Below are 144,179 nucleotides of genomic sequence, written 5' to 3' on the forward strand. Positions count from 1 at the left end.
CCAAGCTCTGCAATAAGAGAAGCCACTACAATGAGAAGCCCATACACCACTAGAGAGAGTAGCCCCCACTCATCGTAACTAAAGAAAGTCCACACGCAGCAACGAAGACCCAGCCCAGCCAGAAATTAATTAATTAAAATAAGTAAATTGACTATTTTTACAAAAGGAAACTGAAGGCTGAGAGAGGCCAGAACTCTGGATTTCTGTGCCTTGGGAGGCTCAGAGCATTGAAAAACCCATAGGGCAAGGAGCAGCAATATGGTGCCAGGGATCGGCAGAGAGATTAGGGGACTGGATTAGGTGATGGATCAGCAAACAAGGCAGTCATCAAGAGTCTAACAATATTTTTCACTGCTAATAAGAGCTGGAAACCTCACTGGGGACTCAAAGCCATGGACTGGCCACATAAAAAGAATAGCATTAAGGTCATACTAAGCGAGAAGGACACTTACGTGTCTCCCCCTTTGTTCAACAAATATTTAGTGAGAAAATTCCAGGAGCCAGGCACCAAGGCAAGTGACCAGAACACAGACTGGCCCTAAGACAGGAAACAGAGTAGCAAGAATGCTTGGAAGCATGTTGGAGGAAGAGCCATTCTGGATAAGACAAGGAAGTGACACAGAAGAAAGCTATGACAGATAAGTGTGGGATGAAAAGAGGAGAGCAGGATTCATGCAGAGGGGACAGGATCACATGGCCCTGATGTCAAAGGACTATCACTACAGCCTGGGTTAGTCTGCAGAGGCTGAAAATGTTACTCCTGGTCCCTCTAATCTGGGAATCGGGGTATATGGCTAGTGTTTGTGTGTTGCTCTGCAACAAGAGAAGCCACTGCAATGAGAAGCCTGTGCCCTGCAACTAGAGAGGAGCCCCCGTTCATTGTAACTAAAGAAAGCTCACAGGCAGCAGCGAAGGCCCAGCCCAGCCAGAAATTAATTAATGAATTAAAATAATAAAATGTTGTTTAAAAATGAAACCATAGGCTGAGAGAGGCCAGAACTCTGGTTTACTGTCCCCTGGAAGGGTCAGAGCTTTGAAAAATCCATAAGGCCCTTCTGGGTGGTTTGACCCTCACAGGTCTACCTGATGGGCACCCTACCTCTGCTGGCACTCTCTGTCAAAAGGGCCTCCTGTATGGATGAGGCATCATCCCTAGGGAGCTAAGAAGTCACGTGGACCCCAGGGAGCGAGGAATCAACTGGATTCCTAGCAGAGAAGAAAGTGACATCTTTCAGTTTGATTAAGGCTCACATGCCCAAAGAGCCCTTCAGCTGGATGGGGGCTCTTCCTCTGACTTTTCATTTCCTGGGGATGTTACATACTTGGCCCACGACAGAGGCCACCTTCTTCCGAGTGAGAAAGTGGTCAAGAGCCTCTCAGTCTTTGGAAAGCAGAAGTCAGGATGCCGAGTAGAACAATAAATCCTTCATACTTTCAACAACTTATCGAGCATATACGATGTGCCAAGCCCTTGTGCCAGCCCCAATGACCCAATAGTGAGTAAAGTATGCTCTCTGTCCCCAAGGAACCTACAGTCCCATATGTCAGTCAAAGCGAAGAAAGGTTCTTCAGTTCTAACAGAACCTCAAATTAGTAGGGTTCAAACAAGCTGGAACTTCCCCTCTCTCTCACATTTCCATGTATGTATAAAGAGTCCAGAGCTCGGATGTAGAGACCCAGGTACCTTCCATCTAGGATGCTGTCCTCATCCATTTAGTCCAAGATGGTTCATCACTAGGTCTACCTTCCAACAAGGGGGAAGGAAGTGAGGGGAGCAGAAGAATGAGAGACACAAATCTCTCCCCTCAAAGGCCCAGACATGGCACCTACCACTTTAGCACAAGCTCCATCTACAGGAATGAATCCTCTGACCCTCTTATGATGCAAGAGATCCTAGGAAATGGGGTCTTTAACTAGACAGCCATGTGCCCAGCCCACTTTCAGTTCCGGCGGAAGAAGGTGATTGGGGCTGGGGGTAAGCAGTCATATCTAATTAAGCAGGGAGGTGAGTAGCAAGACCACATACCTCTCCTGGAACAAGAGCTAATGAATGAGTGATCCAAAGCTGGGCAGAGGAGAAGGAAAAATCTACAAATGCACAGGACCTAAAGGGCAGGGAGAAAGGGCAATAGGGAAAAACAAAGGGAACCACTGATGCTCATGCAGGGTTTCAGACTACCTAGGAATGTCACTGAATTTCCTTCAGAGGCAGGCATCACCCCCGACAGTAGTACAAATGGGAAAGGGAAAAAGAAGGTGCAGCCTGAGACAGATCTGAAGAAGCAAGCTCCTCAAGGGTTCATTTTTTGGTTCCAGAACTGTCCATCATGAAAAGGGGACTAACGGTGAGGCCGGTTAGTGACACCAACTTGTTGCCTTGCCAACCATCCTAGCGGCCACAGCAATGCTGGTGGTGATGGCAATGTGATGCTGGATGAACACTTTGTCTCTCTAGTGGAGCAGTGAATTCCCTTAGCATCCTTGGATGAGAAGACTGGTGAGTTAGAATCTTTAATTGGAGCTATGCTGGTAGGCAAGGGAGAAATCCACATTTGTGAGCACCATCTACAGAAATTCTAAGCCCATCCTCTGTAGAACAGGACCTGGACCAATAGCCAGTCTCCCAGTGGTGGATAAGCCCAGACTCACAGGATGCGCTCACCACCCCTCACCCCTTCCCAGCATGTTTCAGATTTTTCTTGCTTTTCATATTTTCATGCAAAATGCACAAGAAGAGTTGAGAACCATTTCCAATGATTTGCCCCCTATGCTGTGCCCGGCCTGGTGCTCAGCACTCAGTGGCATTTACACATGCGTTTTCCACTTTAAAAAGGCCTTCACAACATCTTAACCAGATTCTTTCTCTGTGAGGTACATGTAATGGGAATCATAGTTATTCCCACTTAACAGATGAGCAAAATGCAATCCATGATTTACCTAAGATCATGTGGCCAAGTCCAGAACCAAGGCTGACCTAGATTCCCTCCTTTCTGAGGATCACTTCCATTGGTCACTCCTGCTGAACCCACCTCTTGTTCCGGCTGCCTTGAGAATTTCTCCTCCAGTACCACGTGCTGGGCTGCTCAGTGATGTTCTAATATAGGTCAAACCCCAGGGCAGGTAAACTTCACTCATTATCTGCTCACCTTGTATTATAAAACAGAGAAATTAGAGAGCGACAGTTCTCTTTAAAAAGCAGGGGGAGGTTTGCAAAAGGCTTCCTTGAAGGTCCTCTGGGGCAATTATGATATAATAATCTCTGGAATAATTGCTTTTCATTCTGTTTTCAGGAAGGCACCTGCTGTGGGGTGGGAAGCACGTCAGGTCGTGAGAACTTGAAGGGAGCCCAGCTGTGTCTGAGGAGCACTGCGGTGGTTTAGTGAAACCTAATGTTAAGTAACTAGACTATGGATTGGGGTTTGTGATTTTTGTTTGTTTATTTCAGTCTTCAGCTTCTGTCATTGGTCAACTTCTGAGGGACTAAACAACACACAGTATGTTGGTGCTGCATGGAGCTGGGCTGCGTCTCAGTCCTCATCTTAGGTGACCCGGCATCATTTGAGCCAGCTGATTACTTCCTCCTCCTGAAACAGCTCCTTCTACCCCCACCTCCTCTGAAGTTAGTAACACCTACCCTACGATGTCTTCACAAGGATTAGAAAGAGCCTGTTTTGGGTAGCCTATCCCATCTCCAGTGGATCTTCCCGACCCAGGAATCAAACTGGAGTCTCCTGCATTGCAGGCAGATTCTTTACCAACTGAGCTAACAGGGAAGTCCTTGAAATAAATAAAGAAGTTAAAATTTAAACAGGAAAGTGCATGTGCAAAAATAAATAAATAAAAGTTCAAATTAAGAAAAGAAAGACATGTTCAAAAAATTAATTAAAATTAAAAAATTTTTTTCATGTGCAAAAATAAATAAAAATGAAAAAAGAAAGAGCATGTGCAGAAAATAATTAAAATTTTAAAAAGGAAGTGCATATGCGAAAATAAATAAAAATTTAAAAGAAAAGCATGTGCAAAAATAAGTTAATTCATTGAAATTTTAAAAAGAAAGCATATGTGCAAAAATAAATAAATTGAAATTTAAAAAGAAATATAGAGCTTGTTCAAAATAGAAACGAATTCATTAAAATTTTTAAACGGAAAACAAATATGAAAAGTCAATGTAGGACCTGAAGTGAAGTGAAGTGAAGTTGCTCAGTCGTGTCTTTGCGACCCCATGGACTGTAGCCTACTGGGTTCCTCCATCCGCAGGATTTTTGAGGCAAGAATGCTGGAGTGGGTTGCCATTTCCTTCTCCAGTGTAGGACCTGGCATGGGGTAATTCACTGATATTGTTGTTATTCCAGAGGTAAACAGAGCCACGTGAAATACACAACTCTGACCCAGTAGATGTCCACACCCTTTTGACCTGGTTGACCTCCAGCTTGGTTATCATCACTGCTAAACTCTCCCTCCTATGCAAAAGATACAAGCTACTGTGGTGCCCCCAACAACATTCTGTTCAGCAATTTCATTGTAAACCATCCATCGTGCAGTCAGCAATATTTATGGATATGTGGGGATATTGCAGAAGCTGGAGGCCCAAAGAAAAATAAGACTTTGGCCTCTCTCCTCATGGAGCTCATGGTCCTTCACAGGGGATGAGCAGGTAGACAAGCAATGTCAGATGGGGTGGTAAGTTCTAGGACATTCTGGGGCTAATCTGTGGCCTGCCTAGCACCTCCTGCTTCATCCCATTCCACATCCTCAGTCACACACATTACACCCAAGGTTCCAGACCATCGGCAACAAACCCCCAAATGAGCACTCATTGGCATATCCAGTTATGCTGACCCTGCAGCAGCAGCAGCCATGGTGACACAAACTTCTAAGGATACCTCATAGGGCCAAGTAGTGAGCATCTGGCCCTCAGCTTTGTTGTACTGGCCATGGTTTGGCCTTAAGGTAAGCTGGTTCACAATGGAATGAAGGGCAGTGAAGTGAGGCCAAAGGGAGCTTGAACAAAGGCCAGGGAAGATCCTGTCTGGGTCTTGCCTCCCTAGTCAAGTGGGGAGACACTGGTTCCTTCTGGTCTTTCCGGAACACAACTCCCTTCCCCTCTGCCTCCTGGGGGTGGGGGGCACTTCCTACCCAGTGGCAGAGAAAGGTTGTTCAGGATGATGAAGTGCAGGCTGGGGGTGGTGCCCCACCCACATTTCTTGGCCCAGCTCCAAAACAGATCCCCACCTCTTCACTTCTCAGCTGCCATTTCACCTTGGGGCCAAGTTCTTCCCTCAAATGGGTGCCTGGAGGGAACGATTCACCAGCAGGCCGTGGGAGGGCCTTGAGGAGGAGGGTGTTTGGCTCCTCTGTAAAAGCTTGAGCAAGAAGTGCTGTCAGAAGGCCATAGCCAGGGGCTAATTCTTCTCTCTGCGCCAAAGCTCCAAGAGCCTTTGTTTGATTAAGGTGTTTCCCCCATGGTTGCCAGAGTGCCAGCCATTCCTACAAGACCCCACTTGATAAGGCAGGACTAGGAGGGTAGGTGAAGGGGAGCTCGGGGTTGCTGGTTGGCAGGCGGCAAGTGGCTGCCTGTGGAACTTCCTGGCACCCCAGGCCCTTGTGCTGCTGTGCTCAAGTGGCTTTGCACCCAGAGGAGGGTTTCAGGTTCACATCCGGAGGGGGCATGCAGTGTTCCCATCTGGAGGGCTGGCCCTGCAATAGAGGGAGGGCGCAAGCCCTCTGCAGTCAACAGGGGCTGGCTTAACCTCAGAAGCTTTCCTGGGAGTCACCTAAAATGGACAGTGTAGGTCCTGTGACCCCAGGGCCAGTTCTGAACTTGCCAGGACTCGGCTCCCTTCTGAGCCAGGAAACACTCCTCTAAGAAACATTAGGTGTGGATAAGCGGGGTGGGGGCGGGAAGAGGAACCCTGATCACTATCTTTCCCACAAATCCACCCTCCACATGGTGGTGAGAGCCCGGGTGTGAATGTATATAGATGGTACTCAGATCTTAGCAGCTACTGGGGCTGGATGAGCAGTGACTGCACCTCTGAGACACACCTGAAAAGACAGAGGTGATAACAAGGATGGGGCGGTGCTGTTTCGGGGATGGAGGAAATGCTGTGTGTCCACCTTCTCTCTCTCTTTTTTTTTTTGCTGCTGCGCTGCATAGCATGCAGGGCTTTCTGGCGGCTCAGACGGTAAAGAATCTGCCTGCAATGTGGGATACATGGGTTCAATCCCTGAGTCGGGAAGATCCCCTGGAGGAGGACATGGGAACTCTCTCCAGTGTTCTTGCCTGGAGAATCCCATGGACAGAGGAGCCCGGGGGGCTACAGTCCATGGGGTCACAGTCAGACATGACTAAGCGACAAAGCACAGCACAGCGTAGCATGCAGGATCTTAGTTCCTCTACCAGGTATTGAACCCATGTTCCCTTCAGTGGAAGCTTGGAATCCGAACTATTGGACTGCCAGGGAAGTCCCCATATGCCTAGCTTCTAACCAGGGCTGGCCACATAGAAAACTCTCAAGAAACGGTGGTTGCTCAGTGCTCTCTGACAACCCAGAGGGATGGGGTGATGAAGAGGGAGGGAGAGAGGGGTTCAGTTCAGTTCAGTCGCTCAGTCGTGTCCGACTCTTTGCGACCCCATGAACCGCAGCACGTCAGGCCTCCCTGTCCATCACCAACTCCCGGAGTCCACCCAACCCATGTCCATTGAGTCTGTGATGCCATCTAACCATCTCATCCTCTGTTGTCCCCTTCTCCTCCTGCCCTCAATCTTTCCCAGCATCAGGGTCTTTTCAAATGAGTCAGCTCTTCACATGAGGTGGCCAAAGTATTGGAGTTTCAGCTTCAACATCAGTCCTTCCAATGAACACCCAGGACTGATCTCCTTTAGAATGGACTGGTTGGATCTCCTTGCAGTCCAAGGGACTCTCAAGAGTCTTCTCCAACACATCAGGATGATGAAGTGCAGGCTGGGGTGGTACCCCTCCTCTGCCCCCGCTACATTCCTTGGCCCAGCTCCAAAACAGATCCCCACCTCTTTACTTCTCAGCTGCCATTTCACCTTGGGACCAAATTCAAAAGCATCAATTCTTCGGCACTCAGTTTTCTTTATAGTCCAACTCTCACATCCATACATGTACACCCATGGCTAATTAATGTCAATATATGGCAAAAAATCCACCACAATATTGTAAAATAAGTAGCCTCCAACTAAAATAAATTAATTTAAAATAAAAAAAAAGAAATGGTGACTGCTACCCTCCTTCCAGAGCTCCTTTCTGTCCCCCTAAGTTCCTTGGGCAGACTTTGTCAAGTCTCACTTTATGTTTCTGTGATAACTCTCCAGGATTCGTATTCTGAGTATTTGCATTCACCTCTCCAGCACATCACCAATGCTTGGGTGTAGGAATTCTGCCTTGCTTGGTATCACCTCCCCAGCTGTGTCCCCCTCCCTCATACAGAGGTGCTGATGAGGGTTCATCTACCCCTGGGCTCTAGTTCCACTTCAGAAAGTGTCAGCAGCCCAAATAAGGCATGCCCAAGACTCAGGAAGGCGGTGGAGAGGAGGCAGTGGTTCTTCTTCCCATTCTGTCATCCTTACTTGGTTCCCATCCCTGCAGAGTACCAATGAGACCGTCCTTTATCAGCCAGAGAGCAAATGGCATGTGGGGAGGCCTGGAGTTGAATTGAAGGGTGATCACTGCATTAACCGCAAAATGAAGATAAAAATGCACGACCCCCTGAAGCTCAGAGCCAGGCTTAGCCTACCCCACAGTCCTTCTGTGAATAAATAGTAACCTCACACCATTAATCGCAGTTGGCACTAGTGGTAAAGAACCCGCTTGCCAAAGCAGGAAACATAAGAGACACGGGTTCAATCCCTGGGTCAAGAAGATCCCGTGAAGGAGGGCATGGCAATCTACTCCAGTATTCTTGGCTGGAGAACCCCATGGACAGAGGAACCTGGTGGGTTACAGTCCATGGGGATGCAAAGAGTTGGATATGACTGAAGCGACTTAACATACATGCATCACACCATTAAAGAAAAATAATGGACACCATGAGTGCTTCAATAAAATCATTTCCTGATGGAGAGAAAGTTTCTATCTTTGAAACTGGAATCGAGAGAAGGTATGTCTGGTCCTCCTTTCAACTGTGCACGCGGGAGACTTTGCCTGATCCCTGGGATCTGAGTTAGGGCCTGTTGCTCTCTCTGTCATCATCTCCTGGAGCTCTCTGTCATAGCTCTTGGCACATAATCTACGTATGCTTTATTTGTACAGGTATTTGTTTAATATCCACTTCATCTCTATACTCACAGGTTTAAAGACAGTGATGTATCCAGGGTCTAGCATCCTATTTTATATATAAAATAAGCTCTCAATGTATTCATCCAATAGATAGTTCCTAAGTATCTTCCAAGTGCAACATAATCTTCTAGATGTTAGTCAACACAAACAACAGACAGAGGGATAGTTTGTCAAATTAGTAAAGACACTGAACTGGGCTATGGGACTGTATCAGTTTTCTGTGGCTGCTGTAACAAATGACCACAAATCCAGTGGCTTACAATAAGATAAATGCATTTGTCAGAAGTGAAAAGTGAGGGATTTCCCCAGTGGTCTGGTGGTTAAGACTTTGCCTTCCAATACAGGGGGTGTGGGTTCGATCCCTGGTCAGGGAGTTAAGATTCCACATGCTCGGAGGCCAAAAAAAAAAAAACAAAACATAAGACAGAAGCAATATTGTAACCAATTCAATAGGGACTTTAAAAACGTTCCACATCAGAACAAAATCTTTTTTTTTTTAAGTGAAAGATCAGTGTCTCAGGGCTAAGCTCAAGCAGCAGGGCTGTTTCCTTCCTATGAGGGGAGAACCTATTTCCTTGCCTTTTCTGGCTTCGAAAGGCAGCTTATATTCCCTGGCTCCTGGCCCCTTCCGCCAACTCCCAAGCCAGCAGTGTAACATCTTCAAACCCTCCATTTCTAATCTCTGCTCCTCTGGTCACATCTCTGACTCTGACCTCCTGCCTCTCCCTTATAAGGACCCTTGTGATGACATTGAACCCATTCAGATAACCCAAGGTAATCTCCTCACTTCAAAATCTTTAATTTAATTGCACCTGCAAATTCCCTTTTACCATGTAAAGGAACATTCAGAGGTTCCAGTAATTAGGTTGTGGACATCACTAAAGGTCCATTATTCAACCTGCCACAATGACCTAAGTAACACATATTTGGAAATCTTTGAATGAATTAGGTTTCCTAAATACTAGCAATCTCTTACTCCAAACCTCAAGGTATTTTTACAAAGTATATGTCTTTGAAATCACATCTTACTTACTCAAACTGGAGAGGATGTTTTCTCATCAGCTCTGAATGTTTGTGACATGTCCATGCTCTATGATCACCTGCAGAGGAGCAAGGGGACCCCCTCTCTGGTAGATTAAATTGTGTCTCCCGCCAAAAGATATGTCAGCGTCCTAACCCCATACCTGTGAATGGGGTCATATTTGGAAATAGGGTCTCTGCAGAGGTGTTCAGACAATGTCTTCCTAGATTTGTTGTTATTTAGTCACTAAGTTGTGTCTGACTCTTTTATGACTCCATGGACTATAGCCTGCCTTGCTCCTCTGTCCATGGAATTCTCCAGGCAAGAATACTGGAGCGGGCTATGATTTCCTTTTCCAGAGATCTTCCCAACCCAGGGATCGAACTTGCGTCTCCTGCACTGGCAGGCGGGTTCTTTACCCCTGGATTAGACTAGCCCTAAACTTAGTGAATTGTGTCCTCATAAGGAGAGTGAGATTTGGACACAGAGATAGAGGAAAGAAGGTCATGTGACAGGGAAGGCAGAGACTGGAGTGATGCAAGTAAGACAAGGACGGGCAGGATCCACAGGAAGCTGAAAAAAGAAACGAAGTCTTCTGCCCTAGAGCTTAGGAAAGAAGCAGGGTCCTGTGACACATCAATTTCAGACTTCTGGCCTCTAGAAATGTGAGAGAATACATTTCTGCTGTTTTAAGCCACCCAGTTTCTGGTATTTTGTTACAGCAGCCCTAGGAAATGAATATAACCCCTTCACCACCCTATACCCCAGGGGGTGCCAGAAGGACTGCTCAAGGATGCTGCAGGAGCAGTCTCAAATTATCTCCCTCATCCCATGCCTCTTTCCCACTCCACAGCCCATTTCTTCCACATTGCACACACTAGGCCAGGAGGAAAGGCTTTGCCATTGAGAATGAGCCACTGATTTCCCCTCCACCTGGACTGCCTTCTCCAGACTCAAAGTCACCACTGTGAATTCATTTTTTTCCCCCTTGTTTCTTGGAAAGCACCTCTCAGGACCATTTCAAGAAAAACAAATTGTGAGGTTTGCTTAGGATCTATTTAAAGGGAATCATCAGGGCAACTTCCAATAACAAACCAGAGGCCAGTCAGAGCTTTAGGACAAGACTAGAGCCACTGTGAATGTGTGTGCCCTGCCAGCTGGGCTGGACCGAGGCTGCCACACACCCATCCCCTGGCACGGCCACCCTCGTTCACCAGCAGCTTGGTTGCTGGTTTCCCAGCCCTCTGCCCAGATGAACACAAAACTGCATGGTCACCAAAAAAGAACTGCCAAGCAGTATTGCTGAAAGGTTTCCCACCTTGGCAAGTTCACCAGGAACATTTTGAACCCACAGAGCTCCTTTCACCCAGAAATCCCAAACCACTCGGTTTTAACTGGTTCTGTGTGTATGAAGCCTGTTGCCAGCCCTTCAGAGTGAGGTGAATAGAAACTGTTCCTCCTGAGAAGGGTCCACTCAAGCTGAGACTTCAAAGAAGTGAAGGAGCCATGAGAAGATGCAGAAAGCAGTATCCTGCCAGCGGGAAGGGTGTGTGCAAAGGTCCTGAGGCAGTAAAGTTGCTGGCCAGTGTTCAAGGAACTGAACAGAGAATGGCAGGAGTGGCGTGAGCGTAGGGAAGCAGGAGCAAGACGAGGCCAGAGAGGAGGGGCTCGGGCTGGATCACAAGAGCTTTATTCCAGGTTTGGATTTTACTCTAAGTGCAAAGGGGAGCTACTGGAGGGTTTTAATGATGAGGCTGGAAAGGGACAGAAGATAGAGAGAATTCAGGGGAGAGTGATGAGATTCAGTGGACTGGATGGGTATGGGAAACACCGATAATGAGGACTCCAAAAGATAGAGACAATTCAGGGGAGAGTGATGAGATTCAGTGGACTGGATAGGTATGGGAAACACCGATAATGAGGACTCCAAAATGCCACCCAAGGCTGAGCCCACACAAGAGGTTCCCATGCCACTGGCTTACTATGTGCAGCCTCTTTGGGACTCTCTAGATGTAAAATTATGTTCTGTGACTTCAGAGTCTCCACCTTACAAATCTGATGAAGAACTTCTAGAATGTCCCCTGGTGTCCCTTCTGTGAGATGGTACCAACACAGTTCCGTGAGCTGTTGGGAGCCATGAAAGGGTGCATTCAGGCTCCAGTCACCAAGATTGCTGGAGCAGCCCTCACAGACAAACTCTCCACCCCCCATTCATTCCAAGTCCTCCCCAGGCACATCCTGAATTGCCTCATTCCATAATCAGCACACCTAATACCATCCTCTTCCCAACCTGAGTTCTCTCCCTTCAAAGCCGCAGTAGTGAAAGTCATTAAGAGAGGTCAAAAGATGGAACCAGGAGGTGTTTAAACACCCAGGGAGCAAGGGCTGAGCCTTTTCCTTCCTTTCTTGTTCTCAAACTTTTTTGCTCATACTGGGAACATTGGCTGTTGACGCATGAAATATTGAGGCAACCTTGTTATATTCTTGGCACCTTATTTGGCTGAATGTGCCTTTTCAAAATCAAGACATTCTGGTGTTTTTTTTTTTTTTTCAATAAAAAATATGAAAATATCCCAAAACAGAAAGGAGTACTGAGGGTAACCATATAAAAACATTTTAAGCTGAGAAAAATAACCCAGTCCCACCAAGTCCCGAAGACAACCTTGGTTTCCATGGGATGTTAACCAAGTACAGCGCTCCTAGCAGTGGGTGGGACAGGACACTTGCTCTCAGTCCAAATAAGCAAACATCCTCCCCAAATCCGGTATCCTTGCCCCACATGCTGTGGTTCGAATTTGCTTCCTGTTTTTGGCCCTCCCAAAAATACTTCTCACAGACTTTTTTTTATTCTCATCTCCTCACCTTGAAAAGCACAGATTTGCAAGCACAAGTATCTTAGCTTAGTGGAGACAAATCCAGCAGGCATTCAAGACACTCGGGCGAGAAGAAATGCATCTCATCAGAAAATTTCCATTGCCAGCACTTTAGAAAACAAATTCCCAAGATAAATGGGTCTTTACTTATAGGACCAAGGGCTCCATTATTTTTCAAACACTTTCCTGCCTCCAAGAAGCCAAGAAAATTGGTCATGCACCTGGCCAGCTGATCCAATCTCAAAAAATTTTCTGACCTTAATGAAAAAGCCCTAATTTTTCCTCCCCTATAATAAATGCATCTTCTCTCCTTCCAAAGCAGTATTCAGTCTGTGGGTTAGGCAGGCAAGGTGCCCAGTTAATGCAAATGGGCAGAAACACCTGATTTATTGGGATTTTTCCCACTGCCTTTAATCCAGGAGTCCCTGCTCCCCAGGGCCTGGGAAGGGGACCAGATGACTCACGGACCATGACTCCAGGGGACTCAAAGAGCAAGTACATTCGAATGTGGACTTATTTACATATATATGTGTGAAGGTAGGGTGTAAAGGGAGGGTATTAAAAGACCAAAATCTTAGAGACTGCCTGAAGGTGTCAGAAAAGCTAACTCAGGTGGAAAACTCTCCCTGGAAAAAAAATTTCCCTGCTCTGTAGATGCTTCTAATCTGTCTTTCAGAAGCTGGAAGAGAATGGCAAGGATTTGGACCATGGCCTGGAGACAGAATTATTTGCAGCTCTCTTTCCCAAGGAATGAATCGCAGCCCCTCGGGCTGGTACAGCAGGTGCTGTGAAATCTGGCTGACAGGTCAACTTCAAGGTGATCTGCTTGCGGAGGCTTCTCTCTGTTCCACTAATCGCCCATCGCACCTCAGGTGCCTGGTAAAGGTAAATAATTATGACTAAGTGCATAAAGCAGGAGGGTCTTTGCACACCTGTAATTATCCCCTGGCAAGACTCTACAGAACCGGGGAGTTTCCCAGAGGGGCGGTGGGGGCTGTTTCGGCAGAGGGTAAGTCAGGGTGGGTCTTTTCAGGCAATATCTGGCTGGAGGAACCAAGATTCAAACACAACACCGGATGCCTGTTTTGGGGAATGACTAGAAGACTCAAAGTTCCCAGGCTTCTAAGCCGTGATAAACCTGGCTAGGATGCTCACACATGCCGATAAATGTCTCAAAGTAAACAAAACCTCATCCCCTTCCAGCTGCACTGTCCCAGAGAAATAAAATGGGAGCCACGGGTGTCATTTTAAATTTCCAATCGCCACGTTTAAAAAGAGAAACGGGTAAGATTCACTTTGACAACTTAATGGACCAAGAATATTATTTCACCATTAAATATAAAAGATATCATCTCTAAAATATAAAAATTATTAATGAGATTTTTTTCCCCACACTAAGGCTTCAAAACCCAGAGATCTGTAGTATTTATGGCACATATGAATATAGACCACCTGGAGGAGGAAATGACCACCCACTCTTGCCTGGAAATATTTCTTGCCTGGAAAATTCCATGGACAGAGAAGTGTGGTGGGCTACAGTCCATGGGGTCACAAAGAATTGGACACAACTGAGCGTGCACACTGGAGAAGGCAATGGCACCCCACTCCAGTACTCTTGCCTGGAAAATCCCATGGACGGAGGAGCCTGGTAGGCTGCAGTCCATGAGGTCGCTAAGAGTCAGACACGACCGAGCGACTTCACTTTGACTTTTCACTGTCATACACTGAAGAAGGAAATGGCAACCCACTCCAGTGTTCTTGCCTGGAGAATCCCAGGGACGGGGGAGCCTGGTGGGCTGCCGTCTATGGGGTCACACAGAGTCGGACACGACTGAAACAACTTGGCAGCAGCAGCAGAGCGTGCACACACACACAACACGTGAATTTAGACCAGCCACATTTCAAGTTCCCAAGCACCATATTAGACACATAGTCTCTGAAGATGATGTTCCCCCCTCAAAACACTTTGACTTCCCTGAAACATTTTCCATAGAATAAATGAAACTACGATGCTTGACTCTTACTTGATTTAAAATGCTCGCATTCTTAATAAGATAAGAATTTCTAAAAATGTCTTTTGAAGAGTACCAAGCAGCCTTGGTTGGCCCTTTCCTTCTAATGCTGAGAACTGGAATCAAAGCATCATATGTTAGGCTAATCAGTTTTTGCCCCTCACAATGGAAAAATAAATATAGCCAGATTCTTTATGAGAAAAAGTTTTATTTATCAGGAAGCTGTAGTATTTATAAACTAATATGAAGTAAATGTCCTCAAGATATCTAAAGCACTCAAACAGATCTCAACAGGAAAAAATGCAAATTCATAATCAAAATTGTAGATATTAACTGCCCCATTGCTTAGGGCTACTCACCAACCTATGGTTGGACACCCACATGTGTTCGCGTGTTGTCTGCCAGGGACCCTGGGCACACAAGCTGCCCTGGAGGCCAGCAGGGCCTCGTGACAGCCAGGCAGACTCAGAATGCAGGGGCAAGAATGGCCTCGAAGCCAATGTCTGCCGGAGAGGCTGCCCGGGTAGAAGACTCTAGGCCTGGATCCAGGGCTATGGCTAGGAATTCTGCAGGGAGGAAGGCAGGAAGGAGGGACACGGGGAGGGAGTAGTAGGTACAGAAGCTGCATCACCCTGGCTGTCAGGGAAATGCAGGCTGTTAGTGAAGCACAGAAGGAACCTCCAGAGTGGGATGGTCAAGACCAGTGCTGCCCAAGACCAATACAACATGAGTCTTACATGCAGCATTTATTTTTAGTAGCCACATTAAAAGAAACATAAAATTAATTTTAATAACATTTTATTTAACCCACTTTTTCCAAAACATGATCATTTCAACACGTTCAATACTTCACGTTCTCTTGTCACATAAGTCTGCGAAATCCCGTGTGAAACTTGCCATCATAGCACATCTCAGTTTGGAGCAGCCCCATTTCCAAGGCTCCAGAGCCACAGACCCCGGCGGATACCATATATGGCTGCGCAAATCTAGCTATGGGTGTGCGTAGAAGGATCCATAACTTCTGCTCCGATTCTTAAGTCCAAGAGAGAAGTCAGATCAGCTTAGAGGGAGCGGGCTGGGGACACAGAGGGAGATCAGGTCATCCAAGCCTTTGGAGGGGCCAGCATGCCTGGCTCTTCTATAACCAGAGATTGAATGAGAGGCACCAGCTCCTCTCATGCGTCCCCAAGGGTGTCTGTGCAAACAGTGTCAAGATGATGCAGAGCACCGAGGAACATTCGCTAAATTTTGCCAAGTGCTTGGACACCCGATCACAAGGGTGACCCAGAAAACTGCCAGTGCACCTGTGATGAGGGGCTTGGCGCGGAGCCCGGCGTGGAGGTCACCCGAGGTCACTGCCGGAGGCGGGGAGCCCAGCGCCGAGGCTGCCTAATGTGGAAATGTTTGGATCCGAGAGGGGCAGGCACTGGGGGCAGCCTGCAGGCCGATGGGGAGGAGACCCGGCCGGCGGGGGCCGGAGCTCAGCGCTGACAGTAACCAGGCGCGCAGAGGACCACGTGGTCCGCAGCGCCGCGCCTGCCAAGACCCCGACAGCGTCTTTCCTAATAAGTCTGGCGATGCCTGTGTCCTTTCTCTCTCGGCAGAACAACCTCTCGCCTGCTCCCAGGTCTTATTTAAGAAGAGCGGGCCGCAGGGGAGAAAAGCAAGCCAAACCCAGCAGAGGTGGAGGCCAGCCTTCTTTCCCCTGGCTTCCCCTCTCCGCAGAAGATCGGCTTTGTGAATGAATAAAGGGACAACTTTCTCCAAGATGGCATACTCCACGCTCCCGTTGTTGAGTATGGGGTGGGGGTCGCCCCCCACCCCCCCCCACCCCCGCCCATTTCCCTGAGTATTACCTTCTCCTGCTCTTGCCTACCCCTCCCTGCAAAGGCACCGCCCCTCTAACTTCAGAAAGAGGTCACCCTCCCAGCATCTGGGTCTGGCTTGGGAATCCACGCTTCCTGGTTGCCTCCCAGCCCCACACAAGGGAGGGCAGGATTACAACACGTGTGTGTTTGGGTCAAAAGGAGCACTTTTGAACTATGGCTGCAAGAAAGAACAGCCTGTACAGCCACCCCGAGTCTCCCAGCAACAAAGAATGTACAACAAAGAATGATTAGCCCTCACTTGCAAAACAATTTTTTTTTAAAGAGATGCAGCGTGGTCTCTTTACAGGGTCGTGGAAGGAGGGTTAGCTGGGTGGAAAGGCGCCCTCCCTGGACACCAGAGCCCCAGCGTCATTCCCGCTGGAGGGAGCCGGGGGTGGGGGGGTGGGGCGGGGGGGCGGTGGTTTATGACCTTGGCTTTTACTCAGAAGCCCTTGTAACACGATTACCGATTACCGTCGGGGTTTTGCAAGCTTCCAGACCCAGGTGTGGTTGAAGGTCAGCTGCTGGCGGACAAGGGGCTCTTCTGCCGTTGGGAGAAGGTTACAAAGAATAATTTTCCTGTCCAAGGGCTCGTAGATGATTAACATGTTTCTTTCTGTTAACCAGAGAGTTAATAGTCATTCCAAGCCCTCTTTGATAATGGGGGCGGAGGGGAGAAAAGGAATACTGTTAACCATTAATCCAGGAAGATGCCATAAAAGTTAGTATGGAAAATACGCAGTTTGGGAGAGGAAATCACAGGCAAGGCGAGCCTGGTGGGGACAGAGGAGGAGAGGGAGCAGAGTGAGGCCATAAAGTTCATGCATGCTTAGAGTGGGGGACTTTTTTTAATCCTTTTCCTTGTTACATTGCACTGAGGAAACAGCGTAGGGATAACAAAATAACAAACGCGGGAACATTATAAATAAAGCCAATTTTATTGGCTCTTTTTCTCCAGCCTCCCACAGCTGAGTGTGTCCTCTGCATGACTTCTTCTTTGGGCCTCTTTGCAGAGGAGAGGAGCCCAGACACCCCGCCTTCCCTTGGAGAAAGCCAGGGTGACCAGAAGGCTCGTCCCAGGAAGCTTTTCCTGGGGGCCCCCCTAGTCAGTGCCTTCATCCCCGACTCCAATCATCCTGCTGGGCCCCTGGGCAGCCTCACCTAGAGGAGAAGGTGCCCATCTGCTGCCCTGGAGGAAAGCAGTGTCAGCCTGTTTGCTGCAGCCAGGTTATGACACAAGGCCCTGGTTCCCATGAGAGGTTTCACAGCAGGCCTGGCCCGGGACACAGGAGGACACAGGAGCAAAACTCTTGCTTTGCGCAGGCAGCTCCCAGGTACCCCACCAAAGTTTCTGGGTGCAGCACACAAGCCTGTATATTAAAAAAAATTTTGTGTCATTGATGAGGTTTCTACCTGATGCCCTGCACTTACTTTTATTGATTGATTGATTTGATTTTGGCTGGGTCTTTGATGCACCTTGACTTTCTCTAATTGTGGCACAGAGGGCTCCTTGGCAGGGGGATCTTCCTGCCCCGACCAGGAACTGAACCCATATCCCCTGTAATTCTTTCCCACTGGACCACCAGGGAAGGCCCCAGCATGTGTATTTTTTTAAAGCCTAATTCTCCTGTGTAGCTACAGTCGAATGGTCATCACCTGGAGGAGACAGGGTGGAGAAGAGAGCTGGGTTGCAGGACTCAGAGTAAGGTGAGGCATGAGTTGATGGCCCAAGAAGATGACAGCCAAGATGAAGAGTGTGTGATAAGTGTGGATGGTCAAAAGGCTCTGGGCAGCACTGGAGCAATGCCGTGGGGACCACACTGGGGAGACTACCCACTTCCCTCCCAGAAACTTGGAAAGGCATGGTGGATAGTATAGATACCTTTGGAACCACTCCTTTCATCCAGTTCCTGGAGGGACACAGGCCAGGGAAAGTTGACTTCAGGGAGGCATGTCCCAAGAGCACGTGACACTCATATGGTAACTCACTACTTGTGCAGGCAGAGAGAGATGGCTTCTCTCCTGAGCTCTGTTCTCCACTTGCTCCGTGAATGAAGGTTTCATATTTTCCATCTGTTAAATGGAATAATAATTCTTGACATCTGCCTGCCTCACTTGGACACTATGAATAGAACATTTTCCCCAAGTGCTTTGGGCTGACGTTAAAAGGAACTTCCTAAACATTAGCGCACTCACTGCTAGATTTTCTTGGACACCAGTCAACTTAAATGGATAATAATAAATTCCTCTGCCTATCTTTGTTGAGAGATTAAAAGAGAGAAAAATCCCACAAGACTTTGGTTCTTGAATCCTCTGCTCTATAAAATCTCTTTTGGGAGAAGGGTCTGAGGATATATCCAGGGTTGTAAGATGGCAAGAGTTGTTTCTAGAATATTGTGGTTTTAAAATCCCCTTTCCTGAATGATGTAGACAAAAGCAGTCTGCAACAGGAGGATAAGAATGGAGTCGAGTTGCTACTGGACTTTGGGACCATGTATAGACATGGGATAGATTCCTAGATACGAGTACTCATTGGCATTTATTTATTTAACCCATAGCAACTTACAGAGTGTTTATAATGGGCTCCCAACCACTAGCCCCAGGTTTTTTGCCACGGTCTGACCCCAGAACCAGCTCTTCCTGGCTGGACCACCCCCCACCCCCGCAGAGTCAGGCTGCCTGTCTTGCACCCCAAAACCCACTCACATGTTCCCTCACTCTCTATGTCTATGGCGAGGGGTGAGGGAACTTCCAGGCAAAAGGAAGTTGTTTTCTGGTCTGTGTGTGGTGTGTATGTGCCTCGGACACACAGAGACTAAAGGGAGGAGGAAGGATAGAGATGCCAATAACCACCCCAGTAGCCTAAGATGGGAGTTCCTGGGGGTGAGGCTGTAAAGTCCAGGTAAAATTTCCATCTCGCTAAAGACTTTGTAAGTATCTCAAGCATCAGGATCTGAATTCCCTTATATTCTGTAGGGCTGTTTACACAACAGGGTTTTGTTGAATGGCAACTGAAGAGGTGACTTACTCAGTGGATTTGAGAACTAAATCATTCACTTTTAACTCCTGCTGGTGTAGACAGATATTGAAGGGGTTTTCTTGTTCTTGCCTCACCTGGGGGCCTGCCGTTCCCTGTCTGGACTAAAAGTGGAAGGCACAGAACAGCAACAAAGACGCAGCCTCTGAAAATTCAGTCCCTGTAAATTAACGCTAGGCCCTGACTCATGTCAGTGGGCTCCCACTTGCCAAGGACTGTAAACAGACAAGAGGAGGAACCTGACTGGAAATGCTCCCTGGATCTTGTGCTTCTTTTCTTCCTACCCAGGGGCTTAAAAGCTTTCTCAGCATTTCCTGCATCTTCCGTGGCCAGATGGGAACCCAGCGCATCCTGGGACTCACCCGAACACAGCCAACCTGTCGTCAGGACATTTTACAAACAAATCCATCCAAGGATAGAATGGGATGTCTCCCAACACAGAGAAGGTGAGTCTCATGTTTGCCAGCAAAGACTGTGCCACCGCTTACTTGGCATGCCATGAAATGGACTCCCACCCTGGGTGATCAGTTACACCTGCCAACCAACTTCAAGGGTCTCTTCCAACTTGAGATCCTTTATTTCCTGTGGTTTCAGGTCGGGGGATTATAGAAAGAATGGTGATAAGGCATAGATTCTGACCCCACAAGAAAGGACAAAGCTTTGATAAACACAATTGATTTGGTGTCTGGGCCATCCTAACAGATCCAACATGTGCCAGCTAATCCACTCCCTGGGGCTGAAGCTGGTCATGCAGACACCTGGAAAAGCTTGACCACCAATGGCAGTGACAGCGGGCAGTAATGGCTTCCGTTTGGCCAGTGTCCCTGTCCCTCACGGCTCCACCCCCATCCTTCCGAGCACCTTCCGCATTATCTGAAAGGTGCACTTGGTACAAAATGTGTGTGAAAGGCGCTCGCATAAAAGTGATTTTATGGCTCTGGCTTGGGTTTGGAAGCTAAGCAAACAGAAAGATCTCAGGAATAAAAGGGGCAATAAAATCATTACATGATGCTTTGAACTCATGCTAAATACCATCTGTATTTCAAGGTTCTCAACATGTCTTACCAACAAGTTCAGAACTGTCTTTGTTGCCCCCTTTAGTGGGTGGGGAAACTGAGTCACAGCTGGGCGAGGGCTGGAGAGCCTGCAGGGTTTGCTTCAAAGACCAGCTCTTTGGTGGCCGGTGGGAGAGCAGTCCCGACCACAGCTTGGTTCTGAGGGAAATGTACAGATTCTGAGCCCTCGGTGTAAATCCTACCCACACAGCACACCTGAGATCCAGTGGCTGGCTGGTTGCCTCTGGAGTTAACCACAATAATATCAGCACAGACCAGCCTTCGTGCTTCCTGTACATCGGGCACCACCTCTGCTATTTCTCACTGCAGTCCTGAGACGTCGGTATTCTTGTCCTCCTGTGTAAATTGGGACAGTGAGGTATAAGAAGGTGAATGCATTTGAAAGGACCCCCACTGGAGGGCGTGGTGCTGGGTTCTGATCCCAGAGCCTGTACATTAACAACCAGGATGCTTACTTCTGAGAACAAGGACCAGGCCACCATTTTTGCTCAGAAGCCAGAAACTTTCATTTACCTCTCCAGTCTTTTTTTTTTTTTTCTTGGCCGCACTGGATCTTAGTTGCAGCATATGGGATCTTAGTTCCCTTGACCAGGGATCGAACCTGAGCCCCCTGTGTTGGGAGCTCGGAGTCTTAACCACTGGACTACCAGGGAAGTCCATCCCTCTAGTCTTCATCTCAGAATATGGAGAAGGCCAGGGACAGATTCTGACAGGTTTCCCTTAGAGGTCAAGGAAACAGTTTGAAAGACAATGAACAAAGCCATGAGATGAGCCAGACAAGCATTTCTAAAGTCACAAATACAAAGAATCCCCCTCTCAAATGACAAGAGATTGTTGAGATGTTGGAGAAAATTCTAAAGTAGCCATTGCTGGGACTTCCCTGGTGGTCTAGTGGTTAAAAGTCCTCACTTCCACTGAAGGGACACAGATTCAATCCCTGGTGGCAAACTAAGATTCCACATGCCACACGTGGCCAAAAAAAAAAAAAGAGTATTCATTGTTCTTGTTATTTTACTATTTAAAATTTGAAAATTGTCCCATTGAATGTATTTTGATTGTCCAATGGAGAGATAGCTCAAGAGTTACAAAATGAAATACCATGGCCCACGCAGCACCCACCCTAGATGCCGTGGTGCTCAGTCACCCCCTCCTGGTGCACCCAAAGCCCCTCCTGGCCCACAGGGGACTCTGGCTAGCTGCACAACAAACCTGGCTCCCTTTCCTCCTGGGCAAGCTGGGCTCCATTTCCCAGCCTCCCTTGCAGTTAAGTAAAAGCCACGTGACCAGGTTCTGGCCAATGAGATGTATTCTGGCCAATGTGACTTCCGACCAGCGGGCATTTCTCCACTGTCTTTTATCTTTGTCGGTCTCCTGGATGTGAATACTTGGGCGATTGATCTTGGAAGCCACATTTTGAGAATGTCTGAGGCTCCATCAGCCTGGATTCTGAAGGCCTCATTGGAATGAAACTCTTTCCCCTGGTTCCGCTGCTGGTCGAACACAACTGATTTGCTGTTGAGAGTCATCCTTAATGAATAAATCCAACACATGGAAGCTATTCCAGTTCATGGGGCAGAAGCTGGTCAGGTGGATGGCTTAAAAAAAAAAAAAAAAAAGAAGAACTCAGAATGGCTTCAGTGACAGTTACAATACATTATAAAATGTCATAAAATGTTAAAATAACTTGCTTTACCTTAACTAATAGAGCAATTTAGAGATAAGAATCCACCCTCTCCAGACTAAAAATGAAAAATTCTCTAACTATCAACCCCTGACACAGTAGAAAGGAACCCGAGGCACAGAAACATCCCATTATTTTCCTTCTTTGTTTGGTTAGTTGTCTGTGATAAAACTCAACTTCTTCAGTTCCCTTCCTGGATACTCTGGGCTGAGGATGACAAATGAGTTTAGTCTGGAAGCCACCTCCAAATGATTGATGGTCCCTACCTGCACTGAGGATTCTGGGACCACATCAGGAAAGAGCACAGTGATTAGATGTTCTCCGCCAAGTGCATAGAAAGGGGAGAGGCTGCCTGTGCATTTGCATCAGCAGCCGGCTCCCAACTACCTGTCCATGGGTAGATTCCCTCAGAATCACTTGGGATGCTCGCTCACAATTCAGTCTCCAAGGCCCCACCCTCTCTCTTACACGATTAATGAAACTCTCTGGGTGTGGACCCTGGAAAGCTACATTTTTATAATCTTTCCATATCTTTGTGATAAAGAGGTAGCTTTGAAAGCCATGCAGGTGCACACAGGCACCTAGCCAAGATATTATAAACAGCGTCAAAGACCACCAGACCATCTTCACTGCCTGGAGCTGGGTGACCCTGGGAGAGTCACTAAACCTCTCTGTGTGCAGTTGCCTCCTCTTTATATTAGGGATAATGATATCACCTTCCTCGTAGGGATATTAGGAAGGTTAAATGAGGTTTTGCATAATAAGCATTCACCAAATATTAGTTTTTGTTATATTATCTTCTTTTAAGTGTCTATAATTGTATTCTGCCCACAGGCACTGCCATAGGTAAAAACGCTGTTTTCTAAGATTTCCAGATGCCCTGGACAGCACCACCATCCTGAAAGAGTGTGACAGACAAAGCACATGGGGTTCTAGGGCAGTGGTGATCATCACTGTCCACTCACTGCTGCCTCATGACTGCACCCAGACTGGGTGAGGACCATGAATGGGGAACAACCTGTTGAGAAGAGCCTAGAGGGAGGCAAGAGGTGAATACATGTGGATGCTATCTTGGTCATGACCGTGATGGTTACAGTGCCTGGGACAGTAATGCCAGTGATGACGCTGGTCACAGTAATGACCGGAAGAGTGGTCACAATGGGACATGACGGCAGTGTGCCAACCAACTGTGCTGATGTGGGATCAGGACTGTCAGAGAACAAGGCATTCCATCTTTCCAACATGAACTCCTCACATTTAAGCTCATCCATATCACGGGACTTCCCTGGTGGCTCAAACACTAAAGAATCTGCCTGCAATGCAGTGGACCAGCCCCAGCTAAGCCTGACTCTTTTCAGCTGATCAGTAAATACGTGGAAGAACAGAAAGCTAGCGTCTTACTGTTCTATCTGCCTCTCCATCTGTGGGCAGTATTTGAGCATAGGTGAGGCCAGGCTCCTGGGGAGGAAAGGATTGCGTGGGTGGTGTGTAGGGATGTTTTGATTGCCTTTTCAAAGTGGAGCCTTGGCCCAGGGTGGTGGTGTCTTGGGAACCCAGGGGACCTTGGCCAGTCCCAGGCAATGGGCTTCAGTGAAGTGTTGCCCACGAGGGACCCTGGGTGGTCAGAAGCCTGGGCATGCCTCCTCCCAGCACAGCCCCCGGAACCACTCAGCAGAAGAGGAGCCAGGAAGTCTGAGCTCAGGCCCCGCCCTGCCATTGCTCCTGGCACAGCTTTGAGCAGATCTTTCAACTTTTGTGACTCAGTTTACTCAACTGCCAAATGGAGATCATCACGTGGCGCTCCAAAGACTTTTGTAATACTGTAATGAGTGTTTATAAAGCACTTTGTAGGAGTTTATGGTTATTTGAGCTAGGAAAGGAATTACAAATTATTCCCGAGTAAACAGTATTTAGAACCTGGATTTTCACCAGTCAACAGGTTTGCCTGGATGTTTACAAGATCATTGTAACCAGACACCCTGAGGTCCCATCAGTGCAGACTGGTTTCACTTGACAAAGTACCTCTCCTTCCTGAGAAGCATGCTATATGCTTTGGGCAGGGGGTCATCTGTGTATATGTCGTGCTTTTTTTGTGATTCATGAGCTAACAGGACAACTGGCTTCAGAAATGGAAGCCAGACACTCATCTTTCTTTTTGATTTTAAAATTAATTTTTTAGGATTAAGAGACAATGGAGAACTGTTTGAAAAGCCAACTAAACCTGATTTCTCCCCAACTACATCTTCCAAAGTGCTACGTACTTCTGCTGGAATTTGCACTGCATAGGGTATTAATAGATAATCACTGATAAAGAGATACACGTGTATTTCCTTCAGAAGTTTGGAATACATAAAGTGCTTGTGTGTAGTGGAAAAAAGGATAAAACATGGTGAGTTGCTGTGCCAAGCTATGTGCTTCCCCTTGCCCTGTTTTTCCCTCATTTGCACAACTCTGTTATAGTATAAACCAAGTTAGCATCCAGATAGCAATGTCACCCAGAGCCAGTGTGTGACCAGTGAAGCTCACGTTCACATCCAGCTATGTCCATCTCTGCTTCTGTATTATCATTATCGCTGCTGCTACAACACCATTATTTATGCTGTGCTGTGCTTAGTTGCTCAGTCATGTCTGACTCTTTGCGACCCCATGGATGGTAGCCCACCAGGCTCCTCTGTCCCTGGGATTCTCCAGGCAAGAATACTGGAGTGGGTTGTCATTTCCACCTCTAGGGCATCTTCCTAACCCAGGGATTGAACCCAGGTCTCCCGCATTGCAGATGGATTCTTTACCAGCTGAGCTACCAGGGAACCCACCATCATCTATACCTCGCTACAAAGTACACAAGCACCCTACAAGTTTCCCAAACTCTGTCCTATTCCCTTACCATACAATCAATGCTCTCAGCCTCCAAGCAGAAGAAAGCAGGCAGGATGTGGAGGACAAGCGAGAAAGGGAGAGTCTGGGGCAGAAGTTGGGGCTCCTTGGCCTGACTTGGGTTGGTCAGAGAAGCGGTGGGACAGCAGAAAAAGAGCGACTTTCTGAATTTCTAATATTGGGATAGGAGCCAAACTCAGCTCTTGTTTTGCTCTCCACTTCAAAGACCAACCTGATTTTGCAGAACCGTTGCTAACTGCTTCCCTGGTTAACATGAGCCAGGAAGCCAGAAGCTTCTGAGATTTTTCTCCCCCAAAATCATTTCTATGAGGAGGGTCTGGGCTTCCTAACCCTGACCCATCATTAAGAGAATGAAGATGGGAAAGGGGGACGTGTCATGTCAGAAGATCGTGTCCTTGTCCACAAATCATTTTTATATCTATGATTGCGATTAAGCCTAAAAGAGAGAGGAGAGGAGATGAACAGAAGGAATCAGGTCCAGAGAATTTCCTACAAACCACTCAGCCTGGTCCTGGAAACCCACCACCGTCTGACAGCGAATTTCCATTCCCATCACAGGGTGTCCATCCAAATCCATTCAACAAACTTTCACTGGAATCCCTTCCCTATGCTACATGTGGTGTTTATACAAGGATGTGAAGGAACCATCCCTGGCCTCGAGGAATTTATAATCTAGAGGGGAGACAGAAAAATGATATTATTTCAGAAAACTGCTTTAAAGGGGAGATGAGTAAAATGCCCTGTGAGAACATTCCATTCTGCTCAGCTCAACCAGACTCTTCACTGCTCAGAAAAATCCGAAAATTCTCAGCTTAAGGTATTGGCTCTTGCCTTCCTGTTTGCCCTATATGTATGTCAGGCTCCCAGCTCCCTTTGGTTTAAGTCTTCACCCCCTGGCATATCAGGGACACCGCTTTCTCGAGGAAGTCTTTCTAATGCCCCACATTCTGTCTCCTTGGAACTCTTAAAGCTCTTACTTAGTATCTCCTTTATGACACCTCTAATTTTTCTGCCCAGTTATTTCCACATTTTACTTAAGCCCCCCTCTCCCCAAGGGCATGCACGTCTGCATGCTAAGTCATGTGAGTCATGTCTGACTCTTTGTGACGCTATGGACTGTAGCCCACCAAGCTCCTCTGTCCATGGGATTCTCCAGACAAGAATACTGGAGTGGATTGCCATCTTGCACAGGGAGGTGCTCAGTAAATCTTTGTGGGCTTCAATTAAACCCTATTGAAAATATTATCAAACATTATTAAAATATTATCAAAATCATGAGGAAATGTAATCACATCTAATAGCATTAAAAGATTCCTCTAAGAGAGTATTAAGTTTAAAAAACCAGATGAATAAGATAGAATAGATATTAAGGCATCGTTTATGTGTGTTGTTTCAGTCTGGGTCCTGGTAGGAAGCAGAATTCATTCCATGTTTAGTGAAAAGACCTCATTAAGAGCTGTGAGCGGGGATTTCCCTGGTGGTCTGGTGGTTAAGAACCCATCTTCCAGTGCAGGGGATGTGGGTTCAATCCCTGGTCAGGGAACTAGGATCCCCCATGCCACAGAGCAAGTAAGCCCATGTACCGCAACTGAAGAAGCCTGCATACAGCAGTGAAAAGCCAGTACAGCATCACCTCCTCCCCCCACCACTAATAAAAAGAACTGTGGGCAGAGTTAAGTGAACAGGTGGGAGAGTGACACCCTGACCAGTCCTGGTGGGAAGCCATTATGGCTCCAAGGGCATGAAGAGCAATGAGGGGGATGGCTGGGCCTAGGCCTAGTTAGGACTGAAACCTCACGGGAGGGTCCAGAGGTGGAAATTGAAATCAGCAAGGACAGAATATCCCTGGGAACTGTAGGCAAGGAACGGTGTTCCAACTTCTCTGCCTGCCACTGGCTGAACATAACAGGATGCCAGCATGGGGTATGCAAAGGAGCCGGGATTCTGCCCTGATGAGCCAGCCTCTGGGATGAAGCAGGGCAGAGAAGGGCAGAGAAGGTCTGGGGACTCCGTGGAGACCACAGAGGACACACCCAGGACAGGGTAGAAATGCATACCCTAGGAGTTGTGATTATGAAGGACGGTCAGCTTTTCCCTTCTCCCTTTTATGCAATTAAGTCTTTTACAATGAACATGTGTTGTCTCTATTACCAAGGGAAAAAATAGGATTTTTCATTTAACACTCTGACCTTCTAGAAATCCATGTGGGCAAAAACAAAAGAAAGGAAAAAATGAAAGGCATATTTCATGAGTAGTGATCTGGACTTTTGAAATCTCCTTCTAATGTTTTCAATCTCTAACTTGTAAAGTCAAAGTCACGCCTAGCCATTCATGTATTCATGCACTCACTGATGTATTCATTCAGCAAATATGTCCCATGCTGGACCCAGGCAGACACAGCCCCAGATGCACAAAGCCTAACCTCTGGCAGAGAAAATGGAACATGAATCTACGTGCCAGAGGGCAATGGTCCCCAGGTGACAGATGAGAGGGAACTGTGGGAAACATGTAGGGGTGCCCAACACCCAATGGGTCCTCTTCCCTGGCCCAGAGCGGGGACACGGAGGGCTTTACCCCACCATCGCATTAGGTAGTATCCCTGCTTTCCCCCAAGAAGGCCAAGGGCGCAAAACAAGTCAGTGCCTCCCCTTCTATTGGGCTAACTGTCCATACTCAGACTGGATATATGCAACCTGACAATGAACTTAGGTGACACTCACTTTAAATATTAACAAATAACCTAAGTGGATAGCAGGGGAGGGAAGAGGAGATAAATTGGGAGATTGGGATTAACAGATACACACTGTGCTGTGCTGTGCTGTGCTTAGTCGCTCAGTCGTGTCCGAATCTTTGGGACCCCACAGACTGTAGCCTGCCAGGCTCCTCTGTCCATGGGGATTCTCCAGGCCAGAATACTGGAGTGGGTGGTTGCCAGGCCCCCCTCCAGGGAATCTTCCCAACCCAGGGACCAAATCCATGTCTCCCGCATTGCAGGCGGATTCTTTACTGTCTGAGCCACCAGAGAAGCCCAACAGATGCACACTGCTATATATTAAATAGGTAAGCCACAAGGACCTACTGTATTGCCCAGAGAACTGTGTGCAATATCTTGCAATCACCTATTAATACAGTGGAAAATAATCTGAAAAAAATATGTGTAAATATATATGTACAACAGAATCACTTTGCTCTACACTTGAAACTAACACAGCATTGTAAATGAAGTATATTTCAATTTAAATAATGTTTTAATAAAAAATCAACAAATTAAGTGGGAATTTTACAAACATGATGCCAAGCTGCTGGCCCCCATGAGTGGGCTGTTTCCAGGTCTCATTAGATATAAGCTCACCCTGTTTCTGTCCTTCGGTTCTGCAACCCCACCCAGGATACAGTTCTCTGCTCCACTGGGCCTGATGTTTAAAGGCTCATCATGGAGAAGGCATGTACTGGAGTGGCAACCCACTCCAGTACTCTTGCCTGGAAAATCCCATGGACGGAGGAGCCTGGTAGGCTGCAGTCCATGGGGTCACGAAAAGTCGGACACGACTGAACGACTTCACTTTCACTTTTCACTTTCACACATTGGAGAAGGACTTGGCAACCCACTCCAGTGTTCTTGCCTGGAGAATCCTAGGGACGGGGGAGCCTGGTGGGCTGCCGTCTACAGGGCTGCACAGAGTTGGACACGACTGAAGCGACTTAGCAGCAGCAGCAGCAGCGTGGTATTGGCCTTGGTTTGTCTCTTTATTAGCAGCTCTATATTCTCAAATCTGGGAACTCTTTTTAAACTCCCCCCAAGTTGGCAGACTCATAGAGAATAGTGGTTGTATGTTAAGTATTTATTTCTTGATTGAGAAAATATATAATGACAAAAGTCTATAATGAATTTAGGTATGTTTTCAAGTAAATAAATGTACATTTTATTCATTATAACCATGTACATATATTTGAAAAATAAGAGCTCACATGAGTGGAAGGTGTGAATTTTTCAGACACGCCAACGCTGGCCTTCATCTGCCAAGCCCCTTGCCAAGCCCTTTCATCTGCCAAGTCCATAAACCTGGAGGTTTGGGGCACTTTCATCCACCATTCTTCAGCTTCTTTATCCCCAGCACCGCAAAAGAGAGTCTGCTGAGACAGTGAGGTTCATCTGGGGCTGGGGACCTTTGATCAGCCTGAGACATTCTTTAATTAAAATTTGATGTCATGGGAGGGGTGCCATTAAATTGCATTTTTAGTTAAGAAAGTCAGTGCCAATGGCAAATGGAAGGAAGGATCGGGGTGGAAAAAAGAGTGATGTTCTTCCCACTTCAAAGAAACAGAAGCCAATTCTGAGCTTAAAAAGCTCTTTTAAGGAGACTTCCCTAGTGGTCCAGTGGTTAAGAATCTGTCTTCTAATGCAGGGGACACGAGTTTGACTCCAGCTCAGAGAACTAAGATCCTACATGTTGTGGACCAACTAAGCCCAGCGAGCCCAGCAAGCAGCTACTGAGCCTGTGCACCCCAACTACAGTCCGTGTGCCACAACAAAAGATCCCACGTGCTGCAACTAAGATCCCACGCAGCCAAATAAATAAAAATTTTTTTTAAAATTTAAAGATAATTGATAAGAATCAAGCCTATCATTCAGCATTTATGTCAGTGATGAAGCTCTATCCCCGCTCTGATGTCACCTCTTTCCTCCTAACTAGTGTCTATCCAGGCCAACTATAATCCCAAGCTAGTAAATACTCACAATCATGTGCTAGAAAAGTAATGAACTCCTTTATCACTGGAGATTGGAAATCCCCTAACTAGACTAAGCCACAAAACATTAATCCATTAAGTGTCTTCGTTTAGAGATGATGAGAACTTGAGTGACTTCCTAGAGTCTTATTGTAGGACTTCAGAGGTTTTGGTACCTGGAGTGAAGTAAGATGAGCAAACAAGGTTTCTGATGGCCATTCTGTCCAAAAGTAACTTGATACTTAAGTGTTGGGCACCCTAGTAATTTAATTCAGGATGAATGCAAATTGCTGTTTGTTTTTTGGTACAGGCCTTGCATTTCCTTAAGTAAAAGGCTCAATAACAGTCAAGACCATCATAAGTGGGCTTGGAGGCCACAAGGAAGAAGCGGGGAGAGTGGCTGGCTCTTCCAAGCATGGCATCTGCACCATCCTGGAGAGGGTTGAATGGTCCCCAGAGAGGATGACCTGTTTCCCTGCCTGAACAACATCAGACACCATTTCCCATTTATCTTTTCATCTCAAAGCCAGCAAGACTCGGGACTAATTTTCTTTGTCCATTCTGTTGGTTTGGAGATGTTGTAAGAGATCAAATGAATTGTAAGGCAGCTGAGGTCAGGTCCTTCCTGAAAGATATCCCAGAACATATTTGTAACATGAGTTCTTAACTCCAAAAGTTAAAGTTACTTGAGTTTGATATTGTTATTGAACGTCATAAATGGAAATCATAAAGGTAACTCTTAGGTGAAGGGAATTAAAAGATACAAACTTCCAGTTGTGAAATAAATTAGTCTTGGGGATGTAATGTACAACATGGCAACTATAGTTGATAATACTAATACTGAATATTTGGACATTGTTAAGAGTGTAAATCTTGAAATCTCATTGAAAGAAAAAAACATTCTGTAACTATATGTGATGACAGATGTTAACTAGACTTACTGTGATCATTTCACAATTATGTAAATATCAAATCATTATACATTTGAATGAAATACATAACAAATACCAAATCAGTTATACATTATATCTGAAATGAATATAATTTTGCATGTCAATTATACTTCAATTTTTTTTAAAAAAGGTAACTTTCTGTAACCTCATTAATGAATAAAAGCTCTAATAACTCAAAGGGCATATAATAATAGTAACATTGGTCTGATCTGAAAACGAAGTCATAACTTTTAAAGCAGAAGCTTCAGCTTTCAAATTACACATTGATCTAGATAAACATATCTGTTAAACTGTGTCCTGGTACAAAGCATCTGATGGTTTTCCTGGTGGCTCAGACAATAAAGAATCAGCCTTCAATATTAGAGACCCGGGTTCGATCCCTGAGCCAGGAAGATCCCCTGGAGAAGGGAATAGCAACCCACTCCAGTATTCTTTCCTGGAGAACTCCATGGACAGAGGAGCCTGGTGGGCTACAGTCCATGGGATCTGACACCATCTACAGTCCAAGAGTCAGACAGGACTGAGCAACTAACACTTTCACTTTTACAAAGTATCTGATGTGGAAAGGATGTGGCCACACGCACCCTAGATTGATAGAGAAACTTGCTCCAGAGGAAAAACTGGCTCCCTGGATAATGCACCAAGTTGAAGAGAACATGGATAAATCTCAGTTATCTGATGAGCAAGATTTAGTTAACTCACTAGGAAATGAACACGTTTGGAGTATGAACATAGCTAAAGTTTCATTTTCTCTTTTCATCTCTCCATTTGGTCTTTTGCATCAGGTGAGTAACTGCCTTGTTGACTTGGTCACGTCTTCTGCCATGTAATTCTTCATGAGGATATCAGCAACATCAGTGGCTCCCTGAAGTCTGGATGGACAGTGACTCACATTGTTATGTATGCAAACTCATGTTCCACTCCCGACTCCCACTAGTGCTTGTCACACTGGGGAAATGGGTCCCAGATTTCACACGGGGGCTCAAGGAGGAATGAGAGCCTCTTAAGGGAAAGTCTGTGGAACATAAAATTAAAATGCTTTTGGAGTCCTGGCTATACTTCAAGGTGTGGCCAAGAGGGGGAAAGAGTTGGACAGATTCCTGGATAATGGAACTTGTAAGTATGTTAATACATTGGGGAATTGTTTCTAAATGTCATCCAGTAATGCAGCCGTTGCCTCCAACCGCCAAGATAGTAAGTACCAGCATCTCCATGTAACTGAAGGCAGAGCCAACAACATACTCGAATTCTCAACAAAACTGCCAAGGACGCTGAATGTGCATGCAAGTGCTCAGTAAATCCTTCTAGAATAGTCTATCCTCTGATGTCCAAGCCAAAGACAAAACCTGTTCCCAGACCTAGCAGAGGTTTTAGAAACTACATGACTATTCACCAAGGAGACGTTGAGTACATTTGCCGGCATGTGAAATAATTGTGATGGAAAGGAATCAATTACAGACCCATCTGCAGGCCATTAATATGATCTGTTGAAAAGGAGGCCAGATTCACCAAGTCAACCCAAAAGTCTAAAAATAGGACTAACGTGAGCCTGGCCCAGTGCGCATGAAGCAATAAAAAGATGCCTACATCTGCTAGATCAGGGTCCCTTGTGCTTCCTCATGCTTTACTACTTATCCTCAGGGGTCATTGAGAATGGAGGCATTTACTTTCTTTCCAGAAAAAGAGAAAGCATTCCATGACGATCGCTATGGCCAAAAATATCATCCTGTGCTGGTGCAGGAGAATAAACAGAATTTGTTTTCTTATAACATAAATCCTACATGTTCCAAAGATCTCTAAAGAGTTGTATCTTTTTTTTCAACTTTTTTATTGGACTACAGTTGCTTTACAATATTGTGTTAGTTTCTCCTGTACAGCAAAGTGAATCAGCTATACTTAAACATTTTGTTGCTGTTGTTGTTTTCTAATTTATTTTTCTAATTGGGGGAAAATTGCTTTACAATGTTCTGTTGGTTTCTGCTGTACAACAATGCAAATCAGCCATAATTATGCATATATCATGTCCCTCTTGAGCCTCCCTCTCTCCCCTATCCCATCCCTCTAGGTCATCACCGAGCTTCAGACTGGGCTCCCTGGATCGTATACCAGCTTCTCACCAGCCATCTATTTTACACATGGTAGTTTATTACATGGGCTTCCCCAGTGGCTCAGCAGTCAAGAATCTGCCTGCAAGGCAGGAGACGCAGGTTTGATCCCCAGGTCGGGAAGATCCTCTGGAAGAGGGCATGGCAACCCACTCTAGTATTCTTGCCTGGAGAATCCCATGGAGAGAGAAGCCTGGAAGACTACAGTCCATTGGGTTGCAAAGAGTCGGACACTGCCTAGCACGCACGCATGCCCGCAGTGTAGATATGCTGACCCTACTTTTTGCATTTGTCCCACTCTCTCCTTTTCCCACTGTGTCCACAAGTCCATTCTCTCTATCTGAGTCTCCATTCCTTCCCTGCAAATAGGTTCATCAACACCATCTTTCTAGATTCCATATGTGTGTTAATATATGAGATTTGTTTTTCTCTTTTTGACTTACGTAGGGTCACTCTTAAGTGGTTCAAAGTGATTCATCTCCCTTGAAGAGATGTGGAAGTTACTAGAACAGCAACTGCCAAAGTGCAGCATAGGCAATGATATTGGGCAGTACATAGATGAATGATTTTTTAAATTAAATTTAATTAATTAATTTTGGCTGTGCCCTGCAGCATGTGGGATCTTGGTTCCCTGACCAATGATCAGACTCTTACCCCCTGTATTGGAAGCTTGGAGTCTTAACCACTGGACTACCAAGGAAGTCCCAATAATCTTGAAGAAGAGTTGTATATATTGTGATGTGTGTTAGAAAAAATATAACTTAACAAACCTGTAACTCCAAGATGTTCCATAGGATTAAGGTAGATCTAAAAATCAGTTGTAAAATAGTAAGCACAATTCTTCAAATATATAAATACTAAATAAATTGGTAAAGGAGGTATGCAATGACACACACACACACACACACACACACACACAAAGGAAATCAGAAGGTAGCACAAAGATGGCTAAAATTGGAAAATATTATTCTAGGACTGAAGCCAGTTGGGTTCCCATGGCTTGGGTCAGTCACATAACACACAAGATCATTTTCACAGCTTTACAGAACACAGAACCACCAAGATCTCTGAGCTCTCCATGACCTTACTGCCTGACTGGTACCTCAGCAAAGTTGCAAGAACCACTTGGTTTTCTTAGGAAAACTTAGGAAGACTTAGAAACTTAGGAAAACTTAAGGCTAACTTAGGAAGTCTTAATTCAACCAGATTGAACAATAGGCAAAAATTCTTTTCTGCTCTAACATCTCTGGACCCAAATTCCTGAACTGGGAGCACGTGTTCCCAGTGCCCTAGAGATAAAACAAAGATTGTTTAACTCTTTTTTTCCAATTATTCCAATGAGAATTTTATTTTTATCACTGAAGTATAGTTAATTTAAAATATTGTGTTAGTTTCAAGTGTGCAACAAAGAGATTCAGTTATATATACATTCTTTTTCAGATCCTTTTCCATTATAGGTTATTACAAGATATTGAGTAAAGCTCCCTATGCTATACAGTAGGTCCTTATTTATCTATTTCATATATAGTAGTGTGTATATGTTAACCCCAAACTCCTAATTTTTCTACCCCACTGCCAACCCACACTATCCCCCTTAGTAACTTTAAGCTTGTTTTCTACGTCTATGAGTCTATTTCTGTTTTGTATAATAAATAAGCTCATTTGTAACATTTGTATAGATTCCACATATAAGTGATATCATAGGATATCTGTCTTTCTCTGACTTACTTCACTTATTATGATCATCTCTAGGTCCATCCATATTGCTATAAATGGCATTATTTCATTCTTTTATGGCTGAATAATATTCCATTGTATATATGTACCACATCTTTATCCATTCATCTGTTGATGGATATTTTGGTTGCTTCCAAGTCTTAGCCATCGTAAATAGCACTGCTGTGAACATTAGAATGCATGCATCACTTCAAATTAGAGTTTTCTCTGGATATATGCCCAGGAGTGGGATTACTGAATCATACGGCAAATCTATTTTTAGTTTTTGAGGACACTCCATACTGTTTTCCGTAATGGCTGCACCAATTTGCATTCCCACCCACAGTGTATGGGACTAGGGTTCTGCTTTGCAATTTTGAACCAGCCTGAGGCTACAGGTTCAGGGAAGGGGTTCCTCCAGGCTTTTGACACATTATTCCCCCACGGCCTCCTCCCTAACAAAATAAGCAGGAAGTTTTGAAGCAGCTGGTCCATTTCCTGGGATGGTGACGGTTGCCCTGTAGGAGGCATGAGGATGCACCCATAAGCATTTGCAGAAGGAAGGGGCAGGGGAAGGGGTGGGGGGACTGCAATTTGATGGGGAGGAAACTTGGGGAGTTAACCAGTTCATACAGAGAAAAGAGTTTGATGCCTTTTTACTTACCAGTAAAACTCTCATCTCTGGTTAAATAAACTGGCCATGATGGGAAACCATGTGGCTGTTAAAAGGAATGAGTGTGGACAAAGCTGCAGCATGATTTGGCTTTTATGTAAAAAGAAAGCATTTATACATGCTTGTAAGTAAACATGGAGTATTTCTGAAAGGATTTACCCAAACTGTTAACCATGATTGCTGATCCAAGTCTCCCAAGTCAGGCTGGCAGGGGAGGGGGCACCCAGCATGCGGCAGAAGCCCCACATTGGAGCTGTCTGTGCATTGGCAGTTTTTGCAATGACCTGTATTTCTTTGATGACAGTAGCTTTTCAGATGGTAGCAGACAATGGGAAAATATTTTAAAGCCCATGTCAGTGCCCCAGGAATATTAGTCCATGAGACATATGCTTAGAGTGAGAGGTTCATTTGTATTTACATAATAATCACAATACATAATCCATATTACATAATAATCATGATGACATACTTGTCTTTACATAATAATTATACAGAATGCAGGTTGCATAATAATCATTATGAAACCTTCAGCAGAAGTACAGGCACGGACAAAGTATTTGTAATCAGGAAGGGATGAGACTGAATTGCCCGTGCTCTCCCCAAAGTGAGCGAGCCCCTCACTCACTGGCTGTAATCACCACCGCGGCTTGTGTCAAGCGCTCAGCTAGTCTTATCCCAGACATTAGCTCTGATCCTCACAAGAACTCTCGAAGATGGATTCTGTCTCTGTTTTACAGAGGAGGAAATTGAGGCTTCGGAAGGTCAGCCCATCACTGTGATAGAGAAACTTAAGTGTCCAGTAGCACCCACGTTCTCCTGTCCGCATTATAGAAGCCTCGGTGGGATTATATCTCCCAGCTCAAGGAAATGGAGTAGAAGCGATTTCAGGCTCACAGGGTGAAATGTACCCTCTCCCTCACCCTCTAGCTTGTGCAAAGGTCTCCAAGGCCCCGGCGTATGGGAGAGCTGTAGCTAGAAGGAGTCTAGCTCCTCAAATCAGCACCCGAGGGGAGTTGTCCACCACCCTGAACAGGATATAAACATCAGTGTTGAGGACCTGAAATCTGAGGGTTTATTTGCTACCTCTGCGAGAATTCCCCAAACAATAGAACTGCTGAAATGTAGCATCAGATACCATCCAGTCACAGAGGATAGAAGGTCGGGCCAGGATACCAGAGCCATTGGCCTTCTAATGTGGACACGGGTTCCATCCCTGGTCTGGGAACTAAGCTCCTACATGCCTCGTAAACTTAAATTGTTGTTGCTATTTAGTCACCAAGTCGTGTCTGATTCTTTGTAACTCCAGGATCAGCAGCTCACCAGGCATCACTGTCCTTCACTATCTCCTGGAGTTTGCTCAAACTCATGTCCTCTGAGTCGGTGATGCCATCCAACCATCTTATCCTCGGTTTCCCCCTTCTCATATTGCCCTCAATCTTTCCCAGCATCAGGGTCTTTTCCAACAAGTTGACTCTTCACATCAGGTGCCCAAAGTATTGGAGCTTCAGTTTCAGCATCAGTCCTTCCAATGAATGTTCAAGGTTGATTTCCTTTAAGATTGACTGGTTTGATTTTCCTGCAGTCCAAGGGACACTCAAAGAGTCTTCTCCAACACAACTTGAAGCATCAATTCTTCTGCACTCAGCCTTCTTTATGGTCCAACTCTCACATCCGTACAAACCTGAATAACTCTATGCAAAAAAAAAAAAAAAACCAGCAACAACAACTGATCATATCTGGCACCGCATACAAAGATTAACTAAAATGGACATAGACCCAAAATGTTAAACATAAAAAGAATTTTTTTAAAAAGGAATATGTACTGATAACCCTTCAAATCAGAAGAAAGAAGCCAGTGGAGGAGAGAGGATTCAAGTGGTCACAGGTGACTTTGGGAACACATTGAGAGCTGTTCACTAACGCCTGCTCTGCTGGATGGCACAGTGTTGGGGGAGAGAGTGTGCTGGTGATGGACTTCACATCTGTGTGAAGACCAAGCCACCTCCCACTTCTACAAAGACGGCAGGGCTGGCTGGTGGTCAGAAAACAGAAGTGAGGCTCAAACCCGAGACAAATGAGGAACTGTCAAGTCAAAAGCAGAGTCCACTGGGGAATGAAAGCCGTGTGCTTATGTGGCAAGCCTGCAGAGAGGTGCTTGTCTAATATTTTCCAAGACCTAAGCTTTTTTTTTTTTTTTTTCAAAATCCTATACAAGGAAATGTTACACAGAGGCCCCGTTACAGCAATTGCTTCACAAATGTTGCATCAGTTTTCTGGGGTAATATTAGCATTTAACTCTACTAGAGAACCAATACAAACATTCTGAAAACTCAAGCAATTAATTTCCTTTTTCAATTCTACATAATTCATTGATGTATCAATAAGATCCTATGAAATTTAAGAAGAAAGGTAATCAGTAATATTATGTTAAGATGAAATGATTAAAATTTTTTTAAATGAAAAGATTTTTTTTCCTATTCTACTTTTTGAAAGAGCTAGAATAGGTTGGACTATTTTTTGATTAAGTAGCATGAGGGCATTTATCAATGGTATCATTTTTCTGATTTCTAACAACATTATTCTCTGTACATTGATAGCCTGACAAGAGAATGTTTCCTTTCCATTTGTAGGAGATATTCACACTTTATCCCAGGCTGTCTTCTGGAATGAGAATATAGCAGAGATCAGACCAGCCCTTGAGGAATGTATATTCTGGTGGAATAAGTAGTGGACCCCATCAATAGAAGGTTGGGCTTGAGAGTTCGGGATTAGCAGATGCAAACTATTATATATAGGATGGATAAACAAGCCCCTACTGTACAGCACAGGGAACTGTATTCAATATCCCGTAATAAACCATAATAGAAAAGAATAGAAAAAAAAAAAAAGAAGTGAACCCAAGAAAATGAGTTCTTTTGCTCACGGCAGTAAGCCGCCCAGAGCTGACTCCTGCTCAGCAGACCACGCCCACTGTAAATTACACATTTCACTGCATAAACAAGTGCCCCAGAAATACAGCTGGGAAACTTGACCCGGGTCAAGTTTCAACTGACTTTAGGTCTTTCCCTAAGCCCAGTGAGGGCTCCCAGCACACGACAGATCTCAAATAGAACAAGTGACTCAAAAGCAGTTGGTGAGATGGCCCTCTGGCAAGTGTCTGATTGGCCCCAGTGGAAAGCTGTTAGACAGCTCAGCTCAGAGCCCAAGTCTGGAGGGAATCCATAGGGCCTGGTTTCTGGCAGGCAGCTGGGCTGAAGGAATAGCAGGTCTCTCTACATGATCACACGTGAAGCCCTGGGAAACGCACAGCCTAGGGACCCAGCAGGCTTCCTGCAGAGCCAAGGCTCAGGCCCACCTGCGAGCCTCTGACCTCACCACACCACCACCCACGGAGGGAGGCTGTTCGGTGTTTCCAGGGAGTAGCAGTCTCTTAAGCACTACAACAATGTCAGCAGACTTGAATTGATTAATATCACACACTGTGATGGACTCTTCCAAAAAAAAAAAAAAACGGTTCTAAAACAGTTGAGCAATTGCAGAGCCGAGGGCATTAGGAAAAGTTGACTATCTTACACCAGGCCAGCCAAGTAGTGAATCAGTCAGGGACAAGGCTGAGATGTTCATTTTTGTACAACAGGTTTCCTTCGATTAAAAAAGTAATGGGTGAAGCAGACAAAAAAGGACAAATACAACATGATTCCACTTGTAGGAAGTACCGAAAGGAGTCCAGTTCATAGAGACAAAAAATAGAAGGGTGGTTACCAGGGTGGAAATGGGGAGTTGTTATTTAATGTGTACAGGGTTTCAGTTTGGGGAGATGACAAAGTTGTAGAGATGGATGGTGTGATGGTTGCACAACAATGAGAACGTACTTGATAACACCAATAAATGGCTAAAATGGTAAATTTATGTTATGTCTACTTTATCATGCACACAAAAAGTTGTGGAACTAATTGTGATTTTTTTTTTTTGGGGGGGCTGTTCCAAATGTGGGATCTTAGTTACCCAACTCAGAATCAAACTTGTGTCCCCTGCACTGGAAGCTTGTAGTCTTAACCACTGGACGACCAGGGAGGTCCCTCATTGTAATTCTTTAATTAGATCATTTGACGATTAGTTGGGTCTCATTTAGTACTTTCTTTCTGTATATGTACTGGCCTCCCCACAAGGCATTGTACCTTGGGATTCCTAAGGGCAGGGACTATTTATAATTTACCTTTTTAGACCCACAGAACCTAGTACAAAACCTGAAGGAGCATAATACTAGATAGATGTTATTTGAACCAAAAAAAAAAAAATGAACAACCAGAATTCCCTCATTGACAAAGCTCATAATACTGCATGGTGTTTTTTTCTAAAAAGATGTTCTGCTGCTGCTGCTGCTAAGTTGCTTCAGTCGTGTCCGACTCTGTGCGACCCCATAGACGGAAGCCCACCAGGCTCCCCCGTCCCTGGGATTCTCCAGGCAAGAACACTGGAGTGGGTTGCCATTTCCTTCTCCAATGCATGAAAGTGAAAAGTGAAAGTGAAGTCGCCCAGTTGTGCCCGACTGTTAGCGACCCCATGGACTGCAGCCCACCAGGCTCCTCTGTTCATGGGCTTTTCCAGGCATGAGTACTGGAGTGGGGTGCCATTGCCTTCTCCGAAAAAGATGTTCATAGAATAGTAAAAACAACAAAACCAATAAATATTATTGAATGTTTTGCATTCAGAGTAAATAAGGCTTTTAATCCAAAACAACCAAAAAATCAGTTGTACGTCAAGAAAATGATTTTTTAGCGAATAGCAGGAAAAAAACACAAGAAAAAAGTTAAGTATATATATCTAGTCATATTGAAAGTTTCCTACCTAAATTACCCATGTAGCCCTGGCTTTAATGAGAAGTAAAAGTGTTGAATGCATGGATAAATGAATGACTTTCCTTCTTGGTCCACAGGGCTGTATTTTCCCTGTCTGGCTATCAGAGCATTCCACGCCATGAGCCTTACAGGTCCTTGGAGAGGTACAGGAACCAACTAATATCCTTCCACTTTATATATCCCTTTCCTGGGTAGCTCCCTTCTGCAGGGTGAGACAGGAAATGATCACCAGCTGCCCTCCCAGCTGACTCAGCCATGAAAGCTTTTATAGGAATCTGTCTTCACTTCTCTGGTGCTTCTTTGGGTGAAGACTTTCTCATTTTCTGATAAACCAGATCTTGAAGGGGCTGAAATTTTTCAACAGCTAAAGGAAGAAACAGCAGAGAGAAATCCTGGTGTTATTCGAAGCTAGAGAGCATGCATGGCACAGGGAACCGAAATGCCTCTCTCCTCCTGTTTTCCCTTCAGTGCTGAGCAACCCTCTCGGTGTCCTCAAATTCCTAAGATTTTTTTAAGCATCTCACATTTTGATACTAAATAAATCCAGCCATTTGTGCACTTCAGTCATTTTTAGCAAAGAGTAAGTACATTAGCTGTTTTCTTTTCAGAACAAAACCAAAGTTTCATCTAAATCAAAGCCACCTTTAAAAATAAGGAGCACTTTCTTATAAGTACAAAAGAACCACCTTGAATTTGGTCAGGGTTCCTGGCCTGCTTCATAAGATGTTTCTAACATCTAGAGAGATGTCAAAATATGTTATCATAGTGAGAATGCTTTTTCTGAGCTCAGAAATTCAGAATGACAGGAGCTATCATTTGTGGCAATATCATGAAGGAGAATCTAACAAAACCTCCAGCCACAAAATACCTAGATATGCCTACAGAAATAACAAACATGGTTTTAAGAGTGAGGCTGAGATCAGTGCAGGAAATCCCTGAGACCAGAGCAGGCTGAACACCAGAGCAGGTGCTGACAGTTCGGCTGCCCCGGCAGTGGGAGCTCTGGCAGGGAAGAAAAGTTGTCTTGAGTTTCATAACCACAGGCCACACTTCACACAGGTTTGCATTTAAATTCACTCACCTGTACAGTCTAGGAATCCCAAACCAACTAAATAACATAAGAAGAGTCCCAATCTCATTCTATCACAGGGGCATTTGGTAAAGCAAATGAAAAACTTCTCTATCGAAACAGATCCTCAATCTCTGCCACACAAAATCCCCAGAGTGAGAATTCTGTGAGATAGAACCACACAATCAAAAACTACACAGTGCTTTAGGAAATATGACCACGATTCCACCAAGAACCAGAGTTAAGACATACAACAGCAGACAGTAGAAGATAGCGAATCCCAGGAACCTCAAGAACATCCCGATAATGAAACTATCAGAAAGAGGCTGGGTATTATGGCCCAAATGTAAAAGAAGTAAAAATTATCAGAAAATAATCAGACTCCTAAAAAAGAGACCAGACATTTTTGGAAAATGACCAAATATAACTTCTAAAATGAAATGTATATAATAAAAAACAAAAACTCGATGAATGGTTTTAAAGATCAGGTAAGATAGCTGAAGAGAGAATTAGAGAACCAGAAAATGGTTTGGAAGGAGATTACCTAGAGGACAATGCAGAAAGAAAAGCAGTTTTAAAAAGAAGTTAAAGACATGAAAAGTTCTAGCATGGATCATATTGGACTTTCAGAAAGAAAAAAAAATAGGTCAAGAGTCAATATTTTAAAAGCTAGTGGCTGAGAATTTTTTAAAACAGGATGAAAATCAGGTTCAGGAAGCAAAATTAGGTCACACAAAGCAAAATTAGATACACAAAACTAGACACATTGTAAGGAAAAACTGCAAGGGGCAAAATCAATCAGGGGGGAAAATACTTTCAAAGAAACAAGTTAGTTTGGCAGAAGACTTTTTGATAGCAACAATATAAAGGAGAGGTCAGTGGAAGATTCTCAAAGCACTGAGATATAGACCAATCATATTTAGCTTGGAAGTTAAAATAGCAAAGAAACAAACCAAGGCTAAATCACAGATCATGCCTAGGTTTAGTCATAAGTTATTTATGTAGGAATAATGGATTTCATGGCGGATGAGCTCTTGATCCAATGATCTACTGTCACCAACTTGAAAGTTTTAATAATTTTTGAGCAAGATCTGTGTGGGTCTATTTTTCTCAGGGCCCTACAAATTATGTGGTTGGTTGTGTATGCAGGTCCTGAGGACCTAGTACTATTTAGAAGTAAGCAAGCAGCATTCCATATGACATGTGGTCAAGTTCATTAAAACAAAACAAACATGCAGAAAAATCTAGGTTTTGTATCTTGAAAGACAGAAAGAAGAACTTACGCAAACATATTTGATGGGATTTATCAACTACAAGTGCTCAAGTCCCTTGCACATGAGGAGGAGAGGGGGAACCAGGCTCTATCAGGGACCAAACCAAAACAGAGTAAGCACATCACCAAAAAGCAAACATTTGTTAAGCCAGGTAACTTGCACAATGCACCAAGGAGCTGAACAACAACAATAAAAGAGGAGTGGATAGACTTAGAGCTGGTGTCTCTAGAAAGGAAATCATCTTTCTCAAACACATGGATGGAAACACTCATCAGTATCATTGGAAGTCCCTCCTCTAATCCTTCAAGTTACAAGGGCCTTGTGACAGGTGGTGATGAGGAAAAGCTGCTGTAAAAATGTATCTCGAGGGACTTCCTTGGTGGCCTAGTCGTAAAGAGTCCACCTAACAGTGCAGGGTATGTGGATTCGATCCCTGGTCAGGAAACTAAGATCTCACAAGCCTTGGAGATCATGCTTGCTGCAAGTAAGACCCAACACAGCCAAATTAATTTCATTATTTTTCTAAAAGGTATCATGATGGATTCCATTGTTTAATTATTTTATTTTGGTAGTGTTAGATTAATTAAGAATCTTAATTCTAAAAATGCAATTCTGTGCTGCTTTGATATATGATGGGGCTTCCCAGGTGATGAGGGCAGGAGAAGGGGACATGAAGATGAGATGGTTGGATGGCATCACTGACTCAATGGACATGAGATAGAGCAAACTCTGGGAGACAGTGAAGGTCAGGGAACCCTGGCGTGCTGCAGTCCATGGGGTTGCAAAGAGTCGGACATGACTCAGGGACTAAAAAACAACCACAGTCCAGGTGGCTCAGTGGTAAAGGATCCAATGCAGGAGCTGCAGGAGACACGGGCTCAATCCCTGGGTCAGGAAGAACCCCTGGAGGAGGAAATGGCAACCCACTCCAGCATCCTTCCTGGGATAATCCCATGGACAGAGGAACCTGGACATCTACAGTCTAAAGGGTAGCAAAGAATCAGACCCAACTGAGCATGCACGCAGAAGAGTCTGATAATATTAGAAGATGCCTAAAGCAGGAAAAAGGAGCCATACTAGTATGAAAGTACCTGATTTATTATTTTTTCAAAGATATAGGTTTATGGCCTTACATGATAATGGGTTCTATCCATTAAAATAGTTTTTCAATATTACCCTGACTTTGGAAGAAATAGCAGTGTTAATTGGTCTATTTGTACTATATTTGCAGCCATCTTGATCCATTAGACCAAAAAAAAAAAAGTATCAAACATCTAGGAGAAAGTGCCATATTTAGGACTAAAAATTCAGAGTTGCAAAATAGTCTTGTAGTATCAGAATTAAAATGGAAACATTTCATCTGCAGTTTTTGAGGTTATGTGGGGTAGGATGGAATTAGATGGCAAGCCAAAGCGAAGTAGAAGAAGACAGAAAAAGATGGAGACCGAGAGAGGGAAAAGAAACAGAGGCAGAGAGAATGATGGCTTCAGTTCCATACTGGGTCATGGGGACAAATTTGTAGTGGATTCCTAAAAAGGAATTACCTATGACTGTTCCAGTTGAGATAGAAAGTGAAGATTGCCTAGGAAATTAAATTAATGAGCATTTGTAAAGAAACTAATTGGATATAAGTAATGATTTCCTTTAGTGAGTCACTCTCATACTGGGAGAGTACAGAGTCTCCTTTGGAAGTCTTTCAGAATAATTTAACTCTTCAGTAGTCCAAGACACTATTCACAAGCTGAGATGTATATTCAGTGTGGCACAGTGTGGAGTGGAAAACGAGGGCAGAAGCGAAGGATTCAGAGAGGGCTCTCCAATCTCACCGCACACACACATCCCCTGAGTCGATCATCCATCTACTCCCTCTTTCCCTTCATTCCCCAGAGAACTCCCTGAAGATGGCTTAGTTTCTTTCTCTCCAAGGACAAATTATGATGGAAGATGGAGAAGACATTAGTGCCTGGCAGGATTCAACAGGAGATGTTAAGGATTAGAACAAGCCTAAAAACATCAAGAGTCTTCTCACAGTGGCCTCTGCCCCAATTCTTAGATTCTTCTTCCTCCTTCAAAGATTCCTCCAGATTGGCTTTGATAGTCAAACATCCTCTCCTTCCTCTTTCAGCCTTTGTGGGGCATCTTTAGTAAACAGTGGCACTTCTCTGAGCATGCGCTTCTCTGTGTGCTTTGGGAATGTATATTTTGAGGAAATTGAAAAAGAGAGAGAGAATGTGCTTTTGCTGGTTTCCCATGTAAGGAAGGCTCAGGTTTAGTGGTGCCATGCTTGTTGGTTTTTAGCCAGATGCCCCTAGATCAACCACATGAGTGGGTGTGCTTTTGTCAAAATGAGTATCTCACCATGGCCAGTCCAACAAATTGGACTTAATTAAAATCCAAGGTAAGCACACTGAAAAATGCTAAGAGGAAAAGGAAGAGGGCAAGATGAGGTTAGATGGGTCATGATGACAGTGAAGACAGAGGGAAGAAGGATAGCAATTTCCTGACTCTTCCTAGAAGAGTCACTGGCTAATAGTGACTGGTGAGAACAGTGACCCAGGGACAAACATGTGGCTTAGGACATAGGAACCAAACTTTCAACGTCAAAATCTTTAAAAGCTAAAAGAGGCATTTTTCAGACATGGTACAATAGAGGAAATTCTTAAACACTTCTAGAATGTGGCAGGTTGCAGGTAGCACAACTGAGCTCTCGCGTTTATTGTCTATTTAGTGTATTTAGTGGATATGCGTGTTACATAAGAGCCCATGGGCATGTTTGTAGGTGGCAGGACAATGTTAAAAAGTGGGGAAGTTCCTGCTCTTAGGACATGAATCCATCACCTGGAAATGCACGCCAGTGCAAGCTATTTCAGGGGATTCATTTCATATGCCTGCATGCTTTTTCTCTCCTAGAAGTTTCTGGTGATGTCTGCATGACTGTGTCCTTTAAAAGACAAATGCTCAGGTCAAGAATTTGTTAGCCTCTTCCACAAGCTAACGCTGGATGGTAAAATCTGGGTAGACCAGTAAAGCTAGTCACATTTGGGCCAGTCTCTAATCTGCAGAGGAGCTGTATCTAGACAGTCAGAGACACAGCCAGCCAAGGGTCAAATGTGTTGTAAATCTTATTTTTAAGCTAAGAAGAAAAACTTTTAAAAATATATAGTTCGAGGAACTTGGTACAAAGATTCAAAGCCATAAGAGTTATATTTTCTTTAAAAACGCTTAGCAGGACTTCCCTATGGGTCCAGTGGTTAAGAATCCACCTGCCAATGCAGGGGACACGGGTTTGGTCCTTAGTCCGGGAAGATTCCACTTGCTGCAGAGCAACTAAGCCCGTGAGCCACAACTCCTGAGGCCTGTGCACCTACAGCCCGTGCTCCACAAGAGAAGCCACCGCAGTGAGAAGCCGCGCACTGCAACTGGAGAGGAGCCCCCTCTCGACACAACTAGAGAAAACCTGCACACAGCAACGAAGACCCAGAGCAACCATAAATAAATAAATTAAAAAAAATTTTTTAAAGGAGGGGACACTCTTTTAAAAATGCAGCTGAGTTGCCCAGTCATGTCTGACTCTTTGCGATCCCATGGACTGCAGCACGCCAGGCCTCCCTATCCCTCACCATCACCCAGAGTTTGCCCCAGTTCATGTCCACTGCATTGGTAATGCCATCCAATCCTCTCATCCTCTGATGCCCTCTTCCCCTTTTGCCCTCAATCTTTCCCAGCATCAGGAACTTCTCCAATAAAGAGCAGATGTGAAGCCTGCTCTTCACATCACGTGGCCAAAACACTGGAGCATAGGAGATGGCAAAGTAGAAAAATGCACATATTGAGTGTTTTGTTGGGAAGATATTTGAGGATTGAACACAACAAAGGCTAGTAGAGGTTCGCCAAGAGAACGCACTGGTCATAGCAAACACCCTCTTCCAACAACACAAGAGAAGACTCGACACATGGACATCCCCAGATGGTCAATACCAAAATCAGATTGATTATATTCTTTACAGCCAAAGATGGAGAAGCTCTATACAGTCAGCAAAAACAAGACCAAGAGCTGACTGTGGTTCAGATCATGAACTTCTTATTGCCAAAGTCAGACTTAAATTGAAGAAAGTAGAGAAAACCGCTAGACCATTCATTTCAGTTCAGTTCAGTCGCTCAGTCGTGTCCGACTCTTTGCGACCCCATGAACTGCAGCACGCCAGGCCTCCTTGTCCATCACCAACTCCCGGAGTTCACTCAGACTCACATCCATCGAGTCAGTGATGCCATCCAGCCATCTCATCCTCTGTCGTCCCCTTCTCCTCCTGCCCCCAATCCTTCCCAGCATCAGAGTCTTTTCCAATGAGTGAACTCTTCACATGAGGTGGCCAAAGTACTGGAGTTTCAGCTTGAGCATCATTCCTTCCAAAGAAATCCCAGGGCTGATCTCCTTTAGAATGGACTGGTTGGATCTCCTTGTAGTCCAAGGGACTCTCAAGAGTCTTCTCCAACACCACAGTTTAAAAGCATCAATTCTTCAGCGCTCAGCTTTCTTCACAGTCCAACTCTCACATCCATACATGACCACTGGAAAAACCATAGCCTTGACTAGATGGACCTTTGTTGGCAAAGTAATGTCTCTGCCTTTCAATATGTTATCTAGGTTGGTCATAACTTTCCTTCCAAGGAGTAAGCATCTTTTAATTTCATGGCTGCAGTCACCATCTGCAGTGATTTTTGAGCACCCAAAAATAAAGTCTGACACTGTTTCCCCATCTATTTCCCATGAAGTGATGGGACCGGATGCCATGATCTTCGTTTTCTGAATGTTGAGCTTTAAGCCAACTTTTTCACTCTTCTCTTTCACTTTCATCAAGAGGCTTTTTAGTTCCTCTTTGCTTTCTGCCATAAGGGTGGTGTCATCTGCATATCTGAGGTTATTGATATTTCTCCCGGCAATCTTGATTCCAGCTTGTGCTTCTTCCAGTCCAGCGTTTCTCATGATGTACTCTGCATAGAAGTTAAATAAGCAGGGTGACAATATACAGCCTTGACATACTCCTTTTCCTATTTGGAACCAGTCTGTTGTTCCATGTCCAGTTCTAACTGTTGCCTCCTGACCTGCATATAGGTTTCTCAAGAGGCAGGCCAGGCAGTCTGGTATTCCCATCTCTTTCAGAATTTTCCACAGTTTATTGTGATCCACACAGTCAAAGGCTTTGGCATAGTCAATAAAGCAGAAATGGATGTTTTTCTGGTATGACTTAAATCAAATCCCTTACAATTATATAGCGGAGTGACAAATAGATTCAAGGGATTAGATCTGATAGACAGAGAGCCTGAAGAACTATAGATGGAGGTTCGTGACACTGTACAGGAGGCAGTGATCAAGACCATCCCCAAGAAAAAGAAATGAAAAAGGTAAAATGGTTGTCTGAGGAGCCCGTACAAATAGCTGGGAAAAGAAGAAAAGCCAAAGGCAAAGGAGAAGGAAAGATATACCCATTTGAATGCAGATTTCCAAAGAATAGCAAGGAGAGATAAGAAAGCCTTCCTCAGTAATCAGTGCAAAGAAATAGAGGAAAACAACAGAATGGGAAAGACTAGAGATCTCTTCAAGAAAATTAGAGATACCAAGGGAACATTTCATGTAAAGATGAGCACAATAAAGGACAGAAATGGTATGGGCCTAACAGAAGCAGAAGATATTAAGAGGTGGCAAAAATACGCAGAAGAACCATACAAAAAAGATCTTAATGACCCAGATAACCACAATGGTCTTATTACTCACCCAGAGCCAGATATCCTGGAATGCGAGGTCAAATGGGCCTTAGGAAGCATTACTATGAACAAAGCTAGTGGAGATGAAGAAATTCCAGTTGAGCTATTTCAAATCCTGAAAGATGATGCTATGAAAGTGCTCTCAATATGCCAGCAAATTTGGAAAACTCAGCAGTGGCCACAGGACTGGAAAAGGTCAGTTTTCATTACAATCCCAAAGAAAGGCAATGCCAAAGAATGCTCAAGCTACCGCACAATTGCACTCATCTCACACGCTAGTAAAGTAATGCTCAAAATGCTCCAAGCGAGGCTTCAGCAATATGTGAACTGTGAACTTCCGGATGTTCAAGCTGGATTTAGAAAAGGCAGAGGAACCAGAGATCAAATTGCCAACATCCGCTGGATCATGGAAAAAGCAAGAGAGTTCTAGAAAAACATCTATTTCTGATTTATTGTCTATGCCAAAGCCTTTGACTGTGTGGATCACAACAAACTGTGGAAAATTCTGAAAGAGATGGGAATACCAGACCACCTAACCTGCCCCCTGAGAAATCTGTATGCAGGACAAGAAGGAACAGTTAGAACTGAACATGAAACAACAGACTAGCTCCAAATAGGGAAAGGATTATGTCAAGGCTGTATATTTATTTAACTTATATGCAGAGTACATCATGCAAAATGCCAGGCTGGATGAAGCACAAGCTGGAATCAAGATTGACAGGAGAAATATCAATAACTTCAGATATGCAGATGACACCACCCTTATGACAGAAAGTAAAGAGGAACAAAATAGCCTCTTGATGAAAAGTGAAAGAGGAGAGAGAAAAAGCAGGCTTTAAACTCCGCATTCAAAAAGATCATGGCATCCAGTCCCATCACATCATGGCAAATATATGGGGAAACAATGGAAACACTGACAGACTTTATTTTGGGGGGCTCTAAAATCACTGCAGATGGTGACTGCAGCCATGAAATTAAAAAACGCTTGCTCCTTGGAAGAAAAGCTATGACCAACCTAGACAGCATATTAAAAAGCAGAGACATTACTTTGCCAATAAAGGTCCATCTAGTCAAAGCAATGGTTTTTCCAGTAGTCATGTATAGATGTGAGAGTTGGACCATAACGAAAGCTGAGCACTGAAGAATTGATGCTTTTGAACTATGATGTTGGCGAAGACTCTTGAGAGTCCCTCAGACTGCAAGGAAATCAAACCAGTCAGTCCTAAAGGAAATCAGTCCTGCATATTCACTGAAGGACTGATGCTGAAGCTGAAACTCCAATACTTTGGCCACCTGATGCGAAGAACTGACTCATTGAAAAAGACCCTGTGCTGGGAAAGATTGGGGGCAGGAGGAGAAGGGGATGACAGAGGATGAGATGGTTGGATGGCATCACTGACTCAATGGACATGAGTTTGAGCAAGCTCCAGGAGTTGGTGATGGACAGGGAAGCCTGGCATGCTGCAGTTTATGGGGTCACAAAGAGTCAGACACAACTGAGCAACTGAACTGAACTGAACACAACAAGGCAAAGCTGACGGGTGCAATGACGCAGTTCCAACCTGAGCACAGTGGATTTGTGAGGAATCGTCCCCCTGGGAAGGAGAATCACAGCATTCCTAGCAGTTGGCATCATTTATCATTTATTTAACCTTGTTTATCATTCTTTTACTTTCCCTGTTTATCCATAATCAGAAGCGGTAGATGAAGAGAAGGACCGAGGACTCCTAGTAGAACTGAAGCCACTACGTGACCTGAACTTGGCCTCAAGAGGTGTGAAGAATTTGGCCCTGAATTTGAAAGCTGCCACCCCTTCAAGATGCTGGCATTTCCAACAGCCACCCCCTGGCTGCTCTTTTTCAGAGGACTGCCCTAAAGCCCCTAGAGTAGTTCTGCCTTCTTATAAAAGGAACCAGAAAAACTTGGGAATATTTAAGGGGTGCTGATAGCTAATGACAGAACTATAAAGCTCAGGTCCCCTGGCCCCCAGGGGGGCAGCCCTGAGGTGCCCACACTCAGGAGTTCCCCTGTGGCCAGGACCATATACAGAATTTGCAAGGCTTCCCTGGTGACTCAGATGGTAAAGAATCTGCCTGCAAGGCGGGAGACTCAGGTTCGATCCTTGGGTTGGGAAGATCTGCTGGAGAAGGGAATGGCAACCCAGTCCAGTATTCTTGCCTGGGAAATCCCATGGACCGAGAGGCCTGGCAGACCACAGTCCACGGGGTCAGAAAGAGTCAGACCCAACTGAGGGACTAACACACACAGTGCAAAATGGAAATGCACATCCCTTGTTCCAAAGTGATTAAGAATTTCAAGAGCATTAGTCCCAGGCCAGGGCCTCCCTGAGCATAGGCCCCGGGTCACTGAAAAGCTTGCTCCCAGGAAGGATTGAGTAGGAGCCATCCTCTGCTGGGTTCCCTTCCTGATCCAACTCCCCCATCTCTCCTACCACATTTCTCCAGGAAGCACTTCTCAGGGTCTGCTGCTAGGAGCCTAACTTAAGACAGGGTCATGGACATACCACCACTATCCAATGTTTGTTAAATAGGAAGAGTAAAAATTGTCCCCAGCTACGGACCCCGCGTGACACCTCATTGCTCATTTTTGCACTGCTATCCCCAAAAGTTTAAGCCTGTTCCCATCAAGCCTGATGGAAAGTTCCTGCACTGCCTCGTCCATGACAAGAGGAGAAGGATGCAAAAAGTGGACTCTGGGTTCTGAACACACCTGCCTGCCCCCACACAGCCCAGGGGCTGATCATGAAACACAGCTATCCTGTCCCAGGGTTCTGTGCAGGACGCAAGATCCTCACAAGCTGAAACTGCTCCGGAATGCCAGAGGGAGCAGAGGACGGTGCTTTCCTAGAATGAGCCTTCATATCTGCAAGGAATGTGAAATAAATGGCCTCCTCTCTACAGAGGGCCATTTTCCCTCTTTTTAAATTTTATTCAAGTATTCTTGATTTACAGTGTGTATATATATAGATATAGGTATAAATATACATCTTTCCCCCCATATGCTATGAAAATTATTGAGTATCGTTCCCTGTGCTACACAGTAGGTCCTTGTTGGTTATCTATTTTATATATAGAAGTGTGTTTATGTTCATTCCAAGCTCCTAATCTATCCTTCCCCACCCTTTCCCCTTTGGTTACCCTAAATTTGTTTTCTATGTCTGTGAGTCTATTTCCACGAATTTGAGTAAACTCTGGGAGACAGTGAACAGAGGAGCCTGGAGCGCTGCAGTCCACGGGGTCACAAAGAGTCAGACACAACTTCGTGACTGAACAACAACGAGTCTATTTCTGTTTTGTATATAAGTTCTTTTGCATCTCTCTTAGGTTCCACATATAAGTGATATCAGATGGTATTTGTCTTTCTCTATCTCACTTCACTTATTATCATAATCTCTAGGTCCAGACATGTATATACAGATTGCTGAAAATGGCATCATTTCATTCTTTTTTAATGGTTGAGTAGTATGCCATTGTATATACGTACCACATCTTTATCCATTCATCTGTCAGCGGACTTTTAGAATGTTTCCAAGTGGTTTCCATGGCTACTGTAAATAGTGCTGCCATGAGCATTGCGGTTCACGTATCTTTTCAAATTAAAATTTTCTCCCAATACACACCCAGGAGTGGGATTGCAGGATTGTGTGGGGGCTCTGTTTCTAGTGTTTTGAGGGGCCTCCATAGTGTTCTCCATAGTGGCTGCACCAGTTTGCATTCCCACCATCTGCACAGGAGAGTTCCTTCTCCTCCACACCCTCTCCAGCATTTATTATTTGTAGGCTTTTTGATGGTGACCATTCTAACCAGCGTGAGGTGATATCTCACTGTAGTTTTGATTTGCATTCTTTCTCTAAAACTAAGTTTTTTGAAGCTTGGTATCAAGCCTCTGGCACTGAGCTCCTTCCATGAAGCCTGATTGTTTAACCCCATATTATTCTATTCGTAATGGTGATCGGAATGATGATGCTGACTTAACCATTCATGATAGAGTCCACCTAACTTAGATGCTGAAGAATAATGATAATGATGATGTTGTTAGAAATGTTTTTGTTTCTAGTATTCTTAAACACCACTGAATGAAATGATGATAGAAGCATCAAAGCCTATTAGTCATTAAATGCAGAAGGAAATTCACTCTGTAAAAAGTTATAATAAGCTCAAATATCAATACCTGTAAACGTCCCTCAGCTTGATTTTGAGTAATACCTTAGTTTCTACTTCTTACCAAAGGTATCACTGAGTAACTGTTGGTATTGGTTGGAGATACCCCACAACATTTTGTTGTGGTGTGAGGAGGGAGGGAAAGCGGAGAGGGTGGCTGGTGGCAGTTTTCCCCCATATTTCAGCCCTTGAGAAAAACATCAGCTCTACTGTACTGGGAGTCTTCCAGCATGAAGCCAGTGGTGGCAGTGGGTTGGAGGAGGCCCAGAGCTGGGCTGAGTCAGTTGAGGAATCATCTTTGCAGCTGCCATTGCTAGCTCCCAGCCCTGAGACCCCACTGAGCTTTCAACTCCTAGTAATGCCCTCAGTGGATTGGGACCCTTCAGATCTACTAGGCAGAGAGGGTAACAGTCATGGGCATGGAAGCAGGGACAGAAGTGATGTGGGGTGGTGCTGGTCAAGCCAAAACCCATTGCTGAGGATGAGAAGCACTAAAAAATGTTCTCCTGTCTGGAGAACACAAACTCTTGCAGTGATCCATTCTTGAAGCCAAAGCTTAAATTGAAACCCATAAGCAAACCAGGTAAAGGCAGAGCTTCTATCATTAAAGAAGGGGAATGGGCTGCCCAGAGACTGTTCTGGACCTTAATGTTTGTACCTGTGGGAGCTGATGCTGTGGAATGATCTTAGAACATGGAGAAAAGCATGGAGACCCATCACTCATCTGTTCCCTTGGAGACGGAAGGCATAATGAAATTAGCAGGTGTCCTGTGACCTGTACTTTGCCTCATCTACTTACTAGCCAAATGAATGGCTTTAGGCAAGTCAACTGCCTGCCTGAGCCTCCATCTCTTTACCTGTAAAATCAGAGAGAATCCTGTGGAGAACGGTTCAGAGGACAGGATAAGATGACATACAGATGAAAGCAAGTGTAATGTATAGTGATTGATAACAGATTCTCCCTCTTATTTGCAGTCAGTAAAAGTGAAAAAGAAACAAAACTTTGTTCCGTGAAAGGTCCCTGAGTCTCAGACAAACCCCCAAGTCCTTGGCTGAATAAACTATGAGAGACCCCAAGGGCACTGGGGTGCTGGCGTAGGGCCTGCCCAATCCTCCCTAGACCACAACCAAGACAGAGCCCATTGTGGTAAGTGTCTCTCACTGGGTCATCACAGCTGTGTGCCTAAGTGCTCAGTCATATCCAACTCTTTGTGACCCCATGAACTGTAGCTTGCCAGGCTCCTCTATCCATGGAATTTTCCAGGCAAGAATACTGCAGTGGATTTCCATTTCCTACTCCAGGAGAGCTTCCCGACCCAGGGACTGAACCCACGTCTCTTGCATCTCCTGCACTGTCAGGAGATTCTCTACCACTCTACCACCCGGGAGTCCCTGGGTCATTACAGGACGCCTGCTAATTCCATTTTGCCTTCTGTCTCCAAGGGAACAGACGAGTGATGAATGTGCCTTTCTCCATGTTATAAGATCATTCCATAGCATCAACTCCCAAAGGTATAAACATTAAAAAAAATGAAACCATTAAAGTACTAGAAAAAAAAACATACTCTAGAACCTTGAAGTATGGGAGTTCAGTTCAGTTCAGCTCAGTTGTGTCCAACTTTTCCATTGAGTCAGTTATTCGCATCAGGTGGCCACAATATTGGAGTTTCAGCTTCAGCATCAGTCCTTCCAATGAATATTCAGGACTGATTTCCTTTAGGACTGACTGGTTTGATTTCCTTGCAGTCCGAGGGACTCTCAAGAGTCTTCTCCAACACCACAGTTCAAAAACATCAATTCTTTGGTGCTCAGCTTTCTTTATTAAGTATGGAAATCCTTTCTTTTATCCAGAGTCCATAACCCTGAAAAAGATTACTATATTCTATCACCTAAAAATTGATTTCACTTAGATACACACACACCATAAGCAAAATCAAAAGACAACATTGTGGGGTTAATATTTACAACTCCTATCGCAGAGAACTAATCTTCCCTTAACATATCAAGAGTTCCCAGAGTTATTAAGGAAAAGGGGCCAAGCCAATAAGACAATTTTTGTTTCAATGGGCAAAGGATATGCAGTGGCAACTCATAGAAGAGGAAAGGCAAATGGCTCTTAAAAGAATTGAATGGTGCTCAATTTCACTTTAGAATAAGAGAAATGCAAATTAAAACTGCAATGAAATGCCACTGTGACAAAGCTGTGGGGAAGGAGGGTCTTCATTTATCACTAGAGGAGAAGGGGACAACAGAGGATGAGATGGCTGGATGGCATCACTGACTCGATGGACATGAGTCTGAGTGAACTCCAGGAGTTGGTGATGGACAGGGAGGCCTGGCATGCTGCAGTTCATGGGGTCACAAAGAGTCGGACATGACTGAGCGACTGAACTGAACTGAACTGAAAGGTTGTACATACTACACAATCCCATTGAAGGTATCTGGAAAACCTTAAAAATACTATAAACACACTTATCCCTTGATCCAACAGTCCTCCTTGCCAAAATTTATCCTACAGATGTACCAGCACATACAGGAAGTGTCCTGGTTGGCACTGTTTATAGTAACAAAAGATTGGAAGCAACCCAAGGGTCCATCAATAGGAAACTAGTTAAACAAATTTACGGTGTATCCATAAATAGGATACTATAAAGCTGTAAAAATTAGTGAAGATACTCTTTATGCACCGATTTGAAAGATCTCCAAGATATACAATTAGGTGAAAAGAGCAAAGTGCAAACCAGTTTGCACAGAATGTTAACTTTCGTCAGCCTTGCCACGCTAGTATTTCATTGTCATTTTAATTTGCATTTCTCTTAAGTGAGACTGAGGAGCCTTCCATTCTTTTATGAGCCATTTGCATTTTATTTTCTGGGAAAGTGGAAAGGAAGCGGATATATGTTTTCAAATACATAAATACACACATATTTGCTTGTATTTGTTAAAGACACCCAAGAAACTAATATAAGTATTCGCTTGGGTTGGGGTTGATGGGAACGAGAATAGAAGCCAGGATTTTTATAGCTTTGATTTATGAACCAAGAAAATGAATGACCTGTCCTAAAACAAAAGTAAACTAAATTAAGCTTTCCCAATGATGCCTCAGGCTCCTGTTAAACCTATCGTTTTTGCATTTGTCAAGCATTTTCCGAAGTCTAAACCTGACTTTGGAGGAAGGCAAGGTCAAACATGAACAGACAAGTATGGCTGCCCGAGAGACCAGGAAACCCAGAAGGAGGCCCCACGTGGATGCAGTCTCTGGCCTATTTGTAAAAGCTGAAATCAACAGAGGATGCTATGAAATCAGCAAGAGGAGCAGCCAATGCCTGCTTTGAAGCCAACATGGCCACTGAGTTAGGACATCAATCAACTTCAACAAAGGGTTCGCAAGCAGCTGAAGAAAGAGAAGGCTCCCAAGCCGAGAATATTCCCTCTCTAGCTTTCAGGGCTACAGCTGGACCCAGATCCGACCTGACTTACATCTTGTCAGGATGACACATGTGCAACTGCTCTCATGTTTGGTTTAGTTATCTGCGTTTCTCTCCCAGCGCCAGGGATTGCTGCCTGTCACCCCAACTTTAAACATTTTTCCAGCCAGAAGGGCGCCCCAGCCACAGCTTTGCGGAAGAGTGAGAGCTGGCCGGGCGCTGCAAGATGAGACGGCACATCTGACGCACATGGAAAGAAAAAAGCAAACTGGAGTCTCCAAAGCCGCCTGTCCCTGCGGGCTGAGCACTCGCAGCTTCTCTCCTTTGATGCCTCTGATTTTCTGAGCTCTGGAAGCACAACATGTTGGAAGTAAGCAGAGCAGCTGCCCCAGGAAAGAATACGCTCGTTCCGCTATTTCGGACTTCAAGGAAAAGCGCTGAGGGGTGTGGGGCTCTGGGAGGGAACAGACGCCAGTGTCTCCACAAAATGTCCTGTTCCCACCAGCCTGAGCTCCGTTCACGTCAGCTGATTTGGTTTGGGGAGGCTCCAGTTCCCAGACTGCTCCAGTTCCCGGGCTAGGGAGAATGCATTTGTTCTGTTACTGATGGGTGGCATGGATTTATCACCCGCCTGGTGCTGCCCGGGTCAAGTGATGACCTGGCCTGAAATGGGGGATACAGAGGGATTCTAGAGACAAGATGGGGGAGCTGGACTTCCGCTGCCCTAGGCATTAAGCAGGATCACGCCCCCTGGCCCCCTCCCCAACCGCGCTGCCAAAGTCCAAGATCCCTCCAGATCCAAACTCACAGTGCCAGTTTCTGCAAGAACACTTTTTTTCCCCCCTAATTAAAACCTGCAAAAGAAAGGATAACTCAGGCCTGGTTCACAAGCTCAGTGACTGAGAAAACCATCTTGGGTCCCCTGGAAACAAAGACTCACCCACTCTTCAGAGGGGACAGGGCACTGCAGAGTGTTTTTTCTGCTTCCCACAAAAGTGCTAAAGGAATAGGGCAACCCATCAGTCAAGGCGAACATGCCACTGCCATCTGGAGAAACCAGACCACACACGGAGAGGTCCTGGGCCAACCAGCAGAGGACAGGACCTTCCTCCATCCAGTCCAGTGATATTACCTGGCAGAGAAGTAGCTGAGTCAGTGTTCTTTGACTTGCAGGAGGGGATTACCCCCTCCTTTTCATCAGGAAGCATTGGACCAGAGAGAAGGTGGTCAACACCAGGAAGATAGACCTCCGTGTGGCAGCAGCTAATCTCAAGGTCACATCAAAGCCAACCCACAACAGCAGGACAGGAACCCAGTGGATCAGCAGAGCTCCAGCCAGAATAGGAAAGGACTCCAGAGTGACAGCTAGCGTGCAAAGCTATGTCCCACTAAGGAGAATCTTTGAGGTCACTCCAGACGCTTAACTTCCAGAGAAAGGGAGGGCTTGGGCTCTGGAAGTTGTGCAGGTGGAACTCCAAACCAGAGATGCTACTGTTGGGAATCTACCATCACCCACTGGTCCTAGACAGCTGTAAGCTGAACACCCATGAGTCACTACGGTCACCATCCAAGTCAGCAGATCCAGAAGCAGCAACATAAGGCTGATCTGGAGTGGCTGTGCTTTCCTTATCTGCAAACAGGAAAAAAAGGTTAAAACCAACTGTTTCCATACTGGAGACGTCAAATAGCCCCACAACTAGCTCAAATTTGGCCATATCAGTTTTGCTAAACATTTCAAGGAGTCATACAAAATTCTTCACACTACTCAAACAATTTATTCTAATCCACATAAATTTTAAAATAGTGTGTCATGATGGAAACTTAGAGTGTAAGTGTCTGAGTTCAAATTCCAGCTCTGCCGTTGCCTAGCTGTGTGAGTATGGTCAAGCTACTGAACCTTGAATTTTTGACCATGTAAACAAGACAATAAAATGGAACAACAGACTGGTTCCAAAAAGGAAAAGGAGTACGCCAAGGCTGTATATTGTCACCCTGCTTATTTAATTATATGCAGAGTACATCATGAGAAACGCTGGACTGGAAGAAGCACAAGCTGGAATTAAGATTGTCGGGAGAAATATCAATAACCTCAGATATGCAGATGACACCACCCTTAAGGCAGAAAGTGAAGAGGAACTAAAAAGCCTCTTGATGAAAGTGAAAGTGGAGAGTGAAAATTTTGGCTTAAAGCTCAACATTCAGAAAACAAAGATCATGACATCTGGTCCCATCGCTTCATGGGAAATAGATGGGGAAACTGGGGAAACAGTGGAAACAGTGTCAGACTTTATTTTTCTGGGCTCCAAAATCACTGCAGATGGTGACTACAGCCATGAAATTAAAAGACGCTTACTCCTTGGAAGGAAAGTTATGACCAACCTAGATAGCATATTCAAAAGCAGAGACGTTACTTTGCCAACAAAGGTTCGTCTAGTCAAGGCTATGGTTTTTCCAGTTGTCATGTATGGATGTGAGAGTTGGACTGTGAAGAAAGCTGAGCGCCGAAGAATTGATGCTTTTGAACTGTGGTGTTGGAGAAGACTCTTGAGAGTCCCTTGGACTACAAGGAGATCCAACCAGTCCATTCTGAAGGAGATCAGCCCTGGGATTCCTTTGGAAGGACTGATGCTAAAGCTGAAACTCCAGTACTTTGGCCACCTCATGCGAAGAGTTGACTCATTGGAAAAGACTCTGATGCTGGGAGGGATTGGGGGCAGGAGGAGAAGGGGACGACAGAGGATGAGATGGCTGGATGGCATCACCAACTTGATGGATGTGAGTCTGAGTGAACTCCAGGAGTTGGTGATGGACAGGGAGGCCTGGCATGCTGGGATTCATGGTATCACAAAGAGTCGGACATGACTGAGCAACTGAACTGAACTGAACTGAACTGATGCTCGAATTTTACTCATCTTTGAATAATGTGACTTTGTCTTATGAAATAACTTTTTAACATTGGCAGAATTTTCTATCTTAAAAAATTCTTTGTGCCATTCACTATGGAATGGACATATGCCATACCCTGTTAAATTTAATCTGCATTGTTAACATATTCTCCAGCATATTATTTTTTAAACCAAAGTATAGTTGACTTTGGAGAAGGCAATGGCATCCCACTCCAGTACTCTTGCCTGGAGAATCCCATGGATGGAGGAGCCTGGTGGGCTGTAGTCCATGGGGTCGCTAAAGAGTCAGACATGACTAAGAGACTTCACTTTCACTTTTCACTTTCATGCATTGGAGAAGGAAATAGCAACCCACTCCAGTGTTCTTGCCTGGAGAATGGGTTGCTGTCTATGGGGTCGCAGAGTCGGACACAACTGAAGCGACTTAGCAGCAGCAGCAGCATAGTTGACTTACACTGTTGTGTTAATTTCTGTTAAACAGCAAAGTGATTCAGTTGCACACTTCTATTCGCTCCCTGGTGGCTCAGATGGTAAAGAATCTGCTTGCAATGCAGGAGACTGGGGTTCGATCCCTGAGTGGGGAAGATACCCTGGTTGAGGAAATGGCAACCCACTCCAGTATCCTTGACTGAAGAATTCCATGGACAGAGGAGCCTGGGGGGCTACATTTCATGGGGTCACAAAGAGTCAGACACAACTGAGCCACTAACACACATATATACTCTTTTCCAGTATGGTTCATCATAGGACACTGAATATAGTTCTTTGTGCTGTACAATAGGATCTTGTTGTTTATTCACTCTATACGTGAAGGCTTACTGCTAACCCCAACTTCCCACTCCATCCGCCCCTCAACCCCCGCCCCCCACACCCTGACGACCATCAGTCTGTTCTCTGTATCTGAGATTCTGTTTCTGTTTCATAGATAAGTTCCTTTATGTGATACTGTAGCTTCATATAAGTGGTATCATATGGTGTTTGTCTTTCTCTTTCTGACTTACTTGGTATGATCATCTCTGGTTGCATTCCATCACATTCTTAAGTTCAGTCACTGAGAAATACGGTAAAGCTTTGCTTTGTAGTGGTTAAAAGAAAAGATGATGACACTCAGCTCACATGTGAACACACTCATGAGTAGTTTGCAATCCGTAAATGTTTGTGTAGTCATGAGTTATTCCTATCACAGTGAGAGTCACATGACCCACACGTATTAGGGGGCTGTGGTGCCAATGAAAGTGGTCTCTAGGGATTAGAACCTGACCCTCAGAGGTCAGCCTAGCACAGGAACTACTTAGCTATGGGGCTTATGGGCAGAGAGGGCAGAAGGGGACCTCAGGCACCATTCAGTCCAAATACCACCCGCCCCAGGACATTGGGGCCCAGAGTGCTCAAAATTACATGACGAAGAGGCCCAACCTCTCCATCTGTTCACCATTTCCTGGTCTGGCCTTCAGAAGGCAGGCCAGTGAATAGACAAATGGGACTTGCTCACTGCCTGGCCTGCCGCCATTTCTCCCTTAGAGGAAGACAGTATCTTGTCATTTCTGGCACTTTGTAGAAGTTCTTAAAACTGAATCCCACTGCAGACGGCCCAACACCCTGAAGGCATCCTTCCTGCCGAGCCCCTCCCTATAACTCTGCACCCAGACTGGTTGCCCAGAGGCTGATCGAGCAGCACCTGCCCTTCTGCATCACCCCACGTTGGCCTTCCTGCAGCATATGACCTTCACCCTGACGCCGCCAGCACCGCAGCTTGTTCTTCCTCTGGCCCTCTTCCCACTCTGCTTTTTCCTTTGTCAGCCTCTAACCCCACAAATATTCCCTGTGCATCTCCTCAATGCTTTATGCTTTCCCCTCTCTCTCCCCCATCCCAAGAGCTGAGAACCCCTCTCATGTCAGCAGCCAACTCCCAAATCTACATCTCCACCCCTGACCCAGCTCCAGAGTGGCCCCCAGCAACCACGTCCTCCTGCTGTCCAAAAACCCATTCACCCTCCTCCCTCCAGTCCAGCTCCTCCCATGCTGGTGGTGATGCCTCAAAGTCACCCTAGACCTCTCCTGCCCCTTCACCCCACATCCTACGAGCCCCCAAGGTACTGCAGGTCCCTCCTTCCTAATGGCCCTCATATATATTGATTTCTTTCCATTCCCACTGTCAGGAAAGAGCCTCCAAAAATACATCTTGCCCATTGTCTTTTCCTCTTGGGAAACATTTGGAAACTCTCCACTCAAGGATATATCATTCTGGACTTGGTCAAAACCTGTGAGCCTGCCTTTCTGACACCCCTCTGATCATTCCTGAGGTACTTTTCCACACTCACCTACTCCTTCCTGAACCCTTCACCTTAGCTCCACTGTTTGTTCACTTGTGGGTCTGAGCATGTTTTATAAACGACTGTTTATTCCTTTCCCTTCCCTTGTGGTTCAGATGGTAAAGAATCTGCCTGCAATGGGAAGGGGGACCTGGGTTCAATCCCTGAGTTGGGAAGATCCCCTGGAGAAGGGAATGGCTACCCACTCCAGTATTCTGCCCTGGAGAATTCCACAGACTATATAGTCCATGGGGTCGCAAAGAATCAGACACGACTGAGTGACTTTCACTTTCCTTTCACTTTCACAGCAATCTCCATGTTTCAGGTACTGTGAGCTGTTTTACATCTACCAAAATGTGTAATCTGCACAATGATCCCGGGGAATGCACGCTGTCATCACCTAACCTTACAGAGGAGGAAACTGAGACACAGAGAGGTTAAGTAGGTTTCCCAAGGCCACACAGCCAGCGAGTGGTGGAATCAACATTGACCCCTGTGCCATCTGGCTCTGGAGTCACTGAACTGAGAGATTCACATTGACAAACAAATCTGTTTGTGCAAAACAGTTCCCAGACCCCTCAGTATTTGAGCATTAAGCCAGATTGGCACGGTGTTACATGGATTTTTGGAGTATCATTCCTGGAGGAAAGAAAGTTTTCCCACTGACCTTCAGGCATGGGAGAGGATGATGAAACAGTAAGTCATCCTGCCATTAACATTAAGTTCAATCACCCCTAATGGAATGTCACCTCCAAGATAGCCATTAAAGCCACCTGCCTCCCGAGCTGATGAAGTTCGGCATATATCTCCATTACCTGTCCCTCTAACTGCCACCATGTCCCATGTCCGGGGACTACAAAGGCCTGTGGGGACACTGAGGGACACTCAGATCCACCTTGCAGGTGTCACCCAGAGGAGACAGGGCAGCTGCCCTAGCCCCTGATGGAGATGCTTGTATTTCAGTGTGGTGGAGACTTGATGGAAGGTGAAACCCGACATAACACATGCAGGCTTTGACTTGCTCAAAGTGAAATGAGGCCCCAGCACGGAGTGGCCTTGCCTGGTCACTGAGCAGGATCCCAGACCCTGCCACTCAGAGCTGCTGGACAGCAGTGCTCTTCTGCAGGGCACATGGCTCTCAGCCAGGGTCTAGCTCCCTCCCAGGTCCCCCAGGCCCTCAAGGAGCACCCACTCTGCCTCAGATTAATGCCTCTAACATTTTTGGCACCAAAAGTCTTCAGAGGCACCATGAGACTGAGACTGGCTGGGACCTGGGACCCTTTGCTGCAGTGCTGTTATGCTTGCACCTGGACACACCTCTCCTTGATCGACAAGATACAAAGAAACTGTGTGGGACTAAAAATAACTGCGGGCAGGTACAACTGGGGCAAATTCCGCACCCAAAAGATACAAAGAGACCAAAAATCCCAACTGCCAGTTTTGAAGAGCCTGAAGAGCAAGAACAGGTTGTTGGGAGCAAAAGCAGGGTACTGAGCATGCCCCCTGCACACAGCCCCACCTAAGTGGTGGGCAAACCACCTAAGCCAGCCCAACCCCTGGGCACACCCTTACCCTCATCCCATATACAGAACAAGTTCTCCCGCCTCCCCATCGGAGTGAGCAAGGAAAAACGTTACTTGTTTTCCATGCCTCATGGCTGCAGTAGAGGCCTCCCAGGAAAAGCTTGCTTGAATTTCTTGTCTGGCCTCTGCTGCTGCTGCTGCTGCTGCTGCTGCTAAGTCACTTCAGTAATGTCCAACTCTGTGCAACCCCATAGATGGCAGCCCACCAGGCTCCCCCGTCCCTGGGATTCTCCAGGCAAGAACACTGGGGTAGGTTGCCATTTTCTTCTCCAATGCATGACAGTGGAAAGTGAAAGTGAAGTTGCTCAGTCATATCCAACTCTTAGCGACCCCATGGACTGCAGCCTACCAGGCTCCTCCGTCCATAGGATTTTCCAGGCAAGAGTACTGGAGTGGGGTGCCATTGCCTTCTCCGATTTCTATTGCTTAGGGAAGGCCAAGAACCCTGCCTGGTAGGTATCAATGTGAGGTTGTTATTTTTATCTCCCTTTTATAGATTAGACGACCTTTTACAGAATAAGATTCAAGGAGCTGGCAGGAGTAGGTAGGAATAACTGGGATGCAGAGAAGGGCTGGGATGAGGCCTCCCCATACCACACCCTCCTTTTCCTTGAGCGGCTGCACAGGCATTGTCCCTTCCTTTAGTCTGTACTTTGCCACATAAAGCAGATAGCATTATCCCCAATTAATAATGGGAAAACTGAGGCTCCGCCAGGCTGAAGGAAATGGCCCCAAGTGTACATCTAGCTGGGTGTGGGCCTGGACTCTGCCCGCGAGCACAGTGCCCTTCGCATGCCCTATCACCACAGTGGCAGCTGGCCCCTCTGTCACTGGACCCCCATCCTCACCCACCAGCACCAGCTTCGTCTGACGTGGGGCAAAGGTCACGGCCCAGGCCTATCCTTGTTTGCTGCTCCTTGGCTCTGCCTTGGACTTAACTCCCTGGACCCAGGGGCCTGTCCTCCCTAAGCCCTCACAGTGTTGCTCAGTTCACCCTCCTTCATGCCCAGTGCCACCTGCTTCTCTGCCCAGACCAGCTCCCATGATACCAACTAAGCACCACCCTGGACCTTTGTCTGCCTGCCCTGCGGACCCTGCCTGGCTCTTTCAGCCAAGCTAGACTCAGGTCCTGGTGCGTCCTCATTATGCATCACCGTCCCCTCCAAGCCTCAGCAGACAAAATCCCACTTTTGCCACCAATTCCTGGGCAAGTCAGCTTATGATATGAGCCTTGTTATGCATATTCTGGGGTCAGTTTTGACCTGCCCCAGCAGATAGAGGTTTGATATGGTCTGAATCCCCTAGATGGCCTTTGGGAAAGTGTGGCATTACTAAATTCAGAGAGATTCTCAACTTTCGATTCTTTTCAGGATCCTTTGTCTCGCAAACCCTATGCTCACCCACCCCTGGCCTATCAAATGGATCCAGTCAGGCAGAGGCAGCCCAGCTCCTCGGGGCTTCTGGGACCCCCTGCACACTGGTTAGTCCTTCCTGGCTGGACGAAGAGAAGCCCAGTCCTGGCCAGTCCTCCGCTTTCCTGGCTGATGGGTCCAGGCAACCCATCCTGCCCTCAAAGTTGTGCCAACATGCTGTTCTATGCCCAAAGAAGACAAACCAAGGTGAAAGGTAAGCTTGATTTCAAACAACAATGTCTATAATAGTAGTTAACATTTGTTTCAGTGCCAAGCACTATTTCAAGTCTTTTACTTGGGTTGACTCCAGAGTCCTTCTTATGAAAAAGTTGCATTATTACCCACATTACAACCAGGAAAGTCAAGGCAAAAGGAGCTAAGTAACTTGTCCAGAGTAAGTAATTATGGGAGCCTGGATTCAAATCCAGAGACTCTGACATGAGAACTAAATCTTAGGCATCACCTCTAATGTATGGAAATATAATTATGGTTCTGAGGGGAGAGTAGACTTTCGGGTCAGAATTGTAGTTTCACTGCTTATTCTGTGACAAGTTATTTAACCTCTCAGAATATGTGTTCCCTCATGTGTAAAAACTGGGCTAGTAATGAATGTCTCTGACAGTTAGTGAAAATTACATAGAATGGTGTGTGGAACTTTCTAGAATAATGTCTGATATGTAGTAGGTGCTGGGTCATTATGTGCTTCCTTGTTTCCTCTAATTAAGAAAGTCTTCAAAGTAAAGTGCCTACTGCTATGGTGATCACTTGAGTGCCAAATATTCCAGGGTCAAGGGGTTTTAAAAGAGCTCATGCATCTGTTCTAGAGGAATGCTTCTAATTTTTTGGAGATTTTTTTTTTTAACCATCTGATATAGAGAAGAAAATCCATGGTCTTCCTTAAGGTTGTGGTTGCATTAACCATATGTATATATAACCAAATCTATTTATTTATATATATATATAATGTATATATAATAAACCATAATTTTCATGTCCCTGGAGGAGGAAATGGCAACCCACTCCAGTATCCTTGCCTGGGAAATCCCATGGACAGAGGAACCTGGTGGGCTACAGTCCATGGGGTCACAGAGAGTCAGACACGACTGAGCACAAACAGTTTTCATGTAATATATATATCATCAAATAATCTTATCTGGTCAGTGGTCTGGTATATCTAGTTTGTCAGTTCAGTTCAGTTCAGTCACTTAGTCGTGTCCGATTCTTTGCGACCCCATGAATCACAGCACGCCAGGCCTCCCTGTCCATCACCAACTCCTGGAGTTCACCCAAACTCACGTCCATCGAGTCTGTGATGCCATCCAGCCATCTCATCCTCTATCGTCCCCTTCTCCTCCTGCCCCCAATCCCTCCCAGCATCAGAGTCTTTTCCAGTGAGTCAACTCTTCGCATGAGGTGGCCAAAGTATTGGAGTTTCAGCTTTAGCATCAGTCCTTCCAAAGAACACCCAGGACTGATCTCCTTCAGAATGGACTGGTTGGATCTCCTTGCTGTCCAAGGGACTCTCAAGGGTCTTCTCCAACACCACAGTTCAAAAGCAGCCAATATAAAACAGTGTGCATTAACTTTAGAAAGAGGAAATTTCCCATTCCCTAAGATAGGATTTCCAGTCTCCAGGTATGTCATGAGGATTCTGTGAAGGAGCCCTGTGATTCTCCCCAAACGTGGACAAGGCCTAACCCTCCTTACCCAAATGCAGCAACTGTGTGCCCCTTGAACACCCCTGGCCCAGTCTTTCATGACTGGCACAAATGGAGGGGGGGGGGTTCAATTGCTGAACGGAGGGAGTGGGTGCTCTATGGGCATGGAATAAAATCAGGGTGCTAAACTGCCTCTTAGAGAATCGGTGACCATAATTCTAATTCTTCTCTGACCCCCACCTTAAATCATTTAACCTCCCTGAGGTCTTTTTTTAATTATTTGTGAAATGTGAGTTACAAACATCTCTGAAAATATGCAGTAAACGTGGTTTCCCATCCACATGCTATTCTCTCTCCTTGGAATACATCTACAAAGTTCTTCCCTCTTCTCCCTCCCTTTCTCTCAGCAAATTCCTATATGTCTTTCCATACTTAGCTTAGAATCTGCTTCCTCCAGGAAGCTCTCCAGACTGAAATGGTTGCCTTTCTCTGTCTTCCACAGTGCTCTGGCTGCCTTCCACCATGGCACTGATGCTCTATCTCTTTCATTAAACAGTGAACTCCTTCTCAACAAAGTGTATCTTGACCACCTTGAAACCCCCAGAACCTAGAAAGACAGGACCTAGTACATGATAGATTCTCAGAAAAATCTTGTTGAATAAATAAATCATGCACTCCATAATCCAAGCCATATTTTCTCATTCGCTTGCAACATGGCATATAGATTACACCTCTAGAAATAAGTCAGAGGCTATGAGATCAGAGAGTTGGGTCAAAAAGCAGAGCAAGGGGCAGAAGGCGCCACCACCCAGACACGCCAAGACCTTGGCTCCAAGCAACCTCACTAAATGACACAGCAACGAAAGGAGGGGAAGGCACCCTTTCTGCCCCTTGCCAAGCTGTAAAAAGTGGTGGCAAGAAAGCGTGTCCAAATTTTTTTCTCAGATCATGCCAGCATGTAGAATCTAACCACGAGAATATTGATGAATCCCAGAGCAAAGTTGGAGGACAAAGTCAAATAGCAGCCAGTATTGTAGAGTCATCATGGGTCTTAAAGTTCATCTGGTCTACCTTCTGCTCTGTGCACAAACATCTCCGGACCCAGTCAGTCATTCCCATTCATGGAAGGGTTTCAAAAATCTCAAGCCCTTAAGTTTTAAGTTGGCAAACAGAAAAACCTTGTGATTCCTCTGATACAGTGATGTTTTGAGAATAAACAAAACACTTACTATGCCCAATGCACTCCCTTGGGAACCATGAGGAATACAAAGCACCTGTCCCCAAGAAAAGCTCATGATGCAGATGGAGCAGAAAGGCCAGTTCAGCTGTGGACACAACTGAGGGCAGCTATAATAAGGACTGTAAGGTGAGCATCAGTGTGGGAGAGAAAAGCAAAAGCCAGGTCTGGGGGTTTCTGCAGAACTGGCCTCATTCCTTTAAAAACCTCAACCAATTCAAATGACAGACTTGATTCAAAAGAATCAACTGTTAGAAAAAAAAATGGGACAATCGGAGAAATTTCCATCTGGATTGGGTATTGGGTGAAAGCAAGGAATTATTTATATTTTTAGGTCTTGAACAGTAATATTATGACATCTGAAATGTCCATCTTTTTTAGAGATTGCAAAATCTAGTATGTATTGAGTTGGCCAAAAAGTTCCTTCAAGGAAGTGCTGGAGGTGGCTCAGGAACCTGGTTTGTTTGCCCCGGTGTGAATCAGAGCTCCAAACATCAGCCTGGTGGGTAGAGACCCACCTGTGTTGGCCTGTTTCTCAAGGATATGGTAAGTGCTGAGCCAAGAGAGAAGGCAGACGACTACATATACCGGACCCTGAATGCAGGCAGAGGGGGAGGGCACCAGGACCTTCAGTGCTGACTCTTGCCTCAAGGACAGTCCCCCGAACCCTTCACTGGTGGACCCAGTCTCGGTCCAGACAGACCACCAGCCCCATGTGAGGCACTGTTGCTTCCTTCTTGGGGACACATGGTCTTCTTGGGGATGTAGTTCCCTCTGCTCCTTCTCCTCTGGATTCTCCAGCATCTCCAGAGAAATAGATCAGATATGACCACACGAGAGTGAGCCTTGGGGTCACTTGCCCAGGACCCCATCCACTTGTCTCTCCCCACTACCCCTCCCATCCCCAGGCAGGATCCCACCTTGCCTGGCACTGTCTCTGCCAGGGAGTGGGCTACCTGGGGAGCTAAATCTGCTGCTGCTGTCCTGGCAGTGCAATCCCACAACTGCTTACCTCCCCCGGGGGCCAGGAGGGGCCTCTGCTGCAGTGGGGTGGGCTTTCAGGCCCTGCCAAAACATCCTACCACCTCATCTCAGGCCTGATTTGCCTCTGACTCACCCAGTTTTTCTGAGATCACAGAACAATGAACCCTGGTCATATCTCCAGAGTGGACTCGGTGTTCACTGCTGGGGTTAATTGCCCTGAACGACCTGACAGTCTTCCTGAAACCACCATGGTTCACTTGAGTGAGGCAGGAGGTTCCTCTCTCATAAGCTTATCTTCACTATGCAGCCCTGGTAAGTAATTGCTGAGGGTTGCAAAATCAAAGGGAAAATATTTACAATGAGAGTTGACCTAAAAAAGATCGAGACCGGGGTTAGTGTCCCTTCAGCTTGGCCTGACCACTTCCAGACAAAGCGCCTCAGAGGAAGGCAGGGCCTTGGGTACAAAGAGCGTGGGTTCAGAGTAGGCAGAGGCCTGATCCTGCCTCCCCACTTAACTAGTTGGGGCAACAGAGTTCATCTCAGATGAGAGTTCCTGTCTCAGAGGGTTTTGCAAAGGAATTGAGATTCGTGCAAGTGAGATGCTTGGCATGAAATAAACATGCTTGGCCTCCTCCTCCACCTCTACACATCAGATTCCTCACCTTTTAAAAATATTTACTTATTTATTTATTTGACTGCATCGGGTCTTACTTGCAACACCCAGGATCTTTTGTTGCAGCACACCAACTCTCTACTTAGAGTGCGCACACTTAGTTGCTGCTCAGCATGTGGGATCTTAGTTCCCTGAACAGGGATAGAACCTAAGTCTCCTGCATTGCAAGGCAGATTCCTAACTACTGGACCACGAGGAAGTCCCCCAGGTTCCTCACCTTTTAGATAAGAAAGCTGGAGGAGGTGGTTCTCAAGGCCACTTTCAGCTCTGACTTCCTGCTGTTTCCTGAAATCACAGGGGTTGTAAGTTCCTCTCCTGGGGAGGATGGGGTGAGGCTCAGTAGTTTGATGCATTCTGCACCCAGCTGCCCCCCGGCCTCTAACAGTGACAGCTCTGGGCTCGACTGCCATTGTGAAACCACAGGGACACCAAAAGACCTGTGGAGGCCTGGTCGCGCATCCAGACAGGCTCCTAGCCTCCCCTCTCCATCTCAAAGGGCTTCTCTGCTCCAAGCACAGCGGGGGTTTGTCCTTTCTGATTTTGTGCACTCTCTCAAAGGTTACCAGCTGAGGACTTCCCTGGTGGCCCAGTGGTTAAGAATCCACCTGTTAATGTAGGGGACATGGGTTCCATCCCTGCTCCAGGAAGATTCCACATGCTGAGGGGAAACTAAGCCCATGCACCACAACTTCTGAAGCCCGCCCTGTAGCTCTCGAGCTCTGCAACAAGAAAAGCCACCGCAATGAGAAGCCCAAGCACCACAACTAGAGAGTCGTCCCCTGTCTCTGCAATTAGATAAAGCCTGCAAGCAACAATGATCCCATGCAGCCAAAACATAAATAAGAAAAATAAGTAATAATTTTTATAAAAAGTTACCAGTTGGGTAGAAATGCATTATAAGACATTCGGACTTTAGCCATTGTCCTGATGGGCAGCTTAGTGGAGAGAACCACCCCTCGGGCAGGTACTGGGAAATGAATTCACTCCTCGCAGGCTGATGGCTTTGGGCTCAAATGCTCCTCTAGTTCCTCACCCCTCTGATGACAAGCCACCATATCCACTCTTGCTCTGTTGGGTAAGATTTTCCCATCAAATGGTAGATCTTGTGAAAGTGTCTTTGAAAAGTATGAAACTCTGGGAAAACGGGAGAGATTATGGTGACTCCAGCTTGGGTCTCTAAACCAGACCTCCCATTAACCCTTCTGTTGTCTTGGGAAAACCCAAGACAAGAACTGGCCAAGCCCGTCAGAGGTGGAATCACTGGGACTCTTTCTCTAACCCTTAGGGAGTGGCTGGCTGCCTTTCCATGGGAAAGCACACGGGATAAGCTGCATGTCTCTCATGACCTCTAGGTGAGTGACCACATGCTCCCTATACCCAGGCCATTTCAGTTTATTCTCGTTACCCAGAGTAATCATTAACAGCACCCCCTTTTATTTTCAAAATAGCACCCCAGCTGTGCAAAAAAGTATACGGTCACCATCCCTCCACGCCAAGTAGTACCTCTATAGCCAAGCTGGATTGCCTTGGCATTGCATGCTCAGTCGCGTCCAACTCTTTGCAACCCAGTGAACTGTATTTTCAGGCAAGAATTTTCTAGGCAAGAATACTGGAATGGGTTGCCATTTCCTATCCCAGGGGATCTTCCTGACCCAGGGATCGAAACTGCATCTTTGGTGTCTCCTGCATTGGCAGGCAGATTCTTTACCAACAGCACCACCTGGGAACCTCTGCATTGAGACATCATCTGATGCAGATGTTACCCCCATTGCACTTCTGCAAGACGGGACACAGTTTCAAGGGGGATCAAAGGGTGCCAGGCCCAGACGTGCTCACCAGCCTCCTAGGAGCAGGGGCACAGATCTGTTCTGTGGCCCTTGGAGACTGGTTCCTTCTTCTCCTCAATTCCTTGCTCATCCAGCTCCATCCAAAGGCTCAGCCCTGCCAGTACCAGCATGGCCCGCCCCTCACCCAGAGCTGCCCCCAGCTGGGCCTCCCAGGTCTCACTCAGAGCTGCTTCCGTCTGAGAACCGTCCGGGAGCCAAGGACATTCTGTGCCGAATGGACCGAAGCTCCTCATCCCCAGGGCTGACTGTTCTCAGCTGTTAACACATCATGACAAGAGAAACTTGAAAGAAGGCTTGGGATGCCACAGATAGTTGAACTGTTAATGTTTAAACATATTTTTCCCTCCCAGCCAGCAATTCTGTGGTTTCTCTTATTGGGTTGGAAGCCTTCTAGAACACTTCATGTTGACGGCAGTTTACAATTATGTCACTTCCACCCCCTCATGTGCCCAAAAGGGGCCGCACAGAACAAGCACTCGTCCCATCTCACAGATAGTGACACTAAGTTCAGAACAGGCAAAAGATGCTGATCTTTCACTTGACCTAGCCACGCAGGCTTCCTTCTAATCAAGACTTTGACCAAATCATTCTCACACACACATACACACGCTTACACAAACTCGAACCGTTCCCCAGGGGACCTTGTATGGTTTCCCCTCTCTGGTTTTACTCGTGATACTTTCCTACTTCCTGGCTATAAATACACCGAGGTCAAAGCCGTCTCTTGGTTTCACTCCATCAGCCAGAGAAACAGTTACTCAGAAGCAGACAGCAGGGAGCAGCCACAAAGGGAGAGGCGGCTGATCTGCTCCGTCCAGGACAGAGCGGGTATTTCCTTTGTGTTTTGCTTTTCAGAAGCAGCCACCAGAGTTCTGTCAGGGAAAGTCAAGCCCCATCACACATGCTTGTGCCCCAAGGCTTGGGCTGGATAAGCAAGGGTGGAAAAAGCACTGTCATTTTGAATCCTGCCTAAACCAAGACTGGTGGAGGTGAGGCCCCTGTATGACCAACCACCAGACCAGCTGTAAAAACCCACCTCCAGCCTTTACAGATGGGGGTTCAGGGCCACACCCCAGAGAAGCTATTTCTTCTAAATACCACTGTCTTTTCTTCCTCTTTCCTCACTTTCAGGGTAAATTCTTCCTCTATGTTTCATAGACTTTGAGTTAATGTTTCCCTTATTATGAATTTATCATTCATAATATAATTATTATTTATCATATAATTGTGTTATTTATATTAGAGCTTCCCTAGTGGCTCAGATGGTAAAGCATCTGCCTTCAATGCAGGACACCCAGGTTCAATTCTCATTTCTCCTTCTGAACTCAATCTGTTGCCCCATCGTGAAGCCAATGGGAAACTCCACTGTACACTCATAAGAAAGTGAGAGTGAAAAAGGCGAATGAGGCCTTAGCAGTGTTTTGAAAATCGTCTTGGCTGTCCAGAGACCACTGTGAAGAGAAAGGCCAGGGAGAAGAGCCTGCCCTTCCCTGAGCAAGAGCAGGACAATCCAGGGCTCCCCTCCATGCAGCATGCCAAGGCCCTGAAGAATACAGTCACACTGGTCCCCGGGCACCCTCTGCATGCTGGAATTTGCATAGCCATAGGCACCCAGAGGTCCCAAAGCCAGGAACCTGCACCCATACAGACCTTACGGGGAGATCTTGCTTTCCCCAGCCCAAAAACCTAACATAGTTAATGTTAGGTTAATGCTGGCCTGCCCTAGTGCCCCAACCACTACCACCACCACTCCCAGGTCTCACAGTGGTCTGCTCCTGTGGCCATCGCCCGTGTGGTAGTGCATAGCACTATCAGCCTTGTTCTTGCCTTCCTGTGCCCATAGCCCAGCCATGGACGGATGCTCTTTGCCACCCTTTGGCTTTAGGTTTGGCCATGTGACTTGCATTGGCCATAAGTGTGTGGACAGAAAGGCCAAACAGCAGTCCTGAGCCTGGGCCTTGGGAGTCTTGCGTGTTTCCACTTGCCCCTTTGTACTCCCATCGTCATTAGAAGAAGAGTCTACTGCCAGATCATTGCTGTCCCTTAGCCTGGGACCCCAGATGAACAATTATGGCAAGGACTGAGCCCCGCCAGTACCCACAGACCTATAGACTGAACCTAAGCCACCCCAACTGACCCTCAAATCCATGAATATAAACATGTATGGTCGTGTGCTGCTGAGGTTTTTGCAGTTATTTGTTAACACAGCAAGAGCTAGCCAATACACCTGTTTCCTTGGCTCTAGTCTCTTTAAGACTGTGAGTTATACAAAGGCTGCAACCAATGTTTGTTTTTATGTTGTTTCCCAAGAGCACACAGCAAGTATTTAATAAACGTCTTTTGAACATGGGAAGAAATGCACAGATGAACACCTAGACTAGTCCAGTTACCAGATCTGACTTCTGGAATCCTCTGACCCAAAGACCACCACAGAACACATCAACAGTTACACACTAGGCATCCCAAGGGCAGATCCATACATATGCAGGGCTAGGCCAGCATTAGAGCAGCCCTCATAACAGACAGTGAGGGACTTCCCTGGTGGTTTGATGGTCAAGAATCTGACCTGCCAATGCAGGGAACGTAGGTTTTTATCCCTGGTCCAGATTCCTCATGCTGCAAGGCAGTTAAGCCCATGCTCTGCAACTACTGAGTCCATGCGTCCTAGAGCCCATGCTCTGCAACAAGAGAAGCTGCTGCATTGAGAAGCCTCAACTAGCACGTCGTCCCCACTCACCACAGCTAGAGAAAGCCCAAGCACAATGAAGACCCAGTGCAGCAACCAAGATCCAGTGCAGCCAAAAAATAAATAAATAAATTTTTTTTAAAAATTTTAATCTTAAGAAAACAGGCAGTGCAACCGGTAAAGCATCCCTTGGGGATTGTATTTAGCTATCCCTTAACTGAACTAGTATCCTTAGCTGCCCTCTTAAGCTTCAGAGACGAATGGCCTCTCTTGGAGGCAATCCTTGGTGATCTGCTAGCCATTCTGTGCCCTGAACTGCCCTCACTCTCTGATGAAGTACCTTCACTCCACACCCCTCCACCTGCCTCATGATGTTATGGACTGCATGTATGCATCCTCCCCAAAGCTCACATGTTGAAACCCTAAGCCCCAATGTGACGTTATTTGGAGGTGGAGCCTTTGGGAGGTGATTAGGTCATGATGATGGTGCCCTGATGAATGAAATTAGTGCCCTAATAAGAGACACAGGAATTCGCTCCTCTTTTGGCCACAAGAGAAAACAGCAAGAAGACAGTCATCTATGAACCTGCAAACGGGTCTTCATTAGACACTGAATCTGCTGGCATCTTGATCTGGGATTTCCCAACCTTCAGAACTGTGAGATATAAATTTCTGTTGTTTAAGGCACACAGTCTACTATAATTTGTTAGCAATTACAACCTGAAAGGACTGAGACACATGGGATGGCAAGTATTCTAAGAGGATCACATTGTTTCAAAACAAAAGGAGGCAAGGAGAGCAGATGTCGCCCTGCTGAGAAATAGAGGAGGCTGGACCAGCAGACTGTCCCACATCCTCTGCTCTCCCAGACTTGATAGCTCTGGTATGAGGGGAGGGGCATCAGCATTGCTCAGGGACCTGACAAGACACCCCACAGCCTAGGGGTTCGTGATGTGGGACATGGGGCCTCTGAAGGGGACAGGCTAAGTAGGGTATAGGTGGGAAGATAGAATCTGCAGATGACTGACTACCCTCGCCAGCTCCATGGCACAGGGAGCCCAAGGCCACACACCTGAGAGAAAGGAGCCCTCCACAGAGGGTAAGCAGCCCAGACTAAGGGCAGGGTGGGTGGGCCCTGACTGAGACAAAGGCTCTTTTCTGTTCCCCACTACCTATGACCTGCCGTATGTCCACTTCCAAAGAGGAGCATGAAGGGAGATGGAGAGGCCGGCTTGACCTGGAATGTTCAATGTTATCAATATTCATGCAAAGAAGGCTACTTCCAGCCCAGGTCCTGTAGCAGCCTGAGAGGTCCCGAGAGAGCCACAGAAGTTGTAAGATCCCACCTCTGCAGGGGAAAGCCCCATGTCCTGAACCTTCATGGACCTTGGTGGTGAGGCAACCTTGACTGTGTAACAGCCCCGCTATTTTTGGAAACCTGTTTGGGGTGAACCCTTATAAATAAATTGTGTCTCTATGACTTGAAAGGCAACTCCAGATCTTTTAAAGGAGGTTGCGAAATAACCCTTGGCAGTTTTCTCTTCATCTGGAACTTGTATCTCTATTTTAAGCAAATGAACAGCCTCATGTCTAATGTGGATCCATAAAGATGGAGTTGGCTGGTCTCAAATTATGAATGAGCCTGGTGGTTGAGGGAAATACGGCTTCCCAACACTGCTGGGAACCTGGGGACCCAGAGCATCATCTTCTGAGCCAACCCAGAGAGCTGCTGAACTGAGCTGACCGTCTTACACAGACAGCCAAGAAGCACGGACACCATCCCATGTTGGACATGGAAGCGAGTCCCTTTGCATTCAGTGTCAGTGAAAAGAGGATGCCGCAGCCCTACTGCTCTACAGAAATGCTTTTGGTTTCAGTTTCAACTAATGATCTGGTACAGTGAGGTTCCTGGGCGCGTGACAGGCTCCACACGTTCGCCAGGAACCCGGAGGTCACGCTAAACCCAGAAAACGTTCCCTCGTGCTTTGGTTATGTTTTGATTCTGAGTTTCCAAAGCTGGGAACCAAATGGCATCATGAAAGGGTGAGATCCAGGCCTCTATTATCCTGGAGCCTGTCATTGGTACAAGGGATGTTACACAGATGAAATCACCCACTGAAGATGTGTTAGGAAGGATGTCGCCCCCTGTAAAAATGGCACGTTTCATCCCTGGGGGCCAGCACGGTAAATGGGAATGAAGAGCAGGTTGACATTTTGATTTAAAGATTACTTGAAGGTAATGTTTCCAGAATGTTCGGAGCACACGAGGCAAAGAAAGAAGCCTGAGGATAGAGATTAACCCCCTTGCCTTCTCTGCACTGTTGGCCTTAACCTTCTCTGCTATACAAAATGGCAGAAGGTACTACTCAAAAGTGGGGGGTTGGAGGGTATGAGGGGTTCCATGCCCTGTGGCTACAGGCTAGGCCTGGTCAAGTAATTTCTATGCTAGAGCATTCATGATACACCTATTTCTTCAGACTTCCATTAAATGAAACAAATATTTATTAACTGTTCGATCTGATAAAAAAGATTCAGTAGCAGGATTTCCCTGGTGGTCCAACGGCTAAGACTCGGAGCTCCCGGTGCAGGGGCCCAGGTTCAATCCCTGGTCAGGGAACTAGATCCCACATGTGACAACTAAAGTTCCTGCATGCTGCGACTAAGACCTGGTGAAGCCAAATAAATAATTTTTTTTTTTTTAAAGATTGAGTAGCTGTGTAAGGCTTAGACTGGATTCTCACAAGTTTCAAATAAAGAGACTCACATAAACGAGTGTGACATGATCAGAGACTGAAGGCTTAAGGAGCTAACGCAAAGTATAGATTGGAGACACACTGTCTGGGGGCCTGAGGCAGGTGGTTTGGCTTGTCTGGATCTCATTGTGAAGAAATCATAGCCCCCATCTAGCCGTCGTATATGACAGCTCTAAACATCCCAAGCCAGCTAGGAGGGACACAAGTCCAGGTGTACCTGTGACCTATGGGGCAGCCCCACACGGGCACCAAGAGATGGGCCCGGATCAGACCCCGGGGCTGGAGCAGGGTGAATTTCCTGCGAGGGAGCCATGGATACAGGAGGCAGAGAGAAAAGGGTGCTTATTAGTTTGAAGGCTCCTGCCCCCAGCAGCAGGGGTGATGGGAAAGGGCGGTGCTCGAGACAAAAGAAGAGCAGAGAAAAAGAAAAGGTGAGGGATGGCAGCTATGGAGAGGGGTTGAAAAAACTCTCGAAAAGCGCTAGGCTCTCGGCGAAACAGGAAACAAAAACCAGAATTAATTGATCAACAGGCTGAGCCTTCGACCAAAGTCAAGGTTTATTAAAAGACACCTGGTGCACTGTGACAGTGCCTTTTCTCTGGGCTTTTCTCTTAGCTGATGCTCAGGACTACCCTACAAGATAAATCAGAAATTGTTTCCCTGTTTTATAGATGGGGAACACTGAGCCGTGGCAGCCAGGAGCTCACCCGCTGTTGGCCGCTGATGATCGCATGGTCGTTATACAGTCTGCCTCCTCGCCAGGGGACCCAAGAGCCCCATTTTGAACTGAATCCCAAAATATAGATTTTTCAGAGTCTGAAGATTTTCTAAAACTCCTGGAACCAAGACATCAAAATACTCTCCAAACAGAATTGTCCTTTTATCCATTTCTGGAAATTTCTATAGAGAAGACCACCAGATAGCTCTTTGCCTGTGGGTGGGGGCAAGCACCGGAGGTCAGATGGAATTTAAAAAGCCCCTCATCAATCAATGCAAGGAGGTCGGCTCTCCCTGCTGTCGAAAGGTTGCTTTTCAAACCCAGGGTATAAAATAAATTAGGTCTACACAATTTTGAACTTCAAGGTGGGATACGCACACACACTTTCTCAACCGAGAATTTTCACTTGAGAACTACATGTATGTTCTGGGTGTACCAATGGTTCCGAGCAGGAAGGACTCTGGGCCACAGACTGTGGACCAAAGGAAATTTAAAGGGCACTAGGGACTTCCCTGGTGGTCCAGTGGTTAAGAATACGCCATGCAATGCAGGGGACTTGGGTTTGATCCGTGGTTGGGGAATTAAGATCCTACATGCTGCAGGGCAGCTAAGCCTGAGCACCTCAGCGAGAGTCTGTGTATCACAAGGAAGATCCCGCATGCTACAATTAAGACCAGATGCAGCCTAATTAATTAATTTTTTTTACATTGCATTGTTTATTGCACCCTAGTCAGTACTTTACTAGTTTAATTTATAGAGAGGTGATCAAATAGGTAAATATATGAGAGGCATGTAGATATTCTGGTGTGTCATTGTCTTACTACAATTTTTTTTAGTTAATTTATTTTTTATTGAAGGATAATCACTTTACAGAATTTTGCTGTTTTCTGTCAAACCTCAACATGAATCAGCCGTAAGTATACATATATCTCCTCCCTTATGAACCTCCCTCCCATTTCCCTCCCACCCCTCTAGGTTGATACAGAGCCCCTGTTTGAGTTTCCCGAGCCATACAGCAAATTCCAGTTGGAGATCTATTTTACATATGGAAATGTAAGTTTCCATGTTACTCTTTCCATACATCTCACCCTCTCCTCCCCTCTCCCCATGTCCATATGTCTATTCTCTATGTCTGTTTCTCCATTATTGTCCTGTAAATAAATTCTTCAGTACCATTTTTCTAGATTCCATATATATGTGCTAGAATACGATATTTATGTTTCTCTTTCTGACTTACTTCATTCTGTGTAATAGGTTCTAGGTTCATCCACCTCATTAGAACTGACTCAAATGTGTTCCTTTTTATGGCTGAGTAATATTCCATTGTGTATACTTACCACAACTTCTTTACCCATTCATCTGTCAATGGACATATAGGTGGCTTCCATGTTCTAGCTATTATAAATATGGCTACAATGAACAGTGGGGTACATGCTGCTGCTGCTGCTGCTGCTAAGTCGCTTCAGTCATGTCCAACTCTGTGCGACCCCATAGACGGCAGCCCCCTAGGCTCCCCCGTCCCTGGGATTCTCCAGGCAAGAACACTGGAGTGGGTTTCCATTTCCTTCTCCAATGCATGAAAGTGAAAAGTGAAAGTGAAGTTGCTCTGTTGTGTCTGACTCTTAGCAACCCCATGGACTGCAGCCTACCAGGCTCCTCCATCCATGGGATTTTCCAGGTGAGAGTACTGGAATAGGGTGCCATTGCCTTCTCCGTGGGATACATGGGATATATGTGTCTCTTTCAATTTTGGTTTCCTCAGGTATAGGCCTAGGAGTGGGATTGCTGGGTCATATGGTGGTTTTATTCCTAGTTTTTTTTTTAAGGAATCTCCATCTTCCATAGTGGCTGTATCAATTACATTCCCACCAACAGTGCAATCCCAGGGACGGGGGAGCCTGGTGGGCTGCTGTCTGTGGGGTCGCACAGAGTCAGACATGACTGAAGTGACTTAGCAGACCTAGCAGCAGCAACAGTGCAAGAGCATTCCCTTTTCTCCACACCCTCTCCAGCATTTATTGTTTGTAGACATTTTGATGATGGCCATTCTGACTGGTGCGAGATGATATCTCATTATAGTTTTCTATAATGAGGCTGTCTTTGCACCATTGTATTTTCATCCCTCCTTTGTCAAAATTTAGGCACCCATTTCTCTAATAATGAGCAATTCTCTAATAATTTGCATTTCTCTAATAATGAGCAATGTTGAGCATCTTTTCATGTGTTTGTTAGCCATCCATTTGTCTTCTTTGGAGAAATGTCTGTTTAGGTCTTTTTCTCACTTTTTGATAGGGTTGTTTATTTTTCTGGTGTTGAGTTGTATGAGCTGCTTGTATATTTTGGAAATTAATCCTTTGTCAGTTGTTTCATTTGCTATTATTTTCTCCCATTCTGAGGGGTGTCTTTTCACCTTGCTTATAGTTTCTGTTGCTGTGAAAAAGCTTTTAAGTTTAATCAGGTCCCACTTGTTTACTTTTGTTTTTGTTTCCATTACTCTGTGGGTGAGTCATAGAGGATCTTGCTTTGATTTATGTCATCAAGTGTTCTGCCTATGTTTTCCTCTAAGAGTTTTATAGTTTCTGGTCTTACACCATTAAATAAACACCAAGAGGCCTTTAACCATTTTGAGTTTATCTTTGTGTATGGTGTTAGGAAGTGTTCTAATTTCATTCTTTTACATGTAGCTGTCCAGTTTTCCCAGCACCATTTATTGAAGAGGCTGTCTTTGCACCATTGTATTTTCATCCCTCCTTTGTCAAAAATAAGGTACCCATAGGTGCATGGGTTTATTTCTGGGCTTTCTATCTTGTTCCATTGGTCTATATTTCTGTTTCTGTGCCAGTACCATACTGTCTTGATGACTGTAGCTTTGTAGTACAATCTGAAGTCAAGAAGGTTGATTCCTCCAGCTCTATTCTTCTTCCTCAAGACTGCTTTGGGTATTTGGGGTCTTTTGTGTTTCCATATGAATTGTGAAATTTTTTGTTCTAGTTCTGTGAAAAATGCCATTGGTAATTTGATAGGGATCACACTGAATCTGTAGATTGCATTTGGTATTATAGTCATCTTCAAAATATTGATTCTTCCTATCCAGGAACATGAAATATCTCTCCATCTGTTTATGTTGTCTTTGATTTCTTTCATTGGGGGGTCTTATAGTTTTCTGTTTACAGTTCTTTTATCTCCTTGCTGCTGCTAAGTCGCTTCAGTCCGACTCTGTGCGATCCCATAGACGGCAGCCCACCAGGCTCCCCAGTCCCTAGGATTCTCCAGGCAAGAACACTGCAGTGGGTTGCCATTTCCTTCTCCAATGCATGAAAGTGAAAAGTGAAAGTGAAGTCGCTTAGTCGTGTCCGACCCTCAGCGACCCCATGGACTGCAGCCTTCTAGGCTCCTCTTAGGTAGGTTTATTCCTAGATATTATTTTAGTTTCAATGGTGAATGGGATTGATTCCTTAATCTCTCTTTCTGATTTTTCAGTGTTTGTATATAGAAATACACAGTGATTTCTGTGTATTGATTTTGTATCCTGCAACTTTGCTAAATTCACTGATTAGCTCTAGTAATTTTCTGATACTATCTTTAGGGTTTTCTATGTACAGTATCATGTCATCTGCAAATACTGAGAACTTTACTTCTTCTTTTCCAATCTGGATTCCTTTAACTTCTTTTTCTTCTCTGATTGCTGTAGCTAGGACTTCCAGAACTATGTTGAATAGCAGTGGTGAAAGTGGACACCCTTGTCTTGTTCTAATCTTAGGGGGAATGCTTTCAGTTTTTCACCATTGAGACTAATGTTTGCTGTAGGCTTATCATAATGGCCTTTACTATGTTGAGGTAGGTTCATTCTATGCCCATTTTTCGAAGAGTTTTAACTATAAATGGGTGCTGAATTTTGTCAAAGGCTTTTCCTGCATCTGTTGAGATTATCATATGGTTTTTATCTTTCAATTTGTTAATATGGTGTATCACATTGATTGATTTGTGTATATTGACAAATCCTTGCATTCCTGGAATACACCCAACTTGATCAAGGTATATGAGCTTTTTGATGTGTTGCTGAATTCTGTTTGCTAAAATTTTGTTGAGGAATTTTGCATCTATGTTCATCAATGACATTGGCCTATGGTTTTCTTTTTTTGTGCTGTCTTTGTCTGGTTTTGGTATCAGGGTGATGGTGGTCTCATGGAATGAGTTTGGAAGTGTTCCTTCCTCTGTAATTTTTTGAAAGAGTTTTAGAAGGATAGGCATTATCTCTTCTCTAAATGTTTGACAGAATTCTCCTGTGAAGCCCTCTGGTCCTGGGCTTTTGTTTTTTGAAAGATTTTTTATCACAGTTTCAATTTCAGTGCTTGTAATTTGGTTGTTCATAATTTCTGTTTCTTCCTGGTTCAGTCTTGGAAGATTGAACTTTCCTAAGAATCTGTCCATCTCTTCCAGGTTATCTATTTTATTGCCATATAGTTGTTCATAATACTTTCTTATAATCCTTTGTATTCCTGCATTGTCTGTTGTATCCTCTCCTTTTTCATCTCTAATTTTGTTGATTTGATTCTTCTCTCTTTTTTTCTTGATGAGTCTGGCTAAAAGTTTGCCAATTTTGTTTATCTTCTCAAAGAACCAGCTTTTGGTTTTATTAATCTTTACTATTGTTTCTTTCATTTCTTTTTCATTTATTTCTGCTCTTATCTTTATGATTTCTTTCCTTCTACTAATTTTGGGGTTTTTTGTTCTTCTTTTTCCAGTTGTTTTAAGTGTAAAGTTAGATTGTCTATTTGATGTTTTTCTTGTTTCTTGAGGTAGGATTGTATCGCCATAAACCTCCTTCCTAGAACTGCTTTTGCTGCATCCCGTAGGTTTTGAGTTGTCAAGTTTTCATTGTCATTTGTTTCTAGAAATTTTTTTATTTTCCTTTTGATTTCTTCAGTAACGTGTTGGTTATTTAGAAACGTGTTGTTTAATCTCCATGTATTTGTGTTTCTTACAATTTTTTTTCTTGTAATCGATATCTAGTCTCATAGTGTTGTAGTTGGCGAAGATGCTTGATACAATTTCAATTTTCTTAAATTTACTGAGGCTTGATTTGTGAGAAAAGATGTGGTCTATCCTGGAGAATGTTCCATGTGCACTTGAGAAGAAGGTGTATTCTTCTGCATTTGGATGGAATGTGCTGAAGATATCAATGAGATCCACCTCACCTAATGTATCATTTAAGACTTGTGTTTCCTTATTAATTTTGTTTTGATGATCTGCCCATTTGTGTGAGTGGGGTGTTAAAGTCTCCTACTCTTATTGTGTTACTCTCAATTTCTTTTATGTCTGCTAGTGTTTGTCTTATATATTGAGATGCTCCTATTTTGGATGCATAGATATTTACAACTGTTATGTCTTCCTCTTATATTGATCTCTTGATCATTATGTAGTGTCCTTCCTTATCTCTTGTAATCTTCTTTATTTTAAGGTCTCTTTTGTCTGATATGAGGATTGCTACTTCAGCTTTCTTTTGCTTCCCATTTGCATGGAATATATTTTTCCATCCTCTCACTTTCAGTCTGTATGTGTCTTGACGTCTGAAGTGGGTCTCTTGTAGACAGCGGGTCTTGTTTTTGCATCCATTCAGCCAGTCTGTCTTTTGGTTGGAGCATTTAATCCATTTACATTTAAAGTAATTACTGATATATATGTTCCTATTGCCATTTTCACTCCTTGGAAGGAAAGTTATGACCAACGTAAACAGCATATTAAAAGGCAAAGACATTACTTTGCCAACAAAGGTCAGTCTAGTCAAGGCTATGGTTTTTCCAGTGGTCATGTATGGATGTGAGAGTTGGACTATGAAGAAAGCTGAGCACCGAAGAATTGATGCTTTTGAACTGTGGTGTTGGACAAGACTCTTGAGAGTCCCTTGGACCGCAAGGAGATCCAACCAGTCCATCCTGAAGGACATCAGTCCTGAGTGTTCATAGGAAGGACTGATGTTGAAGCTGAAACTCCAATACTTTGGCCACCTGATGCGAAGAACTGACTCATTTGAAAAGACCCTGATGCTGGGAAAGATTGAAGGCAGGAGGAGAAGGGGACAACAGAGGATGAGATGGTTGGATGGCATCACCGACTCAATGGACATGAGTTTGGGTAAACTCCGGGAGTTGGTGATGGACAGGGAGGGCTGGCATGCTGCAGTCCATGGTGTTGCAAAGAGTCAGACACAACTGAGCGACTGAACTGAACTGAATTGCCATTTTCTTAATTGTTCGGGGTTTATTTTATAGATCTTTTTTCTTCTCTTGTATTTCTTGACTATATAAGTCCCTTTAACATTTGTTGTAACGCTGGTTTGGTAGTACTGAATTTTCTTAACTTTTGCTTGTCTGAAAAGCTTTTTATTTCTCCATCAGTTTTGAATGAGATCCTTGCTGGGTACTGTAATCTTGGTTGTAGATTTTTCCCTTTCAGTGCTTTAAATATGTCCTGCCATTTGCCTTTGGCCTGCAGAGTTTTTGCTGAAAGATCAGCTGTTAAGCGTATGGGGTTTCCCTTGTATGTTACTTGTTGCTTCTCCCTTGCTGCTTTTGAGATTCTTTCTTGTGTTTAGCCTTTGTTAGTTTGATTAGTATGTGTTTTGGCATGTTTCTCCTTGTGTTTATCCTGTATGGGACTCTGTGCCTCTTGGACTTGATTGACTATTTCCTTTTCCATGTTGGGGAAATTTTCAAGTATAATCTCTTCAAAAATTTTCTCATACCCTTTCTTTTTCTCTTCTTCTTCTGGGACTCCTATAATTTGAATGATGGTGCATTTGATATGGTCCCAGAGATCTCTCTTTTCATTCTTTTTACTTTATCTTGCTCTTCAGAAGTTATTTCCACCATTTTATCTCCCAGCTCACTGATTCGTTCTTATTCTTCAGATATTCTGCTATTGATTCCTTCTAGAGTATTTTTAATTTCAGTAATTGTGTTGTTTGTCTCTGTATGTTTATTCTTTAATTCTTCTAGATCTTTGTTAAATGATTCTTGCATTTTCTCCATTTTGTTTCCAAGGGTTTTGATAATCTTTACTATCATTATTATGAATTCTTTTTCAGGCAGTTTGCCTATTTCCTCTTCATTTATTTGGATTTCTGTGTTTCTAGTTTGTTCCTTCATTTGTGCAGTATTTCTCTGCCTTTTCAATACTTTTAAGTTATTGTGTCTGAAGTCTCCTTTCCCAGGCTTCCAGGAAAGTTGAATTTTTTCTTTGAAGAAAGTTGAATTCTTTCTTCCTTTTGGGTTCTGCCCTCCTAAGACTGGTCCAGCAGTTTGAGCTTTGTATAGGCTGAGCTTTGTATAGGGTGAAATTTATGCTGAGTTTTTGTTTGTTTGTTTTTCCTCTGATGGGCAAGGCTGAGTGAGGTGGTAATCCTGTCTACTGATGACTGGGTTTGTATTTTTGTTTTGTTTGTTGTTTAGATGAGACATCCTGCACAGGGTGCTTACTGGTGGTCGGATGATGCAGGGTCTTGTATTCAGGTGGTTTACTTTGTGTGAGTTCTCACTATTTGATACTCCGACTGAGTGACTTCACTTTCACTTTTCACTTTCATGCATTGGAGAAGGAAATGGCAATCCACTCCAGTGTTCTTGCCTGGAGAATCCCAGGGACGGGGGAGCCTGGTGGGCTGCCATCTATGGGGTCGCCCAGAGTCGGACACAACTGAAGCGACAGAGCAGCAGCAGCAGCAGGGTTAGTTGATCGCTGAGGAAGCCTTTCTTATCTCTCCTTGCTATTCTTTGGAACTCTGCATTCAGATGCTTATATCTTTCCTTTTCTCCTTTGCTTTTCACTTCTCTTCTTTTCACAGCTATTTATAAGGCCTCTTCAGACAGCCATTTTGCTTTTTTGCATTTCTTTTACATGGGGATGGTCTTGATCCCTGTCTCCTGTACAATGTCACAAACTTCTGTCCATAGTTCATCAGGCACTTTGTCTAGCAGATATAGTCCCTTAAATCTATTTCTCACTTCCACTGTATAATCACAAGGGGTTTGATTTAGGTCATACCTGAATGGTCTAGTGGTTTTCCCTACTTTCTTCAATTTAAGTCTGACTTTAGCAATACGGAGTTCATGATCTGAGCCACAGTCAGCTTCTGGTCTTGTTTTTGCTGACTGTATAGAGCTTCTCCATCTTTGGCTGCAAAGAATATAATCAACCTGATTTCGGTGTTGACCATCTGGTGATGTCCATGTGTAGAGTCTTCTTTTGTGTTGTTGGAAGAGGGTGTTTGCTATGACCAGTGCGTTCTCTTGGCAAAACTCTATTAGTCTTTGCCCTGCTTCATTCTGTATGCCAAGGCTAAATTTGCCTGTTACCCCAGGTGTTTCTTGACTTCCTACTTTTGCATTCCAGTCCCCTATAATGAAAAGGACATCTTTTTTGGGTGTTAGGTCTAAAAGGTCTTGTAGGTCTTCATAGAACTGTTCAACTTCAGCTTCTTTAGCATTACTGGTTGGGGTATAGGCTTGGATTACTGTGATATTGAATGGTTTGCCTTGGAAACGAACAGAGATCATTCTGTCGTTTTTCAGATTGCATCCAAGTACTGCATTTTGGACTCTTTTGTTGACCATGATGACTACTCCATTTCTTCTGAGGGATTCCTGCCCGCAGTAGTAGATATAATGGTCATCTGAGTTAAATTCACCCATTCCAGTCCATTTGAGTTCTCTATTCCTAGAATGTCAACGTTCACTCTTGCCAGCTCCTGTTTGACCACTTCCAATTTGCCTTCATTCATGGACCTGACATTCCAGGTTCCTTTGCAATATTGCTCTTTACAGCATCGGACCTTGCTTCTATCACCAGTCACATGCACAACTGGGTATTGTTTTTGCTTTGGCTCCATCCTTTCATTCTTTCTGGAGTTATTTCTCCACTGATCTCCAGTAGCATATTGGGCACCTATCGACCTGGGGAGTTCCTCTTTCAGTATCCTATCATTTTGCCTTTTCATACGTTCATGAGGTTCTCAAGGCAAGAATACTGAAGTGGTTTGCCATTCCATTCTCCAGTGGACCACATTCTGTCAGACCTGTCCACCATGACCCGTCCATCTTGGGTGGCGCTACATGGCATGGCTTAGTTTCATTGAGTTAAACAAGGCTGTGGTCCGTGTGATCAAATTGGCTAGTTTTCTGTGATTATGGTTTCAGTGTGTCTGCCCTCTGATGACCTCTCGTAACACTTACCGTCTTGGGTTTCTCTTATCTTGGACATGGAGTATCTCTTCACGGCTGCTCCAGCAAAGTGCAGCCGCTGCTCCTTACCTTGGACGAATCGCCCCTCCTGACCTTGAACGTGGGGTTGCTCCTCTTGTCCGCCACCCCTGACCTCAGATGTGGGGTAGCTCTTCTTGTTCGCTGCCCCTGAACTCGGACCTGGGTTAGCTCCTCTTGGCCACCACCCCTGACCTCAGATTTGGGGTAGCTCATCTTGGCCACTGCCACTGACCTCAGATGTCGGGTAGTTCCTCTCGGCCACTGCCCCTGACCTTGGATGTGGGGTAGCTCCTCTCGGACGCACTTTTGCCATCACAGCCTGGCACTCTCTGATGCAGAGTTCCAAAGAATAGCAAGAAGAGATAAGAAAGCCTTCCTCAGCAATCAATGCAAAGACATAGAGAAAAACAACAGAATGGGAAAGACTAGAGATCTCTTCAAGAAAATTAGAGATACCAAGGGAACATTTCATGCAAAGATGGGCTTGATAAAGGACAGAAATGGTATGGACCTAACAGAAGCTGAGATATTAAGAAGAGGTGGCAAGAATACACAGAAGAACTGTACAAAAAAGATCTTCACAACCAAGATAATCACGATGGTGTGATCACTCACTTATAGCCAGACATCCTGGAATGTGAAGTCAAGACGGCCATAGAAAGCATCACTATGAACAAAGCTAGTGGAGGTGATGGAATTCCAGTGGAGCTATTTCAAATCCTGAAAGATGATGCTTTGAAAGTCCTGCATTCAATATACCAGCAAGTTTGGAAAACTCAGCAGTGGCCACAGGACTGGAAAAGGTCAGTTTTCATTCTAATCCCAGAGAAAGGTAATGCCAAAGAATCATCAAACTACCGCACAATTGCACTCATCTCACACGCTAGTAAAGTAATGCTCAAAATTCTCCAAGCCAGGCTTCAGCAATATGTGAACTGTGAACTTCCAGATGTTCAAGCTGGTTTTAGAAAAGGCAGAGGAACCAGAGATCAAATTGCCAACATCCGCTGGATCATGGAAAAAGCAAGAGAGTTCCAGAAAAACATCTATTTCTGCTTTATTGACTATGCCAAAGCCTTTGACTGTGTGGATCACAACAAACTGTGGAAAATTCTGAAAGAGGTGGGAATACCAGAACACCTGACCATGCTCTTGAGAAACCTGTATACAGGTCAGGAAGCAACAGTTAGAACTGGACATGGAACAACAGACTGGTTCCAAATAGGAAAAGGAGTACGTCAAGGCTGTATATTGTCACCCTGTGTATTTAACTTATATGCAGAGTACATCATGAGAAACGCTGGGCTGGAAGAAGCACAAGCTGGAATCAAGATTGCCAGGAGAAATATCAATAACCTCAGATATGCAGATGACACCACCCTATGGCAGAAAGTGAAGAGGAACTCAAAAGCCTCTTGATGAAAGTAAAAGAGGAGAGTGAAAAGTTGGCTTAAAGCTCAACATTCAGAAAACGAAGATCATGGCATCTGGTCCCCTCACGTCATGGGAAATAGATGGGGAAACAGTGGAAACAGTGTCAGACTTTATTTTTCTGGGCTCCAAAATCACTGCAGATGGTGACTGCAGCCATGAAATTAAAAGACACTTACTCCTTGGAAGGAAAGTTATGACCAACCTAGATAGCATATTGAAAAGCAGAGACATTACTTTGCCAACAAAGGTCAGTCTAGTCAAGGCTATGGTTTTTCCAGTTGTCTTGTACGGATGTGAGAGTTGGACTGTGAAGAAAGCTGAGCGCCGAAGAATTGATGCTTTTGAACTGTGGTGTTGGAGAAGACTCTTGAGAGTCCCTTGGACTGCAAGGAGATCCAACCAGTCCATTCTAAAGGAGATCAGTCCTGGGTGTTCACTGGAAGGACTGATGCTGAAGCTGAAACTCCAGTACTTTAGCCACCTCATGCGAAAAGCTGACTCATTGGAAAAGACTCTGATGCTGGGAGGGATTGGGGGCAGGAGGAGAAGGGGATGACAGAGGATGAGATGGCTGGATGGCATCACTGACTCGATGGACATGAGTTTGGGTGAACTCTGGGAGTTGGTGATGGACAGGCGCCTGGCATGCTGCGATTCATGGGGTCACAAAGAGTCAGACGGGACTGGGTGACTGAACTGAATTGAACTGGGTTAGTCAGTCTAGGGTCTTGGAGTCAGTGCTCCTACTCCAAAGGCTCAGGCTTGATTTCTGGTCAGGAGTGAAGATTTCACAAGTGGTTTGTTATGGCATTAAGTGAGATTAAAACAAATATCCAAAACCGAGAAACCAAAGATGAACCCCAGACAAATGGCAGTTACAAAATCAGGCAAATAATAGTTAAAATAATGGAATATAAACATATACATATACACCCATTAGAAAAGACAAAATAGTCAGACAAAAGTATAGTAGGTTGACCCTGTGAACAAAGGAAATCAAAAATATATTTACCAGTTAAAAACAAAACTAACTTAAGCACAAACTGGAAAACAAATCTAAAGCAGGTGCCAAGTGGGGAATAAAGCAATGAAAACAAAACTAATAAATATGTTGAGAGGAAAGGAAAGAAAGAAGAGATATGGAAAGTTAAATACAGGTATATGAAGAAGATTTATATACATTAAAGATTAACTGCAAGGGAAAAAGAACAGTAGGAAAGGCAAACAAAGGAATAAATATATAAAAAATATAATAGGTTTTTAAAAAATTAAAGTTATAAGAAAGAAAATTTAAAAATGGAAGAAGAAAGAAAAAAGGGAAAAACAAAAAGGAAAACTCCACAGAACTGCAAAAGCCCAACATAGAGGAGGCAGACATTTATAACAACAATAGAAAGTGTGACTGAATATACACAGATAAATATACATCCATACTCAAAATCAAAACAGTCCAACAAAAATAAAGTACAATCGATTTACCTGGTGAACAAGGAAACCAAAAATTATACCTACCAGAACAAAACTAATTAAAGCACAAACTGAAAAGCAAAACTAAAGCAAAGTGCCAACTGGGGAGTAAAGCAATGAAAATAAAACTAACAAATAAGTTGAGAGGAAAGGAGAGAAAGAAAAGAAAGAAAGAATTGATATGCAAAGTTAAATAGAGGTAGATAGAAAAGATTTATGTGCATTAAAGATTAACTGCAAGGGGGAAAGAACAGTAGGAAAAACAAACAAAGGAATAAATATAGTTGAGCGTGAAAATGGTGCAGCTACCTGGTTTGCAGGGACCCTGGCAGCTCAAAGTGTGCAAGGACACAAGACTGCCTCCACCGCAGGAGTTATGGCCCTATCAGAGTTTTTTTCGAGTCTCTTGTAGCTGGCGATCAGAAGGCCTCTTTGGCCAGTCTTTCTCTGTAGTTCTGCCGGTTCAGGCACTTAGAGGGCTCCCTTGCCTGGGGTCCTTCTCTATCGTTCGGTGCATCAGGCACATAGAGGGGCCCCCTGGCTGGGGTCCTACTCTGTAGTTCAGTGCGTCAGGCGTTTGATGGCCCACCCTCTCTATTGTTCAGCTGCCTATGCTGGCGTGTGTGGAGAGAGAGGCTATGGTGATGGCTCCACCCCCTACAAGTGACTCAGCAGTATCGCCTTGCTTCCATGACTGCCTGGCTTTCCTCCACTGGCATTTCCCACCACAATCTCCTCCCTCACACCCCCTAAATCCATCTCTCTGCAGTCAACAGCAGCCCTCACCCTGGGATTGAATTAATTAATTTTTTTAAAGAGCATCTAAACCAAACCACCCCTTTATTTTGGAAAGGAGGAAACCAGAAGGTCAAATGACTTTCTCAAGATCATGAGCTAATATTCAAGTTCATCACCAGCTTGCCTCTTCCAAACTCCAGGCCATGGCCTTCCCCTTCTGGGGGTTAAGAAAAGCCAGTACTTCTCGCTCTTGGCACTTCCTCTGAGGACAGTTGGAGACAACGTTTATCAGCGGAGCCTTGGCACTGTGGCCACCACATTCCGCCCTCTGATGACAAGGACCTGGAGGGGTGCAGCGGGAAGTAGGGCTGGGGGAGGGGTGCCTGGGAGGAGACTCTCCGGGAAGTGAGCTAAGATGTGGGTGGTACCCACCAGAGGAGGTTCAGTGCAGCGAAGAGCTGTTTCCTACTAGGAGATGCAAGTGCTGAACACAAAAGAGTGAAGATTATGTCATTCCATTTCTTTTGTTTAATTTTATTGTTTAGTCACTAAGTCATGTCCGTCTGATTCTTTGCAACCCCATGGACTGTAGCCTGCCAGGCTCCTCTGTCCATGGGATTTCCCAGGCAAGAATACCAGAGTGGGTTGCCATTTCCTTCTCCAGGGGATCTTCCCAACCCAGGGATTGAACTCCAGTCTCCTGCATTACAGTCAGATTCCTTACTGCTTAAGCCTCCCAGGAAGCCCATTCCGTTTATACAGATCTCAAAAGCAGGTGAAACTAATCAAAGGTGATCAAAATCAGGAAAGCAGAGGCCTTAGGGCTGATAGGGGGCTGCTCCCTGGAAAGGAATAGGAAGAAACTTGCTGGGACCTGGGAAATATGCTCTGTCCTGATCTGGGAGGTGGTTACTTGGGTAGATGTGAAGGTTGGGCCATTTTAAAAGGGAGTTTGGGGTTGCTAAGAGTCGGACACGACTGAGCGACTTCCCTTTCACTTTTCACTTCATGCATTAGAGAAGGAAATGGCAACCCACTCCAGTGTTCTTGCCTGGAGAATCCCAGGGATGGTGGAGCCTGGTGGGCTGCCGTCTGTGGGGTCACACAGAGTTGGACACGACTGAAGCAACTTAGCAGCAGCAGCAGGACAACAGGAGAAGGCAACAGCACCCCACTCCAGTACTCTTGCCTGGAAAATCCATGGATGGAGGAGCCTTGTAGGCTGCAGTCCATGGGGTCGCGAAGAGTCAGACAGGACTGAGCAACTTCACTTTCACTTTTCACTTTCATGCATTGGAGAAGGAAATGGCAACCCACTCCAGTGTTCTTGCCTGGAGAATCCCAGGGACGGGGGAGCCTGGTGGGCTGCCGTCTATAGGGTCGCACAGAGTCGGACATGACTGAAGCGACTTAGCAGCAGGACAACAGGTCAGTCCTGAATATTCATTGGAAGCACTGATGTTGAAGCTGAAACTCCAATACTTTGGCCACCTGATGTGAAGAGCTGACTCATTTGAAAAGACCTTGAGTCTAGGAAAGATTGAAGGCGGGAGGAGAAGGGGACGACAGAGGATGAGATGGTTGGATGGCATCACTGACTCAATGGACATGAATTTGAGTAAACTCCAGGAGTTGGTGACGGACAGGGAGGCCTGGCGTGCTGCAGTCCATGGGGTTGCAAAGAGTCGGACACAACTGAACGACTGAACTGAACTGAATTGGGACAACGAGGCAGATCCTTGCACCCACTGGTGGATTTCCTAGTATCAAGAACTTTCCAAGCACTCCCAGGATAAGGGAGAGGCATACCCTGGGAATTTGAGATTGACATCTACACACTACTGTACATAAAACAGATAACTACTAAGGACCTACTGTATAGCACAGGGCACATTACTTAATACTCCCTGATGACCTATATGAGAAAACAATCTAAAAAAGAGTGGATACATATATATGTATAACAAATTCACTTTCCTACACAGCAGAAGGTATCACAACATCGAAAATCAATGATATTCCATTAACTTTTTTTAAAACCTTAAATAAGCCAATGAATAAATAAATGAATGGGATTCAGGCATCAGTAGAGCGCTAACAGCGTTCAGGGACCCTGAAAGCTGGGAGAACCTCGTGGCTCCTGATGACATCTGCCCAGGTGAGGGTTACCATGTGGCCTTCTGGGGACTGTGGTTCGGCCCCTGCCCCTCTCTGATCTCTCACACACCATGGCTCCAAGTGATGCCTCCATACCCCTTCCCTATTCCTTGTCAGGCTTGTCCCCAAACCTTCCCTAGATCCATGATCTGCCCCAAGCCTCCTCTCAGTGTTCCAGAATTTCCCCTGTTCTGTGGCCCTGTCTTTGGCCAGGAGAGGGACGGTGGTTCCCAGCTTCAGACCGTCACCCAGGCAGCAGCCCCTCTCCTCTCTATGTCCTGGACTCCTAAGCCCCAGCTTGGACCTGAAGTCCCTATGCCCTCTGAGATGAGGCCACTTAGGCCTGGCCTGACACTTTCTCATGTGGACCCTCAGGGGTGCCCTGATAGGAATCCATAAATCCAGTCTTAGATCTACATGAGGAAAGTCTATGTATAGACACACTTACTCAAACTTACCCTTACATACTGCTCACACCTCCCAAATTCTGCTGGTCAAATGTCCTTGTCCCATGAAAGAAAGCCATAAACCCTATTGCTCAATTTGGTGACATAAGTAAACACAGGTTTGAAGGATTCAGCCCCAAGGTTGCGTTGTTTGAGCACACAATGATCAAGGATTTATGTGTTGAAGCTATAGTGGAAAGGCTGGTGAAGAACAAATATGGTGGCAGGAGTTAGAATCTGAGAAGGAACGCCAGCACAGTGACATCAGTCTCTCCAGGCAGCCACCTCCAGGACCTGGGTAAGAAAGGACCCCTATCAGAGCACCTCTCAGGAGGCGTGCCTTTGTGCCACCAGCTCTGTCGGTCCTCACTCTGATCTCATGAGAGTGACTTCAATTCCCCTTCACCAGATCAGAAAACTGAAGTCACACAGCTAGGGAGTGGCTGAGTGGGGATACCAGAAAACTATCAGTATTTGAGGAACTACTGTTACAGTGGAGATAGATGGAATCCATGGTCCTGCCTTCATGGAATCTATGAACTGCAAGGGAAACTGGAAACCAGCAATTCCTATGCAGTGTTGGTCAGGCCACATACCTAGAGCTCAGGGAAGGCTTCCTGGAGGAAGTGACATTTGAACCAGGATAAGTCAAGTGAGTGTGTCATGGGAGCCCTGGCCCAGGACCCATCTCAGCTCTTCTTGTGCCCGTAGGCCTTCTCCTCCCGGCCTCCCAGACAGCATTTGCCCAGTCACTTTTGTCATCTGTGTCATTTGTCACAGCCCTCTGAGGAAATGATAGTATTCACAGGAGATGAGTCACAGCCGAGGGCTTGGGGGTTCAGCACCTCCACACACACCTCTGATAGCTGGGCACCCCATTGGGCGGCTCTGCCCCAACAGGCTGGCACAAGGCTCACCGCAAGGCCGGCCGCATTTCACTGGGAAAGCAGTTATGATTTCACACCACTTTCATATGTGTTTCCACATCTGAGTCTTACAACTAGGGCAGGCATTATTAGCCCATTATTGGTGGCGGAAAATGAGCTGTGAAATGACTCAGTGGGGATCACAGTGAGTCAGCAGCCAGGCCAGGTGAGCAGGTCAGCGACATGGCATCAAAGGCTCAGAACAAGCCGACTGCACACTGCCAGATTTTTTTTTAATTGAAATATCATTGATTTACAATGTTGTGTTAATTTCTGTTGGACTATCCAGAGAAAATCATAATTGGAAAAGATACATGTACCCCAACGTTCATTGCAGCACTGTTTATATGTAGTCAAGCCATGAAGGCTGGAGAAGGCAATGGCACCCGACTCCAGTACTCTTGCCTGGAAAATCCCATGGACAGAGGAGCCTGGTGGGCTGCAGTCCATGGTGTCGCTGAGGGTCAGACACGACTACGCGACTTCACTTTCACCTTTCACTTACATACATTGGAGAAGGAAATGGCAACCCACTCCAGTGTTCTTGCCTGGAGAATCCCAGGGACGGGGGAGCCTGGTGGGCTGCCGTCTATGGGGTCGCACAGAGTCGGACACGACTGAAGCAACTTAGTAGCAGCAGCAGCAGCAGCAGCAAGACATGAAGGTAACCTAAATGTGCATCAACATATGAATAGATAAAGAAGATATGGTACATAGATACAATGGAATACTACTCAGTCATAAAAAAGAACCAAAATGTCATTTGCAGCAATATGGATAGACCTAGAGATCATTACCAATTTAAAAAAAAAAAAAGAAACTAATGATGTAGAGGTACACCCCTTCCTGGGGGGAACCTTTTTCAATTTCTCTTAAGTGCCTCTAGATTCTTCCTATCTTCATATCTCAGTGATCTTTCACTAAAATCAAGGTGTTGGCCAACCCTGCTGCTAGGATTCTGAGAAAGCCCGAAGCATCTTCTCAACAGGGAAATAATCGCTTTTCCTCGACACAGAGAAAACGTAGAAATGGAGCAGGCACCGCGTCAGGAAGACACAGTGACAGCACCTAGAAACATCTGACTCCAAACAAAGGAAGCAATTGGAGATTCAGGATACACACCAGACCCTTCCACAGCTGCATCAACAATCGCCATGGGGAAAAAGTCAAGACAGCACAGGAGGCTCTGGCCGCCGATCCAGGTACCTAAATCAGCCAAGCTCTGGAAGGAAGCCACTTCCAATGTTCGTGTCAAAACAATGCTGCAGTCTCTCTTTGTCTCCACTGAGGTTCCACTGAATAGCAGCTGTCAACAACTCAGGAAGACGGTGGTTGGTTCCAAGTCTTTCTTCTTTGCAAGTGTTCTTTTCTAAACATTATATTATTGCTCTTTTCAGCAAAGGCAAAAATAAAGGCATGCAGGGTGACTCCAGAGAGGCAAAATATTTCCGCCTGTGCTGGACCCTTTGTTTCATCGCTCCATGTGAGGGGGTCAAAGGTCCTGGTATTAAGAAGACAGAGTTCTTCCATGTCTTGTTGAAGGGGAGGATTATTGGTGGCACACTCTACTGTCTTCTAGAAGCCCCCTTTGGTCTTTACAAAAAATGTTTGGGTAGAATAAACAGTGTCAATTTATCCAGGGCTTGGGAGGAGGGGCAAAGGGAGTTAGCATTTCACGGGGACGGTCTTCCGGTCTGGGAAGACGATCAAGTTCTGCGGATGGATGGTGGCGAGTACAGTGAGAATGTACTTAATGCTGCTGAGCTGTATGCTTTAAAATGGTCCAAAGAGTCGATTTATGTTCAGTGTATTATACGACAATAAAAATCAGGCCAGAAAAAGTGTCAAGGAAATAGAAAAAGGTCACCGTGCTACAAAGAATCTAAAATATTTTACAGGTTTATTCTGCCACTGTGTTTAATATTTAAGCAGAGCCCATTCGATTTTACTTGATTCCTAATTTTGTATTCAGAGCCTGGTTTGCTGAGCACTCTTAGGAATAGCAAACATCCACTCTGGGCCAGTCCCGTGTCTGAGCCATCAGCCTTGGGGGAGTCGCTCTGTTCCCATGCCTTTCTCGTGGAACTTGAAAAGTTCGAATGACCTGACCTATGAGATCCCAGTGAAAAGTCAAGAACAAGTTCTTAGAACTCTTGGCTCAGCCAGCCGAGACTCCTGGCGTCGTCAGTCAGTGTTCCAGGCAAATGTTTCCTAGAGGAAAACAGCAGCCAAGTTCAGCATCTTGAGTCGGTTCCACAGTTGGCTGACAGGCTGGACCAGGGCTCATGGGCTCAGTTGTGGGCACACGTCCCTCACCTGGTGTCCAGAAAGAGTGCCCTACAGGACGTACCAGTGGGGTGTGTTGGGAGAGATGATGAAACGAGGAGCCCAAACATTGCTGGAGGGACCTCTGCTTTCTAGTTCTGAAAGCTTTTCCATCTTTCTTCCATTAAAATTTTCAAACAGTTACTTCAAAGTTATTTTTCTGTGGGATGACATATATTATCTTTCTAATGCTTTGCCCAGAGGCAAACTCCAAAAGAACAACTACAGCTTATGGATCACCTACCATAAGTATGCGCCAGGCACCATACTATAGATCTCTCATAATCTCCCCATCAGCTCTGCAAAAATTCTCAGCTCCATTGGAGGGATAAGGGAACTGAGGCTCAGAGACGTTAAGTAACTTTCCCCAGGTCACATAGCTAGTGAGTGGCAGAACCAAAATCCAACAAACTCAGGTCTCCCTCATCTCCAAAATCACACTGCCTCCGAAAAGAGGGGTGAAACAGTAAGGATTCACACTCAGGCCAGATTCATGTATGATGCTAAATATTTGGATATTTGAAAAACTCAGGGGAGCTGTTTGAAATATTTTGTTCTTAGAAACAGAGGCCATCCCAGACTCTAAATACTTCACACTCCTTGTGGAGTGACTGGCACCTAGTAGATCCTCAGGAAGGGCAGTTGGTCATAGACCCCAAAATCAAGTGCTGTTTATGCTAATTGCCTGAATGTGCCCTCATCCAGCAATTCTGTGAGCAGGATGATAACAAGCCACATGAAAGAAATCAGCACATCCTTGGGAAGACAGCTTGACAGAACATGGCAACATCAAGGCATCCGGTTTCTCCTACAGTTCCAGCCTCCATTCGGTACTAATAACACTGTTTGGGCTCAGGCAAAGTGCTGGTCCACCCTCGCTGGTGGCATCTATGCTCATAATACACCCGACCGAAGACTTAGCTGGTTACCTATCCATCAAGCTCTGGCTGTCCCTTCCACAGAAGAAAAGAACCAAGATAAGAGGAAGAAGCTTTGCTCAGGCTGGAAGAGAAAAATCAGCACAGAATTTACACACTTCTGCTACCCAGGGACAGAAGAGCAGCCTTCCCAGAGTGTGTGTGTTTGTGTGTGTGTGTGTGTGTGTGTGTGTGTGAGTCTGTGTTGGGGGAATGAAAAGCAAAGTGTGTGTGTGCATGTGTGTTGGGGAATGAAAAGCAAAGCCCAGAATGTTGATTCCTTAATCAAAGACCCTTGTCTACACCAAGAGGAGGATATGGCTCAAGGATTTTGGAGCCCTTCTGTTGCATCGAGGTAGGTGATACCCTTCTCAACTTGCAGGTATCAATCCAGCCTTGATGACCCTTGAGTTATAATCCTTCCCAAATCACAGGCAGGAGCCAGTGAGCATAATCAGGCAGGCCAAAGAAATGACCTTGAAAGACATGAGAGGGTTTGAAAGACATTCTAGTTCAGAGGCTCTCTAACTCTGCCACACATCAGAATCCCCTGGAGGGCTTGTGAAAGCAGACTGTGTGCCCCCCATCCCCACCCCACCCCCACCCCCCAGCAGGTCCTGAGAATGCAGATCTCTGACAAGATCCAGGTGATGCTGATGCTACCGGTCTGGGGCCACAGTTTGAGAACCAATTTTCTAATTATTTCAAGAAAATGATTTAAGGGCATGAGAACGTTGCTCTGAATAACAAGAATATTATTATCAAATACCTCCCAAGTGCCAGATAAGTCACTGCCTTTGATATTTACAACACTCCTGCCAAGAAGGAATTAGTATTCCTGCTGTTCAGACTAGGATATGCTGGGACTTGGGAGTTCAGGGACATGCCTACCCCTGCACAGCTTATAACTAGCAGAGCCGAGATTTTAGCTGAGGTCAAGAAGACTGGAGGCTTTCTTGCTCTCCACCCTCTTTCTTGTCTCCTCTGGTGACTCTAGGCAGGCAGGGGGGTGGGGAGAGTGCAGGAGGAGGATACCTGCAGAGCAGGAGCATCAGACAAGATGACACATACTGACAAAGCCAAGTGCCATGGATACGAGGGTGTGAGGTCACAGGCGTTCCAGGTCCCCAAGCACTAAAGAAGCTATGGACTTTGAGCTGGCCTGGCAGAGAATCAGGTGACAGGTGGACTCTTGAGCCACACCTGTCCTCAAAGAGACAGGCAGGGCTGTCCATGTGAATCACACTAGAGCCAAAGGTCCTTGAGTCTGTGATGGACAGGAACACACTTCAGAGGTGGGGAGAATGTGTTGCCCGTGGGCTTTGGCCAGCTCAAAGATGGAGAAGCGGGAAAAGCAACTACGTTTTACTCAGCTCCTACTGTGAGCCAGACTACTACTTCATTCAGCTGTCCATTTGAGGAGTAAGGGATCTGAGGCTCAGAGAGGTTAAGGAATTTACCTCAAGCTGCACAGAAGGCAAACAACTGAGATACTAGACTTAAAACTCAGGTTTCCCAGAACACAAAACCTGCACTTACCCTCTGACTGACCCTACAGAGCTCCTACCTAATCCATGTGAATTGGAGGTGAGTGTGGCCAGGCCACAGGAGAGGGTCTCCTCCTCTTCCTCTCTCACTTCCCAGGCCGGGGCAGGAGGAGGGGCTGTCTTCCAGCCAGAGAAAGGGTCTTTCTCTCTCACCTGTGCCACAGGGTAACCTGAGCTAAAAACTTAGCTCCACCGAACTTGTATCGGGAAAGAATCCCTCAGAGTCACAGAGCAATGACTCGGGTAGAGCAGCATTGCTAAGTGACACCCACTCCCCAACCCACCATGACCGTGCATCTGGGGTGGTCAGGACCCTGCCAGCCACCCACCCACCCACCTGGGAAAACAGGCCATCAGGCACCCCTGGGCTCCAGGTTGGCCTCTGCTATAGTGTCTCAGCCACATCTTCTCATAGCAGGGTCCCAAAACTGCACCCCAGGATTTCAGCTTTGTAAGGCGCTTAACCAGAGAAGCCCCTGAAGTTAACCTGGGCTTGGCCTGCAGGGCCCCACCAGTTCCTAGAGGAAAAATCTAGTCAGGCAGGAGAAGTCCAAATATTTTTCTGCTTTAGGGTGCAAAGAGAGCCTCCTTACCTTCTGAAACACCCACGACACAAGACATTGTCGTGTTTCCCAAAAATGACCTTCTGGTCTGAGCTTCTGCCAGACTAAACACCCGATCAACATCAGGTGGATGGTGCAAACTCTGGAGTTCACTGGGGCCTCTATCTCCCTCTGTCCAGTGTTGTGTCTTCCTGTGTTTGATAGCAAGAGGCCGGGTACACAATGCAAATACAGTCTCAGGCAGCATATGGCTTGCAAAGCACTATTTACAACAATTTGAAGGCACCAGCTTTCTGCTCTTCCACTGGCCATGGGGGTCTGCCTTTCCCTTGACCTCAATCTGTCTGCCAAGGCTCCCTCAAATGCTAATGGGTGGGAAGCATGTGAGTCCCGGAGAGCCCGCATTCCAATATGGGGTGCTAAATGGATTCCAGCAATTGTCCAAAGCGAAATATTGAATTGAAATGAACCTACTGTTTTTGCGAGAAGATGCTTTTGGCTGAGGTAGCTTAAAAAGAAAATCCAATCAAAATATCAGTGAAACCGGAGAAATCGGGGTCTCCTCGAGAATCACTGTATTACAGTACAACTTAGAGTCTGAACCTGTTGTTAAATGCACCCAATGTCACCAAGGACAAAGCTCAGTTTACAGAGCAGACAGATGAACAGCAGAAGGTATCACAGTCACGTGTTTTCATTGTAAGCGACTTGTAAGAGACTTCTTGTCACTGTTCCATTGCTAAGTCATGTCTGACTCTTGGTGACCACCCCTGGACGGTAACATGCCAGGCTTCCCTGTCCTTCACTGTCTCCCAGAGTTTGCTCAAACTCAGGTCCATTGAGTCCGTGATGCCATCCAACCATCTCTTCCTCTGTCATCCCCTTCTCCTCCTGCCCCCAATCTTTCCCAGCATCAGGGTCTTTTCCAATGAGTCAGGTCTATGCAGTAGGTGGCCAAGAGACAGCACAGATCCCAAGTGACTGAAGGGAGTCTTTTCAAATTGTAAGACTTTGCCAGGGTGATCAGAGAGGACTGAAGTCAGCCCTCATCCTACAAGGCTAGACGTGGAATTCTACCACCCTTGGTTATGTTAACACAGCACCAAAATGTTGTGTGGGCCTTACAATGGACTCATGCGTTCACTTTGCATTTTCTTTTTTTAAATTAAGTATTTATTTGGCTGCACTGGGTCTTAGACACACAGGATCTTTAATCTTCATTGTAGCATGTGAAATCTTTAGTTGCAGTATGTAGGATCTAGTTCCATGACTAAGGATTGAACCTGGGCCCCCTGCATTGGGAGCATGGAGTCTTTGCCACTGGATCACCAAGGAAGTCCCTCATGCAATCCCTCTGTTTTTCAGTTTTTGCTTATATGCTCATTCTAAGCAGGAAATTCTGTCTCCATCTGTCAGACTCTCATAAAGAAGTTTTTGCTTTTGTTTTTTCATTTACTTAGTTTGGGTTTCTGCCATACATCAACATGAATCAGCCACAGGTATACATATGTCCCTTCCCTCTTGAACCTCTTTCCTACCTCCCAGCCCATCCCACCCCACCCCATCCCAGGACAGAAATGAACTGTTCCTGGTCCATGGCCCATGAACGTACACTGGATGGAAGACACCTGTCCAGAGCCCACCCTGAAAGTCGGCTGAGCAGAGCTGGGATGGGGCAGCGAGCAGGAGGTAAGAAGAGTCACTCTCAAGTGGGAAAGCATCACTAGGTCTTGCTCCATATGAATGACTGATGCTACCAGGAAACTCAGGGACTCTGCTCTGAGCCCTGTGACCTAGATGGCTCCTCATTCATAAATACAAAAAAAAAAAGCAATTTTGTTAACACTCCCATGGACACTGCAGTCACTTGGGATCTGTGCTCTTTGTTGCCAAAGCCTCATTCATAACCCTAAACATCTTGTCTGTAACTAACATGGCTCAGGCCCCAGGAAACTGCTTCTCTATCACATCTCTGTATCTCTGCCCATGGTCTCTGGGAAAAAGAGAGAAACTCATTGCTTCCAAATGCCACGAAGGCCTTTGAGTTTTACCGTGGCTGCTGATCAGAGACAGGACAGGATTTCAGATCGCAGAGAGGGTTTGAGCAGCAGATGCAGGCAGGTGAGAGCAAAGACAAATTAACATGTCAACTGCTTCCCCTCGGCCAATGTGACTGAACAGATTCTTGCAGCAGAAATTATCATTTCCCGGTAGACGCACTCATCTGTTTCCAGTGCTTCTCTTCCTGTTCCAATTCCTGTTCCCGGAGACACTCAAAAATTAACATGGTATTCGCAACAATCACACATGGCAGCTGGGGAACCTGGTGCAAAATCTCACAATTCCCATGATCTTAAAATTGGTGTCTTTGTAGGTCTAACTGTAACGTGTCTGATGCAGAACATGGATCCTTTATATTAGCAACTAGATGAGAGCTGAATACTAGCAATTGAAAGTATAGTTTACAATGATGTGATAAGATTTAATTTTCAGAAAATAACATTTAAGACATTTTATTTAAGAAAATTGAACACTTTTTACATTTGCTAATTACAATTTGAAGCGAGGCCGAGAGGAGCTACCCTACGTCCAAGGAGCGGCAGCTGCACGGGCACAGGAGGGCAGACAGGAGCTACTCCACGTTCAAGATCAGAAGAGGCCATTCGTCCAAGGTAAGGAGCAGCAGCTACGTTTTGCTGGAGCGGCCATGAAACAGATACCCCATGTCCAAGGTAAGAGAAACCCAAGTAAGACGGTAGGTGTTGTGAGAGGGCATCAGACGGCACATACTGAAACCATAATCACAGAAAACTAGCCAATCTGGTCACACGGATCACAGCCTTGTCTAACTCAATGAAATAAGCCATGCCGTGTAGGGCCACCCAAAATGGAAGGGTCATGGTGGACAGGTCTGACAGAATGTGGTCCACTGGAGAAGGGAATGGCAAACCACTTCAGTATTCTTGCCTTGAGAACCTCATGAACAGTATGAAAAGGCAAAATGATAGGATACTGAAAGAGGAACTCCCCAGGTCGGTAGGTGCCCAATATGCTACTGGAGATCAGTGGAGAAATAACTCCAGAAAGAATGAAAGGATGGAGCCAAAGCAAAAACAATACCCAGCTGTGGATGTGACTGGTGATAGAAGCAAGGTCCGATGCTGTAAAGAGCAATATTGCAAAGGAACCTGGAATGTCAGGTCCATGAATGAAGGCAAATTGGAAGTGGTCAAACAGGAGCTGGCAAGAGTGAACGTTGACATTCTAGGAATAGAGAACTCAAATGGACTGGAATGGGTGAATTTAACGCAGATGACCATTATATCTACTACTGCGGGCAGGAATCCCTCAGAAGAAATGGAGTAGCCATCATGGTCAACAAAAGAGTCCAAAATGCAGTACTTGGATGCAATCTGAAAAACGACAGAATAATCTCTGTTCGTTTCCAAGGCAAACCATTTAATATCACAGTTACTCCAAGCCTATGCCCCAACCAGTAATGCTGAAGAAGCTGAAGTTGAACAGTTCTATGAAGACCTACAAGATCTTTTAGACCTAATACCCAAAAAGGATGTCTTTTTCATTATAGGGGACTGGAATGCAAAAGAAGGAAGTCAAGAAACACCTGGGGTAACAAGCAAATTTGGCCTTGGAATATGGAATGAAGCAGGGAAAAGGCTAGTAGAGTTTTGCCAAGAGAACGCACTGGTCATAGTAAACACCCTCTTCCAACAACACAAGAGAAGACTCTACACATGGACATCACCAGATGGTCAACACCGAAATCAGATTGATTATATTCTTTGCAGCCAAAGATGGAGAAGCTCTATACAGTCAGCAAAAACAAGACCAGGAGCTGACTGTTGCTCAGATCATAGACTCCTTATAGCCAAAGTCAGACTTAAATTGAAGAAAGTAGGGAAAACCACTAGACCATTCAGGTATGACCTAAATCAAACCCCTTATGATTATACAGTGGAAGTGAGAAATAGATTTAAGGGATTAGATCTGCTAGACAGAGTGCCTGATGAACTATGGATGGAGGTTCGTGACATTGTACAGGAGACAGGGATCAAGACCATCCCCATGGAAAAGAAATGCAAAAAAGCAAAATGGCTGTCTGGGGAGGCCTTACAAATAGCTGTGAAAAGAAGAGAAGCAAAAAGCAATGGAGAAAAGGAAAGATATAAGCATCTGAATGCAGAGTTCCAAAGAACAGCAAGGAGAGATAAGAAAGCCTTCCTCAGCGATCAAAGCAAAGAAATAGAGGAAAACAACAGAATGGGAAAGACTAGAGATCTCTCAAAGAAAATTAGAGATACCAAGGGAACATTTCATGCAAAGATGGGCTCAATAAAGGACAGAAATGGTATGGACCTAACAGAAGCAGAAGATATTAAGAAGAGGTGGCAAGAATACACAGAAGAACTGTACAAAAAAGATCTTCATGACCCAGATAATCACGATGGTGTGATCACTCACCTAGAGCCAGACATCCTGGAATGTGAAGTCAAGTGGGCCTTAGAAAGCATCACTACGAACAAAGCTAGTGGAGGTGATGGAATTTCCAGTGGAGCTATTGCAAATCCTGAAAGATGATGCTGTGAAACTGCTGCATTCAATATGCCAGCGGATTTGGAAAACTCAGCAGTGGCCACAGGACTGGAAAAGGTCAGTTTTCATTCCAATCCCAAAGAAAGGTAATGCCAAAGAATCATCAAACTACTGCACAATTGCACTCATCTCACATGCTAGTGAAGAAATGCTCAAAATTCTCCAAGCCAGGCTTCAGCAATATGTGAACCGTGAACTTCCAGATGTTCAAGCTGGTTTTAGAAAAGGCAGAGGAACCAGAGATCAAATTGCCAACATCCGCTGGATCATCAAAAAAGCAAGAGAGTTCCAGAAAAACATCTATTTCTGCTTTATTGACTATGCCAAAGCCTTTGACTGCATGGATCACAATAAACTGTGGAAAATTCTGAAAGAGATGGGAATACCAGACCACCTGATCTGCCTCTTGAGAAACCTATATGCAGGTCAGGAAGCAACAGTTAGAACTGGACATGGAACAACAGACTGGTTCCAAATAGCAAAAGGAGTACATCAAGGCTGTATATTGTCACCCTGTGTATTTAACTTCTATGCAGAGTACATCATGAGAAACACTGGGCTGGAAGAAGCACAAGCTGGAATCAAGATTGCCGGGAGAAATATCAATAACCTCAGATATGCAGATGACACCACCCTTATGGCAGAAAGTGAAGAGGAACTAAAAAGCCTCTTGATGAAAGTGAAAGAGGAGAGTGAAAAAGTTGGCTTAAAGCTCAACATTCAGAAAACGAAGATCATGGCATCTGGTCCCCTCACTTCATGGGAAATAGATGAGGAAACAGTGGAAACAGTGTCAGACTTTATTTTTCTGGGCTCCAAAATCACTGCAGATGGTGACTGCAGCCATGAAATTAAAAGACACTTACTCCTTGGAAGGAAAGTTATGACCAACCTAGATAGCATATTGAAAAGCAGAGACATTACTTTGCCCGCAAAGGTCCGTCTAGTCAAGGCTATGGTTTGTCCTGTGGTCATGTATGGGTGTGAGAGTTGGACTGTGAAGAAGGCTGAGCGCTGAAGAATTGATGCTTTTGAACTGTGGTGTTGGAGAAGACTCTTGAGAGTCCCTTGGACTGCAAGGAGATCCAACCAGTCCATCCTAAAGGAGATCAGTCCTGGGTGTTCATTGGAAGGACTGATGCTGAAGCTGAAACTCCAGTACATTGGCCACCTCATGTGAAGAGTTGACTCATTGGAAAAGACTCTGATGCTGGGAGGGATTGAGGGCAGGAGGAGAAGGGGACAACAGAGGATGAGATGGCTGGATGGCATCACCGACTCAATGGACATGAGTTTGGGTAAACTCCGGGAGTTGGTGATGGACAGGGAGGCCTGGCGAGCTGCGATTCATGGAGTCGGAAAGAGTTGGACATGACTGAGCAACTGAACTGAACTGAACTGAATTACAACAATTTGAATATTTCCTTTCAAATTTTAACCTCATATTTTATGAGAAAAGTGACTTTCTTTCAAATTATTGAGTTGGCCAAAAAGTTCATGCAGGTGTTTTTGTAGCATCTTATGTAAATACACGAATGAAATTTTTGGCCAACCCAGTATATGTAAAAATATTTTTTTTAATATTTTATATGTACTCTCACATTTTTTATGAAAATACACTCAAGATTTTCATATTTTAAATATACCTACACAAAGAACTCCTTAGCTCATTGCTGTCCACAGAACAAAATGATGTGAAAATGTTCGTTTATAATGACAGGATTTGTGATCATGTTGAAATGAAAGCAAAAAATTAATTTAAGGAAATAAATATAAAATAATGATAAATTAAGTGTGTCTTTATTTTGTTTGTCATTCAAATGAAACAGATGAACATTTAAACGTGCAATAATAATTAATTCAGTCACCTCTAGTACTGCCAACTTTTGGTCATGGAAACATAGCTCTGGACAGTTTTAAATTTTGTCTTTATGAATGTATATATTTTTTTAAAGATAGAAGAAAGAGAAGACATGATTTAACCATTTATAGGCTTATTTGTACCCCCACCCTGTACTCTGCAAATGTTAGAGGTGGACCCATGAATTTAGAGAGAATTAAGCCAGATGTACCTATGAATCTGGAAGACAGACACTATTACACATTTTCGTTTCAATAACCACTTTCAGATAACCAGAACACCTTCAGCTTTTGTTTACAGGCATTTCCTTCTGCCTCAATAATTGTTTTTCTGTCTTACCAAGTAAAGCGTGTTCAGCACATAGTCCTGCGCCTGATACAGAAGACATTGAATAAATATTTGTTGGCTGAATGCAGTTCATTCGTTACACATGGAAAGAGGATATGAAATCTCAACCAATTGTGAATAAAGTCTGGATGGTTTAATCAACAGTTATAAATCCCCACAAAAGAATTTCATTCATGACTTGAGTTTCATTCATATGTTATAATTTGACAAGTGCTTATAAACTGTCACCATCACCCTCAGACACAGGTGGTGCCATCTTTCCAGAAACAAGGATCCAAACCATCTTATTATGATAAGTCTTAGATGGCACGTATCACAGGGCACCAGAGCCACAGCGTCTTCCCTTTGTTTCAGGAAGAAGAAGAACTGGCGTGTGTACAGCACTACTGTATCTCTGAGCACTTCACAATGTCTTAATAGGCTGTGGGTGGAAACAGAAAAAACAAACAGAAAAAAATACAGCAACCCAAGCTGGAAAACAGTTGCTGAGCTTCCAAACACAAGGGTGATGTGTGCCCCGTGTTCCCCACAGGATACTGAATTGCAAAACAGCCCAATTAATCTGGAAGCACACAGACCACCAGGTAATTTTCACCAGTAATGAAACAGGTCAAACCACCCTTCTCTTATCTGCACCTGACAGATCCGTTTCTCCCCTCAGGAGCCAGGAATAGTATTGTGTTGCCCTGGAGGCAGTACTTCTTGACCTTTTGCAGAAGACTGCACACGTGCAGAATGCATCTGTGTGGCACACGAGGTGGGGGTGGGGGATGGGAAGCTGCTGTTCAAAGCTGGGCTCACAGCCCAGGACCCCGGGCTGCTCAAGTTGGTGGCTGAGTCACATTCTATCAGCCCAGCTAAAATCCATTTCGTCATGCCTAAGTCCATCAACTGGGAAGCCTTGCTGCAGGAGAATGCCTCCCTGATGAAGTCCCAGATAGAAATGGGGAGAGGTCCTCGGTAATTCTAAGATGCATGGTTAACCAAGCTGCTGCTGCTGCTGCTAAGTCACTTCAGTCGTGTCCGACTCTGTGTGACCCCATAGACGGCAGCCCACCAGGCTCCCCCGTCCCTGGGATTCTCCAGGCAAGAACACCGGAGTGGGTTGCCATTTCCTTCTCCAGTGAATGAAAGTGAAAAGTGAGAGTGAAGTCGCTCAGTCGTGTCGGACTCTTAGCGACCCCATGGACTGCAGCCCACCCCAGGCTCCTCCGTCCATGGGATTTTCCAGGCAAGAGTATTGGAGTGGGGTGCCATTGCCTTCTCCGGGTTAACAAAGGGGCGAGGTTGAAACAGGACTTGCGGTGAATTGCGCTGTTTTCCTGTGCAACAGCGCTGCCGAGCAGAGCCCCGCCCACTTGCAGGGAGACCGGATTTATCACAGAAACCTGAGAAGGCCCTTCTCCAGGCAAGAATACTGGAGTGGGTAGCCACTCCCTTCTCCAGGAAATCTTCCCCACCTAGGGATCGAACCCTGGTCTCCTGCATTGCAGACAGGTTTTTTACCATCTGAACCACTAGAACCACCAGGGAAGCCGAAGAATACTGCAGTGGGTAGCCATTCCCTTCTCCAGGGGACCTTCCCAAACCAAGGATCAAACCAGAGTCTCCTGCATTGCAGGCAGATTCTTTACCATCTGAGCCACCAGAAAAAGCCCAAAGATTCCAAGTCTTCTCTTTTGACTCCCTTTTCCCACCAAGAAGGAGCTCCAGGTCCCACTTCCGGTTCTGAAATTCCCTGCTGAACTCTTGCAAATTCTCCCTTTACCAAAATAGGGAGGGCTCCCATTTGTGGTCTCCTTCCTCATCCTGAGATGCTAACTCTATCCCACATTATGTTTATCCTTTCATCTCTAGAATTAAAGGATTTTTTTTCTATGAGTAGCAGTATCAGTAAGTAGGAAGCTTCTTGTTGTTAGAACAGGGACTGAGTAGGAGGTCAATAGGATTAATAACCTGGGTTCTTCTGTTGGAATGGCCTCAAAGGTGACTGATTTACAAATGTTGATTAAATTGCTTCTCTGAGTAACTCTTGTGAGGGTCAAATAAAAATAATGCCGGAAAATCATTTGTAAGTTCTGATTAAAAATAGGTGGCATGCAGTGTGTCAGACACCCAGAGCATATCATTTTTTAAAACCCCCTTCTCTATGCCACAAAATTATTCATCTAAGAATCACATAATAATCAGTAATAGTCATTACCCTCTTGATGTCTTGATGTGTTCTTTAGCTTTAAAATGAACAAACAATACAGAAAGAAAAAGAAATGCCAGTATTCAAAATATTGTTCAGATTCAGTAAAATATTTCACATATGAACTAAACTTGTCACTTACCAAACAAAAATATTGCACCTCGAAATTCACACTCTGCTTCACTGTGTTCAATTTTTAACATAAACAAGACCTTCAAGCAGTCACATGAGGTAACAGAATTGGAGTAGTTCAAGTATGTGTCCTTATTTTTACAATCACTATACTACCATTCTTCACATACACAGGAACGTACACATCACTTTTTAAAATATTTGTAAATGTTCTGTATATCACTTACTTCATTTAACACTATAGATTGGAGGTTGTTTCCTATCAGTATCTAGAGATCTACCTTTTTCTTGTTGATAATTGCTTCAGATCAGATCAGATCAGTCGCTCAGTCGTGTCCGACTCTTTCCGACTCCATGAATCGCAGCACGCCAGGCCTCCCTGTTCATCACCAACTCCCGGAGTTCACTGAGACTCACGTCCATCCAGTCAGTGATGCCATCCAGCCATCTCATCCTCTGTCGTCCCCTTCTCCTCCTGCCCCCAATCCCTCCCAGCATCAGAGTCTTTTCCAATGAGTCAACTCTTCACATGAGGTGGCCAAAGTACTGGAGTTTCAGCTTTAGCATCATTCCTTCCAAAGAAATCCCAGGGCTGATCTCCTTCAGAATGGACTGGTTGGATCTCCTTGCAGTCCAAGGGACTCTCAAGAGTCTTCTCCAACACCACAGTTCAAAAGCATCAATTCTTCGGCGCTCAGCTTTCTTCACAGTCCAACTCTCACATCCATACATGACCACTGGAAAAACCATAGCCTTGACTAGACGAACCTTTGTTGGCAAAGTAATGTCTCTGCTTTTGAATATGCTATCTAGGTTGGTCATAACTTTCCTTCCAAGGGTTAAGCGTCTTTTAATTTCATGGCTGCAGTCACCATCTGTAGTGATTTTGGAGCCCAGAAAAATAAAGTCTGACACTGTTTCCACTGTTTCCTCATCTATTCCCATGAAGTGATGGGACCGGATGCCATGATCTTCGTTTTCTGAATGTTGAGCTTTAAGCCAACTTTTTCACTCTCCTCTTTCACTTTCATCAAGAGGCTTTTTAGTTCCTCTTCACTTTCTGCCATAAGGGTGGTGTCATCTGCATATCTCAGGTTATTGATATTTCTCCCAGCAATCTTGATTCCGGCTTGTGTTTCTTCCAGTCCAGCTCTTCTCATGATGTACTCTGCATATAGGTTAAATAAACAGGGTGACAATATACAGCCTTGATGTACTCCTTTTCCTATTTGGAACCAGTCTGTTGTTCCATGTCCAGTTCTAACTGTTGCTTCCTGACCTGCATACAGATTTCTCAAGAGGCAGATCAGGTGGTCTGGTATTCCCATCTCTTTCAGAATTTTCCACAGTTTATTGTGACCCACACAATCAAAGGCTTTGGCATAGTCGATACTTGCTTACTATTCCATTAAATTGATACACCATTTTTTTAAGGAATATATTATATCACAGGGACTGGAGGCATGAAGTGCATCCCAAAAGAACAGTTCTAGATGGTTCTTTTGGTTCTAGATGGTTCTAGATGACTATGCATTCACTCTTGAAATGAACTGTGTAACTGGGTGAGGATGTGTTGGGAGGCCAACGACATACCTCTGTGTGTGTGTGTGTGTGTGTGTGTGTATACTCAGTTGTGTGTGTGTGTTTGTGTGTGCTCAGTTGTGTCTTGATTCTTTGCGACCCCATAGACTGTAGCCCACCAAGCTCCTCTATCCACGGAATTTCCCAGGCAAGAATACTGGAGTGGGTTGCCATTTCCTTCTCTAGGGGATCTTCATGAAGCAAGGATCCAACTCATGTTTCTTGCATCTCCTGTGTTAGCAGGCAGATTCTTTACCACTGCTCCATGACATACCTAGGAGGTGTCCAAAGTACTTTCCACAGAGAATACAGTGTTCATTAAAGGATAAGCGGTAAAAAATATGCTAAAAAATTAACATATATTTTATTAAAACTCAACAGTAATTTTACCAGTTATTTAGAACTTAGAAAAATAAAATTATTTTTTGTAGGGAGGACTATTTTGCTACAGATGCTGATTTTTTGTCAATGTGAGAAATTTTATTTTTTACTTTTATTGAAGTATAGTTGATTTACAATATTGTGTTCATTGGTGCTGTATAACAAAGTGACTCAGTTTTTTTAATATATATACACATTCTTTTTCATTATGGTTTATCACAAGACATTGGATATAGTCCTCTGTGCTATACAGTATGGAGAAGGAAATGGCACCCCACTCCAGTACTCTTGCCTGGAAAATCCCATGGACGGAGGAGCCTGGTAGGCTGCAGTTCATGGGGTCACAAAGAGTCGGACATGACTGAGCAACTTCACTTTCAGTTTTCACTTTCATGCATTGGAGAAGGAAATGGCAACCCACTCCAGTGTTCTTATCTGGAGAATCCCAGGGACAGGGGAGCCTGGTAGGCTGCCGTCTATGGGATCACACAGAGTTGGACACGACTGAAGCGACTTAGCAGCAGCAGCAGCAGCTATACAGTAGGACCTTGTTATCTATCCATCCTGTATATAACAGTTCGCCTCTGCTAATGGCAAACTCCCAGTCCTTCACTCCCAACCACCCTCCCCCTCGGTAGCCACAAGTCTGTTCTCTATATTTGTGAGTATGCGTCTGTCTCTTACATACACTGATTTGTGTCCTACTTTAGATTCCATATATAAGGGATATCATATGAAATTTGTCTCTCTCTGTCTGACTTACTTCACTCAGTATGATACTCTCTAGGTCCATCCATGTTGCTGCAAATAGCATTATTCTAGTATATATCAGATCTTCTTTATCACAGAAAGTGTTTAAAATTGCCTATGACAATAAAAAATAGACTCATTTGGGTTCATTCTATTCTTTTATTGACTCAGTTATTTTTGGCTGTATTGGGTCTTCATTGCCGCACGCGGGCCTTCTCTGGTTGCACTGCTCTTCATTGGGTGTGGGCTTCTGATGGTGGTGACTTCTCTTGCTCTGGAGCATGGGCTCCAGGAGCATGGGCTGAGTCACTCTGCAGCATGTGGGATCTTCCTGGACCAAGGCTGCAGCTGGTATCCTTTGCATTGCCAGGTGGATTCTTAACCACTGTACCACCAGGGAAGCCCCAATTTTATCCTCATTTTAAAAGGAGAGGGAGAGGGTGGGAAGATTTGGGAGAATGGCATTGAAACATGTAAAATATCATGTATGAAACGAGTTGCCAGTCCAGGTTCGATGCACGATACTGGATGCTTGGGGCTGGTGCACTGGGACGACCCAGAGGGATGGTATGGGGAGGGGGGAGGGAGGAGGGTTCAGGATGGGGAACACATGTATACCTGTGGCGGATTCATTATGATATTTGGCAAAACTAATACAATTATGTAAAGTTTAAAATAAAATTAAATTAAAAATAAAATTCCCTACAGACAGTAAATCTTGTTTTGCCTGCTCTGGAGGGAGGGGAGCCCTACTCTCACTACTCTGCCCTAATACAACACTCCTAATGCCTATATCCCTGGAGCACACTCAACTTCTTGTCTAAGACAGAGAGTTCTGGCCCTGCACTCATGCAAGCTGTCCAGTCAACTCCCAGCTTCTAGGTGAGGTCGCCAAAACGAATGGTGGAGAGTTTTTCTGGGATAAATCACAATCTCCCCTCTGCTTCCTTCCTCTACTCTAGCACCACCCAATTAGCATACAGGTTATATACTCTAGAAGACAAAAGAGAAAATTAAGTCTCTGCGTTTCAAAATCTTACCCCAGTATCTGGCATTGGGGTGCTTGCAGCATGTCTAACACTGTGCTAAGAGCTTACTGTCCATCATCTCATTTAATCCTACAAACCCTGGAAAGTAGGTATAAAAATCATTAGCATTTTTTAAAACCTTTTAAGTAGAAATTTTACTGTATACCATTTACAGGTGTCATCCCTAACCCAGTGGTGTTATTTGAGGGGAGAGGCAGGCAAATGTCAAATGCCATTTTAAGAATTTGATGAAAGTTACAGATCATCTCTGAAGGAAAATTCACATATGCAAAGAGAAAAAAATTTACCAGGTATATCGGAATGTTTATGGATTTCTTAAAGCTCATCCCTGGACTCAGGTTAAGAACCTCTACTATTTTTTCTTTTTGGCCACTCTGCACACGGTATTCAAAGATTTTAGTTTCCCAACTAGGGATTGAACCCTTCAGTGGAAGCTCAGAGTCTTAACCACTGGACTGCCAGGGGAGTCCCAAGAACTTCTACTTTAAACAATGATAAACACAAGGAACACTCTTCTGTTTTTAAGATGAAAGAGAAAACTAAGGCTCAGAGAGGCAAAGTGAATAATTGCCCAGAGCCTCACAGCTAGTAAGGGGCAAAATCCTGATTGGCAACCAGCTGCTTAAGCTCTGAATCTTCAGCCTAGGCCACTCAGGACCAGGGTGAAGGGTTAAATTCCTCTCACGCGAGAATGAATACATTTATCAAGTCTGTTGGATATTCCCTCTTACGTAAGAAAAACAGCGCTAAGCAACACAATACTAAGACTGGCAAAAAATAAAAAGGTGGGCTTCCGGTGCCCTCTGGGCACACCAGACCTGGAGGATGAAGGCAGGAGGAAGTGGGAGGAGTCAAGTGCCTCTTTCTCCTAATTGTTCAGAAGCTGAGTCTCATGAATGCCTCCTCTTCACACACATTTGTGGAGCACCTTGCTTGGACCAAGAGCCAGTCCAGATGTGCAGTAGAAACTTCTTCCTTCATCCCCAGTGGGGCCACTCAAGGAAAGCATCATCATCAGGAAACATTGGGATACATGTGGCCAAGGCTGGGTCTTAAAGGACCAGCATTCTATGCAGAAAATTTTACAAGTCCAGCTGTTTATACAAGCTGGGGAGACAAGAAGGAACTCTATCCAATGACATACTTCCTTCTTGAAAATTAATTAGTTTTCCATCAAGAATACACTTGGCCTGGGGGCTGGCTGACCTCTCATTTGCAACGCTGGCCTGGGGATTTTACGTCAGGCTGTTGGTCCTGACCTAACACTTTTTTATTTCCTCAGCTGCTTTCATCCCAAAGTACAGCCACTTCCAGAAAGACTGGCAGCATCCCAAGAACAAAGTCATAAGTTTCTAAGATTCTCTGGTGAATCAAGCACGCAAATGTTCTCAGACCATCACCGTGACCATGGTTTCTGTTATTCCCTGGAATACTCCAGTGACTGGAACCTTGAGCTTTGAGACATCAGACCTCCTCCTCCTGAAATCAATTCCAAGTTGGCCTCCTCCCACATCCTTTATGACCAGATCTATGTGTGGAAAGAAAGTGTGTTAGTCACTCAGTCGTGTCTGACTCTTTACGACCCCGTGGACCATAGCCCACCAGGCTCCTCTCTCTGTCCATGGAATTCTCCAGGCAAGAATACTGGAGTGAGCTGCCATTCCCTCCTCCAGGGGATCTTCCTGAATTGGGAATTGAACCTGGGTCTCCTGCACTGCTGACAGATTCTTTACCATTGAGCAACCAGGGAAGCCCAAGTTATGTAGAAAACCAAGACTATTACCTGGATAAAAGAAGCCCAAGATACTGGAAGGCTGAGATCTTAAAGGAATTCTTGGGGGTGTTTTTTTTGCTTCTCCCTCAAATGATTCATGTGAGTGCCATGATTCTCCATTTCTTCCTTGTATAGGCCCAGGCTGGGCTGCTGAGAGGTATTTCATGCCCCATCTCCTCAGACCCCTGAGCCCCATGAAGGAAATTCCAGGAACAGGAAAAAAGGCATTTATCCTGCCTTCTGTGTTCCAAAACTTCCCTCCCCCTCCCCACTGTGTGGGGACTGCCCCTCCCTTGATCAGTCTCTGAGTTTTCCCTTCCTGCAGAATCAACTCTTCCTTGGCCAGATCCCTCGGTTGGAAACTACCTGTTGTTTCCATAAGCCAAGAAAAAAAGCCTTCCTCCATCCTTCCTCCGGGACATCCATGGAGCCTGCTGTGTCTGGTGGCCCTAGAGCTTGTCAGAGATGGCCCATGGAATGTCTCCTTACCATGCTGCTGGGAATCTTGATCCTTTGAAGAGACTGCTCTCCACCCACAGGCTATTGCTACCGGGGGGCTTCCTGAGGAACCTGAAGTTCAGAGTGGAAACGGCTCACCGGGGTCACTCAGGCAATGTGGTGGAAAATCCAGCTTCGTGCCATAATGTCTCTTGGGCAAAGTTGGTCCTCATTTTAATCCACCATTAAATATGGCAGAGCTCGACTTCTACCTGAAGGCTTTGGTGGCCCCCAGAGTTCCTCTCAAAGTCTGCCTACTCCTGATTCCTGACTCCATCTCTTCTTTCATTTTGTCAGTGGTTCCTCCTCTTCCCACAATATTTTTTCTGTATTGAAATCACTCAACAGTTGCTACAATTCACTGAGTCTTAGTGTATCACAGCCAAGCAAAACTCTATGAAGCCTCGTTTCTGCCTCCCTGTATCCCCTTTGCCCTTCCAGCCCCTTCAGGTCTCCCCTATGCCTCCAAGATGGCTTAGGGCCCCCCAGAACTGAGTACAGAAGCCACTCACTACAAGTGGCCACTGAGTGCTTAAAACACAGCTGGTCCCAAGTGAGATGAGCTGAAAATACAAAAACCACACGACATACCAAAGCTTAGCATGAAAAACAAGACTGTAAAAACTCTCTTGGTAATAAGTTTTATAATGATTACTTGTGAAAATGACAACATTTGAATATAAAGGGTTCAATGAAATATCTAACTAAAATGAATGTCACCAAATTGCTTTGGCATTTTCTTTATAGGTGGCTACTAGGAAATTTGAAATGACGTATATGGTTTGCATTATATTTATATTGGACAGAGATGCTTTAGGAAAAGGGTATTTTTAGTCCAGGAGAATCAGGGAATCGTTCTTCATTCACCAAAAATTCATTAAGCACACATTCATTAAGTACACGAAGAGTAACGGTTAACTGTGCTTATGGCTATAGGGAGAGGTACACATTTAATAGGACAGGTTCCTGCTCACCCAGGGGTCATGTTGTCAGGGAACTATAAGCTCCTACAAATCTCTGGGTTCCAAAACAGAGCCGAAGGATGGCTTTATTGAAGGCCAAAGCACACATGTTTAGGATATATAGGAAGAGGCAGAAAGGGACTCAGCTTTCTCACACAGGAGCATGAGTCTTTAGGAGATTAGATCTGGTTCTCTAAAGAAAACCAAAATAACTAGCTTTTTTAATGTAATGAAAACAAGTATATTTTCCAAAACAAAAACTTGCATTAAAAGACTTGCATTATTTTACATTTTTTCCCCAAATTTCTTCCATTTCTAGTGTGATAAAAGTCAGCTTGTGTCCCACACCTACTTCTTTTTTTTTTTCATTTGGACTTGGACAACAAACTTATGGTTTCCAAACAGGATATGTGGTAGTTGCTGTTGTTATTTAGTCGCTCAGTTATATCCAACTCCTTGTGACCCCATGGACTGCACCCACCAGGTCCTTCTGTCCATGGAATTCTCCAGTCAAGAATACTGGAGTTGGTTGCCATTTCCTTCTCCAGGGGCTCTTCCCAACCTAGGGCTCGAACCTGCATCCCCATGTTGGCAGGGAGATTCTTTACTACTGAGCCACGGGGTGGTGTTGGGGGAGAAGGGAGGAGGGGGTAAATTAGGAGTTTGAGACTAACATATACACATTGCTGCTGCTGCTGCTGCTAAGTCGCTTTAGTCGTGTCCGACTCTGTGCAACCCCAGAGCCGGCAGCCCACCAGGCTCCCCCATCCCTGGGATTCTCCAGGCAAGAACACCGGAGTGGGTTGCCATTTCCTTCTCCAATGCATGAAAGTGAAAAGTGAGAGTGAAGTCACTCAGTCGTGTCCGACTCCTAGTGACCCCATGGACTGCAGCCCACCAGGCTCCTCCGTCCATGGGATTTTCCAGGCAAGAGTACTGGAGTGGGGTGCCATTGCCTTCTCTGAACATATACACACAACTTGATATAAAATAGATAAACAACAGGGACCTGCTGATTAGCACAGGGAAATCTACTCAATATTCTGTAATAACCTCCATGGGAAAAGAATCTGAAAAAAAAAAAAAATATATATATATATATATACACATACATACATACATCTGAATGACTTTGCTGGACACCTGAAGCTAACACAACATTGTAAATCAACTATACTCCAATGTAGAATAAAAAATTAAATTTGAAAAAAAAAACAAAATAACTATCTTCTAAAAAAGAGAGACTGGTTTTCTCTCAGATTACTGACTGAACATCCATGTCCCAGGGCTGATGGGGCAGCTTCACCATGTCAAGGAGCCAGGCACCTTCCATCTTGTTGCTCTGCCAGGATATGGGGTCCTAATACCAAGTTCCCATTCCTGCCAGCAAGAAGGGTGGGAAGGAGCCAGTTCCTGGTCCCATGGCCACATCAAGCTTCAGGAAGTCTGGGAAGTGTTGCACGCTTCGCCATGTGCCCAGTTCAACTCCAGAGACTCTGGGACCACCAGAATCAGAGGATAATGGATACTGGGGGACAGCTTGCACTCTCTGAAACAGAGGGATTATCTGAGCAGCACTTGGGAAGATGGATAGAACTGAGAGGTGGAGAAGGGAGATGCTAGGCTGACAGAACAGTGTTAACCAAGACACCACAGTGTGAAGGCGGCTGACAAGTTTCAGAGGTGCTTGAGTGAGATGTGAAGGCAGTTCTGGGTCCTGGGATGGAGAGTCAGAGCTCTCTTCTGTGTCCTCCCCACAGCCAGAAGCACTATTTAGTTTCCTGAGTTAATTTTCTAGAGAACCTAGATGTTCTTATAAAAACTCCAGGAGCACCCTTCATCCAGATGGGGAGCAAAGCAGAAGTTAGGGAGCCCCAGAGCAACAGACCTTGTTGAGCCTGGGAGGCAAGGGCCCCACGGGACACACAGGACTGGAGGAAGGACCTCAACTGTAAGCACCAGCTAAGTCAATCCAGTTAGGAAAAGCCTGAGTAGGCATAAAGGTCATGGGTTCCTAGGTCGCTGGCTCCCTGAGCTTGGTGAAGTCAGACCCTGAATCTCCCTAATAAACCTGACGTTGCCCATTTGCACAGGCATCACACGTACCTCCCATATGTTTTGGTTTATGTGACTGTGTTCTCTCACCAGGATATGACATCCATAAGGGCAAGTGCAGTATTTCTAGCACAAGAACATAGAAGGTAATCAACAAATATCTGTTAGGTGAACGAATGAACGAATGAACTGATGAATGACCATATGAACAAACGAATGAATGGTCATCACCTACACTAAAACAATTCTGTAACACCCAAGAAGATACCTGAGCATGTGATGCTCTCCTGACAACTTGCTACAAAAAGCAAGGGAGGGGACTTCCCTGGTGGGAAGCCCCACTCCACACTCCTAATGCAGGCAGTCCAGGTTCAATCCCTGGTCAAGGAACTAGATCCCACATTCTGCAACAAAGATCTGGTGCAGCCAAATAAAAAAATCAACATTTTTTTTTTAAAAAAGAAGCGGGAGAGATCACAGTAATCATAATTGCTGCTTGATAACTTACCATTAGTCCATGTTTTTCTTGGTCATTTCAGCAGCCCTCTGAGAAAGGCATTCTTTCCATTGACAAATGAAAACACTGAGACTCAGCAAAACCCAGGGTGGAGGATACAAAGCTAGGATTCAAACCTGGGTCTTCCTCAGCTGCTGACATAGCATCTTGGAGACTCTGGATTGATTTCTCAACTTATGACAAACCCACCCCAGAAGCCCCAGCTGATGTGTTCATCCGTAGAACCTCCTAAGGAAAAGAGCTGACCTTGACCCAGACCTCCCTAGGTGCCAGGCACATACATCCCATAAATGCTTTCTACACATCATCTCCTTTCACCTTCAAACAATACCCTGAAGTCACGGCTATTATTTAGTTCCATTTGGGGAGTTAGTAGATTTCTGAAACTGCCTTTGCTTTTCCTCTGGGAGCCAAGTCACTGAACCTCTGAACAGGAATGGAGTAATCCTGGTATTTGGAGCTAGTGAGTGACTGTGCCAAAGTATGTTTGAGCAGCTGGAAAAAAGTGCTAGTTGGATCACATGCCCCAGCCAAGGAAAAGCTCTTGTGGTTGGTAAATAATGCAGGATCTTCACAGAGGTTTCCAGACTGAGAAGGAGATTTAATTTCACCTTATGTATTTTGCTTATCTGAAAAAAAAACTTTTTTTTCAGCACAGAGTGCTCCAATCATAGCATCATGGCATACATGTTATACTGACATCTGGAACTATTTAGTAACATTACAAACAAACAGTTGAGGAGTTTGCCCAGATCATCAAATACAGATTTGACTCTAACCCAGATTCCCAGCAGCACCCAACAAGAGTGAACAAACGTGAAGTTCCTTCCCGACCTGATCTTCTGTAGCAGAAACAAACATGGTTGTTTCTGGTACCCAGGCCTGGAAGAGACTGGAGGATCCTGGTCTCTGGTATATTGTCCACTGGCAGGCTCAGTGGAATTCAGCAGAAACCAGGCCACAGGACTGGATGAGACAGGACAGTGGTCCAGACATGCTGGCAGAAATTCAGGCCAGGATTCAAAGGCAAATCGTAGACGGATGTGGTGGAGGCCAGCAGAGGTCAAGACTGAGTGGGCATTATTGGTCACTAGGCTTGAGGGTTCAGTGCTAAGCCATAAAAGGACCCAGCAGAAGCGTAGGAGCTGGCAGATCAGAAGCAGACCAGAGACACAGCAGAACACAGCCATGACATGGGCTAGAAATAGGCAGTGTTAGTGTCAGGGTGCTTCTTTCTCACACGTGCTGATGGCGTGGGAGTGGACAGACCCACCAATTCAGGTTTCTGGTGGGGTGGACATTGTCCACACACACACACACACACACACACACATGGGCTTCCCAGGTGGCATTAATGGTAAAGAACCTGCCTGCCAATGCAGGAAATGGAAGAGATGCAGGTTCGATCCTGGCTTCCCTGGTGGCTCAGACAGTAAAGAATCTGCCTGCAATGCAGAAGATCCAGGTTTGATTTCTGGGTCAGGAAGATTCCCTGGAGGAGGAAATGGCAGTCCACTCCAGTATTCTTGCCTGGAGAATTCCATGGACAGAGGAGCCTGGCAGGCTACAGTCCTTGGGGTCGAAAATGACTACGCGACTTATACACACACATCCCTGGGTGGGGAAGGTCCCCTGGAGGAGAGTAGAGCAACCCAGTCCAGTATAGGATATACTTTGCCACAGTCTATAGGGCCTTCTTCTCTACTGAGCAGGACCAGCCCCTCCCCCTCTATTTCTAAAACCAGTCCCTCTTGCCTCTAGAGCCCCAAGCTGTATTCCAAGCACTGTTTTGCCCCCCTCACCAGTTCACCTGCTGTGCCTTTCCTGTTATTTCCACAGTGAGTGGGGATTTCAGAGTCTTTAGAACACTCCTGTTGTCCCAGGATTGCCAAACTGTTCCACCAAACAACACGCCCATGCAAACGAAGTACAAAGCCCCCTCTTCCTCCAGTCCGCCAGTCCTCAGCCCCACCCTAAGGCAGCCTTCACTGGCACTTGCTCTTTGTTTTCAAAGGAAGCATGTTGGGATCTCCAGATATATACTTGAGCATGTCCATTAACCACAAAACTAAACTCATACTCTTTCCCAGATTTACTTTTCCCCCCTATTTATTCCTGACACTGTGATGAGCATCGTTGTCCATTTAAAACTAGAAACCCAGGGGCCACCCTAGACTCTTTTCCTCATTTTCCCCTCTATCCAAACAAATACCAGGTCCAGTGATTTCTTTTTTCATTATAAAAACATCTCAGGCTATGCCTTCCTACCTATCCGCCTCTCCCATCTCTCAAATAATTATTACAAAGCCTCCGAGTTGGATTTCTGCCCTCTAAAGCTTCCAGAACAATCTTCCTAAAATGCAGGTCAGCTGCTTCTCCTTGGAAGCCTTTGTTGACTTCCCGTGAGTAATGGATGATCTTCTTTCCTCAACAGAAATTCAGGGCCCTGAAAACAGAGACCGCACCACCTCCCCCAGTCTCTCCACCACCCCCACCCCCACCTCCTGGCTTTAATCTCCAGATCAAAGGGATCTAACCAAGGTCTGTGAACGGGTTGTAAAGTCCATGAACTACTGAGATCATAGGCAAAATGTCAGCCATATGTATGCTTTCTAGAGGGACTTGCAATCATTCTCAAATGGTCCTCAGGGTCCATGACTCAAACACAAGTTAGGAACGATTGCCCCTCCTTGGCATTCTTTCATACACCAGACCATACTCACCTCACACCTGGCTTGTCAGAAGTGTTCAAACACATGTGACCAGGACCTATGGTAAGAAACATGATATTTCTATGTAAAACAGAACCAAACTTTTACTAAAAATATGCTTACTTGTACTATGTCATAGACACTCAAATCTTTGCTGTTTGAGTTATTTCCTTTTTTTTTAATGCCAATTGTGATCCCTTAAACTCATTTTACAGGCCATCCACTAAAGGATTTCAAACTATAGTCTGAAATTTAGGTCTTGAGGCTGTGCCATCTTTGTGGTTCTCTCTCATTTTTTTGGTGTCAATTCCCAATTGTCTGGTAAGTTCCTTGAGGACAGGGATTGTGACATATGCGTTTTCAATATTGCCCACAGCACAGAGTCGGCAGCATAGAAACATAAGAAAACAGGTGGAAGACATATGGGGAGAAACAAAGGACTACTTGGTATAAAAGTATATACCTTGAGGATGCGACAATTATTATTTGGTGGAGGAGAATTTTCTGGATTGCATTTGGGGGAAGGGCGGGGTCTCCGCGGTGCTGCTTTGGTGGAAACTCTATGCTTGAGTCTGTCCCCTAGAATGGGAGGTGCAGGAGAAAACACGTTGGCCCATGCAAAGCTCAGCAGAACAATAAACCTGAAACTCTTTGAGATCTCTCTCCCACGGGACATAGGGAAAAAAATAAATGGATTTGCCTGGTGGTCCAGTGGTTAAAAATCCATCTGCCAATGCAGGGGACACAGGTTTCATCCTCGGTCCAGGGAAGATTCCTCATGCCTCAGGGCAACTAAGCCCCAGCGCCACGACTACTGAAGCCCACGCACCCCAGAGCCTGTGCTCGCAGACAAGAGAAACTACTGCAATGAGAAGCGCCGGCGCTGCTAGAAAGTAGTTCCCTGCTCTCCACAACGCGAGTGAGCCTGCGCACAGCAACGAACACCCAGCGAAGACAAAAATGAGTACGTAAAAAGATTTTTAAAAATGAATTACTAACGGAGTAAATATCTGCTTTGCTAAAGACACCAACAAAGTGACGAAGTCACTTTTTTATTATTTAAATCTCTCGATCAGTCTTTCCGAATTTGTTGTTTTCTGCTACATTAGCACTGGGCCAGAGAGAGGATTTTAAATCCAAGCTGGCCTGATACACCAGCTGATATATGGAAAACAACAGATTGAAAGGATCAAAGGGTTAAAGGGTTGGTGTGGAAAAGTTCAGGAGGGCAGATCTCACACTTGAAGAAGGTAAATTCTTCATTCTAACCCACAGTGAAAGCGCTGGTATTGTCTCGGTGTAAACATTAATATCACAGGAAACCAAGGGCTAGATAAGCTGGAGGACCTTTGTCAAACCACAGAGGCCGCTGCTAATGGCAAAAAGTCTGCCCGGATGGTCCGTTAGTGCAGGGAGGGGCCTGTCCTGTGATAGCCCGTGCAGCCCCCACCGTGAGAAAGCCTTCTGTCTCCTGCACAGATGCCCCTGGGCAGCCTTAAAGGGCTGGGCTGCCTCCCTCCTTGAGTGTCCCACCCCCAAACCCCATCACAGGCAGACCTGGAGGCAAATTCTTCAGTTGCCACAACCTCCTTGACCTCGGCTCCAAAGTGAGAAGTCAGTCATTATGTCCTCAAAGGTTGTCTTGAGATGGTGTCCATTCAGGACCTAGCACATAGTACACCCTCAATAAATGCAGGCCTCCCGGTTTTGTGCTTCTGTTTACTCCACTGATTGACACGTACACATTCCTGCATTTGCCCCTCTGACCTGCCAAATAGCACAAGGGCTTAGAGGGACAATGACTAAATAGATAAACCCTAGCCCTGTGATGCCCAGTGGTGGTGGGTTAGTCGCTAAGTCACGTCCAAGTCTTTGCAACCCCACGGACTGTAGCCCGCCAGGCTCCTCTGTCCATGAGGCAAGAATACTGGAGGGGGGTGCCATTTCCTTCTCCAACAATGTTACAATCCCCGTGCAGATCCCACAGACTGGAAGACATGGGGAAACTGACCTGGATGAACACCAGCAGTTCATGCTCAAGCGCCCTGTGGCTAAATCAAGCACACACCGCCTTTCCCTTATCAGAGGCACTCCCCTACCCCTCCCCACCCGTAAGGACTGCTGGGAGTCAGGGTGTTTCACCCGCTGAACACAGCGAGGGGCATCCCTGGTTCACAACCGCTGTACTGTTCAGGGGCCAATTTGCTTTCTACCTTCTGCCTCCCAAGGCATGAGAACAGGAGGAAACGATCAGCCGGGCATACTTTAATGAAACAAAATAAACTCAGCTACAAGTTGTTACGAAACTGTTCTCCCGGGAGCAGTTTCCCTGCCTCTGACACAATCCCAGGAGAATCATGTTTTTAAAAGGAGATTTAAAATTCCCACCCTACAGTAAATGGGCTCTTTCTATCATACTGCAGCAAAAACAGCCAGTGAGCCTGCCATGAGAAACCGTGGTTCCGATGTACAAACACACACAACCCTCCTCTCTTCTCCCATGGGCTTCGAGTAGTTTTTGTTTGTTGTTGTTTCATGGGGGATTTTCCCAATGCATTTAAGGACAGCCTACTCTCTGAATTTTTGTCATTTGCATTACGGACGGCCTCGTGCCACTCAACTCAAGCAATCCAATCATGACACACAGCCTCCAGCTTGCCCCACTCCTAGGAGAAGCTAATGATGAGCAGCCTCACTGTCCTGGCAGAGATGGGGCCTGGGCCCTCTGCCCCCTGCCCATCTTGCATTAGGTTGCTGTTTTCCAGTTGCTCAGTTGTGTCTGACTCTTTGCAACCCCATTTACTGCAGCATGCCAGGGCTCCCTGTCTTCACTGTCTCCCAGAGTTTGCTCAATCTCATATCCTGCATGTGAAAGAGTGAAAACCAAGACATGTGGCCTTCCTCCAAACACAACTGTGGGGAAGACGGCTGGAACCCTGACACAACCACTCCTTTCTCCTCCATGGCAGTAGCATTTTAACCCGGGCAGGAGGCTGCCCAGGATAAAGATCACACTGCACCTCCCTTGCCACCCATGTGGCCCACGCAAGTGCTGGGTAGTGGGGTGTAAGCGGAGGTGTCCCATGGCTACACTTTTGGTTTCTTCTTTGTTTTGTGATTCTTCCTGTACCCTGAAAGTAGGTAATAGTCATTAGGGACAAGAAAGAAGGCCACACCCCGGGGAGGGTAGAGCGGGAAGTCAGGGGAGGCTGGGACCCCAAGGGTGCCTTGGTCACTTCCCTCAGGAGGCAGTTCATGTGAAAGAGAAATAAATGCCTATCTTGTTTAAGCCAACTGATATACTGGCTTTCCAGGCCTTGAAATTGAATCCTGCCCTAATCATAGCAATTCTGTTCCAGGACAGTCACCACTGGACACAGCGGCAGATCCAATCCCCTACAGCCCACCAACTGAGCCATTGCTCATAGCGAGACCCAAACCCCACCAGTCAGGCTTCCCAGGAGGCTCAGCAGTAGAGAATCTGCCTGCAATCCAGGAGACCTGGGTTCGATCCCTGGGTCAGAAGATACCCTGGAGAAGGAAATGGCAACCCACTCCAGTAATCTTGCCTGGAGAATCCCAGGGACAAAAAAGCCTGGAGGGCTACAGTCCATAGGATCACAAAAGTGTCAGACACGATTTAGTGACTAAACAACAAACAACCATACAAGTCATCATTCGGGCAGTCTGGATTCCAGAAAAGCAGTTCATCCGGTTCATCTGTCGTGATGAACCAGTTCATCCCTTCACCTGTCCAGCTATTTTGTGAGTCAAGACTCTGCCAGGTCCTGGGCTGGCTCCTGGAGATGGACCTGTAAATAGGATAGACTGGGTTCTGTCCCCCCAGGGAGGTCTCCCATCTCACAAGGAAGAGAAGCTGAGACGAGGACCTAACCTGGTAAGCGGGCTGACACTGAAGGACAGCTGGCAGGTATGCTCACCTGCCTTACATTTATCAGATGCTCTTTTACAGGAGGAGAGAGAAGTGTGGGGACGAAAGGTGGCTGGGCAGGTGGGTAGAGAATGTGCGCAAAATAGAATGTGCACAAAATCCGGGTGGTAGACATGGAGTGGGGCTTCCCTGGCGGCTCAGTCAGTAAACAACCTGCCTGCAATGCAGGAGACCCGGGTGTGACCTCTGGGTCAGGAAGATCCCCTGGAGGAGGGCATGACAACCCACTTCAGTATTCTTGCCTGGAGAATTCCATGGACAGAGGAAGGAGCCTGGCGGTCTGTAGACCATAGAGTCACACAGAGTCGGACACGACTAAAGTGACTTAGCACACACACACGCGGGCAGACATGGAGTGGCTGCCCGGTGCTTGGAGGGCTCGCTTCTCCCACGATGCTGCCATAAACAAATCCTCTGATAAATCTCTTATTCTTTTGTACCTGTGGTCATGCTTCTTCCCTTTTCAGATCCTAACTGGCTAAATATTAAGGCTGTGCAGTTCAAAGAAAGACTATAGAATTCTCGGGGATTACAGGAAACTAAAGAGACAGAATAAGGAAATGTGACAAATGATTCTGGACAGGATCGTGTATATGAGGAAAGAGGGATGTTATGACAACATAATGGAGACAACGGTAAGATGGGAATATGGACTTCATTTTAGATCTTGGTAGTGAAACTCACCATATCGTGGTTACATTAAAAAAAAAAAAAAATCTTTCTCAGGAGATACTGGCTTCCTGAAGAACCCCTTTGTCTGCAACTTAATCCCAAATAGCTCAGCAAAACTGACAAATAGCAAGTATTCACAGAGAGAGAGGATGCACAATGTGAACTTGTAAATCGGTGCAAAAGACATACAGATACTCCTTGTAGTATTCTCGCAACTTTTTAAAATCGAGGTAGAGTTGATTTACAAGGTATGTACTTTCAGTTATATAGCAGAGTGATTCAGTATGTGTGTATGTATATATATATATATATATATACACTTTTTCAGGTTCTTTTCCTTTATAGGTTATTACAAAATATTGAGGGTAGTTTCTTGTGCTGTACAGTAGGTCAGTGTTGTTTATCTATTTTATGTATAGCAGTGTGCATATGTCAATCTCAAAATCCTAGTTTATCTCCCTCCCGCTCTTCCCCTTTGGCAACCATAAATTTGTTTTCTGTGTCTCTGAGTCTATTTATGTTTTGTAAATCAGTTATTTGTATCATTTTTGTTTTAGAATCCACATGTAAGTGAATCATATGATATTTGTCTTTCTCTGTCTGATTTACTTCACTTCACACGATAACCTTGCAACTTTTCTGAGGGGTGAATTTTTTTCAAAACATAAAGAAAAATATTTTTAAAGTTTAAAAAAAAAGAAAGAATAAGCCCAGAGGCAGGCAGAAAGGAAAAGAATTTGGAACCCCTGAAACATCGGCAAGGAGGGAGGTGTCCACCCTGGGAAGCCCCTGAGAGTCCGGTGACAGGGTCTCAAGGTTACTTGGGGCTCCTGGCCGCAGCCTCCCCACACAGGGACAGCCACCTCCCCAAATGTGTTTGCCCTGCTATTTATAGAGGGATCGCTTCCCTACATAAAGCCCTGAAATAGAAATGTTGAAAGAGCAGCTGGTGCCTCACGGGAGCCTCATAAAACGTCTGTTTCCAAACAGTCCCGCTTCTCCCTGTCATAAATATCCTGTAGTTCTCGCTCCCTTTTTCTTTGTCAGCAGGCGTATTTGCATAACAACGGGACTTGGTTTATTAAGAATTTATCTCTCCCTGCTGTTTACCGCCTGCCTGTGATTCACAGGTGCCATGTGACGTGGCCTGTGGGCACACCAGCCTTCACCCAAAGGTGAGGCACACACAACCCACAGACGCAGTGAGGACTGAAAGAAGGCTCCACGCTTCTTCTGGTCGCTCAGTCACGTCCAGCTCTCTGCGACCCCATGGACTGTAGCCCGCCAGGCTCCTCTGTCCATGGGATTTTCCAGGCGAGAATACTGGAGTGGGTTGCCATTTCCTTCTCCAGGGGATCTTCCTGACCCAGGGGTCAAACCCAGGTCTCCCACACTGCAGGCAGACTCTTTACCATCTGAGCCACCAGGGAAGCCCCAACATAAAAGCTGACAGACATGCGTACGAGGCTCAGTGGGGTCTTGAGCGGGCAGCCCTCAGCAGCTGTATGGGCAGATGCCTGAGATGCCTGCAGGATCCATTTGCCCCCCGACTTCTTGGTCCCTTTTTCCTTCAGGTTTGTCACTGAATGATGTCTTAGTCAGTGTGAGCTGTCATAACAAAGTATAGCAGACCAGGTGGCTTAAACACACTTATTTCTCACAGTTCCAAGGCTGGAAGTCCAAGAGCAGGTTCCTGGTGAGGGCTTAATTCCTGGCTTGCAGATGGCTGCCTTCCCACTGTGTCCCCACATGGGGAGACTGGGAGTGAAAGAGAGACAGGAAGAACTCTCTCTGATGTTTCTTCTGCAGGGACACTAATCCTATGGGATCAGGGCCCCACCCTTAATATTTCCATAAAATCCCTGTCTCCAGATACAGTCACACCAGGAGTTGGAGTTTCAACATAGGAATCTGAGAGTACACAACTCAGCCCATAAGAGAAGAGAAGACTGTTGTCCCTAAGGTTTCCCAAACCCTTCTTTTGGTGACAAATTAAGACTCCCCAACCTCTAATGCTGTGTGATGATAAACAAATGATGAATTTTTATCGTAGCATAGGTAGTAGGTCCCTGTATAGAAATCAAAATAAATAATTACTTATTTTTGTTTTGTGAAATATTATCCACATGACCTTGGAAAAATCTCTTTTACCTACAATTTCTTAGTTTATAAAAAGAGGACAATGATATTTGTTTATTTCACAGAGATATAGTAACATGTTTTTAACTGTCAAACGCAAGCATATGTAACATGTTTTAAGCAGAGGGTTCTTTTAATTTTTTTAACTTTAATTTATTTACTTATTTATTTTTGGCTGTGCTGGGTCTTCATCAAGGCATGTGGGCTTCTCATTGCAGTGATTTCTCTGTGGAGCACAGGTTCTGGGTGCTTGGGCTTCAGTAGCTGCAGTTCAAAGGCTCAGTGGTTGTGGTGTATGGGCTTTGTTGCTCCAAAGCATGTGGGATCTTCCTGGACCAGGGATGGAACCTGTGTCCAGTGCCTTGGCAGGCAGATTCTTAACCACTGGACCACCAGTGTGTGAGTCATTCAGTCATGTCCGACTCTTTGTGACTCCATGGACTGTAGCCAGCCAGGTTCCTTTGTTTATGGATTTTTCCAGGCAAGAATACTGGAGTGAGTTGTCATTACCTTCTCCAGGGGATCTTCCCAACCCAGGGATCGAACCTGAATCTCCTGCGTTGCAAATGGATTCTTTACTGTCTGGGCCACCAGGGAAGCCCAGACCCCCAGGGAAGACCATAAATATGGGGTTTTTTGTTTGTTTTTCACTATGTACATCATTTGTATCCGTAAAGATAGTCCTTGATCAAGTAATAAAATGTGACATTTTGGGGGGGAAAAAAAGAAAGGCTCCCTGGTCTCAGCTGCCTCTGGCCCCTGACGACTGTCTCCTCCTGTCACCAGATGAAGTCTCCAGGGCCACTGACCACTGTGGAGAGAGGGCCCGCCTCCCACTGAGGGCCTGGGGGCTGACACCAGAGGCAGATATGGCTCAAATGTCCATGTCACTGAGGGTAGGCAGCAGGCAGGTGAGGACTTGGCTGTGATGAGTGCCAAGCCCCAGCCCAGGTTCTATCCCTTCTGGACACAATGTGGGGAAGGGACAGCCTCCTTGGGGGTGCCGACTGTGGGACAGCCACCAGGTGACCCCCAGACAGGGGACTCAACAGGGGACTCAAGTGCTCTTAAGGATTTGCCCCAATCTCGAGAGTCCTCCCGTGGAAATGCCATTCAGCTTTTTTTGTCCATTGTTGCATGCCTAACAATTGGGAATGTTTTCCTTGGAACCGGTTTGTGATCCCATCATGCAGTGCTTCCTTTGTCCTGAACAAGTGTTATTTAATGGGGCCGTTTTGATTGTTTTGGAGATAGGCGCATATTTGGAAAGAGGAGGGGTTTGTGTGAGTTGATTACATTGGCCAGCTTCCTTTATTTTTTCTGGGAAATCCTTCTTCCTGTGTGTATAGATGGTGAGTCTCACAGAGCCTCACAACACAGCATGTGAGACCCTCACCGTAGGCAGCTTGGCAGCGACCCTTCCGGGCCTGCAGCTCTGGGTCCTAGGAGGCCACAGAGGTGGGCAGGTGGGTGAGGGCTGAGTCAGTGGTGCATGTGAAGTCATAAAGTCACACTCAGGTAAAGCCATCAGCAGGAGCTGGCCAGGTTCTTTCATGCCGGAGACAGGGCATATCAGATTCCAAGTCAGCTCCCAAGGCCTCTTGCTCGCCTGGGTCAGTGCAGGCGTCTGTGGTCCCTGTCTTCCCTTTCCTTAATCCTGCCCCCACCCCCTCGCCCTGGAGGCCTTTCCTCTCTTCTTCGGGAAGGTCAGCCTCCAGTGGAAGAATGACCATTGTTCCTTCTCAGGCGTAAAGGGGCCCGGTCCCTTCTGTCCTTTCTTGCATCCTGTTGCTGACTCCTAAGTCCCCCTGCAGGGCAGCTAAAGTTCCCCCCGACCTGGGAGCCTGCCTGCCCATCCCCACTAGCACCAATGTGCACTTCTACCCTCTCCATTTCCCCCGGGAGCCAGCTGGCTCTGGCTGCACTTATCTCCCACCTCCCCAGGTTGCAGATACCCTATGGAGAAGCTTCCTCTATGCCCTCCTGTCCTGCAAAATCTCCCTCTGATTTACCTGGGCGGCTCTGCCCGCTCTCTCCTCACCTTCACGCCTTGTCAATCAAAGGACATATTTTGCCCGAGACCTAGAATGAAAAGACACGCTGCGAATTCCCTTGCCTGCAAACTTTGCGCTTCTCGACGGCATCACCTGGGATAGAGACCACAGAGAGCTTGTGGATGAGCCTTCCTTCCAGTCTTGGCAGATAAATTCTCACAAATTTATTATGCGGTCACCTGCTGGCTCATCAGCCTCCTTCCTGAAAAGCCAGTTTGTCCCTAGGCACTGGCCAAGGGACATCTAGGCTGTATCCTGCCCCACCCTTGAGTCCTGAACAAGGAGCGGCACTGGCCGCCTTGGAAGCTGGAATCCAGAGCACCCTTTATTCCTCTAGCAGCCACACTTTCTGTTCACCAACTAGAAGCTCAGTTCCTTCTGATCCCTGAAAAAAATCTAATTGGACCATTTCCCTATATAGGAAAGCATATAAAGGTGGGAGTTGAACCAAGAATCTTAAACTGAAAAAGGCCAGTACCCCAGGAGAGAGAGAGAGAGAGAAATGTGCTTCACAGATTCTGTAACTGAGTTTTCCTGGACTTAGGAAGCATCCTAATAAACCCACATTGGACCCAACTTCGAAGGGAAATCTGTAGGATTTCTTTACCAGGTTGGAAAGTGTCCCTGCCTGGGGAGGTGGCAGCTCCCATGCTTGAGGTCCCGAGGGACCAAAGCAGCCTGGGTTCCGCCCAAGCTGTTCTGCTTTATGCTGGGCTCTGCCCCGGCCTGTGCCCCTGGTGGGTCCCTCTCCTGGCACCTGAAGCTCTTCTCTGCTCTGCCCTCACCGGGTTGCTTGCTGCTGCCAAAGCCACCATCTCTCTATCTCCTCCCGTCCCTCCAGAGCTCACCCAGGACCAGTGCATGTTGGGGGCTTAAACAGGAACCTACAACATGGCATTGCTGCTGTTTAGTCCCTCAGTCGTGTACGGCTTGTTTGTGACCCCCACCCCCACCTCCCCGCATGGACTGTAGCCCGCCAGGCTCCTCTGTCCATGGGATTTTCCAGGAAAGAATACTGGAGTGGGTTGCCATTTCCTTCTCCAGGAAATCTTTCCGACCCAGGGATCGAACCTGAGTCTCCTGCATTGGCAGGAAGATTCTTTACCACTGAGCCACCTGGGAAGCCCATAACATGGTGAGCCCACACCGAAAAAATCAATGCTCCCCATTGCTTTTATCCAGCCTCTCCTCTCAAAGGTGTTGTGAGAATGAAATGAGATGGGGCACCAAATGTGCTAGAATGGTGCCCAGCATGCCCTAAGTGCCTGCAGATGCCTACTGGCCCTGCTGACCCTCTGGGACAAGGTAGGGATGGATCTGAGGTTTGAACAGGTGCCCTTGGGTGCCTGGTGAATGCTTGCTGTTGACAGGAGGAGACTGTGACCACTGCAGAGCTAGCCGAGGTGACTCCGAGTGGTTCAGCCAGACTTGACCTCTGAACCAATGCCCTCATCTCGCTGAGTTTCTGAATCCACCTTACTAGGTTAAAGAGGAAATTCCAAAGTAGAACGGTCAGTGGTCATGTGCCTTTGTCAGGTTTATGGATATGAATTACGTTTGCCCTTTGTGTGCTAAACATCCCGTCCCTCAAAGCCTCTCAGAGTTCACTGCTCAGCAGTTCCTCCAGGTCTGGGCCCCTGGGGGCCCCACTCCCCACCGGTCCTCTTTTCCTCACACCCAAGGAAGTGTGTGCATATACAGCCTCAAGCCCCAAGAGGACCCAGCACCCATACACACGCCTACCACACACATGCCTGTGGGTTTCTTTCCTCTCAAAGCCCAGAGCTGATTGTCCCCCTTCAGACACAAGATGTCAGTTCCACTCAAGCCAGAAGCCTTGGGAGACCAAGCCCCAGCTGAAAAACTCCATGGGCTGGAATATTTTTTGAAAACAAAAGAGCCAGTGGCCTCCCTGTGACAGAAGGACCAGACAGGCATGCAGATGAACAGGCCGTGAGTCAGGTCTTTCTGATGGAGAGATGTGCGTGGCTACCCAAGAGACACTGCCCAGGGGGTGTTGGGTAAATTTAGCAGGACAGACACAGACCATGGTAGCCGTGCTTCAAGAGTGAAGCCTGGGGAGCAGGGGGTGGTGGAAAAGGGTGGGCTCCAAGGCCCCAAGCAGCTCAGCACTGACCCATGTTAGTTATTGGGTCCCTGATGCATGCTAAGTTGCTTCAGTTGTGCCTGACTCTGTGCGGCCCCATGGACTATAGCCTGCCAGGCTTCTCTGTCCGTGGGATTCTCTAGGCAAGAACACTGGAGTGAGTTGCCATTTCCTCCTTCAGGGGATCTTCTCGACCCAGGGATCGAACCTATGTCTCTTACCTCTCCTGCATTGGCAGGCAGGTTCTTTACCACTAGCACCACCTGGGAAGCCCTCTTGGGTCCCTTGGTAAGATTTATTTAAGCAAAGGTTGACTCTGCGTTATATTTTTCCAAAGTTGTCTTATCCAGTCTCCTTGGGTATGTTCCTTCCATTCTCAAATTGTCCATTCAGCTTAGTTTTCTGTCCCCCAGATGAGAACTTGCTTCTTTGCCTTCAAAATATCTACGACCAACTCCATAGACTTTGATCATAAAGCTCATCAAAACAATAGATACACATTCCTGCCTCTATGCTGTAAAACGAAAATCATGCAGGACTGCGTATGTGCAGAATGGTTTTCAAACTGAATCTGTAGCTTTGAGGCTGAGACAACTCTCAAAAATGTCAAGTTACTCCTTAGTTGAAGGAAAGGAGCCCCCATGAACGGTGCCATTCCCAGACAAGACGAGCCATTCTGAAGCTTCTCATTCCTTATGGGGCTGATAATATTTAAAAAAAACATGCTTTGTTTCAACATCCAGAACCAATAGCCCTAATTCCTTATTGTTTAAGGAAGCAAAAAGCCTCCTGGAGGGAGCCAAATGTTAATGGAGACCAGGAGTTGCTGCTGGAAGGAGGCAGCATCTAAGGGCATCTAAGGGCTTGTTTTCCTTGGGTCCCCCATCTTGGGGGGTCCCCATCCCACTGGAGCCTTCCCTCAGCCAGTATGACAACTTCTGCCCCAGCATATGCAGACAACCTCAAAGGAAGGCTCTGTGCTTTCTTTGCAGTAGAAACCTTCCCACCACAGCCCATGACTGTCAGATACACGGGTGCTGGCCAAAGACTTCTCCCTCCACTCCCATCAGCTTTTTAAAAAAAATTATTTATTTTATTTTTGGTTGTGCTGGGTCTTCATTGCTACACACAGTCTTTCTCTGTTGCAGCAAGCAGGGGCTACTCTTCCTTGGATGCACAAGCTTCTCTTGTTGCAGAGCACAGGCTCTAGAGCACGGACTCAGGAGCTCTGGCATGTGGGCTGAGTTGCCCCACAACATGTGGAATCTTCCTGGACCAGAGATCGAACCCATATCCTGCACTAGCAGGCGAATTGTTAACCACAGGACTACAAGGGGAGCGTCCGATCACCTTTTGACAGCCGCCATGCTGGTGATGGACAGGGAAACCTGGCGTGCTGCAGTCCATGGGGTCACAAAGAGGCAGACACAACTGAGCGACTGAACTGATGTCCAGCGCAGTTTTGCCTCTGAGCCCTGCATCCAAATGCCCAACTTCCTACTGAATTCTCCAGGTCAATATGCCTCAAACCTAACTCCTCCTATTCCCTGACCTTTTCCCCAGAGGATGGGATTTTTAGCCACCTGTCCACCCAAACCCAACCTGAGGGCTGTCCTGGACTCCTCTCTCTCCCCCTCGCCCCTGAATGTGCTCCCTGCCCAAGTCATACAGATTCAATCCAGCAGTGCTTTTGTTTCCACTCCCTCCTCTCTACCCTCTGCTGCAATGGCACCATCCCCTGCTTCATCCCCTCTTAGCTGACCTTGTGCATCTCTCCAATACTCCCTATGGTCTTTGTTTCCATTCAGCCTTCAGAGTAAAGCCTCCAGAGTATCCCTCTAAAACAGGAAGCTCTGGTTCTATTATCTCTGAGCTTAAACCCCTCAGTGGCTCTCCTTGGCCCACCGAGAATCACCTCCAGCCCTTCCCCCTTGCTCCTAATCTCCAGCTCCCTAAGTGCCTGTCCTTCCCAAACACATAGGGTGTGTTGCTCCCTCCCCACCCTCCTAACAAATCCACCAGCAGGAATCTGCTCTTTCTCTCAAGCCTCCAGACAGGAGCACTTCTCCCTTGAAAATCTTTTCCAGCACCACAGAGCAACCATCTGCATACGCTGCTTCAGGGCAAGCTTCCCAATATTTTGTGGCTCTGATTTTTCCCCATCTGTCCTGCTGCTGATGGACATTTGCACTGTTCCCACTTTAGGGCTAGTGCAAACAGTGTTGCTGCCATCATTGTTATACATGTACTTGCACCCGTTCGTTTCGAAAAGTATTACCTCTGAGCCTGGGGTTTTCTTTGTGGAAAGCTTTTTTTTTTTTTTTAATTAAGGGTTTAATTTATTTAATAGATGTTGGAATAGTTAAGATTCATACTCTTTGTCAGTTTTGGTAAATTATATGTTTTAGGAATATACCCATTTATCTAAATTTTCAAATGTATGGGCGTAAGATTGTTCATAACAACTTCTTATGGTCTTTAATGAAGGTGGGTTCTGTTGTGATGTCTCCTTATCATGCCTGACATTGACTATTTTTACCTTCTTTTTTCCTCTTGCTCAATCTTGCTAAAATTATTGACTTTTAAAATAAGTTTTATTACTTTTCCAAAGAATCCAACTTTGGGTTTTATTGATAATCCCTATTTTATATTTATGTCTTCGTTTATTAAATTCTGCCTTTATTTTTCCTTTCTTTGGGTTCAGCTTTTGTTGTTGCTATTCAGTTGCTAAGTTGTGTCTGACTCTTTGCAATCCCATGGACTGCAGCACGCCAGGCTTCCCTGTGCTTCAGCATCTCCTGGAGTTTGCTCAAACTTGTGTCCATTGAGTTGGTGATACCATCCAACCATCTCATCCTCTGTTGTCCCATTCTCCTACCTTTAATCTTTCCCAGCATCAGGGTCTTTTCCAGTGAGTCAGCTCTTCAAATCAGGGGGTCAAAGTATTGGAGCTTCAGCATCAGTCCTTCAAACGAATATTCAGTGTTGATTTCCTCGGGTTAAGCTACTGGCCTATAATTTCCCTGCAGGCAGATGTTATGTCTTGGTTGCTCTGTGTTACCTAAAGCCAAGCATAGTGCCTGGTACATAGAAGATGAATAATAAATATTTACGAAAAGAGGTGAGAGAAGGGAGAAGAGGAAAAGGGGGAGAAAGAGAGAGGAATAAGGAAAGGAGGGAGTTGGAAGGACAACAGAACTGGAATATAAGCTGTCCATACACCTGAAAGGTTAATTGTAAGATAACTGCCTGTGTGTGTGCCTATGTGTATGTGATATGCTGAGTCTTTTATTTTAAATAGTCTAGTATCATGACTCCAAGGCAGCTCAAGGTGGGAATTATAAACATACCTAGAGATCCACGGCATTTTCCTTGGAAGATCTTCATGGTGTATTACCCAGCATATGCCCCTGAGGGTCTCATCTGTTCTGCTCATGATGGACATTGGGTTGTTCCCAGTTTAGGGCTAATGAAAATAGTGCTGCTGCCGTCGGTCTTATACATGTGCGTGTGTGCATTCGTTTCTGAAAGTATTAACTCTCAGTCTGAAAATCAGGCCCTGCACCAGGCTCTAGCTAGACAAACATGAATAAGAACGTGTTCCTTGGACTTGTGGTTGCCAAAGGGGAGGGGGATGGGGAGGGGAGGATTGGGAGTTTGGGATTAGTAGATGCAAATTATTATATAGAGAATGGATAAACAGCAAGGTCCTACTGGATAGCACAGGAAACTAAATTCATTATCCTATGACAAACCATCATGAAAAAGTATATATAACTGAATCACTTTGCTGTACAGCAGAAATTTACACAACATTGTAAATCAACTATAGTTCAATAACATTAAAATAGAGCTTGTTCCTGCACTTTAGAAACTCAGAGGAAAAATCTAGGCAGTTAACAAATGGGCTAAACCCAGCCAGCACCTGTTTGGTACATAAAGTTTTATTGAGACACAACCACAACCAAGCTACCTTCACCCAAAAGTGACCAAGTAGTTGCCTCAGAGACACACGGTCCTCACAGCAGGAAATATTTGCCCTTTGCAGAAATGTCCAGTCCTGCCCGGGGCAGTAGGCCCCTAGAAGGCAGACCCTGGCCTTGTCTGCCAGGGACAACAGAGTCCCCAGCCCACTGCTGCACGCTGAGCATATGTGTTCTCAAGGTACAGAAGTTCTGTGGAGTTGGTCTCACCCGTGGGTAAGAATCACTGCTCATTATCTAACAAGTTTGCACAATTTCCTCTGAGCAAACGCAGCACAAAATCCAGTGGGTACCAGTGATCTCTTTATAAACCTGGCAGCTCATTCTTGGGATCAGCACCTTACAGCATGATCTCAACCAGAGCTCTAATGGTGTTTGGGCTAGTTGAGCAAATTCTGAGGCCCAGAAGCAGAAACCAAGGTTCTCATCGAGAAGTCAGGCTGGTTGTATGGGGACCCCACCTCATTACCAACTTGCGACCGCACTTGTATGTGTGCATGCTGAGTTGCTTCAGTCGTGTCCAACTCTCTGAGACCCCATGGACTGTAGCCCACCAGGCTCCTCTGTCCATGGGATTCTCCAGGCAAGGATACTGGAGTGGGTTGCCATGCCTTTCTCCAGGGGATCTTCCCAACCTGGGAATCAAACCGGTGTCTCCCACAGCTTCTGCCTTGCAGGCACATTCTTTTGCTGCTGAGCCACCCGGGGAAGCCCTTAGACAGCACTGCTTCATCTCAAATCAAGTATCCCACCAGGAGAAAACTTCACACTTCTGCCAGGATGGTGCTAACAGTAGTCTTGGGATGTACACCCAAGATGACTGCAAAGATGTTTTGTTCTCCTGCTCTGAGCATTTAGTGACCATCAGGGTAGACAGAAAGGGAAGGATAAAGGCTCAAGATGACCCACTCCAGCCATCCAAAGCCATGCCTGGACGCCTGGCCCTGTGCTGTCCGATTTGGGTACCAACCCACTTGGTCACCTGACCCATCTTTCCTGCAAACGAGTATTTGCTTTTCTCTCAAATGGTGGTGGTGTGTCTTAATGGAAGAACCATGTGAAGTATCCATCCTGTAGACAACAAAGTGCTAATCGCTTTCCTTGAGTTGTGAACTATTAAAAATTCAAGCTGTGTAAGTCAGCTAAGCTGAGAATTTTTGTCATGGCCCCTTGCTCTTGCAGGGCCAGCCTTAGTGCTTAGTCAGCTCTTAAACAGGGTTTGTTGTTTTGTATTTTTTTGCCCCGTGAGTATGTGTATCTATATGTGTTTAACTTTTCAAATCTGTGGTTTAAAAAAAAAAAAAAAAGTCGATCCGTAAGTGTCAGAAGTGTCTAAGTGAGAGTAGGCCCTAACAGGAAAGCAGGAAACACAGTCTGTAAATTTAGAGGGGGGAGGAAACAGAATTTCCATTCAACACCAAGGCGGTAGTAACACACTGGTGGGAGAGCCCAGACAAAGCCAAATGTCATTTTCTTTATCCTAATTTATTGATTTTTGCTGGCTGTCGGAAGCGCTCAGGGAAGGAAGCCTGGTTCAGTCTGTGGCTGACGTTTTTCATTGTTCTCACAATCAGATCCCGGGGTGGGGGGACAGATCCGGGAGAAGGGGCCGCTGAGGGGAAACATGAGTGCATGAAGATGGTGGTGGTGAGGATGCCCAGGAACCCCAGTGCCTGGAGCAGACGCATGCGCACCCATTCCTCCCACTGCAGTGTTTTTCAAAGTAGCCTATTCATTTACTTGGAAGACATCTCATGCCAAGAAAAGGACATCATCTCATCCACCACCCGCCCAGTCATCTTGACTCATCACCCCAGAAAGACAACCATTGCCGGGGGGCTCACCCCCAAAAATCACCGTCTCCAGATCGCTCGTTCAAAAATCTATGATACCAAAAATGTAAATCACCAAAGCTGTGTGGAAAATCTCCAGCAAGGGTGTGAGGCCCTCCTAGAGGTCGGAGAGGCCCAGGTGCGGGTGTCAGGGCGGGGGAGGCGGAGACACTGAGTTCAAGGTCAGTCGGCAACCCTGAAAGAGAGATTAGGCCCCTGGGATGTTCACTGTGCAAGGTTTTCTTTTTTTGTGTGTGTGAACACTCATTGCAAAACTGAAACCAACATCACAGAACAATGAGAAATCAGCAGCCCCTTCCACAAGCTCTGAGTTGTGCATACCGACCACTTCAAATCTGAAAAATGCTCTGTGTGCGTGTGAGGTGACCGCCCACCGTGGGCTTTCCCAGACGGCTCTGGTCTCCTGCTGAGGTCCCCTCCTCCCCCAGCCTCGCCCCAGGGCAGGGCCACCTCTGTGCAGGTGCCCCTTGGACATGTCCTGACCACTCAGCTGTCCTCCAAAGGCCTGATACCGGCTGCCCACTGGGGATCAGCCCTGCTGACGGCTCCCCTCTGGCCTCCTCATTCCTGTCACAGTCAGCTTAGCCTCTCTCACAGTCCTAGACTCCTTCCCATCCTACCTCAGAGAGTCCCTGAGGTCGGATCTTCCTGCTCCACTATGCGAGGCCTTGTGTTGACCGAGGTTCATCCCAGAAGAGCCTCCTGTCTGAAGGCTGCCCTCCTGCACCCCCCACTCCAGTGACCCTGTCTCTAGCCTGGCCTTCAGGGCCTCCCCAGCCCCACCCTCCCCACCCCAAACCACCTTCCCAAGCTTCTCCTGCATCCTCCCAACACCAAAGCCTCAGCATCCTCACTTGCTCTGGGAGCATCTCTCCCCTCACCCTTTTGTCTACATCATAACCTCACCTAGACGTTCCTCTCCCTCTCATCTGCCTACTCGGCTCCTCTTTTTTTTAGATTTGTTTGTTTAAATAGTTCTTTATTTGGCTGTGCCAGGTCTCAGTGGCAGCATCAGAATCTTTTAGTTGTCTCATGTAGGATCTAGTTCCCTGACCAAGGATTGAACTGGGGCCCCCTGCATTGGGAGCGCAGAGTCTTAGCCACTGGACCAGCAGGGACGTCCCTTGGTTCCTCTTCAAACCCCAGTTCCAGTACATCGCCCTGTGTAACCCTCCCAGTCTCCAACCACGCTCTCTCCTCTCCCTGAACTCCCATGGTTCTCACTGCCAGTGTGTCTCACACTTCGATGAGGACACTGGGGTAGTATTGTAAGGCATTAAGACATTACTGTTTCCGGTTCTTCCCTCTACCAGCTCATTTTCAAATTCACAAAAATTGTTCCTTCCTTAAAATGCTACCTTTAGATCACGGTCACAGTAGACACAGCACATCTGTCAAGTCTATGATGAGTGGTGGGCCCTAGGACCGCCTGAGCTGACCTTCCCCACCCCTGGGTGGTGGCCTGCTGGCCCCTCTCCAACTCAGGGGCAGGATGGCTTTCCTGACACTGTCCATTTCAAGTTCAAGTTCTTAGTTCTCCAGTTCTCAAGGTTCTTAGTTGTCCCCCTTTGGCTGAAACAAGACTCTGAAAACCAAAGTGCTTTTGATTTTCAAAAGTCAAGCTGTATTAAGAACTAGGACATTTCTCTTAGAATCCCATAGGGTGGCCTTCACATATATTAAATGGATTTTTGGAGCAGGGAATATATATTACCATATGTGAAATAGATCACCAGTCCAAGTTCAATGCATGAAACAGGGCACTCAAAGCCGGTGCAACTGGGACAACCTGAGGGATGGGGTGGGGAGGGAGGTGGGAGGGGGTTCAGGATGGGGGACACATGTACACCCATGGCTTATTCATGTCAATGTATGGCAAAAACCACTACAATATTGTAAAGTCATTAGCCTCCAATTACAATAAATATATACATTTTTAAAAAAAGAACTGGAAGACGTTCAGGGAGCACGGGTGTGGGGGAGTGGGGCAGGGAATGTTGGGTGGTGACAGAGAATCATTATTTATCTACCCAAAAGGAAACTGTGGGTTAACAGTAGGCAGAAGAGAATCCACAAGAATACAGCTTAGACACTTGGGAGATAAAGCTGGGAATATTCCCTCCGAGGTGTCCCTTCTGCCCTCTCCCCTCACCCACCCAGTGAAGATGCCAGCCAGGAGGCAATGGGATCTTTCAGAAACCCCCAGATGGGTTTGGGAGGAATAAGAAGAGAAGGGTTCATCTCTCCAAATGTCATTTACTGTACTACGAATTTTTCTTTCATGGGGCTATATCTCCTCAAGTGATAAGTCAGCTCCTTGGGGCAAGACAGTGACCGATATGTGCACAGACCACACAGCCCCACACCCTGTGTGCAAGAGCACAGCCACGTCCGTGCCCTCCATATCCACGCGCAGGCCCTAACCGGGCCCAGAGACTGTGCCAGGGCCTGAGGACACACAGAGAGTGCCGACTGTTCCTGGTGGAGGGTCGCCTTGGTCACTGGCTATGGTCAGTCAGTCACTGTTTGATATGGAAGGCAGAGGAAGAGGGGCTGTGTGCTTGCCAGGGGCTTAGTGGGGCGGGCAGCTGTGTTGCTAGGAGTTGGAGAGTCTGGGTGACTTCAAGGCTAGAACTAGGACTGAGCTTTGAAGAGTGAGGAGGGTGTGATATTATTTCTTCTCTCCCTGACTTCCTGTGTCCAACAGGGACAGGAGAGAGAAATCTTAATGGGACAAACCAGTCCTTTCTAGGGACCGCTGCCCCAACAGCCACACACAACAACACAAAGTCTCCTAACTGTTGGCTTCCTCTCACTCTTTCTTTCCCTGATGGGGTGTGGAAAATAAAAGCTTGAGACCCAAAGTGTTCCAAATCTTTGAGAGGCTCTGTATTCTGGTGCTGGGTGTGGGCTTCCCACAGCCCCTCAGAGCCTCAGTTGGTGACTCCCAGCCAGGGTCTTACCAGCCAGGCTGAGGCACATGTGACCTCATAGCCTGACCAGCCGGTTCTTCCTGGGGGTTGGGGGTAGGGCTTCAGCTTCCCCCTCCCCAAGCCATCCTGGACAGGCTGGTGCCCAACCTGGCTCCTCTGTGTTAGATTCAATTTTAATTTTGGAGGTATTTTGTTTTTTGAGCAGTTCTATTTTTTTGGTAAGGATTGATGTTACTATTCTTTATTAGGGGTTCTCCAAAGGGAGAAAAGAAGTAATTACTATTTTTCTTAAAAGATTAAGATTAATTCTTGGACTTCCCTAGTGATCCAGCAATTAAGAATCTGCCTGCCAATGCAGGGGACATGGATTCGATCCTTGGTCCTGGAAGATTCCATGTGCCTCGGAGCAACTAAACCTGTGTGCCACAACTGTTGAGCCCACATTCTGCAACTGTGGAAGCCCACACACACTAGAGCCCATGCTCTGCAACAAGAGAAGTCACTGCAATGAGAAGCCCAAGCACTATAAGCAGAGAGCAGTCACCACTCATCACAAGTAGAGAAAAGGATGATCATACCATCCCTAAGACCCTTTTATACATCTAAGTTACTTTTGCAGATCTTAAGTTGCTTATCTTGAAACACGTCTGCTCCTTCATCATTAGTCATAATTATTCTGAACAATGTGGAGTAAAAAGGAGTAGAAGAAAAATGATGGAATGACCTAGATTAAGAGGATAATGCAATTGTGAGATAAATCATCACACTTGCATCATTCTTGCTTTTCCTATTGCATTGCCAAAAGCATGGCATCATCTTAAGAATTATAAAAGAAGAATAGACACATCATCTCTGGAGCTTGCATTGAACACACTTGAAAACTGAGCAATTTTTTTACTTTGTATTTATAATGGCATAGAGAAAAAACTAAAGGCCAGCGTTTCACAATTCTTAGATGAATCAAAAGATGAAGACAGGGCGGCAGTTCTGCGTGCTCTAATGACAATGATGAAACTGATCATATGCATGAAACCTCAGACAATAAGTCTTCAGATAATAATATCCTTGATGGATTTTCTCAAACTCAAAATTTGATGGGTGAATTACATATTCTTATGGACAAGAAGGAAATATGGCGTTCTCATTCAATCAGCTATTCAAACCAGAAAGACTTCATCATGCACTGTTTTGTCACAGGAACCTGGACCATCGCATTGCTAAAAGGATGTTTGGAAGTGCTCTTTCATCTTTTATGATGTCAAGGCACTGGGAATTTACTTGAATGGGCAAATGTTTAGAGCAGATGTATATACAGAGGTGATGGGAAGGAAATAGAGAGACTTGTTAGACTGATCATCTTAATCTGTTTATAAATCTAAAAATGAAAAGTCTGTGCAGTTATGAGGCAAAGAAGATGGCCATCATCTCCTCTTCAAAATCATGTGCTATCAAAGGTCCCAATTTTTTTTTCTCATATTTTGATGATGCAAGTGCAAGAAGATGCAGAAACAATGAGAAGCTAGAACTTCCTAGAGATGCCTTTGAAGTCTGAGTCAGTATTTACAGGACCATGTTCCACAATGATGTGCAGCAGCTGAGGGGCAATGAGCTGCATTCAAAGGGTATTACATTCAAAAATCAGGAAAATATGGAAGAAAGATGTGGACTTTTTGTGTTCAATTCTAGTGTCCAAATATCTAATAGAGTTGTTTTCTGCTCTTACTTCTACAGATTATTTGTACAATGACTGAAAAATATTTTTTAAAGGTTCCATTGGATCCAGATGTTAGGCAGGGACAACTGTCTTTTGCTGTACACGACGGCTGCATAGGTAGAAGTTTCTTAATATGTGTTCCGCAGAACACATGCCAAATATGTTTGAGAAATGTTGGATGAAGCAGAATTATGTAAATTTTTAACTGCAGGATTTCTCTGAACCTTTAATATGCAAGATGTCCAAAGTTGGTTTAACCAAGAAATTCTTGGAGGGGCAGAATATTTCCCAGGACTAGTGGTCTACAGAAGACTGAAAAAACTGCCCTAGCAGATAAAAGGACAACCAGTCAAACTATATTATTAGTTAGCTAAGGTTTAATGTATGAAGGATTTTCCCTTTTTTTAGGGAAAAATTTAAGTTCCGATTCCATGAGAGGAGCCCCAAAAGAAAGCTAGGACAAGAAAAAAGAGAATGGATGTCAGAGAGAATTCTAGTTAAAAAAAAAAAAGAGGAGGGGGGGGACAGAGTGAAGGTCGCACGGTCTCAGACAAAGAGAATAAAAAGAAAAATAGATTCATTAGCTTTATTTTGAAAAGGAGGAGCAAGATTATTCTCGAGACAGGGAGTATAATCAGACTCTTGGGACAGAGAAACTCTGCCCCTGCAGAATTCCCTGGGGTGGGGGACAAGGGGTGATGGGAAGAAAGGAAAGCAGTGGTTCTAGGTCCTCAAGGGAAAAGGGATACTTTTTGTTTAATTATTTGACACAGAGACCTGGGTTCCTGCCATCTGGACATTGCTGATGTGAATTAAACAAACCACCCTTGAGACAGGGGTGACTTTCCACAAGAGTCCTGATGGCAGAGGCTCCAGCAGTCATCACTGGGTTCTGAGCTCAATTTCCACCACCCGTTCTACCAACCATCAGCTCTCTGCATCAGCTGGCACAGCCCTGTTGGCCCTGTACACACACTCTGCCTTACCTTCTGAAACCCAGCAGAGAGAGTGTCCCTAACCATCAATGGCCAACACCATCACGCATCCTCTGACTCTTCCCCATCTCCTCACGCACACTTCTCCTGCCATGACCCCCAGTCTCCCTGATTCCACCTCCCCCACCAGTACCCAACCACTTCCATCCTTCCTTTCAGAAGGCTAATTTCTCTGAAGAGTTGTATAGACTCACCATTACCACCTCCTTGACCTCCTGCACCCCTGCTTCTCTCTTCCAACTGCCCGGGTCAAGCTCTCATCTCCACCTCCTTCCTAAAGTAGGGCACCAGAGACCCCCATCACACCATGGGCTTGCTCAGTGCTGTCTTCTTCTTTCCAAAACCCTCTACAGCATTCATGGTCAATAACTCCCTCCTAGAAGCACTTTTTCAGATGACTTCTACAATCCCACCTACATCTAATGTTTCTCCTACACACTCCTCACACTTCTCAGGTTCCTTTGTCTCTGCCCAATCTCTATATAGTCTTTGGATATCCCCACCTGCTCTTCTCTCTTCTACCTAGTCTCAACACTTTAAATATCATCTCTACTTTGATGATTTTTTTTATTTTATCCCTGTGCCCATTTCTCCCTAACACCCTAGTCTGGTAAATCACCTAGTTCAGCATCAACGCTTAGGTTTCAAATAGTCATCCAAGCTTACCATGACCAAGTCTCGATCATAACTCAGATCCCCAAACTTTCTCATCTCAATAAACTATTCTGGACTTGCCTGGTAATCCAGTGGTTAAGAATCCACCTGCCTATTCAGGGTACACAGGTTCGATCCGTGGTCAAAGAACTAAGATCCCACATGCGCCTCAGGGCAACTAAGCCAGTGTGCCACAACTACGGAGCCCACGCTCTAGAGCCTGTGCTGCACGAGAGAGGAGCTCCCGCTCGCTGCAACTAGAGAAAGCCCGTGCATGGCAATGAAGGTCTAGTTCAGTCAAAAAAATAAATAAAATAAAATAAATGGATTTTTAAAATAAAAACAAACCATGCTGGTTGTATGGGCCATAAACCTAAGTTCAGTTCAGTTTAGTCGCTCAGTCGTGTCTGACTCTTTGCGACCCCATGAATCACAGCACGCCAGGCCTCCCTGTCCATCACCATCTCCCGGAGTTCACTCAGACTCACGTCCATCGAGTCAGTGATGCCATCCAGCCATCTCATCCTCTGTCGTCCCCTTCTCCTCCTGCCCCCAATCCCTCTCAGCATCAAAGTCTTTTCCAATGAGTCAACTCTTCCCATGAGGTGGCCAAAGTACTGGAGTTTCAGCTTTAGCATCATTCCTTCCAAACAAATCCCAGGGCTCATCTCCTTCAGAATGGACTGGTTGGATCTCCTTGCAGTCCAAGGGACTCTCAAGAGTCTTCTCCAACACCACAGTTCAAAAGCATCAATTCTTTGATGCTCAGCTTTCTTCACAGTCCAACTCTCACATCCATACATGACCACAGGAAAAACCATAGCCTTGACTAGACGGACCTTGTTGGCAAAGTAATGTCTCTGCATGAACCTAAGCATCACATTAACTCTTCTTTTTTCTCTCCCAGCCATCCCCCAACAGCCAATCAAAGAGCAAAGCCCATAGGAGTTCTCTAAAATATCCTGAAACTGAAAGCTTCTCACCATCTACCCAGACACTACCCTAGACCAAGCTACATCATCTTTGACCTGGACCACTGAAACACCCAGACAGTCAGCTGCCAGAGTGATCTTTCACAGCAGTAATTAGAGCACACTACTCCTCTATTAGTTTCCTATAGCTGCCGTGAAAAAATTACCATAAACCAGGTGGCTCGGAATGACAGAAATGTATTCTCTTATAGCTGAGAAGACCAGAAGTCCAGAATTAAGATACTGGCAGGGTTGGTTCCTTCTAAAGACTCTGAGGGAGAAGCTGTCCCATGTCCTCCGTGTGCCATGTCTCTCCCCTAGCTTCCAGTGGTTACCAGTAGTCCTTTGAGTTCTTGGCTGGTAGATACATCACTCCAGTCTCTGCCTCCATCTTCCCATTGTCTTTGCTCTGAGTCACCCTGTTTCTGTCTCCTATACAGATACTCTCATTGGATTTAGGGCCTAGCCTAACCCAAGATGAGTTCATCTTAATCCTTCCCTTCGTTATATCTGCAAAGACTCAATTCTCAAAGAAGGTCACATTCTGAGGTTCCTAGCAGACATGAACTTTTTTTTTTGGCTGCCCAGCATGGCATGTGGGATCTTAGTTCCCTGACCAAGGATCAAACTTTCACCCCTGCATTGGAAGCACAAAGTC

The 144,179-nt window shown here is 45.6% G+C and overlaps 2 long non-coding RNA genes across 2 annotated transcripts; both read right to left on the minus strand.

Annotated features, from left to right (window-relative positions):
• Positions 1 to 35,334: 35,334 nt before the first annotated feature.
• Positions 35,335 to 89,083, minus strand: LOC139180438 (uncharacterized). The gene is made up of 2 exons (XR_011564705.1): positions 88,758 to 89,083; positions 35,335 to 36,635 (listed from the first exon to the last, which is right to left on the minus strand). It is a non-coding gene; the product is annotated as an uncharacterized lncRNA (long non-coding RNA).
• Positions 89,084 to 109,846: 20,763 nt separating this feature from the next.
• LOC109553955 (uncharacterized) lies at positions 109,847 to 120,142 on the minus strand. The gene is made up of 3 exons (XR_002180124.2): positions 119,958 to 120,142; positions 119,507 to 119,552; positions 109,847 to 112,505 (listed from the first exon to the last, which is right to left on the minus strand). It is a non-coding gene; the product is annotated as an uncharacterized lncRNA (long non-coding RNA).
• Between the last annotated feature and the right edge of the window lie 24,037 nt (positions 120,143 to 144,179).

The sequence above is a fragment of the Bos indicus genome, chromosome 28, assembly GCF_029378745.1.
Source record: "Bos indicus isolate NIAB-ARS_2022 breed Sahiwal x Tharparkar chromosome 28, NIAB-ARS_B.indTharparkar_mat_pri_1.0, whole genome shotgun sequence".
Taxonomy (NCBI): Eukaryota; Metazoa; Chordata; class Mammalia; order Artiodactyla; family Bovidae; genus Bos; species Bos indicus.